Consider the following 121,786-nt stretch of genomic DNA (forward strand, 5'->3'; position numbering starts at 1 on the left):
TGTTCTATAGCAAACTATACTACGTTGTTTGTGGGTGAGAAGGCAATCATTGACACAGTGGGAGTGACCCTCCAGTATCTCCAGCCCTCTGGGTTTCTGCATGTATGACTGCTACTTCTGAGCAACAGAGTGAGGCCTGCTGACTAACTGTGCTCTGAATGCCTTCAATCTCTGCTGAGGAGGACTCTTTTTATTAGACTGTGGTGAGCGCCAAACTGCTCAAACCACCAGATTTACCTGCCTGTTTTGCCTGTCTGATTCTCTGTCTGCCTGCTCCATCTGCCTTCTTGCATCCCTGCCTGCTTTGCCTACTCGCCTGCCTCCCATCTGCTGTCCTGCCATGCCACAGCACTGAAAGCAGAGGGAACGTTCAGGTTGACACACTGTATTTCCACATAGCTGAATTAAGTCAATTGAATCCAATAATGCGCAAACCTGAAAAACTTGTATTCATTTTTCAGCCTGACTTTGACCGTGTAACCATCAGCTAAGCAAGAATAGAACAAGAGGAAAAGACGAAACACATTTTGACAATCGGCACATGGATACAGTATGCTTCTATAGGCTCATATTTGACTATACATTCAGGTTGTATAGATTATTTAATTAGCCTGAAGAGGTTTTGCCTTCTACGTTTAGACCTTTTCATATCTGGATGCCTTGGCAAACAGGATTTTCCACAAACGCCAGAGTGAAAAGGTGGCCAAGGTTCAAGAGGACACAGTCATACAAAAGTACAAACAGAAGTACATTTTTGGCACATTGTATAAATCACAATATTCTGAAGCAATAATACACATGAGGGATAATGCATGTGCTTCAGGGGGAACATCTCTCAGTAGGGTTCTATGGTTCTCATCAGGGCATGGCCATGCACCGTAGAACAGAAACACATCTTGCTCTCTTTACATTTCCTTTACCTGAAGGCTGCCTTTTCTCAAAGGGATAGAGAAAATGATAGCGAGAGAAAAAGGGAAATATAAAAAAGATGGCGTATCGCTACAAATGGCCATGGTCTGTAGTCACATCTTTAAATATAGGATCAAAGATTAAGTGTGAACAGCATTGGGACCGATGAGTCTTTCAGGAGTACAGTACTTTCCTCCAGATGATGCTTGAGCCTCCTTGCCTCCGGGCCGCTCTGATCACGTACTGTACTGGAAATATACAGGACAATGACCTTCCTTCTCTTTGTTGATGACCAAGAGACTTTTCACAACTACAAGCACAGAACAAAGCGTTAATTTTAAAAGCCATAGCCCATAACCCATAGCCCTAAAACTGTGACGGATTCAATGGCTTTGTAGGAGATGCATTTTTCTCGCTCCTGTTTTTATGCTTTCCTTGTTCATAGCCCCAGTCATTGTGGTGTCGAGCTTATATTGCTTGTCAGATTTGGTAATGCAAACCATGGCATCTCATGTTTCCTTTTGCTGTTACCTAATTCACATTTCACTGTTGTTGTTCAGTGACGCTATCACACACAGGAGATTTTATAACACACAATGAATTTGATACTTCTGTTTGCTGTTGCCATGGTTACATCATCCTGCCCCCCCCCCCACCCTCCCACCCCCGCCCCCATCTTCTGACCTTGGGTTTGTGTAGGGTTGACTGACAGTCACGTGCACTGATCCTTTCACGCTGGACATTACACGCCACCAGGGGGCACTGTTCTGGCCCTGGTCTCGGAGAGACACCACCATGTCCCCAACCCCCCCAATCTCAGACCACCACCACCAGTCTGTCCTCTTCCTTTTTGCCTGTGTTTGGTGACTGTGCTTTTGGCGTCCATCTTTCCACTCTCCCACTCTCTCACACAGTCACCTCCGTCTTACTGTTGGTCACAAAGTAGGGCTGGGTGGGCAGGAAGTGCTGACTGTGGTTGAGTGAGCGGGACTGGCTGTGCAGCTCGCTGAAGTCATCCACTGTACACTGGGGCCTCTTGGAGCTGTAGCCCTTCCTCCTGCCAACCGTCTCAGTCCTGTCCCAACCCTTCAGCCCCGACCCGCCTAACATTCCCCTCGGGGCTGCGATGGTGTGGGAGCTGAAAGCCAGTGGATGGTGTTGTTGCGGTTGATGTTGGTTGTGTTGTTGGTGGTGAGGCCCGGGAACCGTCCCGGTGTGGTGGTGAGGACCCGGGAAAGTCCCTGTCCTAGTCATGCCGGCCATGGCTCCCAAACCTTTATTAATGAACCTGTCGCCACCGGCGCTGCTTCTCTGGGGCTTATGTCCCATCTGCTTGGGCACGGCGGGCATGGTGGAGCCCTGGTGGTTGCTGGAGAGGATGGGCAAGCTGCTGGGCATCTCTGTGATGTAGGTGGCCACAGGCTCAGGTCCCAGGGAGCCCAAGGGGATGATGGGGCTCAGGGGATTGTGGGACATGGGCTTGTGGTGGGACATGGACTTGTTATGTGACATGGACTTGTTTAGCGACATAGGGTTGTTGTGGGACATGTTCATTGGATTATGGGTCATGTTTGGGTTAGTCATTAGATTATGGGTCATGGTGGGGTTAGTCATCAGATTATGTGTCATGGTAGGGTTAGTCATCAGATTATGGGTCATGGAGGGGTTAGTCATCAGATTATGGGTCATGGTGGGGTTAGTCATCAGATTATGGGTCATGCTGGGGTTCGTCATTAGATTATGGGTCATGCTGGGGTTCGTCATTAGATTATGGGTCATGTTGGGGTTGTTCATTGGATTATGGGTCATGGTGGGGTTTGTCAATGGATTATGGGTCATGGTGGGGTTAGTCATTAGATTATGGGTCATGGAGGGGTTGTTCAAAGGTTTGTGGGTTTTAGGATTGTTGCCCATAGGGTTCATATGTCGCATGGGGTTCATGTGTTGGAGAGGGAGTCCCCCTTTGGAAGGCAGTTCCACCATCAGACGGCGCTTGTTGTAGAAGTCTCCATTGGCCTTGGCCGCTGCACAAGGATAGATGTAGACACACATAAGGGAAAGAGTTATTGTGGTTCATAAGATGGGAAACTGAAGTACAATAGCAATTCTGGTATACATTTTTATTTTTTTTAAAGGACAACAGTATTTTTTCTGTTAGTGATTACTCATTATTCAGAGAATGAGGAATCTATATCCTTAAGCCATGTTTTCAATTCAGGCTACAGCTACATTCATGACATCCACTCTTTGTCCTCTACACTTATAATCAAAATTCATCATGATTCAAATATTAACCAAATGCTGAATCTGAAAGAAAACATGTTTTATAATTCACCCTGTTCGAGGAGAGGATATATTTCAGTAAACCTTTCCAAAAGACGTGGATTCATCCATGCAGCCTTCAACTGTTAAAGTATCACAGGCAGCCTGGATTCAAACCAGTGTTTCTCCTGCGATAGCATACAGACTCTGCACAGGTACATAAATGAGGATAATTTAAATTGGACTCAGTTGATCAGGGAAACAGTGAGTGATAAATCATCAATGGACAGGAAAAGGATTCTTGGCAAATGAGAGGTGTCTACACATCAGCTGTGATAACATGAGCATTGTGGCAATGTGTCACTCGACCTGCTACACCAGAAACAAATTACCAAACCATTATTTAATTTCACCAGATCAAACCAGTGATTTTTTAGCTTTGACGCAGTGCAGCGAGTATAGAAGCTTTCATTAATTTAAAGGGAAATGCATCTTCAGTGGCTGATGGCAGTGCCTGACGCCGGTGGCTGTAGCGTGGCAGAGCCCTGGGCGGTGGCATACTCAGCTTCAGTTTTCCCGTCTCCCAAGACATGTACCCTCCAGCTATACATTGCTCCACCCGGTTTCCTTGCTCACCGAAGTCACGTTACATACCCCTCATTCATTTATCTTCTGTTCATGTCGACAATCTGTAGTCTCTCTTATCATTGAGAAATGTGTCCTTTTTACAGGGTGATTCACGTTCCCAGGATCCGTCATTACTCCTTAGCCTTAGCTGTTGAGCATCCCAGTGTGACTTTGTCAGGTTATGGTTGATGGCCCTTCTGTTGCGTTTCACATCCTTATGGATAAAGTTAACACAAGGTGAGTTTGCTTTACCGCTGCAACTATCAATCTAGTTTATCGCTTCTGTTCTCCTTCCATCGCGGGAAAATGAGCCGTGCAAGCATGGTGAGTCTCCGTGAGCGTGGGCGATGAGCGCGGCTGCATGTCTGTGTGTCTCCCTGCCAGCAGACCGCCTCAGGATTCAAACTCAGTCAAGCGACAGGTAAATGAATCTAGCCGCAGTCAGTTCAAAGGCACACATACAGGGAAATGTGATGAGAAACAGAACGACTACAGAGTAGATCAAAAAGAGACACAGCCGGACAGAACATTTTAGTGTTGGAAGCTCGGCATCAGCAATGGAACTGTGGGGACTACGGTCATTGTTCCACGTAACTTTGATTATTTGTTACATTCCCATAAATAAAAAGGCTGCAGTCATTACATATAACACAGTGTAACTTCAGTTCAACAACAATACATCAGTTTTTCTACCATTATTGTATCTACAATATCACAGTTAATTGCTGTTACTGCACTTTCATTTGCAGTTTCATAACTGTAACTTTTTTTAAGGGTTGGGTTGATTTCATCTTGTCAAATATCAGAATCGGTAAAATTACAAAACAAAACCATGTGTGCTGTACATACCAGTCTTTTCTTTATACTCACTTTAAATCTATATGAATATCAATAAGCACAACTCGTGTCCCAAACTTCACGTTACCATCATTACCTTCTCAGAAATAACAGCGCAGTAACCGCTCATGTGATGTTTAGCAGCTCCATTCGTACAGTATGGAGTACCAAAGGAGTCAAAATTACATAAATCTATATGTAATTAATAAAATAATAAAATATATTATTAAGTGCAACATTATTTAGAAATGTTTCTTTATAATTCCACTTTTCGAAATAATTGTATGATATTTCATAAAAACAAATTGTATTTCCCAAAGGCTTTTTCTCATCACAAGATGTATTTAATAATATCATGCCCTATTTCACAATTTCAAGACCTTTTTCATAATAATGCGGACAATTTCATAATTTCATGGCCTATTTCATAATATCATGGCGTATTTCATAATTTCATGGTATTTTATCATGATCACAAGGGATATGTCAGTCAATGCAAGTGGATTGTGCCAGTCACACTTGTTTCAACTGGAGTTTCTCTCTTGTGGGCATGCAAACTGGATTTTGAAACATTCATGGTTGCGCTTGAGGACAGCAATTTACACATCCTAGTAAATGACAATAGAAATGCTAAAACAAATGAAAATGCAGGTAGTCACTGCCAGTGGCCTGGATCTTTTTAGAATTGCCCCAGGTCTTTTGATCCAATTACAAAAAATTAAGATGAGGATGTCTGCTTGTTTTGCAGCTGGAATGGGGTTAAGGAACGAACGCAACAAGGAGCGTTTTCATAGCACGTGCATTGTTTCAACTGTGCAACATTTTATGTTCCTTAACAGATTGGTCCAGTGCATCGCACTTTCTTCAGCAATGTAGCACACTTTTTGGGCAGTGGGCCCATGATACATCTACAAGCCTCAAATTAACTCCAGACACTTTAAGATTTCTACCCGTGGGCCTGCTGAAATAGGCTGGCCTAGTTTTACTTTCTTGTTTGTAAACCTATGTAACTTTTGCATCTAAGGATTAGGTAATGTCTAACTACTTTAGTTGCAGTCAAAGCTACATTATATTCAGATTTTTGTATCAAACAAGCTATATTTCTGTATTTTTAAAATACTAAATCTTCAAAAAATGAATGCTGACATTCAAAACATTTTGGAATTGTATCAAGAGTGAACTAATTAAACAATGACCAAGAGAGAGCGGTGAATCTTTTCTTGATTATCTACTTCCTACTTAACAGAACCGGACAGACTACTGGTGAATTACATTTAAATATATTCCAACAATGACAATAATAACATTCTTGCTTTTAAGGACAATAATGTGTTTTCTCAGGCAAAACTTCTCTGGTGTATTATCCTTAGAGTTACCATGGTAACAGTGTGATGTTTATCTATATCCCTAGAGAATGATGATGAAGCAAATTACAAATGTAGGATCTTACCTTTAATATCCACTTCCTACTGGCCCGAAGCGCAAACCAGTAAAGTTTTTTTAAGTATATACTTTTATTCAACATTTTGGCTTGTAGAGACAATTCTTTACATTCTCAGGCAAAATGTTTCAGACTGTTTATCCACTGAGTAACCATGGTAACAGTCTAATGTTTAGCTAGCTTATATCCCTCCTATAATGTCCATTAATATACATTGTAAGCACTTATAAATGCTTGAGTGTTTAAGGGATATCAAGTCATCTCTGTGTTCTCCGTGCATTTCAACAAATTTTAGAAGTCAATAACATTGTGTGCCTCTGGTTCTTTAGCTGTGATTGATCAGGATTAAGTTCTCGCCAGCAGCAAAGTGTACCACATTACAAATTGAATTTTTTAGCAAACCACACTGCACTCCTGAGTGCAGATAGAGTATTTAAACCAGCCAAAATGAACTAAACTAAGGGGTAAGGCACGTTAGAGTTCTAATAAACGCTCCAGACCATTTTTGTATAAAACCATCCAAAAGAAACTCCAATTAGGCTGTTATAGTACTATCTGAGGAATGTAATATCAGATATAGCCTTCCTGTCATTCTCTGTCATGGGGTGGTAGAGTACCTGCAATGCGATTTAATTGCCCATTTGCAACAGTGAAAGATAGAGAGAGCCAAACCATCTAGGCCTACAGGGTTAAGTCTAGGTACTTTGTCCCTTTTATTAGTTTGTTTCTCCATGTCTGGTTTGAAAATCCAATAGTGTGACCTTATATAGAGATGCGTTTGGGGACAGTACAGATAGATATTGATTGGCAGAATAGTTGCTTATCAGCTCTCAGCCTAAGGATTCTGTACCTACCACTGGGAATGTAGCAGAAAGGCAATTAAGTAAAAAGGGGAAAACACTGTGGTTTAATACCAGAGTTTCTCTCCGTACTCCAGGCCAGTTGTGATGAGTGGAATAGGGGCAGAGCAAGGTGGAGGCATGAAGAAATGCTTAAAGTTTGGATAAATGCAAAAACATTTTAAATGAGCTCCTCTCCTGTCATCACTCTGTCTGTCTGTGTCCATCTCTTCTCTCATCCCTTCTATGTCTCTGGCGCTCACTCAGTCTCTCTGTCTGTCTGTCTCTGTGTTTGTCTCTCTCTCTGTCTGTGTCTCTCTGTTCTTATATCTCTGTCATCAATCTGTCTGTCTCTTTCTACTCCCTTCTATGCCCCTCTCTCTGGTGCTCACTCTCTCTCTCTCTGTCTCTCTCTCTCTGTCTCTCTCTCTGTCTCCTTCCTTCTGTCTCAGGAACTTACTGTGTCTGTCTGTCTGTCTGTCTGTCTCTCTACTTCCTTCCATTTCCTTTTCTCTGGTGCTCACTCTGTCTTTAGCTGCCCTCTTTGTGGTGTGTCTCCACTTGCATATCATCAGTTCATGACACCACCAGATGGCCTCTTGGGACTGGGTCTTGATTACATTCTAAAGCAGATCCAAATCATTTCTGTGCTATCTCATTGACGAGTGCTTCTAGAATCTGTCAGAAGCTTTTATTTAGACCGCAATCAATGCTGTGAATAGAGGATGAAGATGAGAGAAGGAGAATCGTATTGAGATTAGGCTTGGAGATGGAGGACTGGGAGGAAGAGGAGAAGGAACAGGTTACAGGCATAATATATGTGTCTTTCTCTGGAACATTTGCCAATATTGTTGGAACTACTCCAGTTTTGCAGATAGCCTTATGAATATCCAGCTGAATAGATTTGTCTTACTTTATTAGTCAACACCAGGAAATCTGTCACTATTTCCTATTCTTAATTGTCTCCGATTGTTATATAAACTGTGTGGCATAAACACAAAATAGAAAAACACTTATTTTCTCCTGGCCTTTAAAGCCAGAGCATAATGGAGTGCTTCTGTAAACAATCACAACAATCTGTTCACAAGCTGAAAATGAGTCAGGCACTGAATGGCAATGTGATGGATTGGGAATTGCATTTACAATTAAGAGCTTTACTCCTACATTTAACATCTCAATAAGAGATTCAGGTATTTAGCATTCCTGTGCTGTTGTGTTTTCCGAGGTAGTGACTATAATTATAGTGCTAAACAAGATGGACATAATCTTGCTTTCTTTATCTTACTGAAGAAGAACAGGTAGCACTGTTTTTACTCAAATAATTAGGGGTTTTCTTTTTCTACGGTGAAGGAAATGTTAAAAAGAAATGTTCTAAGTAAAAATCAGACAAAGATTTGCTGAGTATTTTCTAATGCACAGCATCCATTTTAGTTCCAACAAAAGTGGACAGCTTCATAAACAATCCCTTCCAACATGTATGTAAATGCATAATGATATATAAAAATGATAGTTGATTATGTTTTGTCATTTGGCTGTTTTGGCTCGAACAAGGATCCCTTTTCAGCACTTTACCTAGTTGTCAGCAGGTAGCCTAGCAGCAAAGAGGGATTGCTTGTAAACGACAAGTTGACAAAATCTGTCTTTCAGCCGATGAGCCGGATAGGCCACCCTAGTTGCTACAGGGTCTGATCCCCTGGCCGTGATCCAGACTCTCTGGAGTTTTAGGGGAGAGGGCAATATAGAAATGCACATTTCCAACTCACACATGCACATAATAAACCTACAGTTGTGCTCAGAAGTTTGCATATCCTTGGAAAATGGGTAATATATGTACCATTTGTGAAGAAAACATGAGTGTCCCATGCGCAGCTTTCCTGCAGGAGAATGCAAATTGTCTGCCAGTATTTTCTGATAACAAGCTCCATCAATTTTCACAAGATTCCCTGTGCCCTGTGCTCACACACCCCCAAAACATCAGTGAGCCACCCCCATGCTTCACAGTGGGGATGGTATTCTGTTCACTATAGGCCTTGTTGACCCCTCTCCAAACATAGTGCTTATGGTTGTGACCATAAAGCTCTATTTTGGTCTCGTCACTCCAAATTAGAGTGTGCCAGAAGCTGTGAGGCATGTCAAGGTGTTGTCATGCATACTGCAACTGGGATTTTTTGTGGCATTGGCGCAGTAATAACTTATTTCTGGCAACTTGACCATGCAGCTAATTTTTTTCAAGAATTGTCCTATTGTGCTCCTTGAAACAACCACAATGTCTTTTTCCAGAGCAGCCTGTATTTCTCTTGAGGTTACCTTTGGGTTTTTCTTTGTATCCCGAATAGTTCTTCGGGATGGTCTACCTGACCTTGGCTTGGTATCAAGATATCCCCAGATTCTCCACTTCTTAATACAGCTCTTTGAGTGAGGAACAAAAGGGTTAAAATTAAGAGACCACTGCAAATCTAACGCTGATGTTCCTCACTCAAAACTTTCCTTTTCAACTTTTTTGGAAAGGAAAGTAAAAAGTGCAGTGATCTCTTGATTTTTTTTCCGGAGATGTAAGTGATTGAACAGTACTGACTGGCATTTGCAAGGCTTTGGATATCTTTTTGTATCCTTTTCCATCTTTATAAAGTTCCATTACCTTGTTACACAGGTCTTTTGACAGTTATTTTCTGCTCCCCATGGCTCAGTATCTAGCCTGCTCAGTGCATTCAAGTGAGAGCTAACAAACTCATTTACTGTTTATACACAGACACTAATTCCAATTTAAAAAGCCACAGGTGTGGGAAATTCACCTTTAATTGCCATTTTCACCTGTGTGTGTCACCTAGTGTGTCTGTAACAAGGCCAAACATTCAAGGATATGTAAACTTTTGATCAGGGCCATTTGCGTGATTTCTGTCATCATTATGATTTTAAAAGGAGCCAAACAACTACGTGATAATAAATGGCTTCATATGATCACTATCCTTAGATAAAAGATGATCAGCCATATTTTCAAAATCAATGCCAGAATTTCTGCCAGGGTATGCAAACCTATGAGCACAACTGTACGGCCCCGGCTAATTCTACTGATAATAGAAAGCCCCAGTCAAAGCCCAGGTTGTCTCTCCAGGGCTCTGCAGACACAGCTTTGACCAGGCTAACGGAGCAGACTCTCACCTACGATCTTGAGCGAGGCGTACTTGTTGAGCTCCTTGTCTGGTTGTTGTTTTTCATAGACATGGGCCAGTTGGCTGAGGGTGGGGTATGGGTGTGACTGACTTCCCTCTGTAGAGACAAAACACAAAATGGAGTAATGTTAGACAGCTTTGGTACCATCGTGGTCTCGGTGGAATAACACAATTCGCTAGCAGTAACATATTAGGTATGCTACTTCACGGTACACTTGTCTCATATCATGAAGTGACAGTAAATACAGTAATACTGAACCAGTGTACAGTGCACTACCATGGACTCAATAGTTCATAGAGTAAGTCATAGAGTAAGTATTTGACCAGTCCAGTAGTATCTTTTTCCTCTGGAGATAATGATAAAGAAAAGAGTAAGCGCTCATTTGAAACCACTGTCCTACGGTTTTGGAGATATTAACTGCACATCCATCTTACTCAAGGCGAAGTTGTACTTTATCAGAGACTACAGCCCTTGAAAGCCGGATTAAGTGAGGGAGAAGGAGCTAAGAAAAAAAGAGAGAGAAGAGAGCTCAAGAGTAGGGGGAAATACAGGAAAGAGAGAGGGAGATACAGCTGAGAGAACAGAGAAAGGAATCTGAGCAAAAGGGAAAGAGAGAATGAGAGACAGGCACCAGAAAAGATGTCTGATGGGAGAATTTACACCCAGTCCTCGTATTCATATTCCCAGCCGACTTAGAGGAGCCTCGTCTAGCCCTGAAAATCAAACACAGAGCCCTCCAGAGCTCAGAATCCTGCTCTGCCCGAGAAAGAGGGCCAGCGGTCTTATTTACTTACGGAAGCAGCGGCATTACCCTTCTGTTTCCCCCTCCCGTGACAGAGAGACAGACTGACATACAGACAGATAAAGGGGAGCTGAGACCTGTGTCGGCAAAAAGACACTATTGATTCAAATAGTTGTTTCCTTCATTTTCATCTCTGTGGGCTGTCAGTGTGGAGGGACATTCAAAGCACCTGTAACCTGAACGTCAAGCTCGTCAGGCAGGCAGCTAGCGCAGTGTCAAACGAATCATTTAGCAACGACGCAGGGTCTGTGACACAGAGTGGGAGAGGAGGGCGTGGGGCAAGAAAGGGAGGGAAAGAGGGAATGAGTGGGGGAGACAGAGAGAGGGAGTGTGTGAGCGTGCGCGCGTGTGTGTGTGTGTGAAGGACAGAGAGACAGAGAGAGGGAGAAGGAACTGATTGCAGCAAGTTACACCGCACCTTCAAGACCACTCACACACACTTTAACCAAACACCTCATTATTCAATCAAAACTATGCTGTGATTATAGTCAAAGGTTAAATCTGGATGGATGTTGTGCAAGTAAATGCTTTCCATACATTGTAAACAGCTATCTTTTCCATTTTCACACTACACCACTGTATACTATTGCTCAATAATTGCTTTTGATCTGTCTCTAAGCTACACATACTAGTGAACCCTGGAGACTAACACGCATATACACACACATATACACACACAGACTCACATATACACATACATATACACACACAGACACACATATACCCACACAGACATGCACAGACACATACATATACACACACAGACACACATATACACATACATATACACACACAGACACACATATACCCACACAGACACGCACAGACACATACATATACACACACAGACACACATATACACACAGACACGCATAAACACACACATATACACACACTTACACACTCAAGACACACGCAAGACACACATAGCAAGTCTGTGACCTTGTAGAACCAGCCCACCTAGACACATGCAGACAGTAAGCAACTCAATTTCATCCATTGTGAATTCAATCTGCTGAATGAGTGACAGCTGTCAGTCTGTCAATCAAATTGACAGGCATTTGGAAATCTTTGTTAAAGGGATGTACATTATCAGCAGTAACACAACATGTGATCTATAGGCAGTAACACAACAAATGATCTATAGGCTGTAACATAACACATGATCTGTAGGCAGTAACACAACACATTGTTTATATGCAGTAACACAACACATTATCTACTGGCAATAACACAACACATTATATATTGGCAATAACACAACACATTGTCTATATGCAGTAACACAACACATAATCTACAGGCAGTAACAAAACACATTATCTATAGGCAGTAACACACCACATGATCTATAGGCAGTAACACAACACATTATCTATTGGCAGTAACACAACACATGGTTTATATGCAGTAACACAACACATTATCTATTGACAATAACACAACACATGCTTTATATGCAGTAAAACAACACATGGTTTATATGCAATAACACAACACATGATCTACAGGCAGTAACACAACACATCATCTATAGGCAGTAACACAACACATAATCTATAGGCAGTAACACAACACATGATCTATAGGAAGTAACACAACACATGATTTATATGCAGTAACACAAAACATGGTCTATAGACAATAACACAACACATTATTTATAAGCAGCAACACAACACAACGCATTTTACATTAGAAAAACACTCACTTTGTATCTAAGGACTTACGACCACACTGTTTTTGAATGCCATAAATCATGGCACGACCACGACCGTACACAATTTAGACTGTTTCGTCGTGTCTTCTGAGAAACCATGAACAGCACTGCAGTGTGAACTGGGACAGTGTAACAGCGCATGTGATGCATGTAAGTGGGAGTGAGTCCATGCTTACTGCTTGGCATGGCTTCATAGCTGGCTGCACGGGGTATTCCATGTTTCTTTGGTGTTTGGAAGCTGACTCATCTTCTACCTCTCTCTCTGAAGGGAATACTTCCTCCTCTCCAGGATTCAGCTGCTCACTGCCTTTATGTTCTCCATGCTTTCACTTTGTCATGGCAACTTGGAGACTGTGTGTGTGTGTGTGTGTGTGTGTGTTTGTGTGTGATCTCTTTTCTGTCTTTTTCACATCGCCCACACATACCAACCAGCTACTGTACGGCCAACTTGACTTTTCACCTATATACAGTGTCTGTATGTGTCCATCGGCTCTGAGTGGTGTGAGTGAGCCAGGGTGCATCTCTGTGTATGTGTTTGCTATTTCTGTAAGAGTACGATTGTGTGAGCATGTTTATGCCAGCATACATGTTTTATAAGTCCAAGTGAATAAGGAGGTATACTCCTTTCCTTATTTACAGACACGGTGCATTAGGTTGAAGAATACACCTGGTGTATAATATGATACTGCATCATGAAGCAGCAGTGTGTAGTAGTTACACCTGGTGTATAATATGATACTGCATCATGAAGCAGCAGTGTGTAGTAGTTACACCTGGTGTATAATATGATACTGCATCAAGAAGTAGCAGTGTGTAGTAGTTACACCTGGTGTATAATATGATACTGCATCATGAAGTAGCAGTGTGTAGTAGTTACACCTGGTGTATAATATGATACTGCATCATGAAGTAGCAGTGTGTAGTAGTTACACCTGGTGTATAATATGATACTGCATCATGAAGTAGCAGTGTGTAGTAGTTACACCTGGTGTATAATATGATACTGCATCATGAAGTAGCAGTGTGTAGTAGTTACACCCGGTGTATAATATGATCCTGCATCATGAAGTAGCAGTGTGTAGTAGTTACACCTGGTGTATAATATGATACTGCATCATGAAGTAGCAGTGTGTAGTAGTTACACCTGGTGCATAATATGATACTGCATCTTGAAGCAGCAGTGTGTAGTAGTTACACCTGGTATATTGTATAAAACTGCATCATGAAGCAGCAGTGTGTAGTAGTTACACCTGGTATATTGTATAATACAGCATCATGAAGCAGCAGTGTGTAGTAATTACACATGGTATATTGTATAATACTGCATCATGAAGCAGTAGTGTGTAGTAGTTACACCTGCTATATTGTATAATACTGCATTGTGAATCAGCAGTGTATAGTAGTTATACCTGGTGTGTTATATACTGTAATACAGTACCATGAAGCAGTAGTATGTAGTAGTTACACATGGTGTATTATGTAATACTGTATCATGAAGCAGTAGTGTGTAGTAGTAAAACCTGGTGTTTTATATAATACTGCATCATGAAGCAGTAGTGTGTAGTAGTTACACCTGGTGTATTATAAAATAAGGCATCATGAAGCAGTAGTGTGTAGTAGTAAAACCTGGTGTTTTATATAATACTGCATCAAGAACCAGTAGTAGTTACACCTGTGTATTATGTAATACTGTATCATGAAGCAATAGAGGTGCATCCCGGTTGACCTCTATCTGTGAACCCTTCAGTACAGGTGCATGGTGTGTGACCTGTCTGTGATCCTAAAGTAGAGGTGCATTCTGTGTGAACTCTGTCCTTGATTCTATATTAGAGGTGCATGTTGTGATCCTACATAATAATTCTACTCCCTGTGTGGCTGCCATAACACATTTCACTGTAGCTTCTGGAAGAGGTAGATACGTTTTGACCATGTTGTCATGATGCACTTGGGTTGATAAATGTATAAGTCTCAAGAGGCAGAGTTCAGCACTGGTTTTGGTAAGATATTATCTTCTGCTGCCATCAGCAATAAAAAGGAAAGGAGAGACATGACACTGAAGCTGTCTCTTTGGCCCCTGTGAAGTCCACTTGATTTTTCTGATATAAGATATTATTTGTTTCTTCTTTGTATTCAAAGGGTAAACTAAGCATGACTATCCAGATTCGTCATGCATTTAATCAGAGTCAGCAGTCAATAGCTGTTGGAACCGGCTGGTTTCAGATGAAAAATAAATGATATCATGTTGGCTGGAAGGCTACAATTCATTTGCAGTAGTGATAATGTACATTGAAGATCCACAGTACGGCAGTTTTTTTTTTAACATTATGGTGCTCATTATCATCACCATATGTCCATTTCTTCATTATGTCTCATTAGTAGGACAGCATGTTTCCATTTATGAGAACACAGTGAGGAGACTCAGAAGGGGTGGCGAGATACAGACCATGCCTATGACTGTAATGACATCTGATTCATAGGGTTTTGGTCAGAATGAGTGTCCAAGGAAATAGGGTCCCATTTGGGAAGCATTCTCTCCCTACAGAGCTTCCACCAGGTTGCAGGATACAACCCACTAATGTCTATCTTTTCCAAAACTCTTACACAACACTCATTCCAAGTAATTCTCCTTCTCAATAGGTACTTAAGGCCAGAACCCAACAGATGATTTAAAATAATATATATTTTCTTATGTTATTTATGGATTGTGTTACAAATTCTGAAAGAATGTGTGGTAAATCTGTTTACTGTTAAAATAAATGTTGTTTTTAAAGCTTTTTAGTTCACAACAAAACATCCTTTAATCTATCAGCAAGTGAAACTTAATCTTTTGAAATGTTGCCATGCAGATTTTAGGGCTGTTGAGTAAATATTGTGTACCACTAGCCCAGCTGGAAGTCCCCAAGATCTTTCATTTCCATTCCTGCTTATGTGTACTTTGTGACTTCTATGCTACCATACAATATTGGACTGCAATGAATTCTGCTTGGCTGTTATTCTATATTCTGTCCATATTCTGAATGTCTCATGATCCTCATTGTTTCCTTCATTCACAATACAGCATTTCTTTGGAGGGAAATTGGTTTCTTTTGAGGAGAAGGACCTATGTACCAAATTGGCTTAGGTTAAACAGGCTGAGGTGCTGGATCGTGTAAAGTGTATTTTCATTTGCTTGATATAGCACCCCCCTTGGACCAATCAGTGTAATTTTGTAAATGTGGGATCTCTGAGGCAAGATGCATCATCCACGTGAGGTATGCCATCTGAGTCGGACCGATCCACAATCCCCTGCCCGATTTCATTATATCTATGGGCCCCACTACTGCACAACAGAGACCGGAGCAACAACTGTCAAGGTTGTGTTGTTCCGGAGTGTTCTACTAGCATAGAAAAGGTCAGCGGTTGTTGGTAATGTTTCTTTGAGCGAACAGAGGGTCAATCACTGTGTGACAGTGCCCTTGTTTGGCTTTAACGCTCTGGTTTTCCCTGAGTGGTCCACTGAGATGGTTTTGTTTCGGATCAGGCCTAAGTAGTTCTGTGTTACCCTAAGTGCCACTGTCAGGGTGAGTTATATTCCCTGCCTCCTCACGGTTCCTGGACAAGCGTATGAGTCAGCAGCCAACAGCGCATCTTAGTAACAGCTGATAAAAACATCCCTCAGGTCTCAGAGAAACAGACAGGTGTGGAAGTAATGTAATGAAAACATCCTCGGTGTCAAAGAGCCATGAACACACGTGACGTTATGAATACATCCTCAGAGAATCGTAGAGGGAAGTATATGATGTATTTAATAGCCGGGTGGTGCTTCTTGAAGCTGAAATAAAATGGGGTCATAGTGTTTTGGATTGTTGTGAAATGGAACAAATAAGGATAATGGAAAAATTGAATTTGTTTCTAAAGGAATATTTGTAAAATAATTAGTCAAAGATTACCAAGCCTCTTGGGGGGGTGCAAGCTCATGAAAGCTTGCAACTGTGAAAATATTAGTACATTTTATTTCCTTTATACCTAATAAATATGCACTGAAGACAAAATCAACCATTATTTTAATTAAATAGCATTACAATTAAATGCCATTCTAATTATGTTAATTGTTTATCAATTAATAAGACAGATAATGTTGTTCTACAATAAATATTCAAATTCTGTATTGCTAACTGAAACAGTAAAAATAATACTGGTCCCATTACACCTCCACCATCCCCTCACCTCCCTACACACATACACACGAGTACACACAATATTTGTAACAGTAAATAGGTGTGCAGGTATAGATGAACAATGATCAGGCCTGACTACCGTACTTCTTACTGTACTGTATAGTTGAATACTTGTCTAGGTTGGTATTTTTGCTGTTCAAATTCTGAGCTGGAATAAAACAACTGATCAGATTCAAAACAGAGAAACTTTCTCAACAAATTTATTTTTCAAGTTTGTTTCTATATTAGCCGTGTGCTAACAAGGGGTTACTTAAAAGAGAAACTCACATTTACATAATTTGTCAGACCCCCTTTATATTCAGAGCTCCTACCTTATTTCGAATTGTTGGCTGAAATAGCATGAGTATTAATCCTGATAAGAAACGTAGCGACAAAACATAAGTGTGACTCTTTGCATTATTCCACCATTCATTTCTTCAGTTCAGTGAGTTTAGTTTCTCACATAATTGGCCAGAATGAGCATGTGAATGGGCTTTGAACGCAGAACCATACACTCCATTACGTGTGAATGTGTACTGAAAAACATAAGGGATCTGTTAAATGAATGTCCTGTTTTCTGTCATTTTGCAAAGCATCCACATTTAAAAAATCGGGCTAGAAGTCAATTAATGTGTATCAGCACATATACTGATAAATGCATAACAGTGGTCAAAATGTTTCCGTTTTCTAAACGACTACAACACCAGTGGGGCGGTATTTCCTTTACTGGCATATTCCTTCCTTCAACCCAGGTTTTTTCATAAAATGATCCTGTTAGACTGGGTACTGATAGCTAACTAATACCTAACTAACTAACTTTACATTAAGCAACACAATGGCTTGTTATCGTTAATTGAAGGATTTCTTTTTTGGAAGGGATCTTACATTGTGGTATTGAACCATACATGTTTGAGCCGGAGTACTATACTGTATAACAGATATAAGAGACAGTGGTAGCTGTATATTGGGATATTCTAAATTTGTCAACTCCTTTCTCCTGCCAATATTGTGGTGAAACTCACTCAAATACATATTTAAGAATGGGTGTCCTAATTGCATTTGGACCACAACAGATTTATCAGGACCAAGACAGCAAATAACAGTTAATTATTCATTTGCGCCTTTGTTCTTGTTAAATAAAAAGTAGCTGTGGATTTAACTGGAAATACGACGACATTGCTGCATGTGGTAATATAGTGAATTTCAGTTAGCCATGAAATTACCACTTTGAAAGTGAGTGGTTTTGATGTCATGTACCACAAATTGGCACATACGTGATGAAATCTTGCTGCATAAAAATGGTCTTCTTTGAAAAACGCATTGTGTTTTCAAGCCACAGTAATGACCATTAGAAACGACTCCTCACATGGTCTAGAAGAGAAACAGAAAGCAATGCGCAAAAATCATCAAAGTAACTCTTCACATAAGACAGGCTACATTAGGCTACCCCAGTTAATGTCAACTTCTATTGTAACAATGTTATCTACTGTAAACATTGGCTGAACAGCACATTTTTTTTTACAGCTTATATGATTTGAATGCTACCATGCAACTGTAAGCTAAAGAATTATACAATATTAAAGGAGCCCATATGACTAGAAAAATGTGAAGGTTTTTGCCAAATTCCCCTTTAACTACCTCTCAATTTTGCATTTAGATACGAAATGTCAAATATATGTCAACACTTCTTCCTCCGAAGCACCGTTCTATGGATTGAATTTTGTGACAACATTGACACTGAGAGACTAGGTCAACACTCCAGCAGCAGATACCTTTCCTTTCCTACAGCTCATAAAACATGCATAGGCATATATTTCAGGAGGAGCCGGAGCATCCCAAAGAAATGCAGCAAAGACAAGGGCACTTTGGCGCACCAGCAATTTCCACTCTGCATCCAACCTGCCTATTCACCTACATGGCATATACTACAGTAGACAGATGCATATATTTCTATTATTAGCGAAACGTGAACAACCCACAAATTGAAAGATTAAAATCAATTCAAGGAAGACATCTTCTCCCTTGAAGAAAAATGCAAGCTAGCATATGCAGTAGGGAGAAAACTAGGTTACTGTACAAAGCGCATCTGTTTCTGTTGCTGAGAGTACAAGCACAATGAGCAGTAGGTTTGTGTGTGCTTCACTCTGTAGCATCTTGGCAACAGTGAGAGAACTATTGTGCTCCAAGACAAAGGGACCTCCTTCTGCCAATATGAAGCGGTGCCAGGTAGGGACTACTCTGTTATGGATGGAGAACTGGGTCGCTAGGAAACCCCATATGGAGCCCCGGCCGCTTGGCCCCCACTGCCTTCAGGCCTGCAGAAGTGCCTCTACCCAGGAGCACTGTATGGACAGTATTCATTCTGTTTTGCATGCCTACTGACATAAGCCCATGTGACCACACACATCCTCAGAGTGAACAGAAATCGTCAGCCCAGTTAATACCTGTGAGGTAATTAATGCCAATCATTGCCTCAAGAGAAAATTACCCACTGCCACTGCTGTAAAACTACAGTTATAGCAGCAGGAAGACTATCTCTCCCTCTCTCAGCTCATTAACATCCACAACCTGTGCCCTTCTCCTGCTGCTAGAGAAGCATTTCGGAACACAAACAAATAAACAGGTACTCCATTGTCTGCTGTGGTCTGGGAGACAGGGTATGTGGGACACTTCTTAATCAGGACAATATTTTAGGTTGTGGTCGTTGGGAGTAATTGATGACTCAAGGATATCCCTCCCTTCAGTCTTCCAACACCCCAGGCAATGCTGGCAAATAATTTAATTTTAGAAGATTTTAATGGACGTTCAATTCAAACCAATTCAAACTAAAATATCAACCACTGCCAAACAATACTTTTTCAGTGTTGTTGAAACGAATTGATGCATTATGAGTCTAGGAAATCCTTCACACCTGTCCTGCCCGACCCCAGGCAATGATGGCCAATTAGTGCACTCTGGGACTCCTGGCCACACACAAATATAGAGCCGAGGCTTGAATATGTGAATACGTTATTCAAGCCTCCCCACTCTGGAGATTCCCAGGAAGCATAATGCTCATTTAATTTCAGTAGATTTTAAAGGAAGTTAATTTCAAACCAATTCAATTAAGATGTCATTTCTTCTGTGTAATCATTAAGATTCAAAGAATATTTACAGACCACCGTAATTAATGTTGTATTAGAAGGAGCAAATACAATTGACAACACATACCCATATACATGACCAAAAAATTTAAATTAGCAGTGATGTTCACAATAAATAAGCCATTATTTTTGCATTTAATTTCATTTAACTTCCTGTGGAATTCAGTTAGAGGACTGAAATTGGAATAAAAGAGCAATTCACAACTCAATTCAGAATAGAACCCTGCATGTAGGTCAACAACCGCAAGCCAGATATTCATTTCTCAGCCACATCCTATGAATTACAAATGGCCTGCCCCTCTGTATGACAACAATACACACAGTCAACAAACCAAGTGTGTGTGTGTGTGTGTGTGTGTGAGTGTTCTATAGGACAGTACAATATATGCAAATGCATGCATTCACACACTGCAGCTGCAGTCAAATCCTGGGAGGAATCAGGAAGCGATGGCAAATCAGACAGGCTGCTATCTAACTAATCTCTACTAGTTCAACCTTAAAGTTAGAATAAAGTTCATTGGTCCCCTTCACATGCAGATGAAATGGCAGTATGCCATGAAACCCCCTTTTTCTAGTTCCTTATAATACTGCAGTAAGACCAAACAAGAAATATAAAATACAAAAAATATGATTTACGAATAATCTGAACTGAAACCACCAGACTTCAGTTATTCACTTGCAGTTGGCTATTTAGCAGTTGGATGACTAATGAAATAATATTTTCCCCAAAGTCCCAAAGAGTACAGCCCACTGCACAATAAAACATGGTGTGCCCTCCAACCCGGCAGTGTGGCAGGTCCTGTAGGGGTGGGAAGCTCCCACCTGATGCTGCATTGGAGGTGACCTCACAACAGTGTGAAGATGGGAGGCAGTTGAGGGCGGTGCAGTCACTGCTCCAGGCCATGATACAACCTGACAGGATGCTCTCAATAGTGCACCTGTAGAGGTTTGGGAGGAACGCAGGGCTCTACATACAATAAGTCGATCTTGAGCCACCACCAACTTGAAGCTCAGTAGCTGTCCAAAGAATTCTTAAAGGAATCAAATGGACCAATTTTTGCTATTTTTCTATGAATAATAATTGTTTTGTACATTTATTTGGGTGGAAAAAAACACCCAGAATGATGTTAAGTGATTTTCATGCCAGCTAACGTAAAACTGTTCACCTCTGCAAACCTGTCTACGTAGACTACCTGTCACATGTTGTATTGTTGACATGATGGAGATTTCCTGTTGGGCCTATGATAGTTATTTGCATAGATATACAAACCGTTAAATCATTGACCACTTAAAATGGAAGTCATCACCAAGACAACACCCATGGGTCAGAATCCAGTGCCAGGGAACAGAAAGGAAGAATTCTCTCCTGAAGGCCAGCACTCTGCTAACCCTGGCTCCTAGATCAATATTCTTGGGATTGATTCTCTTTCTGGTTTGAAAAAGTCGAAAAGGAAGGTTTTGAAAAAATCTAAAATACAGCTCCGGGAAAAAATTAAGAAATCGACTTATATATATATACAGTTGTGCTCAAAAGTTTGCATAACCTTGAAGAATTGGTAATATACAGTCCAACTTGGCAGGTGAGCCAAAAAGTTAATTTCGGACACTGATTGTAATGCTCTGAAATGACAGGGGGTAAATGTTTTTCATTTTCCAAAACTGATTTGGTCATTCACAAACTATGTATAAATGCATATTTGTATCTTGGCCTAATCTTGCCCTGCATATAATGCTTGTAGTTTCCCTATGACACAAGCAAGAGGATATTACAGAGCTGCTTTTATCTCTCCCTGTCTCTTTTTCATTCTCTATCTCACTTTCTTACTCTCTCCATCTGTGTCTGTGACCGAGAGTTAGCTCCTTTGGTCCCCTTCGGCCCACAAACACTACTGGGAGAAATACCTTTTCATATCATGTTATATTCTTTCCCAGGAATCCTAGGGGCAGCCATCCCGTTTAGAGGGAATGTGACAGATGGCAGGTGACATCCAAGGTATTTTTCTCCCTTTTGAGCTCTGTCATCATATGCCCTGTTTGAATTTTAACTGGATTATTATTTTCAGTCACTCTCTGTTCTGTGAATGCAAGATGTCTAGAATCTGTTTCAATCTGTTTTGTGCAGCAATTAGAGTGGTACTTATTCCCTGTATTATTTTTTGTGTATGTTCAGACTGGAAATATATATATCCATTTTTTTTAAAACTAATATTACAGCTATGTTCCTTCCACTGCTCAACTGCCCCATGCAGGGTGCGAACCAGGGGTCTGCCGAACAATCCTCTGAACACACCAACAAAAGCCCCAGAAAATATTAAGGTCTTGCGAAGCAAGAGAAACAACTACTTCAAAGTCTCAGAATATTTTACATCACTGATTGAAATGCTACCAAAATGTACCTAGTTACACCATCACAAGACCATAATATAATGTAAAATAAAATGTATGAATATGCGTTGCATATTATATTAACATTTGTTTTTCTTTCAAATATGTTTTAGTAGGAGCAGTAGTCAGCCAGTCTACACAAACAGAATCACAATCCAGACAGTGTGTAATGTCCAGCAAGGCATTTTGTAAGATTGACATCTCCTGGAGACATTTGCCAGTCACATTCAGAAGCCCAGGAATACAATGAAACTTAAAAGCACATCAGATTCTTGGCCAAGGTTTAGGAGAACAACTACAACTATATTTAACTTTACTAAATATAGTTTTTTAGTTAATTTAGGTTCACTTAACTCTAATAACAAAATAAGAACACATTTTATTATTTATTAAATCTAATTAATTTTACTACATGCAAGGGAGCATTGCCAATTTGTCTTGTAATTTCAATAATTTGTCAATTTAAATTGTTGAATTATTTGAAATTATTTGTATAAAAAATATCTTCCTTGTCTTTTGTGAACAATTAAATAAACAATGTTTTAGTTGAGAGAAAGGTGGATTCTGGCCAGGGGGTCTACCAGCAGGATTGCGGTTTGCAGCGAGCCATACTAACATATTCAGGTTTTATTGAAATTCACAGTCACACATCAGATACAAACACACTGACGACAGAAATAACGTCAATATGTGTAAATATGTCATAGTGCTTTGTATAAAAAACAATTGTATTGGTTTGAAGGCAGATCAGATTTTTCAGTAAGCAGCTTCATATTTTGTTTCTGTTTGGTCTCGTGCAAAATCCCTGACAGATTGCATGTGATCTCCGTCATTTGTGAAGATACTGAAATGGAGCATTTGCATATGCGAGAGACTAAATACAGCGGGCGATAAGAGGGCATGGATGAAGCCAGCATTTCCATAACAGCAACTAAGCACCCACACATCTGTGAGAGGAGCGAATGAGGGACAGAGATAAGAGATCAAGCCAGGTACAGACAATGGTAGGTAGAGTGAATTTTTACCCATGTAGTTAAGCAGATTCTATCATCTGAACTCCTCAGTCCCTGGATTTCTTTGGTGCCTTTTGAAGTCAAGATTGTACAAAAGTCTTTTTTGTTATGCATTCAATCAGGGAAGGTCACCGCGACAACCTTGACCAATCCCATTGTCTCTGAGTAATCATCTCAGATTCAAGGTGGCAGGTATCAGAGGTATCAGAGTTTCTGAAGGACAGTCCTGACATTTGATGGAAGTATTACCTCACAAACTAAAAAGCACATATTTTGCTTGAGAAAACCTGGCATTAAATTACACTGAACAAAATTATAAATGCAACACTTTTGTTTTTGCCCCCATTTAACAGATCTAAGACTTTTTCTATGTACACAAAAGGCCTATTTCTCTCAAATATTGTTCCCAAATCTGTCTAATTCTGTGTTAGTTAGCACTTCTCCTTTGCCGAGATAGTTCATCCACCTCACAGGTGTGGCATATCAAGATGCTGATTAGACACCATGATTATTGCAAAGGTGTGCCTTAGGCTGGCCACAATAAAAGGCCACTCTCACTAACACAGATTTAGACAGATTTGGGAAGAATATTTGTCTACACACAGAGAGTAAAAACATGCTTGTGGAAATCTGTGCCAATTTATTGAAAAACTGAAATATCTCATCTGGTGAATGGGGAATACATTAATTGTTATATTACAGTCATATTCAATTCCATCTATAGTACCATGGAACATCAGAGGCTTTTACACTGTGCTGTCAGAATGTCAGTTACAGTGCATCTACATTGCTGCTGGACATACAGCTCCAGAAAAAATTAAGAGACCTCTGCACCTCTTTCTTTCCTTTCCAAAAAAAATGGAAAAGGAAGGTTTTGAGTGAGGAACAGAAGCATTCAATTTGTTAATCTTAATTTTAATTTCCTGACTTAAAACCTTCCTTTTTGACTTTTTTGGAAAGGAAATAAAAAGGTGCAGTGTTCTGCAGTGGTTTCTCCGGAGCTGTAGAACTATTATGGTCACATGGCTGGAATCAAATATACTTCTGTAAACTAGGGTACCATTGAAGATTTGCTTTGGAACTGTTAATAATAATTAGCTATTCATTTACATACATGTGCCAAGAATTATTAAAATAACTACCTCATGGACATACCTATTCAGACCATTACTCATCACACTCTAAATTGAGTTAAGATTCATCCTGTGTCCTTTGAACATCTTTGAGATGTCTCTAGAAAATGACTGGTGTCCACCTGCGACAAATTCTATTGATTCGACATGACTTATAAAGACATACACTAGTCTATATAAGGTCCCATATCTTACAACGCATGTCAGAGAAGAATCTAGAAATGAAGTCCAAGGAACTCTCTGTAGACCTCTGAGATTTGTGTTGAAGCAGAGATCTGGGTAAAGATATAAAAAATTGCTAAAGCATTGAAAAATCCTATGAGCAAAGTGGGGTCCATCATTGTGAAATGGAAGAAGTTTGGATGCACCAAGCCTCCTTCTAGAGCTGTCAGTCTAGTCAAACTCAGTAACCGGGCAAGAATGGCCAGTCAAGGATGTGACCAAGAACCCAATGGCCACTCTAACAGAGCTTCAGTATTTCTTTGCAGAGATGAGAGAACCTGACAGAAAGACACTCCATCCATCAGGCCTTTAGGTACATGGAGATTGCTCCTGAGTAAAAGGCATATGAAATGCTGTCTAAAGAACTCTGAGAGCACAAGGAAAAAATTATTGGTTCTGATAATACCAAAATGATTAGGCCTGAGCGCCTGGCTGATACCATCCCTATGGAGATGTATGGTAGTTAGAGCATCGTGCTGTGGGGATGCTTCTCAGCAGCTGGGACCGGGAGACTGGTCAGGACTGAGAGATGAATGAATGAACCAAACTGCATTGATGTCCTGGAAGAAAAACTGATACAGAGTGCACAAGTTCTCAGACTAGGATGAAGATTCATCTTTCAGCATGAAAACTAGGGCCAAGTCTGTGAATGTCAGCCAAATCCCAGACTTGAACCCCATTAAAAATCTGAAGGGAGACATGAAAATCATAGTTGGCCAGCACCCCCCCCCCATCCAGCTTCAGAGGATCTGCATTGAAGAATGGATTAAACTGCCCAAATCCTCTACCAAAGTTGGTATGCCTCTACCAAAGTTGGTAGAGGCATACCTTCTACAAAATACTGAATAAAGTGTCTGAATACCTATGTAGACATTTTTTTGGCACATATTTCTAAAAGTGGGTTTTACTTTTTCATTATTGGGCATTGGGTCTTTTGGTCTGGAGCTGTCTATGTAAATAAAACAAAAATGACTAAATAAAACACTTACAACCTGAAAGTCATATTGTCATGGTACAACATATCCTTCATAATCCCAACATCAAGGGACAGCCAAGGCCTAATTTTGATGGAGCAGATGGTCAGGGGCCATCAGCATTTATGTTAATATAATGCTCTTTTATATTAGAGCATTGTTACATACTTGTTTCAAATTGGATACACTGTGAACTCAGGTTAAAGAAGTAACAATGTTGCTACCTAGATAGCATGGATTCGTTTTTGCTGAGACATGTTTGTGGGAGCATCTGATGCCCTTAAGTGGTGAGGGATGAACATGACTTCTTCCAGTCCATGTTGCAGGCAGTTGGCACTAAGCTAAACTTGCTTTCTACCTGAGTAGCCATGTGGGAAAGCATTTCACGCTGACATAGCTCTATACTCAACTGACGGATACAGAACGTATTTTTGGTTTGGGTAAAGTACATGCTGTACATGCTGTTAATAACTGATTATCACATATGTATTTCTTGATTAAGAGATTTTTCCTTTAAACAAGTTTACCTGAAGTTAATGATAGATTTCTCATACGTGTTGATTGTCAGATTTAGCTGATAAACAACAATGGTGTTTTTTCATTGGTGTATCTTTACCAAGGGGGACAATAATTCTCATGTGGCGTCACTGGTGATAAAACAAACAAAAACATGTAGTGGAAAGATAAGAAAGTATGAAAAATTATAAAAATTATGAACATTCTTTTTATTTTTTGCTGGTAAATATGTGCTTTAGTATTGTTTCCTGCCAACTTGGGTCATAGTGGGATGAACACTTATTTTATATACAGCACAGTGGCTCTAAGTAGTATTCACCTCTTCTGGACTCATCCACATTTTATTGTTACAACATGGAATCAAAACAGGATTTGCTACTGATCAACATAATAAAGTCCATAATGTCAAAGTGATAAATGAATCTATACATTTTTGTAATTAATTACAAATACAAAACAGACTACTTATGCATACTTATGGAATGCACTGTATATCACCCACAGGATGGTTTTGCTTATTGACCGCCTGTTACCAAGCCATGCCCAGAATGCTTTCCTCATCAAATGCAACTTGCAAGCAAATTACAGATTAATCTGACAAAACCCAGAAAGCAGCAGGATTAACGTGTAAATACCAGCGTTGGGAAGTTCATTAGAAAAAAGGGTTTGCCATCACAAATACAATAAACAGCAAAGATCTATGGACAGCTGTCCTGACGAGGGACAGAACAGTTTTCTCCTCAAAAATGCAAGTTCAGATTAGGGATGCACCGACACCAGTTTTGGGTATCGGGCCGCTACTGGGCTCAAGTACTTGTACTCATACTAATAGGAATACGCCGATACCACGTCATGGAAACATTAAGTGAAACTCTGTGCTTGTATCGCCTCTGGCCGTATACGTAAAGAATATAGAGCTCAGATTGGTAAAGCGGACGGAGATGTCAGCAATGACACAAGTGCAAGCTCTGCTAAATTGTCAAGAGGAGGAAAGGAAAAACACGAATTTAACACAAGCAATTCGATTAAATATCGTTAAATACAACACAGCGCAGAGTTCAAAGAGTATGCAACTGCTAGCAGTGCAGAATCACAACAACAGATAACTCCAACACTGGAGAAGCGAAATAAAAAGTCCAGAGACAGAAAAATGAAAGAGCAGAGCATGAAAAGATTCAATTAATCGCGCAGTTTACTATCGCACGAGCATCCGAGCAGAGCAACAACGTCCAGTCCTGCACGTTCAGAGTATCAAACTAGTGAAGTCAGAGAAAAGTAACTGGCTTTGTCTGCATGCACACGTTAGCGTTGAACGATCAGTAAGTTGCTGTCACACTGATATAAAGGTAGCCATCGCTGAGCGACAACCCAAGGTAAGAAGCTATAACTGTCACAACTCGATAGCTACAATTGATTAGCGGTAAAATAAAAAAAATGTTTGGGGTGAAATATAAATTAAACAAATTACTATTTAAATAATAATTTATATAAGGTAAAGAATATAAGGAGGAGCACATTGAGAAATGGTTAGAACTTAAGTAAGTTATAACAGGGAACCACAACATGTTTATAGGGGAAATCCTACCTAGTGCAGCTTTGAGTACTTGGTATTGGTACTTTGTATCTTCAAGTATCCAAATATAAGTACTCGTACTTGGTCTGAAAAAAAGTGGTATAGGTGCATCCCTAGTTCAGATCAAGGAAACACCATACCCAGTGAGAAAATATTTTTCTAAAGGTGATATAAAGCCCAGATGACTTCATAAAGAAACAGTAATAATAATACCAATTTTGAAGTTAAGTATTATTACAGTATTACTCGTTAATGCGAATGCATTGTCTTTACTGTAAAAAAATTACCTTGTAAAACCATACGGCCCCAACACTTGTGAACTCGTAACTGTCAAATAAGGATAGAGATCAGATCAACAGTAGACCTCTGAATGTGCTCTGTGACACACTTTTCAGAGCCACCACATGTCCCTGTTCCCTGGGCTGGGCCAGAGCCCAAGAGGCAGGCAGGCAGGGAGCTGATGTCAGCCGTTCTCGAGGCGGTTGAGAAGGGTCCAACTTTCCACAGAGAGTACATATTGTGGGAATGAGGTGGATATTGAGTACTGACTTGGGAAATGGCTGATCTGTAGCTGTGGGAATTCTAGCCAAAACAGCCAGTTCTTTCTCTCAGTCAAGCAACTCAGAGTGTGGCCTACAGAGAGATTGAACCATTGCTGCTAAATGCAAGTGGTTGGTAAAGCCAGAGCTTAGAACCAACATGAAAATGGTGATTAGCCTTTTCTTACAATAATGACTACTTACAGGGCTGGATTTAGTCAATATAATGTAATTGTAAATAAATAATTAAAATAGATTTTATTTTTACTGAACACTCCAACAATACAATGGATTACAGGGGATTTCTCACTGTGTAGAACAGCCACATAATAGAGTGGCAAAAGACTACTAAGTACATTACTACCCAGTATGTTCAGACACATAAACAGGCAGTCCAGTAAAAAATAACTACTCATGTTTTTTGTTGTTGTAATTCAACAATATGAGGTTGAAAGAACATTGAAATTGTGATGATATTTCTTTGTAAGAGTTACTAAAAACAATGTTGGTGGGATGACATTTTTTGACATGACATCACAATGTAACCTGATTACAATAGACCATAACTGTTCATCTGGGAAAGGCAGTGAGATCTAACAGTCAATTAAGTCATTATGTAAATATGAACCATGTTTCCTAACACCTACGCTACTGTTTAAAAGTTTGGAGTCACTTAGAAAAGTGCTTGTTTTGTCCATTATAATAACATCAAATTGAACAACAAACAATGTGTAGACATTGTTAATGTTGGAAATGACTATTTTAGCTGGAAATGGCTGATTTTCAATGGAATATGCATACAGAGGCCCATTATCAGCAACCATCGGTCCTGTGTTCCAATGGCACGTTGTGTTTGTTTATCCAAGTTTATCATTTTAAAAGGCTAATTGAGCATTAGAAAACGCTGTCGCAATTATGTTAGTATAGTTGAAAATAGTTGTGCTTATCAAAGAAGCCTTCTTTAAATTAAAACTGGCCTTCTTTAGACTAGTTAGGGTTTAGGGTCTTCAGCAGCAGCAGCTCAAAATGGCCAGAAATAAAGAACTTTCTTCTGAAACCCGTCACTCTCTTCTAGTTCTAAATTATGGCTATTCCATGCGAGAAATTGCCAAGAAACTGAAGTTCCCGTACAACATTTTGTACTACTTTCACAGAACTGAGCAAACTGGCTCTAACCAGAATAGAAAGAGGAGTGGGAGGCGTCAGTGCACAACTACCCAAAAGGACAAATACATTAGAGTCTGAGCAACAGATGCCTCACAGGTCCTCAACTGTCAGCTTCATTAAATAGTACCCGCAAAACACCAGTCTCAATGTCAACAGTAAAGAGGCGACTCCGGGATGCAGGCCTTTTAGGCAGAGTTGCAAACCAAAAGCTATATCTCAACCTGGCCAATAAAAATACAAGATTAAGATAGGCAAAAGAAAACAAACACTGGACAGAGGAAGAACTCTGCCTAGAAGGCCAGCCTCCTGGAGTCGCCAGTCACTGTAGATGTTGTGACTAGAACAAGAATAGGCCAATGAGTTTCAGAATACAGTTCTTTGTTTCTGGCCATTTTGAGCCTGTAATCGAACCTTGGCGGAAGATACTGAACTAGACAAAAGAAGGACCGTTTTATTGCTTCTTTAATCAGAACAACAGTATTCAGCTGTGCTAACATAATTGCAAAAGTGTTTCCTAATGATCAATTAGCCTTTTAAAATTATAAGCTTGAATTAGCAAACACAATGTGTCAATGGAACACAGTGATGGTGGCTGATAATGGGCCTCTGTACGCCTATGTAGATATTCAATTGAAAATCTGCTGTTTCCAGCTACAATAGTTATTTACAACATTAACATGTCTACACTGTATTTCTGAGAGTTTGATGTTATTTCAATGGACAGAAAATTTTATTTTATTTTGAAAACAAGGACATTTCTAAGTGACCACAAACTTTTGAATGATAGTGTACTGTATATATATGATCAGACTAGACATTTTAAGGCAAAGGGAGGCTAAGGCAAGTATTATATTAAATAAACACCCACATGTATTAGACATACAGTTTTGGTGTAAAAATATAATTAATAAGACTACAAAGGCACTTTAAGAGCTAAATATATTTTACCACTACTGGCTCCAGCTCTAGTCTATTCTGTAGGAATAATAAACCAAGCCTAAATCATCAATCAACATCCTAATTTCACTTGAAAATTAGTGTCAGGTGACATAGCTTTCAAAACGTAAAACATTTCACAAATTATATTATTTTGTAGATTAGACACACTAATATTTGTTAACATATCAATTCAAATAAATCAAACTGTGTAATAAGAGATACTTGCTGAGACATTTAATTGCAATTCAATTGATTCCCACCTGTTTAAACATACAGGAGAAGAATGCTCGTTTTTTGAATCCTCATATAGAATGTATATTGATGTAGATGTAGTAATACGCATGCCATATGACTCGCTCCCTTGAAGACATGACAGGCTATTCACTTTCCCACTCTACACACACACACACACACACACACACATACATAATGACCTGTCAGAAATGAGATGTGAGTCTCTGGCTGTAAATGTACTGATTAATATTCCCTACGTTGGCACAAGAGGAAGTTGATACATCCTCAACTTTCCGCCTCATTACTATTTCTTTCATTATTACACCATGACAACGAGATTATACATAAGAACAGAGTTAGCACCAAGTCCAGTAGTAAGATATTCGGTAAAACAATTGTAAGACAATCAGGACATATGGAAGGCCTTCCCTCATGATCCCTATGTTTTCTGCTATAGTTCTACTTGTTTTAAGGATCCCAACCTCCCTGTGTGTCTGACTAAGTTGATTACTGTGTCCAGTCGATCAGAGCGGCGGAGGCTAGCTAGGAGGCTGTGAGGCACACAGTCCTAATAAACAAGGCCTAATGGATCTCCGATGCTGGAGAGGGAACCCACATTTGAGTAATTAGCCTGTGCAAGGGCCTGGAATGAACACGTCTGGGTCTGTCCGTGGATTAAAAAACACAGGAGGACAATGGAAGTTCACTTCACAATGAGCACTTATGATTACATTTTTGTCAATGATGGAAAGTTGCATCGCTTCTCCCATTTTGAGCCTGCTTCTGACAATTTTCATTGATTTATTTGCCTTGTGTCAGTGGATGCTTACCTAGATGGCGGCCTGAGCAGGAATCAGAATGCAGAGTTCAAATAAACTGACACAAAACTCTAAGGTGACTTTGAGGTCAGGGTGAAGTTGTACCTTTCAACAAAACTGTGATTTAGTAAAAGCAAGCTTGCACACGCAAACACACACATACACGCGCACACACATACACACACATACACACACACACACACACACACACACATACACACACACACACATACACACACACATACACGCGCACACACATACACACACACACACACACACACACACATACACACACACACACATACACACACACATACACGCGCACACACATACACACACACACACATATACACACACACACACATACACACACACATACACGCGCACACACATACACACACATACACACACACACACACACACACACACATACACACACACACACATACACACACACATACACGCGCACACACATACACACACATACACACACACACACATACACACACATACACACACATACACACACACACATACACACACACACATACACACACACACACATACATACACACACACACACATACACACACAGGCATAAACCAAGCATCACACATCAACACACATGTCCTGCACCATAATGTCTCCTACAGGTTTCTTCTGATACTATTCAAAGTCATATTTCGAATACGTGAACTAATAATGTAACAACAAAACACAAAAAACATTCCAGAGAACATTCTAAGAATGTTATTTAAAAGCATTTACACTCACTTTTTCAGCCTCCTATAGACATTGGTAGGAAAATTATGACCTCCCTAGAAATTACTGGCCTGGTATTTCACTAAGTTCTCCTGGGTCACTGGTTTCCAGGCAAAGTTTGCATTATTTTCAAGAATGTTGTCTGTTGCGAGCCGACGGGAGATCAGCTCCCACTAAGCCTAATCAAAGGTTGTCTCTGTCTTGGCACCCTAATGGTGGAACAAGCTTTCCAAATATATTGGGACAGCAGTGACCCTGACTAATTTTGTCTGAAACCCAACGTGTTTGAAGAGTATCTTAAATACTTCAGTGACGATTATCCCGGGATGCCACAAGGTTGGTATGACAATCTGGTTACTGTCCAAACCTGTCAGACGCACACACACACACACACACACACAACAAAACACACACACACGACAGGAGTAGAAAGTGTTTTTTGTAGAAAGAGCTTTTCTTCCTATCATGTGGTCTCCAAGGAAAAACGTATAGGATGTCATACTTCATATCTGGAGATTTTTAAGGGGAATTCTATAACTGCCAGACAGGTAGTTTGTTTTTTGAGTATGAGTGTGAATAAAGTTTACTTTCTCAGTCATCCCACAGATGGAAAGCGTACCTTACCATCTACAGGCTCTCAATTAATAATACTACTCTACTCAAATAACCACCTCATGATATATATTGAAAAAATAACACACTTTATAGGCCTGCAATCCAACCAGAAGCAGCAGTGATGTTAGATAATTTACATGACACAATGCCCTTCACAGATGTAAATTAGGTTACATTCTGCCTGCAGTATGTCAACTTTGTCACTCAAAAGATATTTGACGGTTCACATTGCACTGATCTTCTCTGACAGTCTCGACATGCAGTCCTCTCCCTCTCCTTCTCTCTCTCTCTGGTTGTCTACCTACCTATTTCTCTTCCTCTCTGTGTCTCTCACTCAGTCTCTCATTTTGCGCTTTGATTCTGAAGGCTCGGAGACACGGGATTTAGAGCTTTTTAAAAATAAAAATAAAATGTGCCGTTTTGAAATTACATGAAAGCGTGATCACGAGCCTAAGGCTTGCAAAACTAAAATGCCATTTTCTTATGTGCAGAGCAGAGTCATTAACTTAATATATTAGATGCTTTAGAATGAGATGATGGACCCCAATGCATTTTAACATATACAAATATTTTTTTTTCCTTAGCTAATACTCATAGGTGCTTCACGAATATGCTTGAGGGAGAAAATAACTTGTCTGCAGAAAGAGGCATTGTAGGAACTATTAGCCTTACAAACTGCCTGGGAGATTTATTCTCCAAACGTGAGTGAGGGGAGTCAGATGGGATCTCTTGAAGATATCAGTAATGCGGCCATCTGGCTATAAGCTATAATTAATAGTATATATGCTCTATAATTAGAATGTGATCAACAAGACACGTACAGTATACACATCTGAACAGTGACAACAGGGTGCTTAACCTGTATCAGCCTTTGGCAAAATGCAACATATGTTTTGATTCATCTTTAAAGTTGATACTGTAATGCATCCACATGCATCCATAGCCACCCCCATCCATTGCCCTTTCTATGCTAAATCACTCTCCTGGCTGCTAGGAACCTGTGAACCAATGTGCTGACTCATGAGGGATCTGATCAGATGAACAGATCACAGGGGTTAATAACATTTTGCATGATTACCCACAAGCCCCCAGACTAAAGGGTTCAGGGAGCACGGTTCCACATCACTAATAATCACTTCACCCGCCAGGCCTCCCAGGTGATATAATCCTGTCTTCCTGGTCCCACAGCGCATCAGAAGGGAAGAGCGAAGACCACGGCTTACTACACAGCATATTACTAAACATATTTCAGACACCATTCAGAGAACCTCGCTTTAGACGACAGCACTTTCTATATTTATTTGACCTTTATTTAACCAGGAAAGATCCCTTGAGGCTGAAAGCTCTATTGCAAGGCAGACCTAGTAAATCTGCCTCCTTAATGCATCAGTGGAAGTTATTTATAGGTATTATCGATGACTGAAGGTACAAGCAGCACAAAAGACATTGGAGACATGCAGCCCTACGTTAAAGTAAATTGAAAGAGGACTGTTAGAAGCCCAGTAAGGTGTGTCTGGCAGATTCCCCTTGATAGTATCGGGAAAAAAGGAAAAATTCAACTGACACTGCACTGTCAGCTACCCTCTCAGTCTCAGTAAATACATCTCAAAATACATCATTTAAAGTATGAGCGTGCTTCCATGTGCCACTTCCATTGCACTGTATTCATTTTCAGGAAGAAAAACATCCAGCCACAAAAGGGGGTGATGTAATCATACTGGAATCAGAAACACTGGGTAGAGCAGCAAGATATTTGTAAGAAAAACTACAGACTAAGCATCGTCCACATTCTTGAGCAGTTTGATCTGAGGGGTAAAATGCAATGCCCATAACTAGGGCTACAGCCCACGGGACCCAGCAGAAATAGATACCATTCACACAGCTCTGTTGTTCTCCCAATTCTTCCTCCTCCTCTTCCTCCTCCTCACCACCACACATCTCAAATCATGTAAGCGTGGGACAAAAATAAAACAGTGAATTACCAAAGAAGGCAGTATGTTCCTCTGCAAATGGCATGTAAAAAGGTGTGGATATTTGGCTACGTTTGTCATCTGATCACCAATTGAAACCAATATACTGCAACTGGCTATAATGTGTGACGTTAACAAACTATAAACCCTTACAGAGGACAAATCCTTCCTTGAGAATATTTCTGTATATAATCTGCAACCAGGCAACCTGCACACATTGTGGTTTATATGGTTTGTCTGGGGCACTCACGGCCAACCCTCTCAGACCACACACCGCTCTCCACAACTACAGTAGCAAAAACACTGCCTTTATGGGCCAAAACGGGTGAACCTTACGGAGGTTGTTGGCCCTTGTGTCATAGTGCTGTGCATGCATGCCGTGGGTGTCTTCCCCCTGGAACTGCTCACCCGCACAGCCGCCCTGCAACACGCTCTGCACAGCCCTGTAAGAGAGAGATGACCATTAATCTAGAAAGAAATAGAAAACAAGTCAGTCCAGGGAGTATGTTCTGTGAAGGTTTGTGTGTATTGCTTGATTTCATGCAACCCACAGTGGCATAGTTGTGTGTACAGGGCAGTACATTCAAAATCCTCACTAATTATTCGCATGTCTGATTTAAAATGAATCGTTGCACATATTCATGTGATTCAGGTCATTTATAATCAGTCAGCTGACACATGAATTAGAAAATATTAAATTCGGAGAAAAAAACAACCCATATTCATGAAGAAAACGAATAAGACATACTGTTAGCCAATATCTTCAAATAAAGGCATAGCATGCGCATGTTGCGGAGAGCATGTGGCCAGGCTCTCCACTGCAAGATACACACGCCCCCGCGCTTTTGGCGAGTGAAGGAACCCACGCAGGTGAGCCATCGTGGACAAGTGTGAGATGACGTTATGCAAGTCCAATGTATAAACTGTCAAGACAGCTATAGCCTACTAGGCTACTTCTAAAATAGGATACTTTCTATTTGTTCAAAATGCTTTTATAATGCACGTAAAAGTAGTCGATTGGGTAATTTGTAATTCATGTTTTTTTCACCAGATCGGAACTGATCCTCGATTCGAATCTTTACGGTAAAGGTTATTCCGAATAAGGTGGATTCATTTATTAATACAAAGGTCTCAAGCGCAAGTTAAGAACTCGAACAGATTTTTTTTGTGGCGCTCTACGTGCGCACCACTGCAAGCAGAAAACAAACGCAACAAAGAAGCTCGCGCTCTCAAGCAGAATCCCAGGCACCTACCTTGTCATATTCTCTCTCTGGGGTCGGTGCGCCTTTTCCAGTCCGAGTTTGGTGAATATCCCAACAAGTGCCATGATAGCAACTACTCCACATATTATATACACGATTAAGTTCGTTTTATCTTTGGTCGGGTCATGCCGGGGGTCATTTTTCTTAAAAGGCGGTTTACCGGTCATCATCCATTCCGGAGTGTCATAGTTTTTACAGGAGCTCTGATCCAACCGCGAGGTCTTGTAGGAGCAACAGAACCGGAAGCCACAGGTGCCGCAGCAGTACAGATAATCGCCCGTTTTGCAAAAGAACGGCGGGTCCCACTGGCCCATCACATCGAAGTACCCACGGCACAAGTCCTCCGTGTGCGGGGGCTCCGAGATGCCTGCGCTCTCTTCCTCCCTGGTTCCGTTGGACGTCGTTATCATGACAAAGCCCTCCTGTTGTCCTGGTGGTTCTCCATCCGCCTTGCAGACAAGCGCCATAACTTTGACCAACAAGTAACAAAGCAAAAAGTATTTCCCCCTCATTGTGCTGTCCTTCTCCATCTTCCTTCCTTATTTAGCGCATGTAAGAAGAGACACGATGAAGAGCGCACGGTCTTGGTATTATAAAAAGTCCAGAAACAAATATCCAAATAGCAGAACACTGCCATCCGTGTACGCGAGCGTTTTCACGAATGTCCTCATCCATGAAGATACTGATTCATTCGGTTTTCCTTATTCCCAAGTAAAACGTTGATTTGATATTTTCTCCTCGGGATTTTTCCATCGTGCAGAATCTCTATATGAGCAGGTGTTCTTAGAAAATTATTTGCATTACGTTTTTCGTTATCAAAACCAGGCTACTTCACTTATCATATTCATCAGCGCGCATTCACAAACTAGCCTAGGCGACTGCACAAGATTTGAGCGCGAGTGAGCGAATAACAGCCGAGGGTGGGAGAGCATGGTGCGCAGAGAGGAGGGGATGAATAGAGGAGGGACAGCGAACAAAGAGTGATCATTGAGGGTCGAGTTGCTTCCAAGCAATTCTGTTTTTTGTCCTTTTCATAGTTTTTGCACGTACAGAATAGTGTCGCTGATGAAGAAATTTTCGTTTTGGAACTTCCTCTTATGTCTTCCAGCTGAGAAGCATAGTCAACAGTATAGACTACAATAATAAAATACACCCGTGAGCAAATTATGTAGGCCTAGACTATGCTTTTATACTATCCTGAATCAGAGGCCAGACTTATATTTTAAGCTATGTTCACACACGGAGACGTCCTGTTAATTACGAAATGCAAATGTATATGCAAGTTCTGCTTATAAATGTCTTTTAAGGAATGATTCCTTTATGTTGGGCTATACATTTCCCATTGGCTATCAATTTCAACACTGTCTTTTACCTGATCGATATCGGTCGTTCACTTTGCTTTTATACATTAATATACACCACACGGAAAATTAAATGAATCGGAATGTTCATGAGTAAAGACTTTCTAGTGCCAGAATCATTTTGAACATAGGCCTAGTTCTACATTCACATGACTTCTAGGAAAATTGTGTGTTTTAGCCATGGTTTTAGCTGATTGTTTACTGATCAACTAAGATTCAAGGGCAGGTCAATTAATCAGTTTGTCTATATTCACCAAATACTCTGGGTTATTTTTCAGAGACAGTTGTAAGTTGTAATCAAGAGGTTATATTGTTGTCCAAAGAGAAAACTGTAGCTCTGTTCTGCCAAGTTTTTTCGAAGAACAAAAGAGACAAATCTCCTCATATTGTCTCATTTAAGTATCATACCTATGTTTAGTATTTTAATTATTCATATTTTCAAATAAACTTTGCACTTTTGTAGCCCTTTTTCTATCCTATAGTTTGCCACTCTCCTTTTAGGATTTACAGACACTCCCCACTCGACGGCTGTAACTCTTCTATCTTGTGTCCCCCACTATGACAATGTGTAATTCCTGGTCAAGCATCATTTCAAACTCTCAATTTGCTGTCCGCAGTCCTTCCAGCCTTGGACTTTTTTGCCCTGAGGTGAAATAGATTACCCCAGAAAAGACTGCTAATCCAACTGCTCTTTTCACTGTGATTTCCCTACAGTCCATCAGCTTCTGGCAGTCATAGCGGTAGCACAGGGCCACTCTTTTCTTATAATTTAAGATTTTCTCTTTACTCTTGCTTTCTTATCTATGATCATTTTTTGAATTCTATGATTTCAATGTAACTTGTCCATTAAGCTTAACTTTATTGTCATCTATCATCCAACAGGTACAACTGGAAACATCCTGACAATAGATCTCTACTCTTTTGACTGTGCAACATCAACCTATTCATATCTGCTATTGATTAATTTCTTTCCACCTTTTCTTTTTACCTCTTTTTGACCGTACCCTTTCTAATGTCACACTAACAAGACAGGCAATGTGATTTACTTGTACTAGATTCTGTTTGTCTACTATTCTCACTGCAACCTGTTGTGGAAAAATGACTAAACAGCTTTTATGGAATGCCACCATTAACACATTTATATCTATCTTGTCACTGTTGGGTGCAACCAGGTAAAAAGAAGATGTGCCCGTGTTAAAACCACCGGTTTTCAACTGTCATCAATGCTCCACCTTCTACCCCTCCACCTTCTACCCCTCCATCTTAACTCAGCCTATTAAATCCAATGGTCCTCTACACACCAAGCTTTTCTTTGTGTTAACTTATTTTTCTTTTTTTCCAGACAAAAAATGCATTGCCTTTTAATGTGACCTTTCCAGTCATAAGGTTGGACACAGTGACCCATTCAATTGAATGGGTAATTGTGTCAAAACTGGGTGTGTCCAAACATTTGACTGGTACTGTATATCAAGATGAGCATACACAATGTCTACTGACAAAGGTGTGTACATGGCGTATACATGCATATTGTTGTATTGTAGTGAGAAATGTATTAATAAAGATGGCCTCTGGCCCCTATGTACATCAGTCAGGTTTCATGCACACTATCAGGAACCTTTGCCTGTTGAAAGAGCAAGACAACACCTGTGGTTGGAGGAATCCGCGGACGTGAAGCCCACATCAGCTCATGCAAGCACATTTAGGTATGTGAAGCGTAAGCAAAACTGTTATGTAAGCATATGAATGATATTATGCAAATTTGAAGGGATGAGTATTCCAATATGCTTTATTCTACTGTATAAGTTATGGATTAAAACATTAAAGAAATATATTTTAGATTTGTTGCCAAACGGTCTTTGGATTTTGTGTTGATGAGTAGGTGATGGTTACTGTTTTTGTTGTACTTTTGTTGTCTTTTTTTGGCCACGGTGATATAGATCTGACACCTTGAGTCTCTACTGGTGACTTGGTTCAAATGAGAAAAAGAGTAACTATATGGTCTTTGAGACTTTAGCTAATATCCTGGCCATAGCTGTGTGTTATACTGTACACTACCGTTAAAAAGTTTGGGGTCACTTAGAAATTTAATATTAAAAAACGTTTTTCTAACTACAATAGTCCTTTACAACATAACCAATGTCTAAACTGTATTTCTGATCAATTTTATGTTTTTTTAATGGACACAAAATTAGCTATTCTTTAAAAAGAAACAATCTACAAATTGTTCTAAATTAATTACAAATACAAAAACAAAAATAAGTAATAAATAAATAGTCATGCTCTTTACTATGACACACCTGAATGAGTTGTGGTGCAATCATTTGTCTTCATAATTATAGTATCAGTAGGTAATTTAAATAAGACTAACAAATCAAAAGTGCATAAAATAAAATGCATGATAAAAAAATAAACAAGGAACCAGGCAAGCCTAGTCCTGCCGGCCTGCCATTAGAAGGGATGAATGTTGTTGCCCAAGCTGGATTGGATCCACGGTTTACAATGTGACAGACTATGTCTTGAACCACTACGCTACTTAAACAGCGGGTGTGGGTGCACGTTGTACGTGTGTAGAGATGTGTTGTCTGTTTCCTTGCATTGTCAAACCAATTAGTCTAAACTCCACGCATCCCTACATTAGTTAACATCCAAACCAAAAACTGGTATAACAGGATCGCTACACTACATTCAACACATTTAATTAGAAATAAATGACTGTAGATGGCTAGCTTATAGCTACATATAATGAAAACAATGACTCAAATCACTCCATGGCTGGTTCAGACAGTTGAATAGCTAACCACCACGCCAAGTGAGCTACATTATTTAAATCGAAAACGAGAGCAATATGTTTGTCAGTGCAGTTCGTCAATCGGAATATAACATAATTATTTGAATGGAGTCCACCTCTGCACAATTAAGGTGTTGTACATAATTTCAAGTAATATACACCTGTCTCTGGGAGGTCCCACTGTTGGTTATATAATACCTATATAATACCTATAAAAACAACATAATGGAGAAGGACCTTTCAAAGAAAATCCAGAATAAGGTCATTCAAAAGCACTGATCAGGGATATTTCTGGATGAAGATGAACTCTACAAGAGATCTGGGACATTTTAGACGTTCTTTTGCATTGATCAGTGGCAAATATTTCATTAAGTCCATTTTGATTTCATGTTGTAAGACAATAAAATCATGTTGTAAGACAGTAAAAAAGTCCAAGGGGAAGGAATAATATTGAGAGCCACTGTATCTGACTATTTGATATGGTCACTCGGTGACTCGGATGATAAATTGCAACTTCATTTCTTAACTGTAACAAACAGAATTTCTTTCAAATACAGTGACAGGGAATTCCATGTGATGTTTTTTTTTTTTTAAATGTAATCTCCTTCAGTGTATCCTAATTGTCTATGGTATATGAACTCGCACAAATTATGTCTTGTATTCAGACTCTGTCCTCCTGCTTTTGAAATTGGACTAAATCTATTGGATTCTAATGAACAGACACAGAGGCCCTGGAGGGCATTTTATTAACCAAAATAGAAAGGGGAGGGGGTGAGGGAAAATGGAAAAAACCAAACCCCTTTCAAGGGGAGGCATCATCAACTCTGGGGCAGCCTCCCGGTGGGGGTTTTGAGGAAGGGGAGCTCTGCACCGTCCTTCTTGCTCCGTCTTGATCCATCTTGCTCCATCTTGCTCCGTCTTGATCCATCTTGCTCCATCTTGCTCCGTCTTGCTCCGTCTTGCTCCGTCTTGCAACCTTCTCTGGCTCAGCTGTTTTGGTGTCGGCCCCGAGCTGCTTGCTAGGAGCTCTTAAATACCACCCCAGATGAGGTCCCAATAGGAGGCAGGTGTATTGGGGCGGGGCTAGCCCATCTGTTTCTGTTGGGGGCGTTGGTGCAATGCTGGTTTGTGGGGTGCAGGCATGCTTGCTCCACAATTGACACTGTAACAATGAGGCCAACCTGAACACATGGAATTATAAATTGGTGACATGAATCTGGTCTGGCGAACATTTTGTTTGTGACATATTTATCCAAATTATACAGTCTGTTTTATTCAGGTATATTATGTAATAGTATTTCAAACCACAGTAAGCTTGTAGAGAATATTGTTTATAAGTAAGTAAAATTGTGACTATAATTTTGATGAAGAAATATGTTTTAGTTTCTTGGGGGTTAAAAGATCAAAATCAATTTGAAAGATGCATAAACACACAGGCTTAAATAAAAATACTTTTTTTTATTTAGAAGCATTTTTGGAAAACCCTTTGTGGGAGATGCTGGATCTATTTAATGAAGACAAATCTGATCACAATGGCAAAGCATTTTGACATTAGAGTAACATCTGCCTGGTCAAAATCACTAATCAAAGAGTTGCTCGATGTTGCTTTAACCTGATGAAAAGGTTTTGCTCTTAGATGTAGAACTGAGAGAGAACAAAATGCAAAGTAAAACTAAAGTTTGTGCCCAAGGAAAAGGCAAGGCATGAATGAAAAACAATATGAAGATAGGACAAGTAGGACAAACCCTCAGCGTAGTTCAAGAATCATCCATAGTACAAAATCAACTCCAAATTATTTTGCTAGGCATGAATGAAAGACAATATGAAGATAGGACAAGTAGGACAAACCCTCAGCGTAGTTCAAGAATCATCCATAGTACAAAATCAACTCCAAATGATTGTGCTTGTTTGTCAACCCATAGCTGATGAATGCTGCAGTGAGACGTCTTGCATTGCAGTAAAGCAACTACAGGCATGCTTCCCCTGAATAGATCATAGATAACTAGCCATATGTTGCCCTCTGAGTGCCCCAGGCAAAAGAAACAGAATTGTTGTGTTGTGGTTTTTTTGGGGGATAACATTGTTTGCAACCTTCAGCTATAGCATTTTCAGTTTACAGCTGTCCCAGTGACGTTGAAGGGGTTGTAGGGCGCTGCATCCATTCTAACCACAACCAAATTATAGACCTGCCTTTTAACTTTTGTGCTGCAGCTGCAGGTGTGACAGAAATGCACAAGAACATTGTTTAAATATGCTTATATAAGAGTGAAATGCTAAAAGAATATATAGAAAATCTGTTTTACAGAAAATCTGTTATAGAACATGTATCTGCATTGAATTTGGGATAGTTTATTAATTAAAGTGATATTTCAACAAAACTGTCACAATAATTACTAAATCATTGCTAACAAATAACAAAAATCTTAGTTTCTGGTCATTATGTTTGAACCTGGCTGGCACCAATATAACTAGCCTGTTAATCATTTCCAGAAACAAAGACATTTTCAGTATTTTATATGAGCGTGCAAGCGTAAAAAGTGTTCAAATAATTCTTAGAGTAGGCTTACATTAACATTGGAGGCAAGAAAAGCTTGACATTATAGTGAATTTGGTTCTAAATAAATGCTTTAAAATCTTTATACAGAAGGTTTTTGTGTTTTTGCCGGACCACGTAAGCGGAGCCTGCAAAGAAGAGTTAAGGTCTTTTACTGACTGACTGGCTGAATGAGTGAGTTTTACTGACTGACTGGCTACAACCTTCTGTAGCTATGTTATAGTAAGCCTAAACTAAGACTGTTTCTATTATTTCTGGTGTATTTTCAAAGTACGGATCTGTGCATGCGTTTTGGGGTAATATAGGTTAGATCAAAACCCCTTGGTCAGTAAAAGAGTAGGGGTTTCCATGATTCTCTCGTCTTTTCACTTGATGAAAAAGTAAGTTATCGTCACCTAAATTGAGAGTTATTGTATCACTGTCATTCACCAATGAAAGAAAAACGAAAGTTTTTTGTGCCATGAAATGAAATAACTTTGGTAGTGTATAGTTCATCTTCAGTCCCACTAGGAATTGCTCAATTCTTATGACTATTCCAAGTAGTAAGTTAGTAGATACTAGTAAGCCTGGGTATTCAGCTGTTAAAACAGCCAGTGGCAAAAGCTATACATTTTATAGATGCTATTTGTGGTGGAGGTAAACTTAATAAGAAACGTTAGTCAGTTAAAAACAATGCTTAATGGTTTCTAGTGAAATATTCAAACTTGTTGTGATGTTAATGCGTGGCAAAATTATCTAATGTCGAGATGCTTTACTTGACACTGGGCAAACGTGTGCCGTAGTGATTAAAGATGCTGCTTTTCACGTGGGAGATCTGGGTTTGAGTCCAGTGAGGGCAACAATATTATTCACTTTACACAAACCTGATCCAGTAACACAATCCACTGTGCCCAATATTAAATAGGCCTATGGTCACTATCTTGACTTTACAAATAAAATCACAGCAAGTGCTTCCTTGTCCAGCTGAGAGTAATTATGTTCTGCAGCACTTAGAGTATAGGGCCGCGATCTTTTCAGAAATGGGATGTACTGTCAACCCTGTGACCCAAGTAGATAACTTTATTTCCCAGAAAGAAGCAGTTACTTCTCTTGTACCACAGGCAATGGTCCCATAAGCGTTGCGGAACCTCCTCCAGGGTGGTGGATGATGTGCCTTCGAGGGACTGGTCAGCAGAATGTCATGTAAATAAACAGACATGGGATGCCACGGAGAACCCTTCCATAATCCTCTGAAATATAGCAGGACTGGATGACACCCCAAAATGTAATCTTGAGTAAGTATATAGCCTTCTCTGTGGGTTAACAGTAACATTGGGCTAAGAGGCATTATCCAACTGCAGATATGCTTTGACTCATGTTGAGCTTAGAAAAGGTTTTTCCTCATGTCAGGTTGGCAAAAGAAACCTTGACTGTTGGTATGGTATACTGTTCCAATCTTGAGGCCTGATCCCTTGACCGTATTTCTTCCCCACAAACTTGGAGGCCCCTACTGGATTGATTAAGTTTAAGCTTAGGTTTTAGCACTGGCACTATGGGCGCGGCATACTCTGAATGCAGCAACAGCTCCACTGTCAGTGCTTCAATGAGGTTATCCATTTAGGCTACAACCTAAGATCTTGCAGCATATGGGACTGGCCTGGGTTTGAAGAATTTGAACGTCTCGATTGTATAGGTTTTTAACTCTACATTTCTCCATTTTAGGCACTATGTGTTTTTCCAACTGCCTTGCATCGAATTCTTGGCACAGAATAGTAACACTATAGCCCGTGTCCACTTGAAACTCAACTTCTGCCTCATTGATCCAGACTGGTTGATTGTTAGTAGGAACTCTGAGAGCTCCTTTCTGTCTCACACAGTGCGGAGAGTGTAATGAATACAATTACTGCTCCAAATCACTACTCCCCCCGTACGAAGGGAGGAGCCCTTCTTGTTTCGTCATATTCCTTCTAAAAACCACTTTTTCTGCTCTGTCCTGATGTTTGCAACACTGTATATCATCTTGAAAAACACCACTTGTAACGTAAAGCCTGGTAGTGGCAGCATATCATGCTATGGGGATGCTCAATCCAATTGAGAATAGGTGACCAGAGTTGAAATTGTTGTTCAGCAAAGGTCCCAGATCCATCTTGACAGAGCCTGAACAATTTCGCGAAGAATGGGCAAATATTGCTGTGTCCAGATGTGCAAAGCTGGTAGATACTTATCCAAATAGACCTGGCTGTTATTTGCTGCCAACAGTGTCTCTAACAAATATTGACCAAAAGGGGTGAATACATATGCAATCTTCTTTTTTTGTCATTTCTAATTAATGTTAAACATTTTCTAGATTTTATTTTTCTCTTTGAATTTATTTACTTTTGGAAATCCATTTGGATTTCAAGTCATAATGCAATAAAATCTGTGTAGAGTCCAAGCTGGGTGAATACATTTGACAGACACTGTATTTACTTTTTTGACCACAGATCTTTTTTTTTTTTTAGAGAAATTACTAATCAAAAAGTTGTTAGGAATGCTGGGCACGTGCATTGACAAAGTCAATACATTGAAATGTCTCTAACCCCGATAACACAACATACTTAGTGTGTGATTATCAAATTAATTCATTCATTTCCATCACAATTATACGGTATGAATCATGGCCACGTCTTTGGTTATGTTTGCGTGGGGTCAACCTAAAACATTAATAATTAAGAGACATGATGTCTCCCAAAACAGGAGATGGCTGTACAGGTGGTGAAAAGCAAATCCAGCTAAAGAATTACCTTAAATCACTTTTCTTATCGGTCACAAAGCGAGACAGTTTTTGTCGCCATAATACACTCCGAAAAGCCGTGGCCAACTCCAGACGGGATCCCACTGAACGCGCCCCAGCTGCAAGAAAGCCGGAGCGTAGCTACATCAAGGCAAAGTTAACAGAAAGCTGATGTAGTCGATTCTGTAGAAATGCTCAAGACGATTCTTGTTACATCAATGTGGAAAATAGTCACATCTGTCATCTACATATTGATGAGTTTATTTAACCCCTGTACACTCCGTAAGAGATTGACGTTTCCATAAGAGATAATTAGAAAATGTACAACCAGGCGGGGCTTGAATCTATTTGACCAACCACATACATTACTTTACTAGGTGGCGTGTGCTGGTGGTTTAGGATTCATACGTCGTCAAACCAGATCATTATTTGAAAGTTAACTGTTACATTAACTTTTGTTTAAGGAACAAGTGAAGCCATGGCTGAAGACGAGGATATGTTTCTTAGAGCTAAACAGCGGACCTTCATCGGATTTACTGAAGGTAGTGATCTGGCAGTTAAGTTAGCTAGCTAGCTAGCTAACTTACTAACTGTCTGTCTACAACACACTGTTGCTTGATCATTAGTCCGCTGTTTTGTCAAGGGTTTTTAATGACTGACTTTCGTGACTATATATGCATACCTCGTCACGAACATTAATACTTTATATTAACTGCACTATTGGCTACGTTTGCCGAAGTGTCAGACTCGTAGGGTGGTTGCGTTCCCTTGCTCAGACTGCCTATGCATTAACCAATGATGCGGTTTGTAGATTCTTACTACAGAATCCGTTTGTAGTTGATGTGTCTAAATACCTATCCAGACCGAAGAACAGTGGGACGTCTGCGAAGTCTGAGTAGAGGAACGCAGCCATAGTGGGATTATACGAGGTTTCAGAAATGGTCCATTAGGGATATAGTCCAGGCTGAATGATGGCACCAATCAGTTGCTGCAGATTGGAGGGCTGTACATACCTGACGCGGTGACATCAAATCTCAAAGATGCTGTGTTGTTGGGTTCGATATGTTCACTCACCTATCATAGATAGGCTACTGCTGGATTGTGGTGTTGGGTTCGATAAATTCACTCACATCTCAAAGAGACGCTACTGTTGGGTTGTGGTGTTGGGTTCCATACGTTCACTCACATCTCAAAGATAGGCTATTGTTGGGTCGTGGGGTTGGGTTCGCTCAATTGTTTTCCATTGTTGGATGATCGCGTGCACTTTGAAGCCACTTCTTGTTGTCTGATAAGAATTAAATCTGGTCGTCTGTAGAAACAGGCTATTCCGTGAGGACAACTGACGAGTATTATTTCAAGATTCCATTCTGCACACAACTATTGCACGGTGCCAATTGCATAATGAAATTGACCCAGTATTACCCAGAACTTTAGTATATTCTGGCCAAGAAACGTGCTAACCTTTCCTAGAAGGCTGAAACTTGTCCACATGGATCATACTGCTAATGACTGACCCCAGGCCCACATTGAAATCCACGAAATATTTGTTCATTGACCACCAAATTGAATTTTACGATTGCCCTCTCTGACTTAAATCCCGTTGAAAACGTGTGCTTTGGATTGTAAAAGCCAGTCTAAAAGCGCAGACTGAGGCTCTCAATTATCTGGAAATATTTTATGCAGAGGAAGGGTCTAAGGTCCTTTCCAATGTGTTCTCCAATATCATACAAATCAGTGCCGTTTTCCTTGCAAGGTATGCGTGCACACATCTAGCAAATTAACTGTTTATAAAATATTTTTACCTTGTTTGAGATTTTGTTATTTGAGGAATTTTTGATTTCCCTTGAATCTTAAATCACATACTATACATTTCCAGATATTGGTATGACCTATACTGACGACTTTATAAAAACTATTTTTTCTGAGGTAAATGTATATGTCTGTGCTATGTTCAGTCTATTAGTATCATCACTAGGCCGATTTGTGATGCTATTTTTATTACTAAGCAATAAAATAGAAAATTTAAACCAAAATTAAATCTCAAAATATGTTAAATTATATATTTTTTTGTTACTTTGAGTGCCATGTTTATGGAATATTATACAATGAGGGGTTCCCATATCTCTTTACCATTTTATTTTGTGGGTGATCTTTTCCATTAAATGCATTGCTTTTACTCTTAACAATCCATTTTTCAATATAATGAGTGGACCTATTTAACTTATTTGCTGTAAAACATGTATTTGCTGCAGATAAGGTTATTTTCAACAGGCAGGTATTTTAAAACCGTTCTGGTAACTCCCAGTATGACAGTAGTTGGGCTTTTTGCCAGGGCACATGATAGTTCACAACATCAAAAACTACATGACACAGTGTTCTTAGGAAAGGTCCAGAAAATATGTAGGTGATTTGCAGAAATTTTCACCAGTATTCACTGGATGTATCTGCCTGTGTTTTGCCATTTTGTCTGACATTTCAAATAACCTAATGATGATTTTCAATTGATATTATGTCCACTTGTTTGCAAAAATGCTGTAGGCATTTTTACAGATCACCTCCCATGTTTAATATTCAGTCTTCTCCTGAAGTTTACATTCCTGTTTGTACTTAGTTTGAAGAGCTTTGCTTGTTGTCATGACAGCAATAGATTAGTATATTTTTGTGCGGTAACACTTTATTTGAAGGGGTGGGCATAAGAGTGACATGACATTGTCATGATACTGTCATAGCCATGACATGACACATGTAAGAATAATTATGAACGTTTATGAATGTTGTCATTAGGTGTCATTTGGTTGATTATTTAATTTTTATGCAAGGTTGACATTGTTTGGGATGTCTTTGTTATGACAACTTGACATTAACTAAGACAAAATATCTTATCAGTGTCTTTGTTATGACAACTTGACATTAACCATGACAACATTAGATTTGATTCAACTTTATTGTAATTGAACAAGTACAGTACAATGAAATTGAAGGAGTAGGTTTAGCAAGTGCAACTGAAACGCAGGGATAGCACCTAAGGTAGACATGTACCTGTAACAATGGAAAACTTTAGACTTGGCAAGGCAGTGTCAGAGTTCAGTCGGCTACGGAGCAAACGCCAAACCATGCTGTGGTGCAGTTAGTCAGAAAGATTACCTGTCATAAACATGTCATAGCAGGCCTGATAATCCAACTTGAAGAAACAATTTAGCTTTATGTGTTAGAATTAAATACAACAGTCATATGTGGTTGGTTTTGACATTGGTTGTCCTGAGACCATTATAATTGTGTCATGAATATTTTTGTTGACCTCAAGTGGCACAATTTAGACTTGTCATAAAGTTGTCATGATGTGTTATAACACTGTCAAATGCATTCATAACAGTGTCATTAATATTTTTCTTGACCTCAAGTGGTACAATTAGGACTTGACATAAAGATGTAATTAAGTTTGTCAAATACTGTAAATAAGATGTAATTAAGTCTGTCAAATGCTTTTAAATACCTTAACAAAAGCAATATATTTCCTTTTTGCACAACATATTTTTGCACAACATGTGTTTCCCAAAAAAAATGACTACTTTCAACAATCCTACTTTGATAACACTTTCTGATAAGGGTATGTGAACAACCATTAACAAATGCAGTAGTTACCTTGAACGAACATTGATGAACAAGACAAACGGTTAACAATGATAACCCTAACTTTATTAATGGTTTACAAATGCATTACAAAATGTAGTGTAGTGTAATTTGTTAAGGTTGATACAGAACCTAGTACAGTCCGAGTGTGAAGCGGTGGGGATGAAAATCAGTACCTCCAAATCCGAGGCCATGGTCCTCAGTCGGAAAAGGGTGGCTTGCACACTTCAGGTTGGTGGAGAGTTCTTGCCTCAAGTGGAGGAGTTTAAGTATCTAGGGGTCTTGTTCACGAGTGAGGGAAGGATAGAACGGGAGATTGACAGACGGATCGGTGCAGCTTCTGCAGTAATGCGGTCGATGTATCGGTCTGTCGTGGTGAAGAAAGAGCTGAGCCGTAAGGCGAAGCTCTCGATTTACCGGTCAATCTACGTTCCTACTCTCACCTATGGTCATGAGCTTTGGGTCATGACCGATAGGACAAGTTCCCGGATAGAGGCGGCTGAAATGAGCTTTCTCCGCAGGGTGGCTGGGCGATCCCTTAGAGATGGGGTGAGAAGCTCGGTCACCCGGGAGGAGCTCAGAGTAGAGCCGCTGCTCCCCACATCGAGAGGGGTCAGCTGAGGTGGCTTGGGCATCTGTTCCGGATGCCTCCTGAACGCCTTCCCTGGAAGGTATTCCGGGCCCGTCCCACCGGGAGGAGACCCCGGGGAAGACCTAGGACACGCTGGAGGGACTATGTCTCCCGGCTGGCCTGGGAACGCCTCGGTGTCCCCCCGGAAGAGCTAGAGGAAGTGTCTAGAGAGAGGGAAGTCTGGGCATCTCTGCTTAGACTGCTGCCTTCGCGACCCGGCCCCGGATAAGTGGAGGAAGATGAATGAATACAGTACCTAGTTCTTTGCATGAACAATAGCCTAAGTAATATAAACTATTCAAAATACAATCACATTGAAAATATTATTTATAAAGTATGCTAAATAGTGATAGTTTAACAAATTACCTTCATGTTAACACAAATAGAACATGGCTGAGCAAGTTAGCAAAGTGCTACCCGGAACTGACAAACACTTGAGTGGAGCTAGCTAATAACCAATCGAAGCCAGCTAACAACAAGGAACAATTAAGGAACTAGCTAAGTGTTAACCCTTACAGTGCAACGATTGCAAAGTTCCTAAACAATACAGTTACTAAATTTAATTATATTCATCATAGGGATATTGTCAGGAGTGTTGTTTTCGGAGAAAAAAAAACAATGCAGTACAGTACAGTAACAAATTAGTTTTTTCCAAATGAATGCACCACCATCATGGCATTTTACATAGACATGGGTCTCTGTCATAGTTATACAATTACCATGCTTTTCCAACCCTCTACATACACTTTAACAAGCAAGTTATCAAACTGTATCGAAAGGTCCAGTTTACTAGGAAAACAGGATAAATTATGAAAAAGACATGGTTTTTCCATGAAGAGTTAGGAGAACGAGCAGGTGTTTTGATCGTTAACAGTCCCAACGCAACACGACCACGTCAAACTGCCCCCTATAGGCCAACCGTAGTAAGTGTCCTTCAATATAAAAGTGTACTTCAAAATTCTATATCAACCCCAAATGCGACCATACATTTTGCAAGTAGCCAGTCTACCTTTTAATAATGGTTACCGCACTTTAATCATATTAACACATTGGATTATGTATATTATCTCTTGCTTAATCTCTTGCTTAATTACTTAACCTATTGTTAATGCAAACCACTAGTTACATGAATAGATGTCCTGCATTAACATTAACAAAATTACAGTACAAACTATGTTCCTGCAAAAAAAATGGATATTAACTTGACTTGTTTGTTCATCATCATGGAAAAGTCTGCTCAAGACACCGTTATAATGGCGTATGGCTAACCAGTGGTGCCACTATGATTATGAGGTAAATTTTCAGTGACTCAGGAGTGCGATTACATTTATGACTCCATATTTCCAATTTGTATTTCTGCCATGCATGCTCAATATGCTGAGTATGAGCACCAGTCTCAGGATCAGCAGATAGAATACTGACTAAATAGTTTCTTCGAAGTTTGATAATTAGGCCCATGTTTATGACAGGTTCTGTTGTCTTGGTTACTGTGATGTTGTCATAAAAAAAGACACTGACAGGTTGTTGTCTCAGTTAATGTCAAGTTGCCATAACAAAGACATGGACAGGATATTTTGTCTCAGTTAATGTCAAGTTGTCATAACAAAGACATTGGCAGGTTATGTTGTCCCAGTTAATGTCAAATTGTCATAACAAAGACATCCCAAACAATGTCAACCTTGCATAAAAAATGATATAATCAACCGAATGACACCTAATGACAACATTCAAATGTTCAAAATGATTTTGTCATGTCATGGTTATGACAGTATCATGACAATGTCATGCCACTCTTATGCACACCACTTCAAATAAAGTATTACCTTTTTCGCTTACTACTGGTTAACTCCTACTGAGTAAAAAATAGGTGTTTGTTTATGGGTGAGTACCCACACTGATATACAAACGATGTGTTTCAATAAGTAGTCTCTAAATCAATATGACTTTGGCAAATAGAAATCTGGACATCACTGGGTGATTTAACCTGGTGTTTCTTGAATACTTGGTGTTCATACGTCTAATGAAAGAAGGAACTCCTTTAGAAACATGAATCTTGTGGGACAAAATCTGAAATGGGACAACAGTTAGAAATGGACACTCTAGGGCAGATGGAGATTGCTTTGTCTTTCTCAGAAAAGGGATTGCTGCTGGTGGGCATTGACCACTATTGATTTGTTTTTTATTTCAAGCCTTTTATCGGAGATATCATTGGTTGCAACTGGGTGCAACTGGGTGGCCCTCTAGAACCACCTATGGTCATTGGAGTGTTTGGTTCTTCTGCGTGCCATGTGAACCTGCAAATAAGACGGTTTATTTGTTTAAAATATGGGTTGTGAGGCAAGCACGAGTAGTGTCTAAAATGAGAATACCCGCTGAAGTCCTCAAACGGAGATATGGATAATAATATCTAGCTTTTGTATTCCCATGACAGGCCAGAAAGAGTATCTAGTGGGGACTGAAAGCATTCATAGCATATGCCTCAGTCTTAATTACATTCAGTTTACATCCAGAGTATATCCCATGTGTTTTTATACATTTCATGGTCTGGCACTGAGTTGCGTATATCACAATACTGCAGAACGCTCTCATACAAATAGCTCTTCTGCTCTTCTTGCTTGGTCTGTTTATGCCTTTAATATTTAGGCCATTTAAAGATGTCCTGTAATAACCAAGCAACAAACCACTTATCTTTCTCAGATGGAAAAATATCATTATCCCCAAGACATGTTAACCTACCCAACTATTAGTCATTGTGAGAGGTTAGCATGTCTTGGGGGTATGACTTTTGACCCTCTACCTTTCTCATTTTCCATTATTTAGAATTGATTAAGGATTATCCACAGCTAATCATAGTGTCATCCATATTAATGTGTATGTGTTAAGAAACAGTATATTCTTATTTACCAGAAGAATCTACAACTGGCAGTTAAATAATTTTGCATTAACTCTACATTTTGCAAAAATATAAATTAAAATAAAAAGTAACACACCTATGGTAGACATTGTGTGCTGGGAATAGGGAGGAATTATGAATCCTCTAAAACGATTCTTCTAAAATAATAAAAAATATATATATTATTATTTCTAGATAACATGTTTGTAGAATTTTCTATTTGTTTTAGCATACAGTGAATTCAAAGAATTTGGAAAGTGACACATTTTTTGTTTCTGCATTGCAGCACTTTGTTTCTGACTCCATAATCGCTTCTGAATTCCAACAGATTCTGAGGGAATGATCAAGGTGCTTTTTTCACCATTAGAACAGTCCTTCACTATGATCTTCCATCATGTATTTTTACGGCTATGTCCATGAAGGTTGGCTACAGTGGCACGGGCCTTCAACCTCTTGATATGTAGGCTAACGTTCCCATCAGAAGTTTGAATTCAAATGAATAGGTGTGTCTTTTGACTTGTACTGTATCTATTGTATGGTGAAAAATGAAACATCAAGGTCTCTGTTGATGGACTTGTTACCTTGAGATTGTCCATGCTTGGCTACAGTTTTTGTTCCTGATCTTCTCAGGCCGTTCTCATGGTCATTGCGGTACACACCGTAACAAAATAGAGTCCTCTTTACTCAAAATGGTTGAATGAGGAATTTCCATGTTTTTAGGCACCTACAACTCAACACATGTGAGTTCATTTCCAATGTAGAAGAGAATCACCTGCTTAAAATCAAATTATTTCAAACTTCTTCAAGATGGTGCCAGTAATATTGGGAAATTTTAAGATGCATTTGTGGAATAAGCTAAGATTTAAATGACATTCTGAATGACCTCTTGACATTTTAGGGTTTTGTTGAAAACAAAATAAATACATATGATGGTAGCAAAGGATCTTTGAATTCCACAATTTTTCTAGAATAAAGTCATTATTTGAATGAACTCCAAGAGTGCCAATACTTTTGGCCATGTCTGTATGTGCTTAGAACACTGACAGGTAATCCTGTCTTCAGCCAGCTGCTTGTTACACACACCTTTATCACACCTTTATTTTTAGCTATTGTGACTGTTAACTAATTTTCACCCACAACTGTAGTCACCCGAATATACACTCACCTAAAGGATTATTAGGAAAACCATACTAATACTGTGTTTGACCCCCTTTCACCTTCAGAACTGCCTTAATTCTACGTGGCATTGATTCAACAAGGTGCTGAAAGCATTCTTTAGAAATGATGGCCCATATTGATAGGATAGCATCTTGCAGTTGATGGAGATTTGTGGGATGCACATCCTGGGCACGAAGCTCCCGTTCCACCACATCCCAAAGATGCTCTATTGGGTTGAGATCTGGTGACTGTGGGGGCCATTTCAGTACAGTGAACTCATTGTCATGTTCAAGAAACCAATTTGAAATTATTTGAGCTTTGTGACATGGTGCATTATCCTGCTGGAAGTAGCCATCAGAGGATGGGTACATGGTGGTCATAAAGGGGATGGACATGGTCAGAAACAATGCTCAGGTAGGCCGTGGCATTTAAACGATGCCCAATTGGCACTAAGGGGCCAAAAGTGTGCCAAGAAAACATCCCCCACACCATTACACCACCACCACCAGCCTGCACAGTGGTAACAAGGCATGATGGATCCATGTTCTCATTCTGTTTACGCCAAATTCTGACTCATCTGAATGCCTCAACAGAAATCGAGACTCATCAGACCAGGCAACATTCTTCCAGTCTTCAACTGTCCACACTGGATGTTTTTCCCTTTTCACACCATTCTTTGTAAACCCTAGAAATGGTTGTGCGTGAAAATCCCAGTAACTGAGCAGATTGTGATACCCAGACCGGCCCGTCCTGCACCAACAACCATGCCATGCTCGAAATTGCTTAAATCACCTTTCTTTCCCATTCTGACATTCAGTTTGGAGTTCAGGAGATTGTCTTGACCAGGACCACACCCCAAAATGCATTGAAGCAACTGCCATGTGATTGGTTGATTAGATAATTGCATTAATGAGAAATTGAACAGGTGTTCCTAATAATCCTTTAGGTGAGTGTATGGTAATTGTGCCAGCCTAGTTTGAAGATACTGTATCCCTAAGAAATTATTGCATCCGGTTGTTACCTACGGTAGGTTGCTGTCTGATTAAAGATTTGACCTTTGACTAATCTGAACTCAGTGGACGCGGAGCTCAATTTCTGGCTAAGCTTTCTGACTCAGGCATTTGAGTTTTCCAAAGATAACAAATTTGATTTATAGCTATTTCCCATCTCGTAGCCTTGCTGATCTCACAAATCTCTTATATGAATCTTGTTAGTTTTTCAGCATCACAAACTGATGGTGAAATAAATGGGGTTTCTCTTGAAGTGAAAATGCAACAAAAGTTCCATATTTCATTATTTAAAAGGCCCTCAGTGCTTTCATCTTGAATTATGATTAGTATTGTTTGAACACGCCATCTGCAACCTGAGAAATCTCTCCGATTTATGTTAAGTGAAGCTTGCTCAGAGCAGTTGCACAAAGCTGCCTCTACTTATCGGCTGTCATGGGAGCTTTGGCTGCTCTTTTTCTATTCATGTTTTGCCTCAAAAGTAGTCCACACAACAGCGTCTCCAGATACACTCCTGTAAAGTTTGTTTAGTGCTAACAAAGAGCACCAGGTGTTTTTTTTATAAGTTATCTGAAGCCTAGTATGAAAGCCTTACAAATCATGTGTCTGTCTCGTATGAGGTACTAACAAAGAAATAGGCTTTAGCCTGTTATATTTATAGGGATGGGAGGAAACGGTAGTCTAGTTAAAATACACATCTTGGTCTATCAGTGAACTGTAAACAATATTATCAAGGTATGGTTTGTGTAGAGAGGACTAATGCAATATATTTAATTATATTGTAGTGTTGTATTGCATAATAATACTATTTTGCTAAATTCTGAACATTTCTGGCATACTGGAGTTCATTTGGACATTAAGTTAAAAGGAGTTAAGCACCAGTACACAAAGAATTCACCCAAACATGACTGCCCGTTTGGATGCACCTTTAATATCCCACTCACCAGTATCCATAAAAAAATTAATAATTCTTGTTTTACTTAATTAAATAAATAGAGTGGAAATCTGGACACTGACAGTAAGCCTACAATGTTGCCTAATAAATTAACTCTGCAGAATTATGCATTTCCTTCAGTAAAATAATATTTCTTATGAGAAATATGATTTCTTTCTTTCTGCATCTCATGAGATATTGTGGATCTGGAGTCAGGAACAGCATGTACAGTGCTATCTTTGACACTAGGATGCAAGCAGACAATATTTTAATCACATGAAATATGCATCCAAGATTAACTGCAGTCTTAACAGAAACAAGTGTTCTCTGCTTTTAATACTGATGCTATCTGAACATTTTGCACGGTAACAATCTAATCCTTGCTCCATGAGAGCAGCTATAGTGAAACACATTGTGGTTAACTACTAATTAATGCATTAATTCTATCGATTTTAGACATCTTGTACAATGTTTAGTTTCCATTGTTTTTTGGCTTGTGCATGGTTCTCTACTATGCAGGTTCTCTACTGTTCTCACTTTTTGCACTAGAACACAGGTATTAAAGTAATTTCACTGGGGGCCTTGCGTCAACTGGTTTTAGTTTGGGTTTTTTCATTTTAATTGGCATCTAGTTAAGACCTAGATAACCAAGTGACGGGAGATCCTAAATAATCACTGACCTTAACCAATCAAGCACAAGGGAGGGATAAAAACCTGCAGACATTTAGCTGTCTGTGGAAGGAGTTTGATACTTGTGAGAATGGACAATTCCAGTTATTGGAAAGCCATTATGTTGTCTCTGGCATTTATTTTTGCAGTCTGCTGTCCCACAGAAAATAATATGCTAGGGTAAGGTTTTAAGAAGAATAAGGCAGGTTTTCCTTTAATGTTTGTTTGGGTTTTGCCCTTTTTAATACAAACTCCCCAGCCCCTGCCTGTGATAAGCATACCCATTATGTGATGCTGGCAGTACAGTACTTGAAAATACTTTATTTTATTGAAATAAGCATTTGAGTTGTTGTATGGTTGTACTCAGGACACCATTGTAATCAAGACCTTGTTCTCAATTAGTTCCTCTGAATAAATAAAGGTAAAATTAAAATTGCCTTCACTCCAAATTACTGGCCTGCCTAACAAATTGAAAAGAATGAACTCTTAGTTAAAACAAATCTGCTCCAAAGTATCCATTCTCTTTGCAAAAAGGGCATTAAGGAATATGGCAAAAGGCAAAATATTGAAACTCCAGATTGCCCCTTTAAAAGATGATTTGGGGCAGAAATACAAGATCTTTACATGGAATAACTGATAAATGCACTATAATGTCATTTAATGCTTAAAACATACATTATTTGGCTTCAGATATGCCTGATGGGTTACATTACCTCTACATCTTAGTCTGAACATAAATCCTGTCAGAATGTCATGAACAAATTCTTGAGTAGTGAGTGTGCACTAGACCTTTTTTCCACTCGAGCACTATCTGGCAAGTGGGAGTAACTTATTTACGTCATTGATTAACTACCTAAAGGACACCAAATGTCTGTGGAGGAAATTGGAAATTGGAAAATGACTGCCCAAAATTGACCTTTAACATTCATTTGAGCAGCAAATGCTTCCCATTACCTCATAAATTGAGGCACAAGGTGCAAAGTCAGAGAGTTAATATAAAACCTATTGGGGAGAGATGCATGTGAAACATTGAAGATTCCATTAAGATACAAGGAGCAATGTCAAAACTGTCATGTACTCTACTACCAAAGTGGATGCTTTTTCATTTTCTTTTTATATGTTAATGAATAATGAATTGCTAATACCTTGATTTCGTTCCTTTCTAAAGTTCTGCATCTGGCTTAGAATGAACGTTACTGTAATGCTGAAGTGGCATTTTTACATGATTTGACTGACACACTTGAATCAGTCATAAAAGGCATCAAGCACTGTTTTTCTGTATACAGCCTAAACAATGCCTAAATCTTTTTTGCGATGAATAGAAGCAAAGCCTAGCTACAAAAAAAAATAATTTATCACTATATTTTCTTTTAATTCTTTAAATCACTATATATCAAGATGCGTACAGCTTTCATGATTCAGCAGATGAGGTGTAATGAAATGTAAGTCTTTTGAAATTTGCTCAAATTTTGGGCTGTGGAGAACTAAAATAAATGACAGCCAAGGGAAGTGTGGGTTTTAGTACTGACAATTGTAAGGCTTTATTTATAGACTCATGTTTATGGGTGAACGTTTTATTTGGTCTACAGATGCTTGTTCGTTTGGGTTTAAACAAAAAAAAACATGTCAGATTACCACACTAGTCAAAATCAAGCTAGTAAATAGCACAGGGAAGAGGTTTCCCACAGACACAAGTGCCATTGGCTCCGTTGCCATGGTAACATCCAGCCCATAAAGGGGAAGCTGGACATCTCATCTGTGATATTTTGGTTTTGATACTCAGAGTTTGAGCAATATGCCATGTTGGTTCTTACAGGGAATACATTACTTGAGAAACATTACAGTACATAGCATACTGATTTGTTATTTGGTTTTTATCGTGTAATAACCCAACAAATATTTTAACTGGTGAAACCGAGTGACCGGTAGATTTAGGTTTAATGTGCCTGCCCCCATGGGTGGTGGGCCAATATGTTAGGTTAGGGTTGAGGCAATGAAACAATGATAACAAAGGGGTTGGCAGAACTGCAAAGATGCAAAGATGTTCCTTGTGTGTTGGATTTTTACAAGCAACCACTTGCACCATTTAGTGATGTTCTACAAAATACATGTGGTATACAAAGTACATCCGATGTTATTGTGGGTGAAGAGGGGATGCGCTTGTTCTGAAACTGGTCTTTTTGCCCCTACATGGGGCAGGTCTTTACTGAAATATCAGCCCCTAATGTTGCCCCTGAGTGGCTTCAGGTGCAGGTCTGAGGTGTGGATGTTTGGGAGCCAGGGCCATGTATACAGGCTGTCTGGGCTTCAAACTGCCGGCCTACATAAGACAAGGCAAAAGAGGCTAGCAATGTACTGCTCCCCTTTCAGCGGTTGTGGGCAGCCTTGCTTGTATTGTTTGAATCCTATTTGTATGCACGTACATTTGATTTGTGGATTAAAATAAGGCATTTGATGGATATGTCTGTGTTCGGTCTATACTGTAGCTACATTTGAGCTTCTGGAACAAAATGAGGGATCAAAACCAGACTGCAGCACACGTTTGTCTATCCCCTTAAAATGTTGTACAGACAGCAGATGTCTGGTTCTGATTACTATTTTGTATGCAATAGGAGTAGTATAAAAAATATTGCCTATTAGATCCGACTTTCTGTTACTCACCGGCACATTAATTAGTTGACATTCATGCACGATTGCGTACGTACTTTTATTATTATAATTTGACCGTTTCAGGACTAGTAACTTCAGCCTACATTCAGCATACCTTCATGAACCGTAAAGAAAACAGTGTGGTGTAAAGTATGTACACAATGTGTCTTACATTGTGTCCATCACATAATTGTCCTTTACCCTGTTCTCCTCTGACCTCCACAGATGAGCAGAAAGAGTGGAAGGGTCCTTTCTTCTTCATCCAGGCTGCAGACCCCCAGCTGGGACTGATGAAGGCCTGGAGGGAGAATGACTGTGACGGAGGAGGGGACGAGTGGGCTGACGAGGTCCAGCTGACCCAGCAGGCTGTGGAGGCCATAAACCAGCTGAACCCCAGGCCCAAGTTCATGGTGCTGTGTGGGGACCTGGTCCACGCTATGCCAGGTAAGACTGGTGCAAAGGAAACATACCTGAGCCTTAACATAGGTGTGTACTACCTACCAAGCAACAGTAGGTGTATACATGCCTTGAAAGAAATGAACTATCTTCACATTCCAGCTCAGGCTCCATTTCAATCTTCCTGCATATAACACTCAAAGGCGACCCTCTTACCAAAATCTTGCACCGCCTCTGTAAAACATAATTTTGTTAAATACCAGCAAAATACTGTAGCGAATGTGACCATAGGAGGAAATATTTTGCCTCTTGGCAGTGTCGCTTGCTGAGTAGGTTTCCCCCACAATTGGGCTATTTTCAATTGGCTTGGGCAGGTTGATTTACAGATAGGGTTGGATAGAAGAAATTGCATTTGAGAGTTTTTTTGTGGAGTATGTGGTTTACTGTCAATGATCTGGAAACCTTGCATACAGGACCAGAGTGGTCCTGACACTGCGGAGATGAGTAAGGTCTAAGTTTTCTTTTACCCCCAAGCATGTCAACATTTTTAAATGGGACTTAAGGCCTAAACGACATCCAATCTGCATAATGTTTTTTTTTACGTTTCAGATGACTTCTATAGTAGCCTAGAATAATCATAGATTGTTTTCAATAGAGTTCCCGAGATAAAGATGACTGGTGAAAAGATTATTAGATTAGGGTACATAAGCTACTGTCCCTAACAACATGTATGCCATATATAGTGTACAAATGTACAATTAACATATTTAGTCACTAACAATATAAATATATAAATGTGAAGACGCTGGATCAGTGCCAGCCTCACAGCCAAGTACAGCTGAAGGAAGTTGAGAGAGGGGGATAAATTATGTGGTGTCAAGGCAAGGGTGGAGAAAAAACAACGCAACAAGGCTGTAATATATACAGCACTGATGCGTTTTTAATGCAAGTCAAATTAACAAGAACTTAGTATAACAATGAAAATAATATTGCCTGTGATTAATTATGAAGCTTGATGACTGACTTAATATTTTTTATGTGATTCTTAGAACTTCTAATAAACATGGTTTTGATGCTGAATGGCTAAATGTTTTTAGGTGGCTCAGACATAATGAAGAGGGAACGATATGCTCTGCATGCTAGAAGCATTGTGGAGCCAAAGTGTTTGGGGGCTTAGTAAAACAGCCAAGCAGAAACTATAGGCTGGATGCGCTTAAATCCAATAAAATTTCTAAATATATAAAAAAATGATAAAATTTGTAACATCACAGAGGGGTGTCCGGTGGAGTGCGGGGTAGCAGCGGTTAGGGTACCACCTTTGCCAAATTATTAGCCAGGAAAAACCCTGTCAATACAAGGGTATATACAGTATCTCACAAAAGTGAGTACACCCCTCACATGTTTGTAAATATTTGATTATATCTTTTCATGTGACAACACTGAAGAAATGACACTTTGCTACAATGTAAAGTAGTGAGTGTACAGCTTGTATAACAGCGTACATTTGCTGTTCCCTCAAAATAACACAACATACAGCCATTAATGTGTACACCCCAAAGTGAAAATGTCCAAATTGGGCCCAAAGTGTCAACTGGCTTAACCTTCTTGGGCATGGAGTTCACCGGAACTTCACAGGTTGCCACTGGAATCCTCTTCCACTCCTCTATGACGACATCACAGAGCTGGTGGATGTTAGAGACCTTGCGCTCCTCCACCTTCCGTCTGAGGATGCTCCAAAAGGAGGGGATCATGCTCTGCTTCAGTATGTCAAAGTACATGTTGGCATTCATGGTTCCCTCAATGAAGTATAGCTCCCCAGTGCCGGCAGCACTCATGCAGCCCAAGACCATGACACTTCCAAAACCATGCTTGACTGTAGGCAAGACACACTAGTCTTTGTACTCCTCACCTGGTTGCCACCACACATGCTTGACATCATCTGAACCAAATACGTTTATCTTGGTCTCATCAGACCACAGGACATGGTTCCAATAATCCATGTCCTTAGTCTGCTTGTCTTCAGCAAACTGTTTGCGGGCTTTCTTGTGCATCATCTTTAGAAGAGGCTTCCTTCTGAGACAACAGCCATGCAGACCAATTTGATGCAATGTGCGGTGTATGGTCTGAGCACTGACAGGCTGACCCCCCCACCCCTTCAACCTCTGCAGCAATGCTGGCAGCACTCATATTTCTATTTCCCAAAGACAACCTCTGGATATTACACTGAGGATGTGCATTCAACTTCTTTGGTCGACCATAGCGAGGCCTGTTCTGAGTGGAACCTGTCCTGTTAAACCGCTATATGGTCTTGGCCACCATGCTGCAGCTCAGTGTCAGGGTCTTGGCAATCTTCTTATAGCCTAGGCCATCTTTATGTAGAGCAACAAAAAAAAATTTCAAATCCTCAGAGAGTTCTTTGCCATGAGGTGCCATGTTGAACTTCCAGTGACCAGTATGAGGGAGTGTGAGAGCGATAACACCAAATTTAACACACCTGCTCCCCATTCACACCTGAGATCTTGTAACACTAACGAGTCACATGACATCGTCATGGAGGAGTGGAAGAGGACTCCAGTGACAACCTGTGAAGCTCTGGGGAACTCCATGCCCAAGCGGGTTAAGCCAGTGCTGGAAAATGATGGTGGCCACACAAAATATTGACACTTTGGGCTCAAATTTGGACATTTTCACTTAGGGGTGTACTCACATTTGTTGCCAGCAGTTTAGACATTAATAGCTGTGTGTTGAGTTATTTTGAGGGGACAGCAAATGTACACTGTTATACAAGCTGCACACTCACTACTTCATATTGTAGCAAAGTGTAATTTATTCAGTGTTGTCACATGAAAAGATATGATCAAATATTTTCAAAAATGTGAGGGGTGTACTCACTTCTGTGAGATACTGTATTACTCGTCTGTCTTTAACTAACTCTAGCTGGCTTGTAAGTGTGCATCTACTCTATAAATCACTGAATGGTTCAGGGCCAAGTTAAATTGCAGGCCGGCTGTCTCCGTATGAACCCCCTAGACCCCTTATGTCATCAGGGTCTGGTCTGCAAACCGTTCCGAGAGGAAGGACAAAGGTTGGTGAGGCAGCGTTTAGTCATTATGCTGTGCAGAGTTGGAACAAAGAGCCAGAAATTCTTAGACCTTTTATTAATGTTTTATTATTATTTTAGCCATCTTAAATGTTATATTTTTACTTGTATGCTATGTCTATTATGATACATTTATTTATAGTATGCCTAATGTTAGTTTTTTTTTTATGTAATGGGATTTGAATTTCCCATTGTATGAAATATGCTAAACAAAGTTGCCTTGCATTGCATGCTCCTTGCACATGGTCAGTGCCTTCTTTCTTTGATTACCTAATGTTAACATTGTCTTTGGTGTGCTTGTGTCTGGCCTAGTTATCAATGCAAAACACATCTGTCCCTACTCCTTTCAGCAAGATAATTGCATAGTCACACAGATATATACTCAAGTGTCATATATATATATAAATCCAATAAGTGTGAGGTATATAATCAAGTGTCTTCTTTAAATCATTTTTGCAAGAGAGAGGGAAACTGGCTCAGTCATGACAATGGGGCAAAGTAATGTTAGCTATGGGTTAGTTCTAGAGGATACTTTGCCATAGAAATGTAGATGTCTTAAAGGTGAGTTACATTTTGTGTGCTCTTTTCCCCCCGAGTTTTAACTCAGAGTTGACTGTGTAGTACACTCAAGTTGACGGCATAGTACACCTAGAGTTTACTCTCAGGCAACATAATACACTGCTATTGTGTGACCATGAGGGTCTTACTTTCTATGGTAGACAAACAGCCCCTTCAGAAATAATTCAAACTATGTATGATATTTTGTATCACTAATGTATACACAATATCCCACAAAGTGGAATTTAGAGCATGGGAATGGTATTATTATTTCTATATTTTATTAATATCTCATTACAAAGACACAGGTGTCTTTTGTAACTTAGTTGCTGGAGAGGAACTAAACCACCTAGGGATTAAACCATGAAGCCAACAGCCCTTATAAAACTCTTATAGAACTTGTTGGGTGTTACAGGAGGATGGAAAAACTGGATTCAGGGTAAAAAGGTACAGGTAGCCTGTAAATTATAAAACTGATGCAAAGGATTTTGCAAATCAGTTACCTTTGTCCCAAATGCAAAGCATTAAGTTTACACAAAACACAGCACCGTTCATTTTGTCAAGCATTGTTGTGGCTGCATCATTTTAACGGAATGCATGTCATCAGCAAGGACTAGGGAGTTTTTCATGATTACAGGAAGTGGAATGGAGTTAAGCACAGCCAACATCCTAATGGAAAACCATGTTCACTCTGTTTTTCAAACAGACACTGGAAGACATTAACCTTTCGACAATCAGTCAATCAATTTTATTTTTCCATCAGCAGTTATCACAAAGTGCTTTTACAAAACACCCAACCTGAAACCCCATGGAGCAAGCAACAACAGTGTTGAAGCACACTCACTAGATAGAAATTTAGGAAGAAACCTAGAGAGGAACCAGGCTTGGAGGGGTGACCAGTCTTCGTCTGGCTATGCCGGGTAAACATTTTAATCAGGACAGTAATCTAAAATACAAAGCTAAATGTACAATGTGGTTACATACCAAAAAGACAGGAAATGTTGCTGTGGGACCTAGTTACAGTTTTGACTTAAAGTGGCCTATCAATCTATGGCAATACTTGTAAATCATCCTGCTAAACCCACCCTGCATACTGCACATTTTACTTCAGTATTTTGGAGAGATACAAATATCCAAACAAGTTGCAATGGGAGATGTTTTCACATGAAGGACAAAGAGACCCCCAGCCAAGAGAAAGTCGGGGACAATTTCCTGTCTGTGACAGCAGCGTTTGTTGACAACAGAGTTGACAGACAACTTCCACTGGCCAGCTACAGATTTATTGTCTTTGTAAATAAACACAGTTCAGGGGGAGATCAAATGTTGTTTGGAAGCGTTGCCTGGTGATACTCCTCGGGCCGTGGGTGGCCTGGAAACGACTATGCATCTGACGGATGTAGCTTGTAATGTGTCTGGCACACACAACCTGCTCTGACGCTAACAGAAAGAGAGATGGCAGGCCATTTAAAAATGTCCCCAAACCCCGTGGTTAGACTATCACCATGCGTCTGGTAGAGACTGCTGATCTCGCAGTGACCTATAAATGCAACTGATCAGGGAGGGAGTGGGGGACCGGGGGGAATGATGAGGGAATCGTGCCTGGCTTAAAAAGTACAGCCTCTGAGAGAATGAGACACTTACAGGGCCGGAGTGGAAGGTAGGTATGTGCCCATTATGATGTTCGAAAACAAAATGTGGGCAAACTGGTGGTCATTATTGCTAAGCATAGACAGAATTAGACAGGGAGAGGAGAGGGCAGCTCTGCTGTTTCAATTTGGCACAACACTTGTTACGTAAGCGGAGGCAGCAGTTGGCTCCAGTCGTTTAGCTAAATGTGCATTCTGTAAAACGTGAACAGACCGAAATACACTATCGATATACTCCTTTTCTTAATAAAATAATGTTCATTACAACTATAAGAGGTGTAGAGCACAGACATGCATTGCGTGGACCGCAAGCATGCCTGCTGACATCTGCCGACAGATTTTACAGATCCAACGCTGGTACCCCACATTCCCTAATTGTTATGCCAAGGTAGTTCTGCTGGTTAGCAGCACTTTGGCGTGCAACAATAATATAATCTCTGCAGTGGGTCTGGCTTGACGATTCCTCTCAGCCTGTTATCAAATTAGTCAGCTGGACGTCAAATACTCACCAGTCTATAGCTGCTCACTTAATTGCATTCATTATCTGTCTCCGGCTAATGCCTCTTGGGCATTCAGAGAACACCACTTAAACTTTTCCTCCACTTTAAAAAACACACAGGAAGGGATATGTCTTTTTTTGTCTTTTTGTTCCACTGACAAATGGGAGTTTGTTTTCCTTAAGGCCAGACAAACCTCTCCTGTGCTTCCCCATAAGCCAGACTCAGATCTGTTTGAATGGATAAAACCCATTCCTTTTCCAAGATCTACCATTGTGTGAAAAATGGCTTAGAGGCAGATATTTCCTGTATAGATTTTTGATAAAACATCACTCAGATACAGTAACATGAAGGGAGTCTACTGTTTACAAAGTCAGGTTGAAATCGAGACGCTGCTCATTCTTCTGCCTCTCAGAGACCATTCTGGACTGAAACAGATTCAAACATTCTAATGTTCTCATAGTGCATTAATTAAATTAGAACAATCTCTGTGGGGAACGGGGAATCCATGAATCATTATACTACAGCCATATTCTATTCCCTTTATAGTCCCATGGAACATCAGAGGCTTTTACACTGTGCTGTCAGAATGTCAGTTACAGTGCATCTACATTGCTGCTGGACATGGAACTATTATGGTCACATAGCTGGATTCAAATATACTTCTGTAAACTAGGATATGGATGTGCCATCCTGGAGGAGCTGGACTACCTGTGCAACCTGAATGGGTAGCAGGTACCGCCTCATGCTACCAGTAGTGACAAGAACACTATCAAAATACAAAACTAGAGAAGAATCAGTCAGGAAGGTTAAGGACAGGGCAATTGTCTGTGGCCACCACCTGCAAGAAAACTTGATCCAGAGTAAACAGAACCTCAGACGAAGATTTATCTCTCAGCACAAAAACAAACCAAAGCACACAGTCTAGACAAGACTGGTGAGGGACAAGTCTGTGAATGTCCTTTAGTGGTCCAGCTAAATATTGGACTTTAACCCCATTAAACAACTGTGGGTTAACCTTACCCTAACAGTAAAATCTTGAATGAACACGTACTCGTAAAGTAACGCCAGCGTACAGAGGCTAGCAATGGAGTTCAAATGACCATATGTGTTGGTTCTAATCACAATTCTAGCAGCCCTATTTTGCAATAGTTTTCCTTTTATTTACTACTTTATTCAGGTAGTAGGAGAAATCATTGCAATAATTCTCACATTTTTTGACCAAACATGTTAGATTCTTTTGCAACGTTACAAGGATGGGGAAAACGGCTCTTAAAATATTTTGTATGATCATCCATAAGTAATGCGGAGGTCCAACCCAGTTTTGTTGGAAATAACTGTACAAACATCAAGACTAATTGTCAGATCTGACAGCAGGTACAGTGGATTTAAAAAGTCTACACACCCCAGGTTTTTGTGGGGTTAAATAGAAGTCATTACACACCTGCCATCATTGAAAGTGACTCTGATTAATCACAAAGTTCAGCTGTTCTAGTAGGATTTTCCTGACATTTTCTTAGTTGCATCTCAGAGCAAAAGCCATGGTCCACAGAGAGCTTCCAATTCATCAGAGGGATCTCATTGTTGAAAGATATCTGTCAGGAAAAGGGTACAAAATAATTTCCAAAGCATTAGATATACCATGGAACCCAGTGAAGACAGTCATCATCAAGTAGAGAAAATATGGCACAACAGAGACATTACCAAGAACTGGACGTCCCTCCAAAATTGATGAAAAGACGTGAAGAAAACTGGTCAAGGAGGCTTCCAAGAGGCCTACAGCAACATTAAAGGAACTGCAGGAATTTCTGGCAAGTATTGGCTGTGTGCTACATGTGACAACAATCTCCCATATTCTTCATATGTATGGGCTATGGGGTAGGGTAGCAATACGGAAGCCTTTTCTTACAAAGAAAAACATCCAAGCCTGGCTGAAGTTTGCAAAAACAAACATCATGTCCCCCAAAAGCACTTGGGACAATTTGTTATGGTCTGATGAAACCAAGGTTGAACTTTCTGGCCATAATTCCAAAAGGTATGTTTGGTGCAAAAACAACACTGCACATCACTCAAAGAACACCATACCCACAGTGAAGCATGGTGGTTTCTTCAGCTGGAACCAAGGCCTTAGTCAGGGTGGAGGGAATTATGAACAGTTCCAAATACCAGACAATTTTGGCACAAAACCTTCAGGCGTCCGTTAGAAAGCTGAAGAGGGAGTTCACCTTTCAGCACGACAATGACCCAAAGCACACATCCAAATCCACAAAAGCATGGCTTCACCAGAAGAAGATTAATGTTTTGGAATGGCCCAGCCAGAGCCCAGACCTGAATCCAATTGAACATCTTTGGGGTGATCTGAAGAGGGCTGTGAACTGGAGAATATTGCCACGGGCAAATATAGCCACATCAAGATGAGCCATGCTAATAGAGTCCTACCCAAAAAGACTGAGTGCTGTAATAAAATATTTCAGTTTGTTTTTCAATTGAATTGTTCACAATATAGGTCACATTAAAGGTGGAAAAAGTTCTGACATGATTTATCTTTGTCTCATTCTTTTACATCACAAGAACCTGGCATTTAAACAGGGGTGTGTAGATTTTTTATATCCACTGTATCTTTGTTTCTTGGGACCAAGATCTATAGTTTCTTATTTTTCAAGTCTACAAGTAAAAATATTTCTGCTGTCCAATTCCTAATGTCTGAAAAACTGGCATCCAAGGTAAGCCATTTGGTGGCATTGCCATATTTCATGAAAATATACAGCTCTCCGTTGTGTGCATAGCAGTGGAATAGAACATTGAGGGAAATAGAAACATTCCTTTAATTTGTCATTGGACAGACCATCCAAAGGGAGATGTTCAATCATCATTCTGAACCAGCCAATCACTTTCCTGTGTAGACCACCCATTGTGGTAAATCAGAAGGCTGCATTATAACATTCAACCCTGAACAAACACTTCAGAAATCCACAGGATTCCTTTCCTAACTAGCAGCTTTCAGAGGGAACATACTGTATTCCCTTCAACGCTGTACTGACACCATGCCGTGCTGTTATTGACGGATCTCTCTGTGATCCCATACCAGAGACCCAGGAGAGACCGACAAGGGTTTCATCCCAAGGACTTCCATCTGATAGAGGCTCGCAGAGAACACGGAGCCGTGAAACTTTCAGAGGAAAGATGAATAGATCAGAGAAACATTCTGGACCTGACAGACTCCTAACACACTAAAAAGGATCCCACGAACGTCCTTAGGGGTTGTTCGGAAGGCTATGTGAGAGTAGAGCAAATGAGCAAGAGCAGGTGAGGGGAGATTATTCCTCTGACTCCCAGTCCACCCGTATGAAATCTCCCTATTTACTGATCATGGCAGATGAAGTGGGACTCTGTGGAGTTGAGCAGCAGCACATGGGTTGGAGGGGACAGACGATGGGGCAATTAGGACATATGAGGAGTAGGTGCAGCACAGTGTATCTGCGTTGGACTGTGTGTTTGGCTGATGGGGAATTGCTATGGGAGGAGCATCTAATGGGTTTCTGATGGATTCGGGGACAGCGTATGAAAGGGGATGGGAGAGGACAGGAGAGCCTGTAGGGAAAGAGATGGGTTTCAGCACCGGAGAGGAACTTAGTCACTGTCTCTGTGCATCAGTGTCAGAATGCACTGGCTGGCTTGGTTGATTCAAAGGCAGGTCGGTACACTATGTTGTTCTGATGACTGTGTCCCTGTTTCCTTTCATTTAGCTTTTTCATACAGCCAGAATATATTACCAGAAGATTTTAGACCTGCCCCCAACGTATATTTTTTTTTTATCCAGGTTAAAAACACTATGTCTGTGCTATATAAATAAACTTGCTTGCTTGAAGCTGACTTCCTTAATATGTGAATGGTTTGATATAATATATTTTTGTTTTGGCAAGAACGGTGTTGTAGGCCTTAACAAAAGTATTAGAATGTGATAAGTATTGATACATAGCCTACATTAATTGTCTAAATTAAAGGACAAACAGCCAAAGAAGAATGCTGTCTCCTTAATTATTGAGACAAGGATGTGCTGAACAGTTATTCTGAAGAGGCTTATGGGAATTTGTTGGTCCAGACCTGTCTAAATCCTATTTTTCTCTGAAATGCTCTAAGCACTGCCAGGTCTACAAGTCCAAAAGTGTGCCCTTTGCTGTCTAAATTAAAGGATACCATAATAGCCTCCTTTGGTCTTAGCATTGCTATAAATCATGACTTTTAGATCACAGATCAATATACACTCACCTAAAGGATTATTAGGAACACCTGTTCAATTTCTCATTAATGCAATTATCTAATCAACCAATCATATGTCAGTTGCTTCAATGCATTTAGGGGTGTGGTCCTGGTCAAGACAATCTCCTGAACTCCAAACTGAATGTCAGAATGGGAAAGAAAGGTTATTTAAGCAATTTTGAGCGTGGCATGGTTGTTGGTGCCAGACGGCTGGTCTGAGTATTTCACAATCTGCTCAGTTACTGGGATTTTCACGCACAACCATTTCTAGGGTTTACAAAGAATGGTGTGAAAAGGGAAAAACATCCAGTATGCGGCAGTCCTGTGGGCGAAAATGCCTTTTTGATACTAGAGGTCAGGGGAGAATGGGCTGACTGATTCAAGCTGATAGAAGACCAACTTTGACTGAAATAACCACTCGTTACAACCAAGGTATGCAGCAAAGCATTTGTGAAGCCACAACACGCACAACCTTGAGGCGGATGGGCTACAACAGCAGAAGACCCCACCGGGTACCACTCATCTCCACTACAAATAGGAAAAAGAGGCTACAATTTGCACGAGCTCACCAAAATTGGACAGTTGAAGACTGGAAAAATGTTGCCTGGTCTGATGAGTCTCGATTTCTGTTGAGACATTCAGATGGTAGACAGAATTTGGCGTAAACAGAATGAGAACATGGATCCATCATGCCTTGTTACAACTGTGCAAGCTGGTGGTGGTGGTGGTGTAATGGTGTGGGGGATGTTTTCTTGGCGCACTTTAGGCCCCTTAGTGCCAATTGGGCATCGTTTAAATGCCACGGCCTACCTGAGCATTGTTTCTGACCATTGTTTCTGACCATGTCCATCCCATTATGACCACCATGTACCCATCCTCTGATGGCTACTTCCAGCAGGATAATGCACCATGTCAGAAAGCTCAAATCATTTCAAATTGGTTTCTTGAACATGACAGTGAGTTCACTGTACTGAAATGGCCCCCACAGTCACCAGATCTCAACCCATTAGAGCATCTTTGGGATGTGGTGGAACAGATTCGTGCCCTGGATGTGCATCCCACAAATCTCCATCAACTGCAAGATGCAATCCTATCAATATGGGCCAACATTTCTAAAGAATGCTTTCAGCACCTTGTTGAATCAATGCCATGTAGAATTAAGGCAGTTCTGAAGGCGAAAGGGGGTCAAACACAGTATTAGTATGGTGTTCCTAATAATCCTTTAGGTGAGTGTAGCAGCAAGTAAGTCATAATTAGCATTTAAACTAGTGATGATTCTAGATTACAGTTCAACTTCTGTCAGTAGTAATGGGGTTGTAATGAGGTAGTAATGGGGTAATGTCTATAGAAATCAGAGCTAGCCATATTTCATTAATCTCAGTTAAAGTGCTCCAAATGCTAATGAATTAGGTAGGACTGTAGCATGGTAGGAATGCCACTCCCAGCACTGCTCCGCGGTGTGTCGCCGCCCCAGTCCCTGCTCTGCAGCGTGTCGCTGCCCCTGCCCTGCTCTGTGACCTCCAGATGCTCCCAGCCCTTCCCCCGTGACCTGCTGCCGCTCCCAGCCCTGCTCCACAGCATGTTGCAGCCCCAGTCCCTTCTTTGCGGCCGCCTGGGGCCCTCTGAGGGAGTCCGATCCGGAGGGGGCCCCCGAGGAGCCACTGCCACCACCAACACCGGAGTGGTTGGAGGAGGGGTTCCTGCTACTGCTCCCTGGAGGGGTGGGATGACGAGCCTCTGCCACCCCCTCTGCCACTCCCCCACAAACGCGGAGTCTCAACCCGTTCCTGGTCCCCATCCCATGGCAGAGCCTCAACCTTGGTGTTCCGCCCACCCTCCCCTTTGGTCTTTTGTTGGTGCGGCTGGGAGTCTGCACCTTGGGGAGGGGTACTGTTAGGTTCTGTTTTTGTACTGTTTGGGTTTTGCCTTTCCTTTTGAATGTAGCCTGTTCTGTTCAGTTTTTTTCCTTTTGTTCTTGTATGTAGCCTGTCTTTGTGATTATCACTTTCATCTGTATCTTGTTTGCCCACTGAAATCATGACGCTGGAGTTGGTCATATTGTGATGGTCTTCTTCAGTCATTACCAGAATCATCAGAGGATTTGTTTTCTAGAAGACATATGGGCTGACTGGGTTCTCCAACCCACAAAGATCCTCAAATGTTAATAAAAGCATTGAATCCAGGTGTTGTTACAGACACCACGGCTGCTAGGATGGGATATAAATCACCAGATTAAAATTTCCTAATGTATGTGCATTTATGCAAATATAAAACATTTCACCTAAAGTTTTTTTTTGGATTGTAGAAAAGTGTGATATTTACCACTGATATTTCCAGTAACAAAAATCTACTTTTTTACAGCTGTTTAAAGGGGTTTTTTGTTGAATCTTAGCGTTTTAGTAAAAAAAGAAATGTGTGCGTTAATTGCTATTCGTAAAATAATGAATATCTATTGTCTCTTCAATCAACATCAAATCATTTAATCATCTCTTCCCAAACGAGCAATGGCAGATGGGGGCAAACAAAGTCTCTTATTTATTCCCTGGTTGCAAATTCCTACATGGTTAACTCAATTTATGTTCATCTGAATTAAGGGTTCTTGTTTCTTTGTCCAGGAGTGGGCTTAGTCTGTGTCCATGAAACCAGTCCTAAATCTGGGGGAACACAGGGAAACTTAAACAATATTGTACCACTCTCAACAGACAACCGACATTTTCAAACCAGATAAAAGGCGGTGTTGGGCTGTTTCCGCCCCTTCAGGTTACCACTTGCTGGCACTGGGTACCATTTAACAGTGTGATCTTCTACCCGTGTGCAGGCACCCCATACCGAGAGGGGCAGGAGCGGGACTTACAGGTGGCTCTGAGGGGTACTGACCCATCCATCCCTCTAGTGTTTGTTAGCGGGAACCATGACCTGGGTAACACACCAACCCCGGAAACTGTAGCCCAGTTCTGCCGTACCTGGGGAGATGACTACTTCAGCTTCTGGGTGGGTGTCAATAAAGTGAAATGCAAAAAGAAATGTACACTTAACAAAATGATAAACGCAACGCTTTTGTTTTTGCCCCGATTTATCATGAGCTGAACTCAAAGATCTAATACTTTCTCTGTGTACACAAAAGGCCTATTTCTCTCAAATACTATTCACAAATATGTCTACATTTGTGTTAGTGAGCACTTCTCCTTTGCTGAGATAATACATCCACCTCACAGGTGTGGCATATCAAGATGCTGATTAGATGGCATGATTATTGCACAGGTGTGCCTTAGGCTGGCCACAATAAAAGGCCACTCACACAGCACAATGCCACAGATGTTGCAAGTTTTGAGGGAGCATGCAATAAGCATGCTGACTGCAGGAATGTCCACCTGAGCTGTTGCCTGTGAATTGAATGTTAATTTCTCTAACATAAGCCATCTTCAAAGGCGTTTCAGAGAATTTGGCAGTACATCCAACCGGCCTCACAACCGCAGACCACATGTAACCACACAAGCCCAGGACCTCCACATCCAGTGTCTTCGCCTCCAAGATCGTCTGAGACCAGCCACCCGGACAGCTGCTGCAACAATCAGTTTGCAGAACCAAATCATTCTGCACAAACTGTCAGAAACCGTCTCAGGGAAGCTCATTTGCATGCTTGTCATCCTCATCAGGGTCTCGACTTGACTGCAGTTTGTCGTCGTAACCGACTTGAGTGGGCAAATGCTCACATTCGATGGCGTCTGGCACTTTGGGGAGGTGTTTTCTTCACGGATGAATCCCGGTTTTCACTGTACAGGGCAGATGGCAGACAGCGTGCATGGCGTCGTGTGGGTGAGCGCTTTGCTGATGTCAACGTTGTGGATCGAGTGGCCCATGGTGGCGGTGGGGTTATGGTATGGGCAGGCGTGTGTTATGGACAACGAACACAGGTGCATTTTATTGATGGCATTTTGAATGCACAGAGATACCGTGATGAGATCCTCAGGCCCATTGTTGTGCCATTCATCCACGACCATCACCTCATGTTGCATCATGATAATGCACTGCCCCATGTTGCAAGGATCTGTACACATTTCCTGGAAGCTGAAAACATCCCAGTTCTTGCATGGCCAGCATACTCACCGGACATGTCACCCATTGAGCATGTTTGGGATGCTCTGGATCAGCGTATACGACAGCGTGTTCCAGGTCCTGCCAATATCCAGCAACTTCGCGCAGCCATTGAGGAGGAGTGGACCAACATTCCACAGGATCAACAACCTGATCAACTCTATGCGAAGGAGATGTGTTGCACTGCGTGAGGCAAATGGTGGTCACACCAGATACTGACTGGTTTTCGGACCCCACCAAGACAGTGAGACTGCACATTTTAGAGTAGCCTTTTATTGTGGCCAGCCTAAGGCACACCTGTGCAATAATAATGCTATCTAATCAGCATCTTGATATGCCACACCTGTGAGGTGGATGGATTATCTCGGCAAAGGAGAAGTGCTCACTACCACAGATTTAGACATATCTGCTACCACAGATTTAGACATATCTGTGAACAATATTTGAGAGAAGTATGTCTTTTGTGTTCATAAAGAAAGTCTTGGATCTTTGAGTTCAGCTCATGATAAATGGGTGCAAAAACAAAAGCGTTGCGTTTATAATTTTGTTCAGTGTATATAGATGGCAGGCGACTAGATCCAGCCATGGGTCAATTTTCATCTGAGCAGATGGTGAGGAGGCCGGAACGTATTTACGTTTATATGCAGTGCCTAGCAAAGTATTCAAACCACTGACCAGTTCCCTCATTACTGAATTACAAATGGTGCGCTGAAATCTTCTCCTGTTAATATTTTAGGATGATGTCAAAACCCTAAGACAGTATCGACTGCTTTGATGCCATCCATATATGTCCAGGACATCATCATGATCTAAATCAATAGTTCTGAACTGGAGGGTTGCGAGAGGTGTTGAATACATCATAGGTTTTTCACACTATGTTTGTAAACACTTGGCATACCAAGCAACAAAGGAGGAATACCCAGGCTACCTACTTTATGTCATATTGGGAGCTAAGATAGCTTGTTTATTTCCAATATCTTTGCGGCTCCCAGTACAACAATATCTGCATCTACAGTCTAGTAATTATAATGAGAATGAAGCTATAGTGAAATCCTGACCCTGTCTCAATGTGATATCAAGGTTGGCGGGGTGTTGTGTCTGGTGCTGAACTCCCAGTTGTTCTTCGACGCATCGGCCTGCCACGACTTGAGAGACGCCCAGGAGGCCTGGTTAGAGGAGCAGCTGAAGAGGGCCTCTCAGGGGCCCGGTGTCACACCCAAACACGTCCTGGTATTCCAACACATCCCTCTGTACCTGAAGACCCCCGATGAGGAGGATGACTACTTCAACCTGCAGACAGCCACGAGGCAGAGACTTCTGGAAAGATTTAAACGGGCAGGTAAGTGTTTCATTAGAGTTCTTCTATTTTATCTACCATTTAGTTTGATTAAAATTACCACTTTCATTCCACTTTAAACCAAATGTGTACTTCCTGCATTGATGTATTAATGAAAAGTGGTACTTCAGGGCAAGTTAGGATACGGCCAAAAACCTTTGTTTAGCAGGTACTGTAGGAAGTAGTTTTCTTCTGTTTTGTGCTTAGCGAACACAGCCCAGATTAAGCACTCAGAGCAGGGAGAGGGGATTAGTGTGTCAACAGGTTTAGTACAGAACGAGTCATAAGAAGGAGGAGCGAGGAGGAATCGAATACAGTCGAAAGAGGCAGTAGAGTAGGTATCTCTTATCCTGGTAGCTAGTTTGACTTTTGACACATGTACTGGTGTTGATTATAAATTCATACTTTAAGTAGAGGACATGTAGCCTACATCTTAATTAAAGATGACAGCCTTCTGCTCTTTACTGTTGTATTTTGTGGCTGCACGGACATCCACCACATATTTCTCCTCTTCAATATATTAAACCACTGGTGTCGTCATAAAGATGGATAGGGTTTCATTTGGGAAATGCTGGTGTCCTTAGTTCAACACTTCTATTCAGAAAACGATCGTGTTGTTTAGTTAATGTTTAGAACGTCATCAGGCTCTAAAATAATACAAGAACGAATATGTTCCCAGCAGTTATACTAGTAAAGTAAAAGACTAGCGTGGAGTAATTAAGACATATATTTACCGTATATTGTTTGACTTGGGTTTGTATAGGGCATGATTGTGTTCACTGTGGAAGTCATATACTTGTATCCCCTAGAGAAAAGCGTCTTGATATACAACACATGCGGCTAATGATTTCTCTGCTGCGAGCCACGTTGTCTACTCTACTGTAATGTACAAGGCGACCATATTGCCTACTGTACATATTGTCTACAGCAGCTGGAGCCCATCTATTCTAAGGTCCTGTCTGTTCAGTCCTTCAGGCATAGAGTCTTCTCTGTGTGTGTGTTTGGGGGGCACGTACAGCTATTCCTATCATTCCAAATCATTGGGTCGGATTCAGGTTAGGGTCTCTTATGGAGACAGCTGCATCAATAGGGGACTTGGACTCTGAAGGAAATATTGAGTTTTTAGAAACACTTTGTTCCCATTATTGGATAATGTGAGAAGTATATGAAGCGTTTTTCACTGCAGGGCATGATGCAGCTGTCTGGTAAAAATATCCCATCCAACACCAAGCTGAGACATGCGTCCCCCTTCCAAAAAAAGAAGAAAAAAGAACATACTGCAGCTTTTATTTGGTGGAAGGAGGAAGACAGGCCGTTCAAAGTGGTGTTCTTTAACTCAGGCAACGATATGACAAATAGCAGTAGGCAGTCTGAGGCTATTTCTATCTTTAATTTGTTTGATGGGGAAAAACGAACAGCATGAAACCATACAGGCCACACATCTAAAGTACGTGCCGGAAATAAATTGAAAGCACTCATGCTATACACACACCGTTCCCTAGGTGGATAAAGAGTTTTCACATCAGGACCATTGCAGTGCCAATCCAGGATACCAGGCCATACTGCCAATCTCTGACTATCAGCTGCAGTGGGGCTGCCAAGACATTGAACTTTAGGAACTGCCGTTTGCATGTGTGGTGTTGGCGTGCTTGCATTATCATCGATCTGTATCACACACTAGGAAGACACAGACAGGCATTCTAAATAACAAGGTCATGTTTTTCCTTATCCTTCCAAACATTGACATAATGGCTATGGATAGTATAGCTTTATATCCATAGTTAAAATAGAGAAAGAAAGGTGCTAGCCTACCTCCTCAATTAGCCTACAAAACATAGGCCATAGGCTATATGTTTATTTTCGTGATGTATTTTGTTTTCTTCAAATAGCCGCAGGTTTCTTTTTTATTTTGGCCTTTTTATTTCTGATGTTTGGAAATATGAAGCAGAGATTTGGGTTGCTTTATCGGGTCGAGCAAATCAGAACAGCGTGAGTAAAGCGAGAAACATGAAGGGCGGGGAAGACTCAGGAGCAGAAATGTGAGAAAGTTAAGGGAGGGGGAGGACTCTACTGTTGACCAAGAGTCTAGAGAATAAATAAATGCTTGGAAGCTTCTGGGTCTTTTGTGAAAATAACTACTTATTCTGTAAAGGTCTGAGAAAAGCTGGATGCACAGTCAACAGCCTTGACAATGAGTGTTATGTTCCTTATGTTTGGGGAAACCTTGAGGGGCGGGAGGATATTTTCCCACTTTATGTTCTTGGTAAATAGAGTTTTCTAAATGTGTATATGTAATATAATATAAATATAATATATTAGGTTATTCCTTCCCCAATCGCCTTCGTAACACGGGGTCAGTCTATTCTGAGCACGTTCGTCGCACCTTGTTGTATAGAGGGTGTTTTTTTTCTCCGTCCCCGTGTTCTCCCTGAGAGTGTGCATGTACGCACACACGTCTGCGCATGAGATACTCTTCGGATGAATAAGTGCATTCTAGGAGTTATCACGATACAGCAGCTGCACACGTGGGTCACCCTATTGGTCTTCCCCTGGTATATCACTCCCCTAGATGATCACATACCATCACACTGGTCCTTCCATGAACCACAGCATTCTGCTCTTACGGGAACTCAATATCGGTTCAGCGTCCACACTGCAATAACAGCTGTGGTTCTTAAATCACCTGGGATTACTGAATAATTTAAATGGGAAAAGTAATTCAAATGAAAAAGTACTTTAAAGTTTAGGTCGTTAAAGTCTCATAGGTAGTATATTTTTCCATTCTGTGAGTGTACAGTATTATGTATGGTGTGCTCAGAACCCCCTCCCCTCCTCATACAGTCATAATTAGGATGCCCCCTTCAGCCTTAGTAATATCTACTCTGCCTCCAACATAGATCCATGCTAGCCTTGTTATCTGAATAACCATTCTGCCCTGTTGAATTCCTTAGAACGCATTAGAATTCCCCACATAGCTACCAGCGCTACAGTTGTACGTAGCTAATTAGCGGAGCTAGATAAGCCTGTATTTCTCTCTTCTCCTCCCCTCTCCACCCATGCCCACCATGGGCTCCCATGCTGAGCTAATACTCTGCGGCCTAAATGGCACCCCCTCTCCGTACATAGCACACTACCTTTGATCCAGATCAAATTTAAAGCACTACACACTTGCCGTTTGAGGCGCAACTCTAGGCTATCATCAGCACAGGGATCTTTTTACCTTTTGAGGCCACATTCATCATTACCAGGGATTTGATAAGAGTGAGGAGATAAGGCTAGAGCCCCCTTGTTTCAGGCCTGATAGGAATGAGGGATGGAGCGAGGCATAGAACAGTGGGACCAGAGATGGAGGCTGGTGATAAGGTGATGTATGGTGCAGCAACGGGTTCCGTGTCCGAGCCAAGTGGACAGGAACCAAGGTGAAGCTGCCGAATGCCCTCTGGGGGACATGTGACTGTGTGGCACTCCCATAGACTCCCACTGTTTCATTTAGGCGATGGATCTTCTGTCCTGTTTGCACACTGGGCAGGACCTGGGTCCTCTCTCTACTGAAACAGTATCCGTGGAGTCCTAAACATTGTTGTGGGCCTACCTTGTGCTTACCGAGTAGGGTAAATTGAGGTCTGGAATATTATGATGTAGAGTTCTATCCAGGTTTCCTTTGTGTTGTCAAGCATGATGCAGAATGACATGAGGCATGTGGGACCAAGATGAATGGTGGCTTTCTCCATTTTATATCTCTACCTTTACTCTCCATGATGGATGGAGTGGCCCTTCAGATGTACAAACTGGTTTTTCTTTCACCCTGGCACCTCACTGATGTGAGAGAGGAGAGCTGTGGAGTGCTGCGCACATTTGTACACATTTAGTTTGCCAGGCAGGTGGAAATACCATTTCTTTTTTATTTATTTTGGTTGGCTTCGTGGATGTTGGAGAGTTGAAATCAGCATCCCCTAGGAATCAGTCACTGGATAAAAGACGTTAAACAGCAGGACTGAAGGCTTCAATGGCTGACGCTGTGCACCTCTGATCTACCCCCCACACACTACATTCATACTGTTCTGTAGCTGGGACAGTAGCACAGAGTTGTGTGTGGCGACGAGGTGTGTCCCCAAAATACTACCATACTCCCTTTGCAGTGCTCTACTTCATAATGAAGAGTGCCCGAAGGCTCCTGGTCAGAAGGGAATAGGGTTCCTTTGAGACTCAGGAGAGAGAGGGATGATGGATGAGAGGGATTTATCTCTCAGTCTAAGGCTATGGATGAGGTTCCCCATGTTAGCTACTTCATTTTGGATCTGCCTCTGCTATGCAAATGATCTACTGCCAGACACACATTCCTGATGAATATATTTCCAGTTGAATACTCTAATGACACCCGCCCTCTTCTGCACTCAAAAAAAGGAGCCTGTGTCATTCTACCCACACGCGGACACACTCAGCACGGGTGGCGGCTCTGTTGGAGAGGCTCAGTGGGAGAGAGGGAGGCACTACAGGTGTCTTACCTGGGTAGTACAGAAATTAAGTGAAGGAATTTGCCCTTGAAGAAATGACTGAACATGGACAGGAGGGAGAATTAAGGTGGAAACTGTTGCCTGGCTGCATAAAATCCAGCCAAATCATACACCACGCCCAAGGATATTAGATTATTCTTTGTAAAGGGTCGGAAACTGGGTGACTGATACTCTGATCGGTTAGTGATGATTCGATCTCTTTTGACTTTGTTTTGTACAAACACCCCTCATTTTGACATACCTTGGATGACAACTATAGAAGGACTCTCGGAATGAAATGTGTAGCCAATGAAAAAGCTGTTAAGTTTGTGTCGTAAATGGAGGCTCTAATCCAATTTTGATACGGTCCAGATGAAGGATGAGCCCTGGTTAGTTAGGTTAGGTTAGGTACTGGGCACTAATCTCCTAAGGGAAACAACTAGTGCCCTTGAGATTCCCTGTCTCACTGAGTAGTGGCTGCTAGCCAGTCAGCGGTCGGAGTGACCCTGTCATCAGGACGTTAGGACCAGTGACTAATAACACTTCTGAGTGCGGAGAGACAGTGTGAAGATGTTTTGTCATCTCATTATTTTTCCATTAGGATTCCCAGCAGGCCTGACTAGCTGTACATATGAATGACTCTTTGTAACACTGTGTGTTGATAAGTGATCACCACCAATTAATTATGATGCTTCGCCACACTATCATGAGGAGCAGAGCCGAGTAGGCTAAATCCTCTTGCTCAAAATTGACAGATGGTTTAAGCTGTTTAATTTGTGAATAACAAAAGTGTTAAAAGTGAGATGGCTTGGTGTATGCATAATTAGTCATTTTAAGTCTATTTATGAGCTCTGCATGATGGTGTGAATTGTATGTTTTGAAATATTTTTTTGGGATTATCTTATTGTTACATAAATTGCTATGTATTTTCCATCTAAGTGACATTATTTTCTCAGGCCTATAAGTGCTCCAGAGAAGGATATGAGGTTTGTGACAGCCAACCCCACTGTTAACACTAGGCCTTAGGCAGGCTAGGCATACAGTAAGCTTCTGTCCTCCTGTTCCCACTGTAGATAAAGTGCTGTATAGAGCCACGGGTGGACAGAGAGACAGATCTTCTGGATGTAGGACCCAGGTGGTCAGAGTACAGTTGCCATGCAGTTGAAGCCTACGGAGAGAGGTAACACTGGCCCTGCATACAGTTGTCTGTTCCCAAAAGTAGTCACAGACAAAGTTTAGTAGACTTTAGTTCTTTCCAAAGTTTATAAACAATTATTTTCAGAGTGCAGTACAATTGACCACACATCCGCAATTCACGGAGTAGGCATTTCCTGACAGAAATGCACTAGCATTGACCAATACATGAACGTTATCTGAAAGGTTTGAACTTCTCTGTCTCACACAAAAAAAAGTAGTGAATGGGTGAGTTTGTCCAGACTTTTGACTGGAATTGTATAACAAAAATAGGAAACTACCTTCACACAGAAAGATGGCTATGTAGTGAGGTTCATGACTGGGTTGGGTTGAGCCTCAATCACCAAAGCCTTCATGGTGCAAAGATCATCGTTGAATAATCTTACAAAGTGTTTTCTGCAGCAAAGGTGTTTCATTAATTATGTGTCTGTTTAAAAACCTACGCACATCTGCAAATGATCAGTGTTGTTAAGACCACCTGGCAGTGGCTGGTTACAAACAAGTGAGGGATAAAATAGACAGTGTTTGGAATAAATCCAACCAAACTGAGCTAAAAGAGACATGGGCCTATATGGGACGTTCTAAAGTATGCGTTTGTTTGTAGTGAAGTATACAGGTATATATACAGATTTTAGAATTTCAGTCTTTTGGCTCTTGGAGGCCACCTGCTAGTTATTTATCTCAATACCCTACAGTTTTTCCTGAAAGGACTACTTGTCCACTGCCCACATGGTGGTCCTCTGTAGCTCAGTTGGAAGAGAATGGTGCATACCACTTTAAAACGAAAGTAACCACAGCAGCAAAGCCCATGCTGTCGCAGATGCCGTAATGGCACAGATACAAAGTCTAGCTTCCACTATTATTTCGAACACACCCTCTCCCTCCTGTACTTTTACTCACCATCATCTAAAAATCTCATAAATGTTTTTAAATGAGTAAGACTGCTCCACCCGTACAACATGTGTGTATGCACTCAAATATAATACAATATAAATATTTGCAGCAATCGTCTCCCTACGGTTTGCATATGGACAACTCACTGTGGGTGTGTGGCTTGAGGCTCGTTCATTCAGCCTGGTTCCTTCGCACACCACTGAGGTGTGTGGGTATTCCCGGTTATCCCGTGTGTTAAACTTATATCACTGGGTGTTTTGGTAGGGACGTCAGGAGGTGTGACAGCTTTTATTTAAAAAAATGAACAGATGTTGGGTAAGTGTCTTTGAATCTAATAATAATAAGATGAACTCTGTCTTTTCAAATAGAAAAGTGATGTATATTCAAAAGCCAGTCTCCCCCTTATAACCCAAACCCCAAACTTTAATTGAAAACAATGAACAATATCTTTGTTTGATGCATATGTTTTAGAACATATCATGATGCAATTTAATGTTCTGAATTTGGAGGCTTTTTTATAATCACCCATATAGGCTATTTCAAACAGATTGAAAGCAATTTCATGTTCAATCAGTTGAGTTATATTTTTCTACTAGGCAAAATTACCTGAAATGAGTCACCTATGATTCACAACATGTCAGCTTCATGTCATCTTCTATCATTACTGACACATAGTCTAACAGCACACTTAGGCCTTGATTCTGATGTACACACACTTCAATAGAATTGTATTTCCATGATGTGCAAATTTCCCCATGCTCATTTTGACCTTGGGCTTGAGGACGAGGTACTTTGTGTCTCAGCTTAGCTTTGGGTGGACATCAAATCAATTGTGTGGCGGAAATGTGTCTGCCGAGTCTGATCCATTGTCTCACATCAGATCAAATGCCAAATCCAAATGCCCCAGGGCAGTGAAGGAGACATTGCCCTGATTTGGGTGCCATCTATCAATTGAGAAGTGGAACAGATGTCTCTGTGGCCACTAGAGATGGCACTAATCGTAAGAGTAGGTGGCAAGGGGAAAAGATCTAAGTGACTTTTAAAGAGGGTTCATTACTGGGTCTCTTCCAGAATGACAATGCTCCCATCCACAGGGCACGAGGGTCACTGAATGGTTTGATGAGTTTGAAGATGATGTGAATTATATGCTATGACCTTCAGTCACCAGATCTCAACCCAACTGAATGGGAGATATTAAACTGATGTGTTAGAAGGCTCTCTCCACCACATAATCAAAACACTATATGTGGGAATAACTTTTGGAAGAATGGTGTTCCAGAGAGTTCCAGAGACTTGTAGAATCTATACCAATGGGCCTTGAAGCTGTTCTGGTGGTTCTCATGGTGGCCCAACACTGTTGTTTTTTCCTTTAATTTAACACCCATGTGTAGCTTCCACTTGGCTCATTCATCCCCTCCATGTTACAACTAAATTACTTAAGTGGTACAAAATCTACTTTATTTTTTCCTGGTAGTAGTTACACACCTTTTTATTCATTGATGTTAACAAATTGATAAGTGCTATTAGTAAGAGTTCTTGATATCTTTGAGTAAGACAACTGTAAATGTATATTTCTAATTGTGGAACGAGGAAGAACTCTGCCTAGAAGGCCAGCATCCCAGTGTCTCCTCTTCACTGCTGACATTGCGACAGGTGTTTTGTGGGTACTATTTAATTAACTAGACACTCTAATGTATTTGTCCTCTTGCTCAGTTGTGCACCGGGGCCTGACACTCTTTCTGTTCTGGTTAGAGACAGTTTGCGCTATTCTGTGAAGGGAGGACTACACATCGTTGTGCAAGATCTTCCGTTTCTTGGCAATTTCTTGCATGGGATAGCGTACATTTCTCAGAACAAAAATAGAATGACACATTTCAGAAGAAAGTAATTTTTTTCTGGCCATTTTGAGCCTGTAATTTAACCCAAAAATGCTGAGTCTGAAGATACTGAACTAGTCTAAAGGCCAGTTTTATTGCTTTTTTAAATCAGCACAGCAGTTTTCAGCAGTGCTAACATAATTGCGAAAGGGTTTTAATGATCAATTAGCCTTTAAAATGATGAACTTGGATTATTAAACACAACATGCCATTGGAACACAGGTTTGACGGTTGCTGATAATGGGCCTCCATATATGCCTATGTAGATATTCCATTGAAAATCTGCAGTTTCCAGCTACAAAACTCATTTCCAACATTAACAATGTCTACACTATTTCGGATCAATTTGAAGAAGTGACCCCAAAACTTTTGAACAGTAGTGTACATTAAGAAAAATAATCTCAATGGCCAGTAAATATATACCTCCGGAAAAAATTAAGAGACCACTGCACCTTTTTCTTTCCTTTCCAAACATTTTAAAAAGGAACGTTTTGAGTGAGGAACAGAAGCGTTCAATTTGCAGTGGTCTCTTAATTTGAACTCTTCTGTTCCTCACTCAAAACCTTCCTTTTAACATTTTTGGAAAGGAAAGAAAAAGGTGCAGTGGTCTCTTTTTCCGGAGCTGTATAATTTATAAAATTTTATAAATGTCTTTTAGGCAATAAAACATTTAACTTAAGATCAAGCCCATGGGATCTCCAGCACTATCCAGTTTTTGGTAACTAAGAGTGTTTGGTAACTGCTGTTTTTCCAATAAATGTTCTCTGTTAGGTAACTTTTTGTGTGACTGCTTTAAATCAACCAATGTCTGGCGCTTCTACATGTCAGGGACAGTGACGTGTGATGTTTGCACCAGTAATAACGCAATGCCAGATGGACTGCGTCCAGAGATTTGAGTACAGAAGCTGAGGCATGCATGTGTAGTATATCATGAATTTAGTAGCAACTAAAAAAATGGTTGCAGGATATCTTTGCAATGCAGATATAACAGACATGATTTATTACTATAAAAGAAACCGATTTTAATATTTAGCTTTTTCACCAATTCACTAGTGTGTTTTTAAAGACAGATATGCATCTTACCAAATCCCAAGATAACTGTAAGAATCAACATGTACTATAAACTTACCATTTAAGGTAGTAATTTTAGGCTCATCCAAAGCGATGTTCTGTGACCTAGAAAGTAACATGTACTTATTTTTATTTGCATTTAGTACCAACCTATAGTACTAACAGGTTTTTCTAACAGTTGGAAATCAGACTGCAGGTTTGCAACAGCTTGTTCAAGAGAGGGAGCTGTGTATAGTACTGTGTTGTCAGCATGAAAACAAAATTACTTACAGAGTGACGTATTTCATTAATATATAAATTGAACAATATAGGACCTAAAGTAAACTCTGTGGAACTCATTTGTGGATTACAAGACTGTAGATCTAATTCCATCAGCCACAATAGCCTGTTCTGTCACTAAGATCATTTTGAAACCAGAGGCGAATGTCCCTGGCCAGGCCTAAAGACTAGAGCTTTTTCAATAAGGTTGAGTGATCTACTGTATCGAACGCCTTCGACAGGTCAACAAACAGAGCAAAAAAAAATGACAATATAATTTACAAACTTTGTAGTTTCTGAGTACCTGCTCTAAAACCAAATTGAAATCAGTATAAAATGCAATTTTCTGATAAAAATAAACATATTTACCAATACCTCCATGATTTTAGCAAGGGATGACAATTTAGAGATAGGGCAATAGTTATCAAGGACACTAGTGTGCCCACCCTTATGCAGTGGGAGCATGTGAGCAGTTTAGGGATAACCAGACTTTAGGAATAACCCTTGAAATGTATGTAACATTAAATATGTGTTAGTTTGACCCCTCTGCAAAAACATTAATCCCATAAGAAATCTGTGGAGAGAGCTGAACGTTCAAGTTGCCAAACATCAGCCTCGAAATCTTAATGACTTGGAGAAGATCTGCAAAGAGGAGTGGGACAAAATCCCTCCTGAGATGTGTGCAAAACTGGTGGCCAACTACAAGAAACATCTGACCTCAAGGGTCAACAAGGGTTTTGCCACCAAGTACTAAGTTATGTTTTGCAGAGGGGTCAAATACTTATTTCACTCATTAAAATGCAAATCAATTTATATCATTTTTGACATGCGTTTTTTCTGAATTATTTTTGTTGTTATTCTGTCTCTCACTGTTCAGATAAACCTACCATTCAAAATATAGACTGATAATTTCTTTGTCAGTGGGAAAACATCCAAAATCAGCAGGGAATTAACAATTTTTTTCCCTCTCTGTATGGGGTCAAGATTACTACTTACAATATGTCTTTGTTTATGCAAACGTGTAGTAATACGATAGTAAACTTGCCTTGCTGTCAGGGACTGTGTAGTGGTGGAGAGGAGGAACCAGGCACAGGCAGGGTGGCAGTCGATGTTGAATAATGGCAGTCGATGTTTTAATAGAAATTAAACACGAGCACTTAAACGAACTGAATGAAAAGAAAAGGTTCAAACGAAACGAAACACTAACCACTGACTTGAAAACAAACGGAGACAGGGAACAATAACCGACCAGTGAGGGGAGCAGAGGAGAAACATTTAAACACATACTGATGACTTAATTGGTACCTGGTGTGCGTGATGATTGGAGACAAGACAATGAATGATTCCGGGGTGAGTTCGTGAAAAACTGGAAACCGGGAACAGCGGGAGATGACGGAGCTGTCCGTCACCTCACCATCACACTTGCCAGATACACTCACCAAAGGATTATTAGGAACACCTGTTAAATTTCTCATTAATGCAATTACCTAATCAACCAATCACATGGCAGTTGCTTCAATGCATTTAGGGGTGTGGTCCTGGTCAAGACAATCTCCTGAACTCCAAACTGAATGTCAGAATGGGAAAGAAAGGTGATTTTGAGCGTGGCATGGTTGTTGGTGCCAAACGGGCCGGTCTGAGTATTTCACAATCTGCTCAGTTACTGGGATTTTCACGTACAACCATTTCTAGGGTTTACAAAGAATGGTGTGAAAAGGGAAAAACCTCCAGTATGCGGCAGTCCTGTGGGCGAAAATGCCTTGTTGATGCTAGAGGTCAGAGGAGAATGGGCCGACTGATTCAAGCTGATAGAAGAGCAACTTTGATTGAAATAACCACTCGTTACAACTGAGGTATGCAGCAAAGCATTTGTGAAGCCACAACATGCAAAACCTTGAGGCGGATGGGCTACAACAGCAGAAGACCCCACCGGGTACCACTCATCTCCACTACAAATAGGAAAAGAGGCTACAATTTGCACAAGCTCACCAAAATTGGACAGTTGAAGACTGGAAGAATGTTGCCTGGTCTGATGAGTCTCGATTTCTGTTGAGACATTCAAATGGTAGAGTCAGAATTTGACGTAAACAGAATTAGAACATGGATCCATCATGCCTTGTTACCACTGTGCAGGCTGGTGGTGGTGGTGTAATGGTGTGGGGGATGTTTTCTTGGCACACTTTAGGCCCCTTAGTGCCAATTGGGTATCGTTTAAATGCCACAGCCTACCTGAGCATTGTTTCTGTCCATGTCCATCCCTTTATGACCACCAAGTACCCATCCTCTGATGGCTACTTCCAGCAGGATAATGCACCATGTCACAAAGCTTGAATCATTTCAAATTGGTTTCTTGAACATGACAATGAGTTCACTGTACTGAAATGGCCCCCACAGTCACCAGATCTCAACCCAATAGAGCATCTTTGGAATGTGGTGGAACGGGAGCTTCGTGCCCTGGATGTGCATCCCACAAATCTCCATCAACTGCAAGATGCTATCCTATCAATATGGGCCAACATTTCTAAAGAATGCTTTCAGCACCTTGTTGAATCAATGCCACGTGGAATTAAGGCAGTTCTGAAGGCGAAAGGGTGTCAAACACAGTATTAGTATGGTTTTCCTAATAATCCTTTAGGTGAGTGTATAATACTACTGGTAGCATAGGTTGAACTGACTGACTAATTATTTGTACAAAATTAATTTACATAATTTACATAATTCCGGTCCTCGTTTAAGGCAGAGGTTGAGCAATGGGACGGCAGATTAAAGTAAATGGTTACCTGTGTTGAGGTTTGTTTGGCCACTCACTGCCTTAAGGCTGCCTAGTAGATTTGGGATAAAATCCAGACACCCAGATGATTTGTGTGGATATCATTGGCCTTATAAATGTAACTTTGCTTCCTTGTCTGGAAATGTTACCCCCAAAGATTTGCAATAATTCTAAGAAATACTAAAGTGTTCAATCCCACGACCTAGTGGTATTGGACCAGAAATAATGTCATTTCTTTGTGACCGAATAAGTTCTAGATATTGTTCTGTTCTGAGCTGCTTTCATAATGTCATTTGTTACTTGAACGCAAATATGAAAACGGTCCACTTCCCACAGTGATGATTATGAAATAATGTGCCGTTATGAAGCATTTTAATTGTATGGCTTTTTAACTGGATGAAACTAAGAGAGCCAAATGGGTACATGATGTTGTGATGTGATGTTGCAAAGCATTACGTAATGATAGTTGTTCCAACTGTACCCTTTGAGCACTGTCCAATGTTTTCATTTAGTACCCAGATTTTTCCTGCTTCCTTTTTCTAACGTTTTAGTCCGTAGGCCTAATACACCTGCCAACACAAATGCACCTGCCAATTGACTTGCATTCAGAAATATCTCATATACATATGTTTTCAGACCCTTTATTCATTGCTTTATAGAAGTTACTTGGGTAAAGATTGAGAAACTTGTCCCTAAGCCACTCCAGTGTTGTCATGTCTAAATACTTTGGCCCTTCTCATGCTGAAATTTGAATTGTCACCATATACTTAGGACCTGTGTCCTCTAGATCAGGTTTTCTTTAATGACCTATCTGTATTTTGCTCTGTTCAACTTTCCCTCAATCATGACCAGTCTCCCAGGGCGTAACGATGATAAGCATCCACATAGCATGATGTTCCCAACACCATGCCTCACACCATGCCTCTGTTAGAGTGGCTATTGTGTTCTTGGTCACCTTCCTCGGAAGTATATTGGTGTTTCCAACCTTCTTCTATTTCATAATGAGGATGCCCATCGTGCTCCTTGCAACTTTCAATGCTTTAGCAATTTTTTTCTAACCTTCCCCTGCTATATGCCTCTACACAATCTCCGATGTCTACGGAGATTTTCATGGCTTTCATGTCTTGCTTATTGCTCCGACATGCACTGTAAAGGGTAGGACCTTATGTAGACTCGTGTGGTCCTTCTAAATCATGTCCAATGGGAGCTTCGCGCCCTGGATGTGCATCCCACAAATCTCCATCAACTGCAAGATGCTATCCTATCAATGTGGGCCAACATTTCTAAAGAATGCTTTCAGCACCTTGTTGAATCAATGCCACGTAGAATTAAGGCAGTTCTGAAGGCGAAAACATGACCATAATATTCATCAATATAGTGTGTATGGTGCGTAAAGAATGAAATAACTTACAGCCATTGCTTTCTTAAACATAACAAATATGGATTTAACAGGATTAAATCAAGAGCTCCAATCAGCTTACTGTGTTAGCCAAGAACAAATCAAACAACAACCCATTTCCATAGTAACAAGGGAGTCCATACAGAGAGAGCGTAACACGTCTATTAAAAACAAATTTGCTAACATTTATAATATCTTACGAATTTACAGTATGCAAATTAACTTTAAGGTTAGGTATCAGAGTACTGGGGTTTATGTTAGGGATAAGGTTAGGGTTAGGCTTTGAAATACTGGGGTTGAGGTTAAGGTTACAAAAATAAAAAGATTTGCAGCCACTGGAGGTTTTCTGCCTTTCCACCGTCCCGACCACAAAACCTTGTAAAACATCAGATATATCACTCTAAATGCACGCACCACTGCCCCTAGTGGCTGGACATTATCCATCCACATCTGCATACCAACTACTGAAAGGAGTGTAGGAAAGGAGTGCCTAGGAAAGGCATACTGTTCTACAAAGGAAACGGACCCTTAGTGGATGGTTGTATTTAAGTGCTTGTTTGGGAACTGGTCTTAAAAGTTGGCTCCAAGAAGCAATGCATCTGGTATGATCTGGTAATGCTTAAGTCACATTGCAGCTGGGAAATTATGCCCTGGTTGTTTCCGTGATGTCTTTAGTAGCTGCTGCACTGCCTTCCGCCTTTCTAGCGCTCTACTTCCTATTTCTCACCCAGCCTTTTCTATCCTCTCTCACCCTCTCTCTTTTTCTCCCACCTCCCTCTTGCTAGCTGCTGTTTAATTATGACGGTCTTCTGGGTGCAGCTCTACTGAGATGGTCCTCAGAGGAAACCCTCTGGTTTAAAAAGTACTTTGATTTTCTTTTTTTATGCTGGTTCACTTCATCTTATTATTCCTCCTGATAATTACTCTTTTTTTCTCTCTCTCCCTCTCTCTCTCTGATGCTCACGTCAGTGTTGCTGGCGTTTGCGTTTTTTAATCTATATGGGGTGGAAGAAAGGTTGAGAAATCCATACAGTAAAGATAAATGCATACTTTTAAGTAGCCTACTTGCGTGCTTTTTGATATGTTGGTGGATAAATGTTACCCCCTATTGATGACTCCATTATTGACAGACAGGCAGGCAGGCTAACCGGCACACAATGACAGGCTGGCTAACAGGCAGACAGACAGACAGACTTACCAGAGACAGACAGGCAGGCTGACAGACAGAGACAGACTGGCAGGCTAACAGGCAGGCAGACAGACCAAAAGACAGACAGACAGAGACTGGCAGGCTAACTGGCAGACAGACTTACCAGAGACAGACAGGCAAGGCTAGCAGACAGACAGACAGACTGGCAGGCAAACAGAAAGACAGACATGCAGACAGACTGGCAGGCTAACTGGCAGACAGACAGACTGGCAGGCTAACAGACAGACAGAGACTGGCAGGCTAACGAGCTCCCGCCCTGAGTTGGCCTTTCATTCCGTGGTTGAGTGGGATCTGCTGCAGTGTCCTAAATGTCATTGCCATTGAGAGGTGCATTGGCCTAACTAAGTTACGCTGGAATCATAGCCTCTGGGTTTTGATTGCATATTAATTTAGCCAGCAAAAATAATACATTAATCATCAATTTTTATCTATGTTCGATTAATTATTGTGCAGTCACATTGTGTGCCCCAACAGTTTTGGCCATTAATATAACTTTATAATATGTTTATTTAGTGTTTATCCCAAGGGTGTTTTGGTGATTTTGCACTGTCGAGGACAAATGTGTTTACAATCCCAATAGAAATAAAATGCTCTTCCTGGAAAGAGATTTCTGTGTTACAGATGGATTTTCAGGACCAGGGTGATGTCTTCATGGGCAGACTGGAGTGGCGTTTTGCTACTTTTTGCCCATTTTGTGATATCATGAAGTCCACTCTAAGGGTTGTGTGTGCTGTGTTTTACTGCAGAGGCATTGCAGGCCAGCAAGCAGACGTCTTAACTACCTCACTACTGTTTAATACTTAACGTCTTACTTCCCCTGTCTGCCCAAACCTGGAGTGAACTCATAGTGGAACACATAGGCACAACACACACACACCCACCCGCACGCACGCACCTCTGCAAAAAGGGAAGAACTCATTTGCGCTTTTCATTCAGACTGGGGCTTGCTTGGCCAACCAGTGTGAGTTTGCAATCAGTTCACAGTCCTCAATTTCTCTGCAGAAACACGGCTTCAGGGGAAATGATAAAAATCATTTCAATTATGACGAAGGCGGTTGTGATGGAAAATAAATTGAAACGAAAAACATATCCCCTAAATAAAAGTTTCCTATTTTTACAAACTATTCTAAAAATCTGCTCAGTTCTTCTGTTCGCTCTCTTTCTCCGTATGCCCCCCCCCTTTCGTTCTCGTGCAGTAGTTTTCACTTGATTTGACAGATACAGCAATGATCTCATTATGCAATTATATTGAGGTAATTTGAATATATTGCTATTATATTCAGAGCAGATGCCCTTATCAAGGCCAATTTGCATGTTACATTTAGCTCTGCATATGCATGTAGACAGAATTTAGACTGGAGCTGTGTGGAGAGAAACAGAACAGGGTTTCTCAAACATCAACAGACACCATACTGACACCATCTGGTCACATGTCACCTAACATTAACCAGTACTCGTCCATTTAGACCTATACTGTCAAAACGTAATCCATACAGTCATTTCCTGGGGTAATGGTTTATTTTAGACAATGATATGGTGAACTGGTGAGTGCACAGTCAAAATCTTCTGATCTTCACCCATCCTCTACACCTCTGTGTTGCTGTAAACCTGCTCCTCATTCTGTCCTCCTGTGTTGCTGTAAACCTGCACCTCATATTCTGTCCTCTGCTGTGTTGTTATAAACCTGCTCCTCATTCTGTTCTGTCTCCGTTTTGTCGTAAACATCCTTATTCTCTCTGTCCTCTGTGTTGTTGTAAACCTCCGCATACTCTGTCATCTGTGTTGTTGTAAACCTCCTCATACTCTCTGTCCTCTGTGTTGTTGTAAACCTCCTCTTACTCTCGGTCCTCTGTTTTGCTGCAGGAGTGAAGGCGGTGTTCTCTGGCCACTACCATCGTAATGCAGGAGGGCTCATTAATGGCTTGGATATGGTGGTGAGCTCCGCTATAGGCTGTCAACTGGGAGAGGACACCCACGGGGTCAGGGTGGTGGTAGTGACTGCTGACCAGGTCATCCATCGCTACCACAGCCTGGATGACCTCAGTGTGCGAGGCATGGATGAGGAACTCAAGAAACTACTACAGGCGTGAACCAATCAGAGGAGAGGACGCGCTCAGGAAATGAACACCAGATTTAACAGGCGATTCAGAACGCACCTCAGAGTAGGAGAATCAGTCCTTTTTTCTGTTATGATTTAAAGGCTGAACTGTTTCTAAATCAGCATTGCTATTCTGCCTCAGGACCAGAGGAGCAGAAAGAGGAAGTCGGCCCATCCACTTAAGGCCTGTAGCTTGCATTACCCTGTTGTATTGTTCAAGGTCATCAGTGGCCAAACCTGCTGGATTCACCTTACTTCAGGAAAACAGGACTGTTTTATCAAGAATATCCTAGATGTTATGACTGTTGCTAAGGTCTTATGCAAACAACCCCAATGACCCTGTCCTCAGTGTAACATATTGTCATGGTAACCCGAGGAAAAACAAAGCTGTTGCCCTTGGTGAACTGGCCTGATGGTAGAGAGGGGTAGACCAACAGCTCATTATGGCCTTGGCAATGAAAAACTAATAAATGACTCTTCAGTTCACAAGTCCTGTCTCAAAAATGCTATGCATGTATGTTTTTACTTTTTGACATCATTGAGAATTTCTTAGGTGTGAATTATTTTGCTACTTAATATGTTTGGGTCTGTTTCCACTTGTGTTCTTACCTATACTACAGTTAAATGCAAAGTTACGTTGTGTTTGTGCAATTAATAAACAGGTTTCACCTATTACAAATGTTGCATACATCTGGGGGGAATGCCATTAACAATTTTGATCATTATGTGAGGAAATAAGCCATGTCACCTTTGTTGGAAAAGAAAACTATTTTAATCATTGCTGTAATATAATCCAGATTTGTCTACAAATTCAATGATGAAAACCAAAATCAAGAACTACCTCTTCTAGTTGTTATAATTGTATGTGACATTCTAGCAGCCTACACAAATGATTTGTTTACGAGAGTTATCTGAATGCTGATGATCAGTCCATATCATATACATATATATATACACAGTTTATTCCACTTTCCTTTCCTCAGGGCTTCTACTAGCAGAGGTCTTGTTCTTGGTAAATGGTGTTGACATGGCGGTTGTACTCTGTAGTAGTCTGGGGGATTCTCTCTCTGCATTGCTGAATAAATCACACACACACAATGCAATGAAAGCTCGTTGTTGATTTGATCAGGCCAGGCCTGTTTGTCGCTTTGTCCCAGACCACTAAACACATCACAGAAATTACTGGACCAAACCATCCCTTAGCTTTTACTTGAGCAAATCAGAGAAGAGGCCTGTGTTCATAAGTATCACAGAGTAGAAGGCCTGATCATCTAGGAACAAGTAGCTGTGACAACCAAAATAACCCACTTCCCAGATGGTGGTGAGAGGTGGGCAAAGAACTACACAATTTATGATGACCTCTGTGAAGAATACTGTCTAATCTATTCATCACAGAGGTCATCAAGATGTCCAGTAGTTTACAGCAGGCCCCTTTCTGTAAACATGATGTTCAGTAGTTTAAAGCAGGGCCTTTTCTGTAAACATGATGTCCAGTACAGTTTACAGCAGGGTCTTGTCTGAAAACGTGATGCGCCTTACTGCTTATTGTTTTTGGTCTACAATCATGACACATTGAGAATGTGGTATATAAAGCCCTGTTTACGCTTTGTCCTTATATTGCCCACATTCTGATCATGCCCATATCTTAGACACTGTTTCTGGACTAAGTGGTATTAAAACATCTCACTTTTCAGTCATATATCATACAAAGTTAAAATCCTGACAGAATATATCCCCGCCTCCAGATGTTTAGATTATAATGTGTATTTTAATCTACAACTATCTAAAAATGGTCTTCACAAAGAAAGTGTATTAGAAGCTGGTATAAACTGGGCAGGTATAAACTTGGTAAGATCTTTCTCTCCTCGTGGCTCGTACCCATCTGTCCCTTCTAATAGAGGTATTGTACAGTGTTAATGTGTTTACATGAAGGTGGTCCAGGGGATTCTGTCAGTAGGTCCAAATGGCACCCTATTCCCAACAAAGTGCATTACTTCTGACCAGAACATTATGAGCCTTTGGCAAAAGTAGTGTGCTTTTTCATGAATAGGGTGCTTTTTCAGATGCTACCCCTGTGTTGGCAGATAAAAGCTAGCTGTTGTTTATTGATCAGACCTGGCCCGTTTCTGTGTCCCTGAACCCCTAAACACACCATGCATGAATTACTGGACCCAAACCATCAGAGTCTTTTAGGAAACAACATGACAGTGTGTGATGGCAGACATGTTTCATATCTCTGTGGTCCTCATGGCAGAAGGTAAGTTGATCAGGGAGGAAGGGACAAAGCGGACTTCTGCCAGGGAAGTGCAGAAGGTACAGTGTCAGAGGCAGCATAGGGAGGGTTGACATGAATCAGAAGTGATTCTGTGGTCCCCTTTCCCCCGTTTGCCAGTTTAACAAGAATGATCTTACATCAGCTATTCAATTCCTTGTGGAATATAGGCCATTAACAAACAGATTCCAACAAAAAATTTAGAAAGAGAATGTATAGCTAAGAGAGTGCCTCAAGTGATTTTGTGTGATGGATATAATTTGTGGAAAACCGGAACTCCCTTTTTGGTAAATTATGAAGTTTGATAGCCAATATTCTGTGAGAATGCTAATAGGTTTAGCATTGCTTCACCCTCAAAATACCCAATTATAGACTTTCATTCTCTAATTTGTGTTCTACTGAAAACAGCATTGTCCCTCCTGGTTGTACAGTTATCCACAGCTATTATCGGTCTGTCCAACCCCAGAGCCAGAATGAGTGTGACGCAGAGCTCGCCGGAACCAAAGCTCTTTGTTTCTTTCAAGTCCACAGGCATTGGGTTAGTAGATTAGACTCTGCGTATCCAATCCAGGCATAGTACCAGAGAAGCACTTTACACTCCACTGGCCCTCTGCCCAAGGAACGAACACCACAGGACCACAGAGCCTCTCCTTCACCCTCACCAGCCACCTGTCACCCTGCCCTCAGGCCTACAAGCCTAAGGCTCCCTCAGAACCAACTACTTAGATAGAACCATGGTTGAGATTTGTTAGCTCTGGTGATATTTCTATATAGTGTGGATCTATTGCATGTTGTTGTATCATAAAAAAAAAGTGTTCTTGTCCAAGCGTAAAGGAAATACAGTGCCTTGCAAAAGTATTCAGACCCCTAACCAATTCTCATATTTCACAGAATTACAAATTGCAAATTTTGCTGTCTTTTGTATTTAAAATAAATTATTGTAAGGTGACAATGACACCTATGATTCTAAAATAAAAAATAAGCTCCAAAGACAAATTGGGTAATATGCAAAATTGTGTATGTAAATATATTGTTTGGACATTTCTTTAAAAACGTAAGCATTTGTTCTTGAGAAATGAAAAAGGTATACTCTACTGAAAGGTTCCTCTGTGTATGTCCCCATATGGGAATATGCACAGCTAGGAACATGCTTCCTTTGTGTTAAAAAAACATGCTGCCAATAATTAATTATGTGGGAGGTACAATAATATTGTGCGGTTGCTTTGCTGCCTCTGGTACAGAGACCCGTGGAAGTGTGCATCATGAAGTAAGCAGATTATCGATGTGGGTTGGAGTGCATTGTTAAACTCCATGTCCTAACACCAAGTCTCTGTTCAAAGTTGGGCAACAACCCAGAAGGACCAGAAAATCTATTGTGGGTGTTCAAAGTTTTTTTTGGCGGGGTAGTATTTTTCTGTTCTATGGATAGTGACAGTGGGGAACGATAGAGAAGTTTTTGCTGAAAAACAAACGGCCCAACCTAGTTGAACAGAGTTCTGAATGTATCAAGCTAGCTTGAAATGTCACCGATGGGGCAAAACAATTGGTAGCTCAAACTGTTGGTATGTTGTCGAGAAGGACTTGTGTTGTTGTTGTCACTTGTGTTGTGGAGGAAAACTGTCAGCAACAACATCTTGGTTTCACTAGGCCTCACCAAAAGTTATTTTAAATATATGAACAGAAAATAGGGAATTATTAGTGAAAGGCACATGTGTACAGTATCTGACCACATCTGTTTATTGCATTTAAGGATATTTGAGGGAGAAATTCTGTCATGTTACAGATAGCTTTGTAAGTGGTAATTTTGTCCCCAAAATTATTGCCCCTCTTTCTACTTCCACTGGATTGTCACAATGCAGTTCCAGGGTTGATTGCCGCCAGTTTGCTTGCAAGCGTTAAAACTCTGTGACTGACAATAATGAATCCCCAGATTGGAGGGGCTTCATCTGCCTGGGTGGGTTGTTAGCCTCCCCCCCTGTGTGAGCTGTAAATCCATGTGTCACGACGCCCTTGCAGAACGTACAGCATGACACAAACCACAGTGAGGTAAAACACTGCCTCTGACATTACTGATCATCCCCCGGTTCAGGTGTGGAATCATGAACGTCAGAAAAGGCACTCCATTTGTGAAGGCGCGTTGGAGCTTGTGCCGTAAACTATTTTTCGCTGTCACTTTCTGATCCCTGTCTGAAGAGTGACAAATGGTTGGTTCCCATATCTGTATGTGTAAAGGCCTGTCTAGTTGTGGAGGAACAGGAAAAGCCAACAACAGAGACACAGGTGAGGTTGAAATAAAGGCCTGCCACCTCATACCAAATGTGACAACCCACACGGCGAAAAAAAAAAAACCCACTTAAAATGTATTTCATGCATTTCAGGGTACATGTAAAGTACGAAATGTTTGGCTAAATCGTTTATGCCTTTTGAAATGCCTGACGTACATTACAAAATGCATTTGGAATACATATACATCTGTCAGGAGATGTATATAGTTCCATTAGCATAAATTGCAAATATTTTTCCTCAGGTTTTCACATTTTTATGGGAAGTCTCAGTAACAAGGTTCTGTATAAGAATGTTTGGTGTTTGTTCAGTTAGTCAGCCTGGGAACAGTAGGCTGGCTGACATTTACCAGGTTGTCATCTTTCACACCACTGACTGGACTCCCACTCTTTCAAAGTCAGTGGGGCTTTTTAACAGGGAATATTCACAACTTTTATTTGCTGAAAAACCACCTGTTGTTTATTCTGTTTCAATGACAAACTTTGTTCTTTTCATCCGTTTTTAGCCTTTTGACTGTATTACTCTTGGTGTCTGATTTATTATGGGAATTAGACAGGTGTCTTTCCATCTCAACTACAGTACCCCAACAACCTGTTCAGTAGCCCTACAGCAGTTGGTTTTGCAGCTATGAATACGCACTCTAAACTATTTTAAACATTCTTTAGGGGAATAAAAACATACAGGACAAGAACAGGTAGGTTTGTTTTTCTCCAGCTGTCAGTCATCCTCGCTCATCACATGGACAGCTTGCTGAGTCTCTAGCCCATCTGCATGCCATTACTGTAGGCTAGGCTTCCTTCATGTCTAATGGAGCCATTTCAGAAAGCAATAAACTGTGGGGAACATTAGCTGAGATGCAGAGGGGAACACACCGAAATGAAGAGTAGCAGACACATCGCTAAGATGTCTCCCCAAGGCCTCGGAGGGAAAGTTATTAATCCAAATAATACTATTAGATTGGAAGGGTGAAATTAGAGAAATAAACCACATGTATTCGCCAAAAGATAAAGGGAAGGCAGCGGATCATGCTGAGGATATGTGGGGGGGGAAAAAACACTGATGTAATGTAGCCAATCATGCAATCTCACTTCCTTCCCAGCGATGTCTCTTTGATTCCATTACATTCCCCTCTATCAATAATTTGTTTTCACATGACTGCATATGCTTAGAATGGTAAACCACAATTTATCCATCCATGTTATTAATTGAAGTCTACCAGCAGAAATAGAAGCATGATTGAAAAAAGAAAAAAAATATTCAATCTAACATGCTTCTTTAATGCAGGTCTACAGTCAAGGTTAACCTTTCAATAAAAACGCACAGCCACACACTATTAAATCCCCCTCACAGTTTCATCAAACAACCCCCTCAACAATGCTAATTAATCACACTATCTTTTCCCAGACTGAGTATATCAGCCTTGGCTCTATCATCCCCACTTTAATTAGATTTACCTCCATACTGTAATGTTATTGTTTGGATTAAGTGGAATTACCCGGGAATACTAGGGTTTTAAATCCCTTAGCCTTTGACTCACTGTGTATCAGCAGCTTGACAGCTATCAGGGATTTAACATAGTGTTATAGGGTTTTATACATTATAGAGAATATGGAGCAGATGTTAGCAAGAGCTTCCATGTTTTCTGTCCCTTTGTGATTTTGGATCGTCACTTTAACCAACGTGTGAGGGGGCAGAGGTGACGAAGCAGAGGCGAGAAAGAGGATGTCAGGTAGAGGAGAAAAAGAGAAGGGACAGGATGAAGCAGAAGCAAGGGTGTAGGAGCTGGGGGACATGCCGCCGCCCCCCCCCCCCCCCCCCCCCCCGGGGGGCAAAAACCTGATATCAAGTTTGGAGGGGACAATTACATAAATGTTTCTCAAGAGCAATTTATGAGGGGGACACCAAAAGTAGTGCTGTAATACTGTTTTAGTTTGCACCATCGGTATGCTTGATATTGTAGCTCTCTGCAAATGCAGCTGTTGTTTGCTAAACCTACCAACATAAAACAAATTTACTGGATTAGATTCACGTTAGCTACGTGCATTGAGTGCCTTTCAGACGGTAGACACGAACACTGTCACCTTGCCAGCTAAGGAACAATACATACACTGCAAGCTTCTCTCATTGACTCGAATTCAAACAGATGCAAAAGCTGGTTGATGTTACTGTAGCTTGTTAGTAAACATCAACCGCTAGCTAACATAAAGTGTGACCTGTAATTCAATGCAGAGAAAATTAAGGCTGGCAACGGTTAGAAGTTTTTTTTATTTTTATTGTATTGAGTGTTAGAAGTAAACAAATGTCTAACATATTCTTTGTTTTAAATACTTACTGAAAGTCAACCACCAACGACAGACTGCCCCACTCTTGCATTATACCTGCGCGATGTGCCACGGCTGAGGGCTGGGGGACAGTGGATCAAACCATTGTGAGGCAAAAGGCGGAGTGTCGTAATTTTTAACCTGCTATTAAGTGTCTCTAATCAGCACAAATGCTATCTTTAAGTTTAATCCAAACAGTAGCTTACTTGCTAGATAACACTGTAGTTCTATGGCTGTGTGAAAAAGTTATAGTGAATTATTTGAAAGGAAGAACGCCTGCTAAAATTATTAGCACAATCTCTGTCTTAGTCTGCCCCATAGGATCTGCAAGTAGCTAGTAGCTACCACCAGTCAAGAGTAAGTAGCTATGGTTCTTGGTAACAATCTACACACAAAAGCTGGCAATTTGTTTTCTTCAGTTTATGTTTTGAATAATTTAGATAAAGCTAAAGTGTGTTCAATATTTTAAGAATTTGGTTTATGCTATGTATGATCATGGCAGGAACGTGATAGACAGGAACAAACAGGCAAGGAGAGAAAGAGGCAACAAACCAACAGGTAAATTATTGATAAGTGCCACGCCAAGATAGTGTTGACCTGTCATCATGTAAATCAATCAGAGTCATTGAATAGGATCTCTGATAGCAGGACAGCAGCTGAATTTAGGATTGTACTATATGTGTTTACTTCATTCAGGAGAGAGGCAGTCATTACAATAGCATGGATCAGAAAGGTAGGCTGAGCGAGGGAGGGAGAGGCCACAAACCAACAGGTAAGATAGTAAGTAATAATTCAAGGCGGCCTATAGGAGCAGATTGGAAAACTTAAAGCTGGACTAACATGCCTCAGATGTTACCAACATCATTGCAGTATTAGTCTTTTTTTAAATGCACTCTGGTTACATTATCATCTATCTGAGATGCCTTTCCAGCTGAAAAGTCCCACCATGCAAAGAAGTCACACAAGGTATAATTTACCAGTGTTTGTTAATACTATTGCATGTTCAGAAATCACTACTTTCTTTAAGTCAAACTGGAATTTTCACACTGAACGCTTGGGTCCTATCAACACCCGCAAGGCATCGGTACAGAAAGCATATTGAGTAGACAACATCGTTTGGGGTAACTATTTGCTACAACATTTCCAGACATAATGGGTATTACAAGTTAGTGTTGAGGAAACAATTATCACCCCCAGTATTTTCAACCAGGCTACCTCTGTGCGAAACTGTGTCCTATTCGCACGTCATTGTTTTTTTTTGCCAGAGCGTGTCTATATCTAACGTAGTCATGGACAAAGAGAATTGAAATAGAAGATGATTTTAGATGTGGAAAAACACAGAACTACATATTAAAAATACATTATGGTGAATAAATTAACATTCACATTTAGTCAAATGTGCCCCCCCAAATATCAAAGGTCACTCCTACGCCCCTGGGCAGAAGTGATTGTTCTTGATCAATCAATCAAATTTATTTATAAAGCCCTTTTTACATCAGCAGTTGTCACAAAGTGCTTTTACAAAACACCCGGCCTTAAACCCCAAGGAGCAAACAAGTGTTGAATTTCAGTGGCTAAGAAAAACTCCCTAAGAATGCCGAAATTTAGAAAGAAACCAAGAGAGGACCCAGGCTCAGAGGGGTGACCAGTCCTCTCCTGGCTGTGCCAGGTGAACATATTAAGAGTTCAAAATGTAATAATTAATAAATGCATGTGGGCTGAGTCGACAGTCTATTTAAACTTAGTCCAGGTCGGAAGCATGACCAGATGGACAAGGACAGGGACAACACGGGGGAGGGAGGTGGTGTCAGCACAGTGGCAGCTGAAATTGTCAGGTACCGTCTTGATCTGCAACACAACCAGAAGGACTATGGACAGGGACAGCAACCGATCTTTCAAGCCTGGTACTCCTCAGGTGTGGGCCAAGACCTCATGTCCTACTAAGTTTAAAAAAGGCAGGTGACATTGCACAACAACAAGCCAGTGACTCCGCCCCCGAAAGCATTGGAGGAAGGGCATCCCAGTGGCGATGAGAGCCCACCTGGCAAGACGGCAAGGGTGGACAGTATCAAGCCTTCTGGTCACCTTCACGCCCCTGGGCCAGGCTATACTTAATCATAGACCATGCTGTAGAATTTAGTCTTTAGTAGACACTTGAAAGTCTGCACTGAGTTTGCATTTCTAACCTTATTTGGCAAATAATTCCACAGTAATGGAGCTCTATGAGAGAAAGCCCTGCATCCGGCTGTTTGTTTAGAAATTCTAGGTGCAATTAAAAGGCCTGCATCTTGCGATCGTAGGTTACGTGTAGGTATGTATGGCTGGATCATTTCAGCGAGGTAAGTAGGAGCAAGTCCATGTATTGATTTATAGGTTAACGATAAAATATTAAAATCAGCCCTAACCCTAACAGGCAGCCAGTGTAAAGAGGCTAGTACTGGAGTAATGTATTCCGATTTCTTTGTTCTCGTTAGGATTCTAGCAGCCGTGTGCAGCACTAATTTATTGTTTTATCAGGGTAACCGGAAAGAAGAGCATTGCAGTAATCTAGTCTAGAAGAAATAAAGGCATGGATTAGTTTTTCTACATCAGTTTTTGATAGAAAGTTTCAGATTTTTTGCAATGTTTTGAAGATGAAAATAAGCAACTCGAGACATATATGTTCATCAAAGGAGAGGTCAGGGTCAAGGGTGACGCTGAGGTATCTTACAGTTTTTTGGGATACGACCAGCCGTCAAGGTTCACAGTGAGATCTAACAACGCTCTTTGTTTCTTGGGTCCTAAAACAAGCATTTCTGTTTTTCTTGAGAATAAAAGCAAGAAGTTCTCTGTCATCCACTTCCTAATATCTGAAACACATGCTTCTAAAGTAGCTAATTTTGGGGCTTCATTGAAATATACTGAACAAAATTATAAACAACACTATTGTTTTTGCCCCTATTTATCATGAGCTGAACACAACACAGTATGTACAAATATTGTTCACAAATCTGTCTAAATCTGTGTTAGTGAGCACTTCTCCTTTGCCAAGATAATCCATCTGTGGCATATTAAGTTGCTGATTAGACAGCATGATTATTGCACAGGTGTGCTTTAGACTTGCCACAATAAAAGGCCACTCTAAAATGTGCAGTTTCACTGTATTGTGGGATCCAATGGGGTCCGGGGGGATCTGAAAACCAGTCAGTATCTGGTGTGACCACCATTTGCCTCACGCAGTGCAACACATCTCCTTACAGTTGATCAGGTTGTTGATTGTGGGCTGTGGAATGTTGGTCCACTCCTCTTCAATGGTTGTGTGAAGTTGCTGGATATTGGCAGGACCTGGAACACGCTGTCGTATACGCTGATCCAGAGCATCCCAAACATGCTCAATGGGTGACATGTCCGATGAGTATGCTGGCCATGCAAGAACTGGGATGTTTTCAGCTTCCAGGAAATGTGTACAGATCCTTGCAACATGAGGCTGTGCATTATCATGCTGCAACATGAGGTGATGGTCGTGGATGAATTGCACAACAATGGGCCTGAGGATCTCATCACGGTATCTCTGTGCATTCAAAATGACATCAGTAAAATGCACCTGTGTTCGTTGTCCATAACACACGCCTGCCCATACCATAACCCCACCGCCACCATGGGCCACTCGATCCACAACGTTGACATCAGCAAAGCGCTCACCCATGCTATACACACTGCCATCTGCCCTGTACAGTAAAAACCGGGATTCATCCGTGAAGGGAACACCTCCCCAAATTGCCAGACGCCATCGAATGTGAGCATTTGCCCACTCAAGTTGGTTACAACGAACTGCAGTCAGGTCGAGACCCCGATGAGGATGACAAGCATGCAGATGAGCTTCCCTGAGACGGTTTCTGACAGTTTGTGTAGAATGATTTGGTTCTGCAAACCGATTGTTGCAGCAGCTGTCCAGGTGGCTGGTCTCAGACGATCTTGGAGGTGAAGATGCTGGATGTGGAGGTCCTAGGCTGTTGTGGTTACACTTGGTCTGCGGTTGTGAGGCCGATTGGATGTACTGCCAAATTCTCTGAAACGCCTTTTAGAGAAATGAACATTCAATTCACAGGCAACAGCTCAGGTGGACATTCCTGCAGTCAGCATGCCAATTGCATGCTCCCTCAAAACTTGCAACATCTGTGGCATTGTGCTGTGTGAGTGGCCTTTTATTGTGGCCAGCCTAAGGCACACCTGTGCAATAATCATGCTGTCTAATCAGCATCTTGATATGCCACACCTGTGAGGTGGATGGATTATCTCAGCAAAGGATGACACAGATTTAGACAGATTTGTGAACAATATTTGAGAGAAATAGGCCTTTTGTGTACATAGAAAAAGTATTAGATCTTTGAGTTCAGCTCATGATAAATGGGTCAAAAACAAAGGTGTTGCGTTTATAATTGTTCAGTGTATTTAACTGTGTGTCATCAGCATAACAGTGAAAATTGACATTGTGATTCCGGATTACATCACCCAGAGGCAGCATATATAATGAGAACAATAATGGGCCCAGAAGCGAGCTTTGAGGAACACCAAAACATACCTTTGATTTGTCAGAGGATATGCCATCCACACATACGAACTGATATCTTTCAGAAAAATAAGATTTAAACCAGGCTAGAACATGTCCATGTAGCCCAATATTTCTAAGGTTTCCAATCTCTCTAAGAGAAGATCAGTAGCATCAAAAGCAGCACTAAGATCAAGAAGCAAAAGGACGGATGCAGAACCTTTGTCTGAGGCCATTAGAAGGTTGTTTGTTATTTTCACGAGTGCAGTATCAGTACTATGATGGGGTCTGAAACCAGATAGGAGCATTTCATAAATGTTATTTGTTTTCAAGAAGGCATTCAGATTTTGGGAAACACATTTTTCTAAGATTCTTGAGAGGAACGAGAGGTTCGATATTAGACTATAATTGTTTAATATGTCTGGATCCAGATATCCATCCATCCATCTTCTCCCGCTTATCCGGGGCCGGGTCGCGGGGGCAGCAGTCTAAGCAGGGATGCCCAGACTTCCCTCTCCCCAGACACTTCCTCTAGCTCTTCCGGGGGGACACCGAGGCGTTCCCAGGCCAGCCGGGAGACATAGTCCCTCCAGCGTGTCCTAGGTCTTCCCCGGGGTCTCCTCCCGGTGGGACGGGACCGGAACACCTTCCAGGAAGGCGTTCCGGAGGCATCCGAAAAAGATGCCCAAGCCACCTCAGCTGACCCCTCTCGATGTGGAGGAGCAGTGGCTCTACTCTGAGCTCCTCCCGGGTGACCGAGCTTCTCACCCTATCTCTAAGGGATCGCCCAGCCACCCTGCGGAGAAAACTCATTTCGGCCGCCTGTATCCGGGATCTTGTCCTTTCGGTCATGACCCAAAGCTCATGACCATAGGTGAGAGTAGGAACGTAGATTGACTGGTAAATCGAGAGCTTCGCCTTGCGGCTCAGCTCTTTCTTCACCACGACAGACCGATACATCGACTGCATTACTGCAGAAGCTGCACCGATCCGTCTGTCAATCTCCCGTTCCATCCTTCCCTCACTCGTGAACAAGACCCCTAGATACTTAAACTCCTCCACTTGAGGCAGGCACTCTCCACCAACCTGAAGTGGGCAAGCCACCCTTTTCCGACTGAGGACCATGGCCTCGGATTTGGAGGTACTGATTTTCATCCCCACCGCTTCACACTCGGCTGCAAACCGTCCCAGTGCATGCTGAAGGTCCTGGTTAGAAGGGGCCAACACGACAACATCATCTGCAAAGAGCAGAGACGAAATTGTGTGGTCCCCAAACCTGACACCCTCCGGCCCCTGGCTGCGCCTAGAAATTCTGTCCATAAAAATTACAAACAGAACCGGTGACAAAGGGCAGCCCTGCCGGAGTCCAACATGCACTGGGAACAAGTCTGACTTACTGCCGGCAATGCGGACCAAGCTCCTGCTTCGGTTGTATAGGGACCTGACAGCCCTTAGCAAAGGACCCAGGACCCCATATTCCCCAAGCACCCTCCACAAGATGCCGCGAGGGACACAGTCGAATGCCTTCTCCAAATCCACAAAACACATGTGGATTGGTTGGGCAAACTCCCATGAACCCTCCAACACCCCGTAGAGGGTATAGAGCTGGTCCAGTGTTCCACGGCCCGGACGAAAACCACACTGTTCCTCCTGAATCCGAGGTTCTACTATCGGCCGTATTCTCCTCTCCAGAACCCTGGCATAGACTTTCCCGGGCAGGCTGAGAAGTGTGATCCCCCTGTAGTTGGAACACACCCTCCGGTCCCCCTTCTTAAAAAGAGGGACCACCACCCCGGTCTGCCATCCCAGAGGCACTGTCCCCGACCGCCACGCGATGTTGCACAGGCGTGTCAACCAAGACAGCCCCACAACATCCAGAGACTTGAGGTACTCAGGGCGGATATCATCCACCCCCGGTGCCTTGCCACCGAGGAGTTTCTTGACCACCTCTGTGACTTCAGCCCGGGTGATGGACGAGTTCACCTCTGAGCCCTCATCCTCTGCTTCCTCAATGGAAGACATGTCAGCGGGATTGAGGAGATCCTCAAAGTACTCCTTCCACCGCCTGACGACATCCTCAGTTGAGGTCAACAGCTGCCCACCTCTACTGTAAACAGCGTTGGTAGGGCACTGTTTCCCTCTCCTGAGGCGCCGGATGGTTTGCCAGAATCTCTTCGAGGCCAGCCGAAAGTCCTTCTCCATGGCCTCACCGAACTCCTCCCAGGCCCGAGTTTTTGCCTCCACAACCACCCGGGCTGCAGCCCGCTTGGCCTGTCGGTACCCGTCAGCTGCCTCAGGAGTCCCACAAGCCAACCAGGCCTGATAGGACTCCTTCTTCAGCTTGACGGCATCCCTTACTACCGGTGTCCACCACCGGGTTCGGGGATTGCCGCCTCGACAGGCACCGGAGACCTTACGGCCACAGCTCCGAGCGGCCGCTTCGACAATGGCGGTGGAGAACATGGTCCACTCGGACTCAATATCTCCAACCTCCCTCGGGATCCAGTCGAAGCTCTGCCGGAGGTGGGAGTTAAAGATCTCTCTGACAGGAGACTCGGCCAGACGTTCCCAGCAGACCCTTACAGTACGCTTGGGCCTGCCGAGTCTGTCCAGCTTCCTCCCCCGCCATCGGATCCAACTCACCACCAGGTGGTGATCAGTTGACAGCTCCGCCCCTCTCTTCACCCGAGTGTCCAAGACATACGGCCGCAGGTCAGATGAGACGACAACGAAGTCGATCATCGACCTGCGGCCTAGGGTGTCCTGGTGCCACGTGCACTGATGGACACCCTTATGTTTGAACATGGTGTTCGTTATGGACAAACTGTGACTAGCACAGAAGTCCAATAACTGAACACCACTCGGGTTCAGATCAGGGGGGCCGTTCCTCCCAATCACGCCCCTCCAGGTGTCACTGTCGTTGCCCACGTGGGCGTTGAAGTCCCCCAGTAGAACAATAGAGTCCCCAGTCGGAGCACTTTCCAGCACCCCTCCCAGAGACTCCAAGAAGGTCGGGTACTCTGCACTGCCGTTAGGCCCGTAGGCACAAACAACAGTGAGAGACCTATCCCCGACCCGTAGGCGCAGGGAAACGACCCTCTCGTTCACCGGGGTAAACTCCAACACATGGCGGCAGAGCTGGGGAGCTATGAGCAAACCCACACCAGCCCGCCGCCTCTCACCATGGGCAACTCCAGAGTGGTGAAGAGTCCATCCTCTCTCAAGGAGTGTGGTTCCAGAGCCCAAGCCGTGCGTAGAGGTGATCCCGACTACCTCTAATCGGAACCTCTCAACCTCACGCACTAACTCAGGCTCCTTCCCCGCCAGCGAGGTGACATTCCACGTCCCTAGAGCCAGTTTCCGTGTCCAGAGATCGGGTTGTCTAGGCCCCTGCCTTCGACTGCCGCCCGATCCTCTTTGCACCGGCCCCTTATGGTCCCTCCTGTGGGTGGTGAGCCCACGGGAGTGGATCCAGATATTTTTTTTTTAATTAATTATTATTTTAAAAAAAAAAAAAAAAAAAAAAAAAATATGTATCCAGATATTTTTTTTTAATTAACAGGCTTAATTTCCGCAATTTTTTGTGAGTTTGGTACACATCCGGAGGAAAGGGAGCAATTTATTATGTTCAACATTGGCTGACCTAGCACAGGAAATAGCTCCTTAAGTAATTTTGTTGGAATCGGGTCTATAGCGGTTTAGAACTCAAATTTAGTGTCGAGCAATACGGGATCCAAAAATTCAAGTGTCCCCATTGACACCTGGTCAGGGAGGTTCAGGACATTCTCAAGACAACTGAGATTTTGGGGACTATAACTATTTAAGAGTCAGTTATTTGTTTTCAAATGGTGATGATTTTGGTTTATTTTTCTACGGGTGCAAAGAAAGGCTTCGTAGGCACCCAAATTTAAACTTAAAGAGAGAGTTTGTCTAAAAATCATATTTATCAAAATATTCACTTACCAAAAGTTAGTCCGGAATGGACATAGTCATTTTTTCCAAACCAGCACTAGCGAACTATTTCCTATAGCCATTCACACTGCTTCGGCGATGACATCATCGGTGTGGAAGTGAACTTTAACCCCCAGAAGCTACTGGAGGTGAGAGTTTCTCAAGCTGGCCCATTATTGTGAATATCGTAGGTGGAGTTCTATTTCTTTGTGGAAAATGCCACAATCGTGTTTCTTCTGCAAAGAAAGGATACAAGGGACCTGGAAGAGGTGACTTGGTGTTTCACTTGTTTCCATGTCTTAATCCAGACAGGTTACACTTAATTCGATCATTGGCATACGATTTAGTTAGATATACAGGTATATTGACTCTTGTAAAAGCTAGTTAACTGGTTAAATAAATGAAATCATATACATTTATTGTCTAACATTATCTGATTAACTTTGTTGATATCAATTGTATAGAAAAGTTAAGCTTGATCTAAAGACTCACAGTCAACGTTTTTGCACCAAAAACAATGGACCAGAAGGTAGGTTTACATTCAAGAGATTTATCAGATTAGCTCAGTTCAGATACACACTTTTTACATGTTGCTCATATAGATGATGCAAAAGCATTATCTTTAGTCTGATGCACAACAGCCCTAAACAGTGCATTTTGGATGTACAGTCCAATCACATTATGAAATTTAGAAACATAATTGGCCAAAATACATTCATCAGATAATGTTAGGTAGCTAATGTTAGGTAGCTACTTACTATTTTGAGAGCTGACCAGTGGGTCCCCTCTGGCCTGGAATGCCTTTTACAGTTAATTTTTGGAATGTTAAAAAAAGACTTAAACACCTCAGGAGATATGAGGGGGCGAAATCCGGATGATCAACCACACATCTTGAAACGAGTTCAGCTTCAGGGACTGGCATGGGTCATTCATGGTCTCCAGCATTGGAATCAATAGTTCCCATTAGTTGCAACAAAAGCATTCCGTTTCGGTTGGCATTAGATTGCATGATCCACAACTACACCATCCTCTGGTCAATCTGGGCAAGGTTTGGGGATTAACTGGTTCACCATCATCATCATTCTAGCTTCTAGTTCAGTCAACTAATCCTCTGTGTATTCTGGTTCAAACAAGTAAGGTTCTATCTATCAAGTTACCTATTTTATAAACGACAAAATAGGTAACTTGCTTCCTAGCTAGAGAATACTACCTTTTGTTAATTGTGATGTATACACCTCCTCTTCCTGGAAGAATGCATTTGTGAACAAAACCGGTAAACACAGGAAGAACCTGTTTATTTTAAATGACAAATATATGTGATACTTGGTGATATGAGGAATACAACGTTGTCATATTATTTGAGTTATACAACACCACTAGTCGTAGCTTGGAGTAGTTTTCCACTTGCAATGCAGCTTTGGTTTAGTGAGACAAACCGTTTCCATTCATGAATTTGGACTCTGCTAAGAATGCTTATTACAGCCGGGGACAGAGCTGAATAATGGATGATTGGAAAAAAAATACTCTATGTCCATTCCGGACTAACTTCTGGTAAGTTAATTTTTGAATAAATATGATTTTTAGACGAGCTATCCCTTTAAGTATCACATTCAACATTTGCCCAGAGCTGGTGGGTTTGTCGTGAGAGCAGAGTGACTATGGAAGTATGCAAATTTTCCCTGATAATCTCCCTGAGTGTTTTGCCTCACCCCTCCACACACACTCTCCTCCATTTTAATGACGCCAACTGTAGTGGGCAAAGTAGCTCCCCTGCCACCCAACCCTGATGACACCATCCAAACCTCCCTGATCTGTCTCTGTATTTGTCTGTTTGTTTCTCTCACAATCTCTCTGGCTCTCCAGCTCTGTCTGTCTGTTTCCTCATCTCTTACTCTCCAGCTCTGTCTGTCAGTCTGTCTGTTTCCTTATCTCTTACTCTCCAGCTCTGTCTGTCGGTCTGTCTGTCTCCTCATCTCTTACTCTTCAGCTCTGTCTGTTTGTCTCCTCATCTCTTACTCTCCAGCTCTGTCCGCCTGTCTCCTCATTTCTGACTCTCCATCTCTGCCTGTCGGTCTCCTCATATCTTATTCTCCAGCTGTGTTTGTGTATATTTCTGTCCATCTCTCTGTCTTGCTAGCTTTGTCTTAATGTGCATGAGTGTGTCACTGCCAATCTGCCTATCTGTCGGTATGTCCATCTCTCTGAATTTGGCTGGCAAAACTTGTTATTCATCCAGTGTACATTCTGATGAGTTCCGTCACTGCAGTATTTCAACACTCACAATTTGTATATACCGTTTCTTATTTCTACCCATTTTACTTTCTCTCCCCTATTCTTTGCCTCCAACACCATATTTCATTCTCCTTTTATTGCCATTCACTGTCACACTGATTTGCTAAACTGGATGTGACAGCCAGAGAAGCTTGCTCATGCATCTTATAAAAGCCATACATTTGATTTAATGGAATTTACTCTTCCCTTTTTTTGTCTCTGGTTTTTGTGCATTTGTCTTGACCATGAGTAGGCTTCTTTTTTTTAAATGTTTCATTTTATTTTGTCAAAGGCAAATATGCAAATGGTAGCCTCTTATAAAGTAGGGCGTCATTTTTTGGTAATCAGCTCCTGGTTACGTAAACAAAGCAATTAACTGAGTGTATGGTTGCTTCTCAGCAGCTACTCTCCGGCTGCCTTGTCTTGTTTGAGCAGAATACAGAAACTCTCTGCCAATATGCTTGTCTGCTCATTTATATTTTAGTGTACAGAGAAAGCAATAAGCTCAACGAATTAATTAGAGGAACTAGTTTTTAGTTTGTAGGCTACCATGATTGGACCAGAAAGGTACAGGCACCATGCCAGAAACTTGTATGTCCCTGTGCCCTGAAAAAGTGGGCTGCTTGGAAAATTCCTCTGTCCTATTTTTTTGTATAGCTTTCTCTCCCTGCTCTCTACATAAAACATCTACTATAATTAGCCTAGTATACTGTATTTTGTTTCTTCATCTAACAGTGCTCTGCCATTTTAGACCCACTCATCTCTCCCTCTCTGTTGCTGTCATACCAACAACATCCGATTATCTATTTATGCAAAGACACTATACATTTAGGAACCTAAAGACTCCAAGTGCATTAGTCATATTTGTATGTGGATGAATGCCAAAAATAACTAACCACATCTGGATTACAGTAGCAGTCCCACAGACTTGGGTTTGTCCAAAATGCTACCGTATTACAGTTTAACAGCCTTTGGTGCGTCCTTCCTTCTTAGGTTTGGAGGGTTAGGTGAAGTGCTTCTGTTCCTGCTGATTTCTCCTGTTGACTTTCTCCCTGTCTCTCTCCAGTCTGCATTAAATAGCTTCTCTTATTTCCCCCTCAAGCCTGCCTTACTTTTAATGCTGTTCCCATCTAATTTACACTGGCACACAATCAGTAATGTAAGGAAACTGCACAGTAGGAGCTGACAAATGGTAGATAAGTGGAAAATGTGATGCATTTTAGACTTGGCACTGGCCTTCAATGTATGCCTGTGGGACCCGGGCACCAATACCATCGTAAGAAACACATTTATGGATCATTTGATCCCACTTCATGTAGCAGGAAGGGAAATGTAATTAAGATGTGATCAGCTGCCTAATTTTCCCTAGTCTTTCCATCTCTTCAATCCTAATCACATTTTCCTCTCATCACGTTCCCATCATGTTTGACAAGACACACTTGAACACATCCTCAGAAAAGAAAAAAAATTGTCAAACTGTGAATATCAGATGAGCGCTACAGCACACTGTAAAACAGAGCTTAGAGAACTATGGAGGCTGAGCAACAGTGACAGTGCTCTAGTGCTCTCTTAAGGCCGTTCTGGAACCGTGCACCACTTTTGTTACTACTTAGCTTTCTATACATGCTATACAGAATGCTTACAGTACACTGTGAATGTATAGATTGAAATGCACACTGATAATGGTGTAAGGAAGCAATGTTTATTTTAGATTTAAGGATAACAACTGAAAATAAATTAATGTATCGATTAATTAAGAAATTAATTAACTCTACGTTGACTCAAGTTCAGTTTTGTCATGATAGAGATGGAGCCCTGGCCAACCACCACACCAGTGTAACATACTTTTATTGTGCAGCTATATTTACCCTGCAGAATAATTTACATTTAAGTCCTCTAGCATACACTCTAAGCATTACCCTATTTGTGGGCTATGCTTGACTGGGACACAGACGTTAATCTTTTGAAATATTTAAGCCTTTGTTTCATTGAGGTAATCCAGCACCATGGTTAAAAGAGAAATGTGTGTGCTTTATTCTCCATACGGAAGCTAGGAGAATTGCAGCAACAACAGTTCACATTCAAACCAACTCAGGTTCATAAGAAGTAAAAGAAATGTTCAAATAACGTATTTTTAAACAAATACATTTCTTACAAATACATTTATAAATGTATCTCACACATGAAAATATATTTAAAAATGCATGAAAAAAATGTGGGGATTTCTTTTTAATATAATTTCTTATGGGTTATAACATAGGTTTCTGCACTGTGGCAAACCTCTTCCCCAGGCTGTTTGGCAGAAATGTGGGCTGCTCTTTGACTGATCCCGTGCAACTTCTAGCCTATTTTATGTACATGGGAGGTGTGAATTTGAAATATTTGAACACCTAACAAGTTAACTGAAAAAAAAAATATGAATTGCACAATGGACAATAAAAGAATGCTCTGTCCATGAAAACCCATGTTCAACATCACTAATTCATTGTCAGGTTTTTAGTTGGCTGTTCTCCCAGGGAGAGCCTCCCTCAAGGACCACTTCACGTTTAGATCCCTGTTAAAGGAGAAAATAATTCCCCCTTTTATGTTCATTGTAAGTGCTTCACAGCTCTTTACCTGTATTCGATGGTGAAAAACTGATTGTTCGGTTGAAAAAAAATGCATCAAAGCTTTTAAAAGACAAGCCACACTGGTCAACATTTCTATTTGACAGAGTGAGCCAGGTTTGCAAGAGGCTGAGGTGCAGTTTGTGTTTTTGTGATGTGTTTGACAAATATGTAATTCTGGCAGGCATGTAGCTTGTAGCCGACTCAAAATTCTGGATGGCAGGTCAACGACCTGGTTGCCTAATACTACCTTGCTGACAAAAACAGGATGATATAGTTTAGGTTTAAAAGGTACCTAAACTGAATTTTATTCAAATGTATTTTTAATATTTCCCTATGTTGTTTTTATGTTTTATGTAAAGCACTTTGAATTGCCTTGTTGGAATGTGCTATACAAATAAGCTTGCTTGCTTACAGTGCAGTATGACGTTATTGCATTTACCACGCTGTCTTCGACCGGTGGCACTATGAATCCTATGCCTTAACACGTGATAGTCACGTGACCGGATATGGACTTTCAAAACATTGGTGGGGTTTATGTGACAATCCAGAAGTACATCCTGAGTATTTCTATTATCATCTAAGCAATTATATGGAAGTGCAATTTTTTTAATCGACTCTTTTTATGTGTGAAATACCATGTCGTTGTTAGTATTATTAGCCAGCAGGCTAGTAGTTGTAGTTGCGCGCATTTACTGAAGCCATATCGACGCTGTTACTGTCTTAACGTTATTCGCTTGTCGACTGTGTAGTATCTAGAAAGGGTGATGGCGGGTCCTTTACTTGAGTTTGAGACAGAGATGTTCCTGAGTTTATTCGGCACTGACGGGCTGCTGGTGACGGCGGAGGGAATGGGGATTGACCGCATCCTGCTACAGTTCATGCGGGTATACTCCGAGGAGGGGAGCCTGGTGCTGCTGCTTAATACAACCACCCCGGAGCAGGTGAGGGAATTATGATGTCCGGTTCCTTAACGATTCATCATTTTTATTTTTACTGACCTGAAAATAATGATTATGTTGACCTCGACCTCTTGGCCAGAATGTTGATTCTTAGCAAGATTGACACTTGGTCCTTCGGCTCATAGACCTTTTTTAATGGGCACCATAAATGCAGCTAAAGTTCAGTTAATTCTTTACTTCTACAGGGTCCTGAATGCTTTTGGCATTAAATGAAACCATTTTTATTTTTTTAAAGGACTGTCAGTTTACAAAAGAGACCAACTCCACGTAGCTACATTTTACATGAGTTTTTTTGGGAAACTCAAAATCTGTTCATATGAGGACAACATTACAAAATCATAAGCAGTTTCATCCGCTTTGCTTTCAAGCTTGAATCAAGGGGGCTTCAGTCAGCCTTTTGGTTTTCTAAGCTTGCATTAATAAAACTGTAGGTGCATTTTGAATGAATGTCTTTTATTGAAAATATGTAACAGTAGCCAATAGCCAATGTTCCTATGTTTGTTCCGGTTTCCTCTCATCTAGGAGTACTTTACAGAGCAACTGAGGGCTGAGGGAGTGAGCCACCTGCCAAAGACAGTAACCAGTGATGTCCAGAACACAGATCGCTACACAGTGTACACACAGGGAGGAGTTTTGTTTGTCACCAGCCGTATCCTAGTGGTGGACTTCCTCACCGACAGAATACCAGCACATCTCATCTCTGGTTAGTTCTGGAAAATAAAAATAAAGTGTGTGTAATTTAGACTGAACTGGTATTATACAGGGATTGTTTATACAGGAATTGTGTATACAGTTGTGCTCAAAGGTTTGCATACCCTTGGAGAATTCGTAATATGTACCATTTGTAAAGAAAACATGAGTGAGCAGGCAAAGCACATGTCTTATTTCTTCACATTCAACTGTAGGTCATAACAGAATGGCACAATCATAAAACAAAACATGGCAACAAAGAAAAAGATGAACTGACCCCTGTTAAAAAGTCTGCATACCCTTAGTTCTTAATACTGTGTTTGCCCCCTTTTAGCATCAACGACAGTGTGCAGTCATTTGTAATAGTTGTCTATGAGGCGCCAAATTATTGCAGGTGGTTTAGCTGCCCATTTGTCTTGGTAAAATGCCTCCAGGTCATGCAGAGTCTTTGGTCGTCTTGCAAGAACCGCACATTGAAGATCTTCCCAGGGTGGCTCAATGATATTAAGGTCAGGAGACTGATGGCCACTCCAGAACCTTCACCTTTTTCTGCTGTAACCACTGGAGGGTCAACTTGGCCTTGTGCCACTGGAGGGTCTTTGTTCTGCTGAAAAGTCCAAGAGCGTCCCATGCACAGCTTTCATGCAGAAGAATGCAAATTGTCTGCCAGTATTTTCTGATAACGTGCTGCATTCATCTTGCCATCAATTTTCACAAGATTCCCTGTGCCTTTAGAGCTCACACACCCCGAAAACAGTGAGCTACCACCATGCTTCACAGTGGTGATGGTATTCTGTTCACTATAGGCCTTGCTGACCCCTCTCCAAACATAGCACTTATGGTTGTGACCATAAAGCTCTATTTTGGTCTCGTCACTCCAAATAACAGTGTGCCAGAAGCTGTGAGGCGTGGTTTTGTCAGGTATATTGTAACCAGGCTTTTTTGTGGCTTTGGCTCAGTAAAGGCTTCTTTCTGGCAACTCAACCATGCAGCTTATTTTTGTTCAAGTATCCTCCTATTGTGCTCCTTGAAACAACCACACCATCTTTTCCAGAGCAGCCTGTCTTTTTCCTGAGGTTACCTGTGGGTTTCTTTGTATCCGGAACAATTCCTCTGGCAGTTTTGGCTGAATTCTTTCTTGGTCTACCTAACTTGGTATCAAGAGATCCCTGAATTTTCCACTTCTTAATAAGTGATTGAACAGTACTGACTGGCATTTGCAAGGCTTAGGATATGTTTATAAAGTTCCATTACCTTGTTACGTAGGTCCTTTCAGAAGTTCTTTACCACTCCCTTTGGCTCAGTATCTACCCTTCTCAGTGCATCCACGTGAACGCTAACAAACTCATTAACTATTTATACACAGACACTAATTGCAATTAAAAAAGCCACAGGTGTCTGTAATAAGGCCAAACATTCAAGGGTATGTAAACTTTTGATCAGGGCCATCTGGGTGATTTCTGTTATCATAATGGTTTAAAAAGCCAAACAACTATGTGATAATAAATGGCTTCATATCATCGCTATCCTTAAATAAAAGGCATGATCATTCATATTTTCAAAATCAATGCCAAAATGTCACAATATCTGCTCATGTATGCACACTTATGAGCACCAATGTATTCCCTTTGAGCTAAACTCTTCCTATTCCTCACCAGGTTTGCTGGTGTACCGGGCCCATAAGATCATTGACTCTTGCCAGGAGGCCTTCATCTTGAGGCTGTTCAGACAGAAGAATAAGACTGGTTTTATCAAGGCCTTCACGGACAAGGCCACATCCTTCTCCTCTGGCTTTTGTCAGGTGGAGAGAGTCATGAGGAACCTCTTTGTCAAGAAACTCTTCCTCTGGCCCCGGTGGGAATCTTTAAATGTGGGACAACCAGGTGTATTCATGACAGAGGATTTATTTATCTTGCTCCCCCTCCCTCCTCACTTACCCTCCCCCCTCCTCCTATCAGGTTCCAGGTGTCGGTGAACTCTGTGTTGGAAAGACACAAGCCAGAGGTGGTGGAGCTGCACGTGTCTCTGACCCCGGCCATGAGGGCCATCCAGAGTTCTATCCTGGATATCATGAACGCATGTCTGAAAGAGCTGAAACGTTATAACCCCACACTGGAGGCAGAGGACCTCTCCCTTGAGAACACCCTGGGGAATGCCTTTGAGAAGGTGAGACTGGTCATATAGAAAATAAGCATCAATGGCCACTGGAGAAAATAACTGAAATGTCATTCAGTTTAATAGTAGTGCCCTATAAAATGTACCGTGCGGAAAACATTGACCTAATCGCAAAAGGGAGTACAGATATTAAAACAGAATGCAGCTAAATATAAACCTATAGCCTTTGGCTTTGATGGGACCTTAAACAGTCTTCTAGATAAACGCATTCCCAAAACCTTCGTAGCTAACTGCAAATTTAAAAGGAGTATGACATGTTTCTAATTAAATTAAGGCACCCACTGTATTCTTTTGACCACCTCCAGACTTCCAGTCTTATTCTTATTTGTTGTGCCTGTTTGACCTCCAGACCATCCGTCACTACCTGGACCCCCTGTGGCACCAGCTGGGAGCCAAGACCAAGTCCCTGGTCCAGGACCTGAAGATTTTGCGAACCCTGCTGCTCTACCTTACCCAGTATGACTGTGTCACTTTCCTGAACCTCCTTGATTCACTACACTCCAGCCAAAAAAACTTTGGGAGCAACTCTGGTAAGAAGGTGTAGGAACTGTCCTTGGAGAGTGAGGTGATAGGGACAGCATTGTTTCATTTCTTTGGAGAGACATTATATTAATGTGTGAGTGTGAGTGTTTGTCATCCCGAACATTGTATCGGCAGCCATAGGTGTTGATTTGGGCCGAACAGGTTTCTTAACTCTAGTCCATTTCAAAAGGGTGGTTGTTCCTGGACTCGAGCACCTCATTGTTTGTTAACGCCCGGAGCCGTGTGTACCATGTTCCTCAGTCCAAGAAGAAGCTGAAGGTGGGAGCTGATACTGAGAAACAACCAAGCACTGCTGGTAACGAACCCCCTCCGCAACATAATTTCAAACAATATCTCAATGACTTATATTCTTTCTGAGGAAGACCAGAAGCAATGTACCTGAAGCTTTTGTGGGTCTTTCCCAGGGATGAAGAGGGTGCTGGTGCTAGAGAAGAACCCAAAGTGGGAGGCACTGACAGAGGTGCTGCAGGAGATAGAGAAGGAGAACATGAGCTCTGAACTGGAACCAGGTCAGTCAGTAGTGGTTTCCAGTGTGTACCATTAGTTGATTCTTAAAGCTGTAGTATTAATATTTAATAGACATCAAAGCCAGATTTTCTTTGCGTATGAACACAAATTGCATTGGTGAACTGTTCAGTCCTGGGTTCAGTTATTCTGTACTGTTCTGCCAGGCCGTGTGTTGATCTGTGCCAGTGATGACAGGACCTGTGCTCAACTTCATGAGTACATTCATCGTGGCTCAGACTACATACTGAACCGACTCTATGCTCGCACGATCGGCAAAAGAGATGCCTCATTCGACCCAGACGCACAAAAACATCAGATCCAGGGCGGGTCCAGGAAACAACAGCCTGAGAAAGGAACCAAGGGCAAGAAAGCCAAACAGAACTCAAAGAGTAAGAAGAGGCCCTCTCTGACCCTGACCCAGATGGTGGGTAACGGAGAGGAGGATCGAGGGGGAGAGCTGGGCAGCAGTGGGGGGGAGGGAGGCCTGTTGGGAGAAGAAGAGGAGGAGGAGGACGAAGCGAAGCTGAAGTTAGACTTGTCGTCTGATGCCTACTACGGTGTTCTGAAGGAGCCATTGACCGTTATTCATCCTCTTAGGGGTTTCACTGACCCTTACAGTCTGACGCGGGTACTGCACGAAGTGGAGCCCAGCTTTGTGGTGCTTTATGATGCTGAACTCAGCTTTGTTCGTCAACTGGAGGTTTACAAAGCCACCAGACCGGGAAAACCACTGAGGTCAGTCTACACGTTTATCCATATTTTAACATCTATCTATGTCACACAGAATAGAGCGGGGTAATGCAAAACAAACATTATCCTCCTATTCATTTTATACCAGTTCAGTGAATTACATTTATTGACTTTTCCTATTCTGTGATAGAGGGGGCAAGAAAATGTTCACAAACATATAGTGGTTGAAATAATGATTGCGTACCCGGTCGCCAAGGGAGGGAGTAATTCAATTATTTATTTCAGCATATAAGTGTCTTGTTCATGAGGTTACAGACCCGGTCTTCATACACAATGTCTTACAAACTCTAACAATCTCCAAGAACTTCCGGTCGTACCTCAGCTTTATAGACATCCCGAACAGAATACACATCCAAGGACTGTAAGCCCATTGGCTAATTACTGTCGTGCTTTGAATGATCGTGACTTCCTGTGCATGGGTAAACAGATGTTCTTTTGTTATCTAAACATAAGCATACACTTCAACAAAAGCAACAGAGTCAGTCTGAAGCATTTCTTCTTTATTTCTCTTCCTTTCTCAGGGTGTACTTCCTGATTTATGGCAGCTCCACAGAGGAGCAGAGATACCTGACGAGTCTGGCTAAAGAGAAACAGGCTTTCGAACACCTCATAAGGTCAGACGTTAGCTGGGTTATATCATCCTTCTATTATCTTGTGTTGGTTGTTAAGTCGGGCTGACTGACGGTGTGTGTGTGTGTGTGTGTGTGTGTGAGTGCAGGGAAAAAGCCACCATGGTCGTTCCTGAGGAAAGAGAGGGAAGAGAAGACACTAACCAGGATCTCAGCAGGAATCAGGAGGCTGCTAACGCTACCACCAACACCCGCAAGGCAGGCAAGTGATGGGATGGATGACGTTTTCTATGATTGACTGCACCGCAGCGTTTCCTTTCTACGACAATGTAATGTTGTTTCCCTCCAATCAGGGGGCCAGGAGCAGCCCAAGGAGCCGTCCCGTGTGATCGTGGACATGCGAGAGTTCCGCAGCGAGCTCCCCTCTCTCCTCCACCGGCGCGGCCTGGACATCGAGCCCGTGACCCTGGAGGTGGGCGACTACATTCTGACGGCCGACACCTGTGTGGAGCGCAAGAGCGTCAGTGACCTGATTGGCTCGCTGCAGAGCGGACGGCTCTACACCCAGTGTCTCTCCATGACCCGATACTACCGCAGGCCCGTCCTGCTAATCGAGTTCGACCCCGCCAAGCCCTTCTCCCTGGTGGCGCTCGGCGACCTCCGCCGGGAGATCTCAGCCAATGACGTCACCTCCAAGCTGACCCTCCTCACCCTGCACTTCCCTCGCCTCAGGATTCTGTGGTGTCCCTCCCCCCACGTCACGGCAGAACTGTTCCAGGAGCTGAAGAAAGGCGGAGCAGAGCCAGACGCCGCTGTCGCCCAGGCCGTCACAGCCGAGTCAGACACAGTGGCAGAGTCCGCTGACCTCTACAACCCCGGGCCATATGACTTCCTGCTTCGGATGCCAGGTGTCAATGCTAAGAACTACAGGGCTCTGATTAAACACGCGGATTGCCTGGCAGACATAGCAAAACTAAACCAGGAGAGGCTAGCTCAGATTTTGGGACATGCTGGCAATGGGAAGTTGCTCTATGAGTTTTTGCATAACACTGTTGATGTCCCTACACAGAAAAGTAAGTAGCTATATGCTGAACAGCACAGGTGATGTCCGCTATGTTCTGGTCTGACTGTCAGTGATACTGTGGGGAAGACCTTATGAGTGGACCGAGTTCAATGGTTTTCTGAACATGCTTGGGAATTTTCTATTTTTGCTATCTAACTCTGACTGTTTAAATCGTTGAATATGTAACAGTTTTTCTTACATGAGCTGACTTATTTTTAGGTAGAACTGACTTTGTACTGTGGTGTGGTTGCATTTGATACTTTCAGTACTGCAGTGGAAATGTGCAGTTGGACTGAAGTCAATAGCATTTTATGATGAATTAATTTTCTCTAACTAAAATATATTTTTAATGTCATGCTGTTTGCCATAATTTGACCTTATTGAATGTTCCAGGTATTGATTATTGGCTGTCTGTATAGTTGTGCATTAAATAAGTATTCACCCCCCTTGGACAAATTGTTTTGTGTTGCAAGTGTGATGATGTCAAAAATTATAGTAATACATACCAAAAAAAAAGCAAGTTGCATGGACATTACAATTTGTAAAACAGTGATGATTTAGAATTATTTTAAAGGACTACCCCTTCCTCTGTACCCCATATATACATCATTTGTAAGATCCTTCAGTAAAGAATGTAATTTAAAAAAATCACAAGTTACTGGCCAAAATACACTCACCTAAAGGATTATTAGGAACACCATACTAATACTGTGTTTGACCCCCTTTCGCCTTCAGAACTGCCTTAATTCTATGTGGCATTGATTCAACAAGGTGCTGAAAGCATTCTTTAGAAATGTTGGCCCATATTGATAGGATAGCATCTTGCAGTTGATGGAGATTTGTGGGATGCACATCCAGGGTACGAAGCTCCCGTTCCACCACATCCCAAAGATGCTCTATTGGGTTGAGATCTGGTGACTGTGGGGGCCATTTCAGTACAGTGAACTCATTGTCATGTTCAAGAAACCAATTTGAAATGATTCGAACTTTGTGACATGGTGCATTATCCTGCTGGAAGTAGCCATCAGAGGATGGGTACATGGTGGTCATAAAGGGATGGACATGGTCAGAAACAATGCTCAGGTAGGCTGTGGCATTTAAACAATGCCCAATTGGCACTAAGGGGCCAAATGTGTGCCAAGAAAACATCCCCCACACCATTACACCACCAGCCTGCACAGTGGTAACAAGGCATGATGGATCCATGTTCTCATTCGGTTTACGCCAAATTCTGACTCTACCATCTGAATGTCTCAACAGAAATCGAGACTCATCAGACCAGGCAACATTCTCCCAGTCTTCAACTGTCCAATTTTGGTGAGCTCGTGCAAATTGTAGCCTCTTTTTCCTGTTTGTAGTGGAGTTGAGTGGTACCCGGTGGGGTCTTCTGCTGTTGTAGCCCATCCGCCTCAAGGTTGTGCGTGTTGTGGCTTCACAAATGCTTTGCTGCATACCTCGATTGTAACGAGTGGTTATTTCAGTCAAAGTTGCTCTTCTATCAGCTTGAATCAGTCGGCTCATTCTCCTCTGACCTCTAGCATCAACAAGGCATTTTCACCCACAGGACTGCCGCATACTGGATGTTTTTCCCTTTTCACACCATTCTTTGTAAACCCTAGAAATGGTTGTGTGTGAAAATCCCAGTAACTGAGCAGATTGTGAAATACTCAGACCGGCCCGTCTGGCACAAACAACCATGCCACGCTCAAAATTGCTTAAATCACCTTTCTTTCCCATTCTGACATTCAGTTTGGAGTTCAGGAGATTGTCTTGACCAGGACCACACCCCTAAATGCATTGAAGCAACAGCCATGTGATTGGTCGATTAGATAATTGCATTAATGAGAAATTGAACAGGTGTTCCTAATAATCCTTTAAGTGAGTGTATATCTTACTATTTAAAGATGGTAAAACCTGAACAAAATGACATTTACAGTTTAGAAAGATGGTTAGGTTAAATTAAGGTTAGGGTACGTTTAGAAAGCATATTAGCTTATTTAGGTTATGCTTAAGGGTTAGGGGACAGGGACAATAGAAAATAATGATCT

At 41.3% G+C, this 121,786-nt stretch overlaps 3 protein-coding genes across 6 annotated transcripts; 2 read left to right on the forward strand and 1 right to left on the reverse strand.

The window, feature by feature from the left end:
- Positions 1–1,207: 1,207 nt before the first annotated feature.
- Positions 1,208–36,969, reverse strand: shisa9a (shisa family member 9a). Its single transcript, XM_013133779.4, has 5 exons — positions 36,061–36,969; positions 35,144–35,250; positions 10,075–10,182; positions 1,594–2,933; positions 1,208–1,219 (listed from the first exon to the last, which is right to left on the reverse strand). Exons 1-4 carry the CDS (start codon positions 36,597–36,599, stop codon positions 1,816–1,818), a joined length of 1,872 nt encoding a protein of 623 aa, XP_012989233.2. The 5' UTR covers positions 36,600–36,969; the 3' UTR covers positions 1,208–1,219; positions 1,594–1,815.
- Positions 36,970–45,843: 8,874 nt separating this feature from the next.
- On the forward strand, positions 45,844–93,341 carry cpped1 (calcineurin-like phosphoesterase domain containing 1). Of its 2 annotated transcripts, XM_010905264.3 has the most exons (6): positions 45,844–46,066; positions 59,321–59,539; positions 72,371–72,543; positions 74,728–74,986; positions 80,550–80,656; positions 92,013–92,092. In XM_010905264.3, the coding sequence occupies exons 1-5, from the start codon at positions 46,003–46,005 to the stop codon at positions 80,639–80,641; spliced, it is 807 nt and encodes a 268-aa protein (XP_010903566.1). In that variant the 5' UTR covers positions 45,844–46,002; the 3' UTR covers positions 80,642–80,656; positions 92,013–92,092. The 2 variants fall into 2 exon arrangements, with proteins under 2 accessions (XP_010903566.1, XP_010903557.1); XM_010905255.3 differs by lacking the exon at positions 80,550–80,656 and having other exon boundaries at positions 92,013–93,341.
- Positions 93,342–107,739: 14,398 nt separating this feature from the next.
- Positions 107,740–120,180, forward strand: ercc4 (excision repair cross-complementation group 4). 3 transcript variants are annotated; one of them, XM_010905294.3, is made up of 12 exons: positions 107,740–107,914; positions 113,268–113,423; positions 113,964–114,144; positions 115,790–115,985; positions 116,090–116,297; positions 116,656–116,836; positions 117,019–117,144; positions 117,254–117,358; positions 117,521–118,091; positions 118,628–118,720; positions 118,825–118,937; positions 119,029–120,180. In XM_010905294.3, exons 2-12 carry the CDS (start codon positions 113,280–113,282, stop codon positions 119,754–119,756), a joined length of 2,646 nt encoding a protein of 881 aa, XP_010903596.1. In that variant the 5' UTR covers positions 107,740–107,914; positions 113,268–113,279; the 3' UTR covers positions 119,757–120,180. The 3 variants fall into 3 exon arrangements, with proteins under 3 accessions (XP_010903596.1, XP_010903603.1, XP_010903577.1); XM_010905301.3 differs by having other exon boundaries at positions 107,740–107,871; XM_010905275.3 differs by lacking the exon at positions 107,740–107,914 and having other exon boundaries at positions 113,027–113,423.
- The last annotated feature ends 1,606 nt before the right edge of the window (positions 120,181–121,786 follow it).

This window comes from Esox lucius, chromosome 5 (assembly GCF_011004845.1).
Source record: "Esox lucius isolate fEsoLuc1 chromosome 5, fEsoLuc1.pri, whole genome shotgun sequence".
In the NCBI taxonomy this organism is placed as follows: domain Eukaryota; kingdom Metazoa; phylum Chordata; class Actinopteri; order Esociformes; family Esocidae; genus Esox; species Esox lucius.

Excerpts from the sequence above, each read along its gene's own strand:
- cpped1 (XM_010905255.3), top strand. The coding sequence starts at position 46,003 with ATGGCTGAAGACGAGGATATGTTTCTTAGAGCTAAACAGCGGACCTTC. Across the intron at positions 59,540-72,370 it reads CCTGGTCCACGCTATGCCAG|GCACCCCATACCGAGAGGGG; the intron begins GTAAGACTGGTG and ends ACCCGTGTGCAG. Across the intron at positions 72,544-74,727 it reads ATGACTACTTCAGCTTCTGG|GTTGGCGGGGTGTTGTGTCT; the intron begins GTGGGTGTCAAT and ends TGTGATATCAAG.
- shisa9a (XM_013133779.4), bottom strand. The coding sequence starts at position 36,599 with ATGGAGAAGGACAGCACAATGAGGGGGAAATACTTTTTGCTTTGTTAC. Across the intron at positions 10,183-35,143 it reads CACAAGGGCCAACAACCTCC|AGGGAAGTCAGTCACACCCA; the intron begins GTAAGGTTCACC and ends TTGTCTCTACAG. Across the intron at positions 2,934-10,074 it reads CGCCTCGCTCAAGATCGTAG|CGGCCAAGGCCAATGGAGAC; the intron begins GTGAGAGTCTGC and ends ATCCTTGTGCAG.
- ercc4 (XM_010905275.3), top strand. The coding sequence starts at position 113,247 with ATGGCGGGTCCTTTACTTGAGTTTGAGACAGAGATGTTCCTGAGTTTA. Across the intron at positions 116,837-117,018 it reads AAACTTTGGGAGCAACTCTG|GGTGGTTGTTCCTGGACTCG; the intron begins GTAAGAAGGTGT and ends CCATTTCAAAAG. Across the intron at positions 118,721-118,824 it reads GCTTTCGAACACCTCATAAG|GGAAAAAGCCACCATGGTCG; the intron begins GTCAGACGTTAG and ends GTGTGAGTGCAG.